Source organism: Nomascus leucogenys, chromosome X (genome assembly GCF_006542625.1).
Source record: "Nomascus leucogenys isolate Asia chromosome X, Asia_NLE_v1, whole genome shotgun sequence".
Lineage (NCBI taxonomy): Eukaryota > Metazoa > Chordata > Mammalia > Primates > Hylobatidae > Nomascus > Nomascus leucogenys.
Window position 1 is genome coordinate 57,921,864 of NC_044406.1, and position 144,179 is coordinate 58,066,042.

General features: G+C 43.0%; 1 protein-coding gene and 1 pseudogene across 1 annotated transcript; one reads left to right on the forward strand and one right to left on the reverse strand.

Moving 5' to 3' along the window:
• Positions 1 to 15,352: 15,352 nt before the first annotated feature.
• Positions 15,353 to 89,373, forward strand: MSN (moesin). The gene is made up of 13 exons (XM_030806587.1): positions 15,353 to 15,614; positions 64,381 to 64,464; positions 75,225 to 75,320; positions 76,848 to 77,122; positions 78,513 to 78,596; positions 79,242 to 79,388; positions 80,548 to 80,644; positions 82,687 to 82,850; positions 84,227 to 84,357; positions 84,610 to 84,770; positions 85,954 to 86,046; positions 86,400 to 86,624; positions 87,161 to 89,373. The coding sequence occupies exons 1-13, from the start codon at positions 15,603 to 15,605 to the stop codon at positions 87,323 to 87,325; spliced, it is 1,734 nt and encodes a 577-aa protein (XP_030662447.1). The 5' UTR covers positions 15,353 to 15,602; the 3' UTR covers positions 87,326 to 89,373.
• Positions 89,374 to 122,862: 33,489 nt separating this feature from the next.
• On the reverse strand, positions 122,863 to 123,826 carry LOC100602442 (annotated as a pseudogene).
• Between the last annotated feature and the right edge of the window lie 20,353 nt (positions 123,827 to 144,179).

Genomic DNA, 144,179 nt, shown 5'->3' on the forward strand with positions numbered 1-144,179 from the left:
AGCTGGGCAAGGTTTTGGGAGATGAAAAGAGAATGCAAGCCACAATCCTTGCCTTCAGGAGCTTTTATTGGAGATCCAGAACCCATGTCACAGGAAGAGTAAGACCTCTCCAGTTTCCAGGTCAGCTTCTAAACAAGAGAAGCTCTCATTTCTCCTGGGTCTCAGATCTGGCCCCAAGCCATGGTAGGTACTTGGTTCAGGTCTGCTCTCAGCAGAGAGACCCACCAGCAAGCCCCTGTAATTTTTTCTCCCTCCCTAAGAACTTCTCAGCTTCTATTTTCAGATGTCCCCCAAAGCAACAGGAGCATGGGATCATTAATCTTTTGTATTAACTTACTTGATTCTTATTGCTCTTGAGTCTGGAGACCCAGGGGAAAGAACCCTAGCCTGGGAGTCGGGAGAACTAGTCTTTTTCCTGACCAAGTCCATTCACTTCCCTTGGCCGTAGTTTTCTCACTTGTAAAATTGGGACACGTAGCCTAGATGATGTTAAAGGTGTAATATTTTAAGATTCTGATTTCTGTTTTTACTCTTTCACGAGGATATGGGAGAGGTGGATTTAGGCAGTGATGAAGGACCATGTGCTAAGATTCAGAGGTTCTATGAGTTAAACACGGGGCTCTCTGTCTTCTCCCAAGCATTCTGATACTCAGAATAAATGGCTGGATGTCTTTGGAACCAGTCATCTGGCAGTATATTTAGGACTTTGTTGGCCTGCAGAAAGTAGAACCAGACCTCTTGGCCCCCAGTCCCAAAGTCTTAGAGAAGTGGAGGCTGGGGAGTTGGGAATGGTGTGTGTGTGACAGGAAACTGGAGAATGGCTTCTCCTCTTCCCCTGTGGCATTATTTTGCCAACACCACATTCTCTGGAGCCACTGGAGAGGCCCAGGAACACATGATGTGGCTGGTTTGAAGGGGCACTTCAAACCTGGGGGAGGGCCCTGCATTTTCCCCACTGAGACACAGCCACATCTTCATGTAAATACATGGCTAGGCTGAATATAAACCAATGCCTTTAGTGTAGTGTGAAGTAGGGGGAAGTCTCTTAAAAATAGTTAGGAATGTTTGAGGCCTGTATTTCTCAGAAAAAAATAATGTTAAAATGTGTTCTGGTCTGAGACTAGGGAGTAAAGAATGAGAAAAAGTGTTTTAGGAAGCGTAAGTGGTGGGAGGAAGGGGCTACTGTATATTAGGCTGACTTGGAAATACAGATTAGGCCCAACAACACACATACAAGCAAATGGGCACATAAACAGGCAAGCATGGGGGCCTGTTTGCTCCATGTATATGTTACCCATGTGTATGGAGTAGCTGGGATTACAGACGCCTGCCACTGCACCCAGCTAAATTTTTGTATTTTTTGGTAGAGACGGGGTTTCACCACATTGGCCAGACTGGTTTTGAACTCCTGACCTCAGGTGATCTGCCTGCCTCGGCCTCCCAGTGTGCTGGGATTACACGTGTGAGCCACTGCACCTGGCCCTATGCAATCATTTTATGGAGACCCTTTTTTTTTTTTGGGACGGAGTCTGGCTCTGTCGCCCAGGCTGGAGTGCAGTGGCGCGATCTCCACTCACTGCAAGCTCCGCCCCCCGGGCTCACGCCATTCTCCTGCCTCAGCCTCCTGAGTAGCTGGGACTACAGGCACCCACCACCACGCCCAGCTATTTTTTTTTTTTTTTTTTGGCCACTGGCCCCGGCCAGGACATCATATTTTATTGAGATACAATTTATGTAACATGGAATTTACAAATATAATATAAAAGTCAATGATTTTCAGTAAATTTATAGAGTTGTAAAATCTTGATTACAACTCAATTTTAGTTCACTACCATCATCCCTGAAAGATTGCTTGTGCTTATTTGCAGTCAATCTTGTTCCTGTGCCCCATATTTTTTTTTTTTGTATCTTTTAGTAGAGACAGGGTTTCACCATGTTAGCCAGGATGGTCTTGATCTCCTGACCTCATGATCCGCCCGCCTCGGCCTCCCAAAGTGCTGGGATTATAGGCGAGCCACCGCGCCTGGCCTTGCAAAGACCCTTCTTATAGCCAACCTTATATATCCTCCTGACCAAAAATATTGGGAGGTAGCTATTGTTATTACCTCAATTTTTACAGGAAACTGAGGCTTGGGTTAATCAACTGATTTACCTAAAGTTGCTGAACTAGTTATTGGAAAAACAGACTAAAACCAGGTGTTCTGTTTCCAAAATTTACTGCTTTCAAGGTGGCACTTTCTCTCTCTCTCTTTCCCTCATACATATACTAAAGAAAAAAAAATGTGCAGCTATCTTGCTATATATACATAAAAGCATATACGTATGAATAAAGCATATATACCACCAGTGGCCAGCAGGATTTTTTGGGTTGTGCTCTCATGGAGGTCTTAGTAAGAGGAGAAGGGTCTGCTCAAAGCCCTGAGCCATCCTGCTTTCTTCTTGTCCAGTCACCTATGACTGTTTTTTCAGAGCGTTGTAAGTGGGAGCTTTTTATGCCAGGGTAATAGTTTTTATTGGCCCTGCTGAGATGAAGTCTTTGATCCCCATACCTCAACACTTAGGATGTGGGGAGTGGTGAAAAAATATATTATATTCCTTTTTCTTTGTCTGTCTCCCTCACTAGGTTGTGAGCCCTGTAAGGGTAGAAACTTTTGTTTTTTTCATGTCTGTATACACAGAGCCTAGTACAGTGCCTTTTGTATAGTAAGCATACACACAAAAAATTGTTGAATGAATGAATGAATGGATGAATAATAAAGTCAGATAGGCTTGTTTCAAGACCCTACTTATAATGAGATCATGGCCAAGTGACCTTACTTCCTTGAGCCTCAATTACCTTATCTGTCAAATATGGATTGACACTCTGATTACCTAAGATGTTCTTGGTAGTGAATGACATAATGATTTGAAAATGGCTCTGTTTTTATTTGAGGGCTTCTTACATATTGATTTTATAGACCCTTAGGGCATAGAAATTTTATCTTCAACCTCCCAGAGTATGGGGTCATCTAACCTTTGTTAGCAAACTTTCAATTATGAGGACCTCAGTACTTTTTGAATGACTCTCTCCAGTTTTGGACAGCTGTGACTATACAAACCTTCTCCCTCGTGTCCCACTGTGGCTTTCTCCTACTTGATCCAGCTCTGCCTCTTGGCATTCAGAAGTCTGATTCAGAAGAAGATATAGACATCTCCCTGAATCTTCTAATAGGTCTAATAGATCAGAAACCTCTTTTCACGATAGCTTGTGGTTTTTTTGTTTTATTTTGTTTTGTTTTGTTTTTTGAGACAGAGTCTTGTTCTTATCACCCAGGCTGGAGTGCAGTGGCGCGACCTTGGCTCACTACAACCTCTACTTCCCGGGTTCAAGTTATTCTCCTGCCTTAGCCTCCCAAGTAGCTGGGACTACAGGTGCCCGCCATCATGCCTGGCTAATTTTTGTATTTTTAATAGAGACAGGGTGTCACCATATTGTCCAGGCTGGTCTTGAACTCCTGACCTCAGGTAATTCACCCGCTTTGGCCTCCCAAAGTTCAGGGATTACAGGCATGAGCCACCAGGCCTGGCCGATAGCTTGTGTTTTCAAAAGGCTGAATTATTGTATGGATTACCGTAATGTATTTAATTAGTGCTCTAGTGATGGACATTTATGTTGTTTCCCTTGATTATTATAGTATGGCAGTGAATGTCTTTGTAAATGACTCTTTGTACACAGTACAGTGCTTACCTAAGGCAGACTGGGAGCAGAGCTGAAAAGATCTATGCCTGTATGTGTGTGTGTGTGTGTGTGTTGTTTTTGTTGTTGTGAGTTGGGAGAGAAGAAGTGATGACATAGGAGACTCTGTTCCATTAGTCTTGTCTCCTAACAGGATACGTGGAGGCAATGTGAAGGGGAATGTGTGCCCTTAGAGAAACTGAACATAATACAAGTTGATAGGCCTGCAAGGCTGGAAATGAGCAGATCCCTCTCTTCTCTGGCCTAGCTGAGCAACCTGTCTTGAGCTCCAAGGATATGCTAGAAGTGTTCTGGGCTCCTTCTGCGTGGAACACAAACTGTGATCCCTTTATGGGAGCAGCTACAGCCCAGCCTGGAATGGAGGAAATTAGAAAAAAAAAGCAGCGGCTGACAAGACAAAGCAGGATGTGGGAGGGAGGCCAGATGAGCACTGCGAACCTACTGCAGGCACTGCGGGGCTGAGGGAGACAGAGAGCACGAGGAGGGCAGGAAAGACCAAGGGAGGGCTTCGTGCAGGAGGTAGGGCCCTGGAAGCCCAGAGACAAGAGCAAGCACACGGTGCTGCTGCGTGCAGTGAGTAGCCCAGCTAGAGGGCACGGCCTGTGCTGAGGAGCCGTGGGAGGAAGAGAGGGCTGGGAAGGTAAGTGTGTGCATTGGTGTGTGTGTGAGGGTTCACCTGCCAATTCTGAGCACACGTGAAGGCTATGTTTCTGAAGATCACCATGAAGATCACCAAGTGACCATGTGGAGGCTGGCCTGGACAGGCAGCCTGGAGGCAGGGAGACCAGGGAGGAGCCTGTTCCAACAGTTGAGGCCAGAGCTGGGGAGGGCTGACCTGGGGCACTGGCAGTGGAGATGGGAGGGAGTGAAGCTGTGAAGGACACACAGACAGACAGAGAGCAGGGCTTGGTGACTGATGGCAGGGGTCAGGCAGAGTTAAAGATGATGACACTGTGCACACAAAAGACGGCGCCAACAGCAAAACCACCAACAGATACAGAGCTGCTGGGAAGGGGAGCTTGAGGGGAGAGGGGGGTGAGCACCCCTCACAGAGCCTCTCATAGAACCTGGCACCTAACAGGCACCCGGTCACAGATGGATGCGGATGGTTCACAGACGGGCCATGAGCTCAGCAGGCTGTTTTCTCTCTGGGCACATGCAGACTGGTCACATATGCAGGGTGACTGGCCACTGGGGGCAGGGCTGGGGGGCTGATGACTTCACTGGGAGATCCTGTCTATGGAGCCAATTTCATATTCCAAGAGGATAGTGGCTCAAATTAAATTGATATTGGCTGGCTGGGGAAAGTGCTTGAAAAGCTTCCAGCTCTAATCAGATGAAAAGCCAGAGAGAAACTTTGTCCTCTCTTGGTGGTCCATTAGTGTGATTAATAATAAATATTCCCAGACACTTGATACTGGCAAAATGCCTTATCAGCCCTGCTTATGATTACCCACCTGCTATCTCGAGCCATTATTCTGACCACTAAGGTGCGGGGGTGACGTGAATCTTAAAATACAACCCCTTCCTTGAGTATGTCTGGTCATAGCTCAGGACTGAGAAGCTCACAGATTCAGGCTGATGGGATGAAGGTGGACTTTGGGCTGACACTACCTGGGCCCAGATCCCTGTGCCACCATCAACAAACATGTGACTTTTGGATAAGTCACATCACTCCTCAGATCCTCAATGTCCTAATTTCTACCAATGTAACCGTCATTTCTTGTGAGGGTTACATTGAGGTTAGATATTGAAATGGCCTCCCTAATGCTCAGCACATAGTAGGTGCCTTGTTTAATATTATCTTCTCTCCTTTACCCAGATGCTAGCTTATTTTCCTAAGAAGTAGCTACAAGACTGAGGATGGTTAAAAGCATGATTTTCCTACTACTGCAGTTTGTATTCTCAGCCACATTATGCTGTGAGAGGGTCTTTTTCCTTAGGGGAGACAACAGTATCTAAAGAATAAGCTAAATAATACTTTAGTTTATTCTCTTTTTTGTGTAAGGGGCACAAGTAGTCAAGTGTTTGCACTACTGACCCAGGGGAAGAAAAAAAGAGAGAGAGAAGGCCTCAGAGTGTGGGGCCCCAAGCTGATATTTTTTCTCATCTGTCTCTGACACATTTCTCTTCTATGAATGAAGCTAGAACAGCAGTCTCAGGGGCTTAGTTAATTCTTCCTGCAAGAAAAACCCAAGAGCAAATGTGCTGAGTGAAGCAGGACTTTCCAACAATGATGAAAATGAAAAGTAGCCCTCAGAAAGTTTTGAGTGATGGGGAACTTTCAATTGCTACCATTCAGTGAATTGTTGGGGTGGGGGGGGATTCTTTTTGCAAAGTATTCCTTGCTGTTCCCCAACCAGTTTGTCTCTGGTATTGCCTCTTCTGCACTGCACTGCATCCCCTGAAGGAGGAATGTCACTTGAAATGCAGAAGCTTCTTTATTGCAGTGAACTTAGATCTAGGATGGGAACAATATATTTGCAGATAATTAAAAGTCCAATTTCATTTCTCTCTTGAGCTTGGACATAGACTTTCATATAAATCAGCTTGATTCTTTTTTTCTTTTCTTTTCTTTTCTTTTTTTTTTTTTTTTTGAGACGGAGTCTCACTCTGTCGCCCAGGCTGGAGTGCAGTGGCGCAGTCTCGGCTCACTGCAAGCTCCGCCTCCCAGGTTCACACCATTCTCCTGCCTCAGCCTCTCTGAGTAGCTGGGACTACAGGCGCCTGCCACCACGCCCGGCTAATTTTTTTTTTTTTTGTATTTTTAGTAGAGACGGGGTTTCACTGTGGTCTCGATCTCCTGACCTCGTGATCCGCCCGCCTCGGCCTCCCAAAGTGCTGGGATTACAAGCGTGAGCCACCGCGCCCGGCCTCTTTTTTTTCTTTTTTTTTGAGACGACGTCTTGCTCTGTCACCCAGGCTGGAGTGCAATGGCTCAACCTCGGCTCACTGCAACCTCCACCTCCCGGGTTCAAGCGATTCTCCTGCCTCAGCCTCCTGAGTAGCTGGGATTACAGGCACGTGCCACCGTGCCTAGCTAATTTTTATATTTTTAGTAGAAACAAGGTTTCACCATGTTGCGCAGGCTGGTCTTGGACTCCTGACCTCAGGTGATCCACCCGCCTCAGCCTCCCAAAGTGCTGGGATTACAGGCGTGAGCCACCGTGCCTGGCCACCTTGTTTCTTTTTTTTTTTTTTTTTGAGATGGAGTCTCATTCTGTTGCCGAGGCTGGAGTGCAGTGGCACAATCTTGGCTTACTGCAACCTCTCTGCCTCCCAGGTTCAAGCGATCCTCCTGCCTCAGCCTCCCAAGTAGCTGGGATCACAGGTATGTACCACCATGTCCAGCTAACTTTTTGTATTTTTAGTAGAGATAAGGTTCACCATTTTGGCTAGGCTGGTCTCAAACTCCTGGCCTCAAGTGATCCACCAGCCTCGGCCTCCCAAAGTGTTGGGATTACAGGCATGTGCCATCACTCCCGGCATCACATAAATCAGCTTCATGCAGTTCTTGCTTGCTGTTCCCTTGACTTTGATGTCCAGATTGCTGCAGCTCCAGAACATTCCCAGCCCCCAAGGAATCCTGAGCCTTTCCAGCTGGACCCCACATCTGACCCTAAAGCCTTGACCAAATATTCCTTTGCATCTCCTGCCCACTGACTCAGATGCCCCCAGCTTCCTTGGACTCCAGCTCCAGAATGTCCCTGTATCACCTCTGCTCATATTGGCCCTCATTAGCTGTACTGCTTGAAAAAGACTTGCCTGTCTCCCTTAGAACTTTCTGAATTTAGCTTGTCTGAAAACCCAAATCTCTTCATAGCCCTTATGTTCCTCTCACAGAGTAACCAACCTATATGCGGATGTATGGCTCCTATTTCTATGTCTTCTCTCTAGAAACACTGACATAAACCTCATCAGATCTAAGCCTACTCATGGGTATTACTCTGGCCCCAGGATGATTGATCTAACTCTCAGTTCAAATAGGATCACAGTAGGGGGTAAGGTGGGGGGACTATCAGAAGTTTGGGCAATACAGGCATGAAGTGGTTTACAAGGAGGTAGGTAACAAAGCTGTTTCACTGCTGTCTTAAATGAACAAGATAACACCTCAGCTGCCTCTGCTCTGCTCTGGAGACAGGGGCATAACTGAGATGAGTCCCTCCTAGCCAAAGGGTTTCATGTCTAGCCCCTGAACAATGTCTAGCTATTGACCATAATCACCATAACCAGCTTCTATTTGGTGAGGTGGGGAGGAAGGTACTACTTCTCTGGCTCTAGCCCTCAAAATTTATCGCTTTATTTATTTGACTCTCAGCCTGAACATTATTGGTGTATAGAAATGCTACTGATTTTTGTACATTGATTTTGTATTCTACAACTTTGCTGAATCTGTTTATCAGATCTAGGAGCCTTTGGGCAGAGATTATGTGGTTTTCTAGGTATAGAATCATATCATCTGCAAAGAGAGATAGTTTGACTTCTTCTTTTCCTATTTGGATACCTTTTATTTCTTTATCTTGCCTGATTGCTCTGGCCAGGACTTCCAGTATTATGTTGAATAGGAGTGGTGAGAATGGGCATCCCTGTCTTGTTCCAGTTCTTTTTTGTTTTTTTTCGAGATGGAGTCTCGCTCTGTTGCCAGGCTGGAGTGCAGTGGCGTGGTCTCGGCTCACTGCAACCTCCACCTCCTGGGTTCAAGCAATTCTCCTGCCTCAGCCTCCCAAGTAGCTGGGATTACAGGCATGTGCCACCACACCCGGCTAATTTTTGTATTTTTAGTAGAGATGAGGTTTCACCATGTTGGCCAGGCTGGTCTTGAACTCCTGTCCTCATGATCCGCCCACCTCGGTCTCCCAAAGTGCTGGGATTACAGGCGTGAGCCACCGTGCCCAGCCAAGTCTTGTTCCAGTTCTTTAGGGGAAAGGCTTTCAGCTTTTCCCCATTCACTATGACGTTGGCTGTGGGTTTGTGATAGATGGCTCTTTTATTTGTTTGTTCTGTTTTGTTTTTTTTTTGAGATGGAGTCTTCCTCTGTCACCCAGGCTGGAGTGCAGTGGCGTGATCTCAGCTCATTGCAACCTCCGCCTCCCAAGTTCAAGTGATTCTCCTGCCTTAGCCTTCCAAGTAGCTGGGATTACAGGTGTCTGCCATCATGCCTGGCTAATTTTTGTATTTTTAATAGAGACAAGGTTTTACCATGTTGGCCAGGCTGGTCTCGAACTCTGATCGCCTAGGTCTCTCAAACTGCTGGGATTACAGGCATGAGCCACCCATAGATGGTTCTTATTATTTTGTGGTATGTTCTTTTGATGCCTAGGTTGGTGAGGGTTTTTATCATAAAGGGATGTTGAATTGTATTGAAAACTTTCTCTGTATCTATTGAAATGATCATACGATTTTTGTTTTTAATTGTGTGTATGTGGCAAATCACATTTATTGATTTATATACACTGAACCAGCCTTGCACTCCAGGAATGAAGCTGATTGATCATGGCATGTTAACTTTTTGACGTGCTGCTGGATTCATTTGCTAGTATTTTGTTAAGGACTTTTGCATCTATGCTCATTAGGGATATTGGCCTGAAGTTTTCTTTTTTCATTTCGTCTCTGCCAGATTTTGGTATTAGGCTGATGCTGGCTTCACAGAATTAGTTAGTGAGGAGTCTCACCTCCTCAATTTCTTTTTAGAATAGTTTCAGTAGGACTGGCACCAGTTTTTCTCAAGAACACATCCCCATTTACCATAGCCACAAAGAGACTGGGCACTGTGGCTGACACCTGTAATCCCAGCACTTTGGAAGGTTGAGGTAGGCAGATCACCTGAGGTCAGGAGTTCGAGACCTGCTTGGCTAACATGGCCCTGTCTCTACTAAAAATACAAAAATTAACCAGGCATGGTGGTGTATGCCTGTAGTCCCAGCTACTCAGAGGCCAAAGCAGGAGAATTGCTTGAACTCAGTAGGCAGAGGTTGCAATGAGCTGAGATTGTGCCATTGCACTACAGCCTGTGTGACAGAGCAACACTCCATCTCAAAACAAAACCAAACAATAGCCACAAAGAAAATGAAATATCTAGGAATACAGCAGCTAACCAAGGAGGTGAAAGATCTCTCCAAGGAGAAGTACAAAACACTGCTCAAAGAAATCAGAAATGACACAAATAAATGAAAAAATATCCCATGCTCATGGATTGGAAGAAGCAACATCATTAAAATGACCATACTGCCCAAAGCAATTTACAGATTCAACGTTATTCCCATCAAACTACCAATGTCATTCTTTACAGAATTAGAGAAAACTATTCTAAAATTCACATGGAACCAAAAATGAGCCCAAATAGCCAAAACAATCTTAAGCAAAAAGAACAAAGCTTGACGCATCACACTACACAACATCAAACTATACCATAAGGCTATCATAACCAAAACAGCATGGTACTGGTACAAAAACAGACACACAGACCAATGGAACAGAATACATAGAAAACTCAGCAATCAGGCCTCACACTTATAACCATCTGATCTTCGATGAGGTCGACAAAAACAAACAATAGGAAAGAACTCCCTATGTAATAAAAGGTGCTGAGATACTTGGCTAGCCATATGCAGAAGAATGAAACTAGACCCTTACCTTTCACCATATACAGAAATTAACTCAATGTGGATTAAGTATTTAAATTTAAGATCTCAAACTATAAAAATCACAGAATAAAACCTAGGAAACACACTTCTTGACATAGGCCTTTGTGAAAAAATTTTGTCTGTGTCTCAAAAAGAATTACAACAAAAGCAAAAATTGGCAAGTGAGACCTAATTAAACTAAAGAGCTTCTGCACAGCAAAAGAAACTATCAACAGAGTAAACAGACAACCTACAGGATGAGGAAGACATTTGTAAACTATTCAACTGACAAAGGCTTAACATCTAGAATCTATAGGGCACTTAAACAAGTCAATAATCTAAAAATAAATAACCCTATTAAAAAATGAGCAAAGGGCCAGGTGTGGCAGCTCACGCCTGTAATCCCAGCACTTTGGGAGGCTGAGGTGGGTGGATCACCTGAGGTCAGGAGTTTGAGACCAGCCTGAACAACATGGTGAAACCCTGTCTCTACTAAAAATACAAAAATTAGCAAGGCGTGGTGGCATGCACCTGTAATTCCAGCTGCTCGGGAAGCTGAGGCAGGAAAATCACTTGAACCCAGGAGGTGGAGGTTGCAGTGAGCCGAGATCACACCATTGCGCTCCAGTCTGGGCAACAAGAGTGAAACTTTGTCTCAAAAAAAAAAATGAGCAAAGGACACGAACAGACACTTCTCAGAAAAAGACATACAAGTGGCCAACAAATATATGAAAAAAAATGCCCATCATCACTCACATCGGAGAAATGCAAATCTAACCCACAATGAAATAGTACCTCACATCAGTCAGAATGACTAGTATTAAAAAGTCAAAAAAACAACAAATGTTGGCGAGGCTGTGGAGAAAAGGGAATGCTTATACACTGTTAGTGGGAATGTGAATTACTTCAGCAACTGTGGAAAGCAGTTTGAAGATTTGTCAAAGAACTTAAAACACAGCTACATTTGTTCCAGCATTCTTATTACTAGGTATATACCTAAAGGAAAATAGATAATTATACCAAAAAGACACATGGACTTGCATGTTCAGCAGCATTATTCACAATAACGAAGACATGAAATCAATGTAGGTGCCCATGATCAACGGTCGACTGGATAAAGAAAATGGTTGACTGGATAAAGAAATGGTCGACTGAGGCCAGGAGCAGCAGCTCACGCCTATAATCCCAGCACTTTGGGTGGCCGAGGTGGGTGGATAACAAGGTCAGGAGATCGATACCATCCTGGCTAGCACGGTGAAACCCCGTCTCTACTAAAAATACAAAAAAAAAAAACAATTAGCTGGGCATGGTGGCGGGCGCCTACAGTCCCAGCTACTTAGGAGGCTGAGGCAGGAGAATGGCGTGAACCCAGCAGGCGGAGCTTGAAGTGAGCAGAGATCGCGCCACTGCACTCCAGCTTGGGTGACAGAGCGAGACTCCGTCTCAAAAAAAAAAAAAAGAAATGGTCGACTGGATAAAGAAAATATGGTACATATACACTATGGAATAATATGCAGCCATAGAAAAGAAAGAAATTATGTCCTTAGTAGCAACATGGATGGAACATGGATGGAACAGGAGGCCGTAATCCTAAGTGAATTAGTGAAGGAACAGAAAGCCAAATACCGCATGTTCTCACTTATAAGTGGGAGCTTAACATTGAGCACCTACAGACATAAACATGGGCACAACAGACACTGAAAACTACTAGAGGTGGGAGGGAAGAGGACATGGGCTGAAAAGCTTTCTAATGAGTACTATGCTCACTACCTGAGTGCAATATATCTATGTAACAAACATGCGCAGGTACCCCCTGTATCTAAAATAAAACATGTGAAAATAATATTTAAAAAATTTCTTGCTTGTACTATTGCCAGAGCTTCTTAACTGAGCTCTTTGTCTTCTGTACATTAACTATCTGGCCTTGGGTAAGTCTTTTCCTCTTTCTGATCCCCAGTTCTCCTGACCTGGAGTGAGACTGGACTAACTAGTCTTTGATAGTTTATGCTGTCTATTTCCCATCCTCTCCTCCCCAGAGGTCCAACCTCATCTTTCTCCCTCAGCCCCTTTCCCCCTATTTCTTAGCTCCCCCAGCCTCTGACACGCCCTGCCCCTGCTTGGACTTCTATGCCCCCTTTCATTTTTTTTCTTTTTTTAAGACGGAGTCTCACTCTGTCACCCTGGCTGGAGTGCAGTGGTGTGATCTTTGCTCACTGTAGCCTCCACCTTCTGGGTTCAAGCAATTCTCCTGCCTCAGCCTCTCGAGTAGCTGGGATTACAGGCACATGCCACCACATCCAGCTAATTTTTGTATTTTTAGTAGAGACGGGGTTTTCCCATGTTGGCCAGGCTGGTCTTGAACTCCTGACCTCAAGTGATCTGCCTGCCTCAGCCTCCCAAATTGCTGGGATTGCAGGTGTGAGCCACCACACCTGGTCCCTGTTTCCCTTTTAGTGGTGTCTTCAGCTGCTTGACACTCTCTACCCAACTCTCCCCTGTGTATGTGTGTTGTGGGGGGTGGTTGGCATGGGAGGTGGGGAATGACACAGAGGGAGTTTCCACTTTCCAGAAAGTTGGAGTCTCCAAGTAAATTCTTTGTCTTTAGGCATTTAGCTTCATGCCAGGTCCCTGTAAGTTCTAGGTGAGCATGAGTGAAGAAATCAGTTGAGTTCCTTGAACTTCTGGTGGAAAAGGGCCAATGGCAGTATTAAGTAGTGTGACGAGCTGTCATTGCTGCTCCTGCTGCTGAGGCTTTCTGGTGAGTGCTGCTCTTCCTTGGGGACAATTGCTCATGGAGACTGCTTGGGCTTTCCGATGAGTGCTGCTCTTTGAACAAATGCTTAGCTCAAGGAAATGATCTTGGCAGGGAACTTTGTTTACCCTAGCACACATCAATGAATCTTGTTAGCAGTGAGAGAAACCGAGGCACATTGAATCGTGGACACTGTTGGGCTGGGAAGGCAAAGGAGGATGGAATGAGATTACTGGTTCCTGAGTGCAAATGCAAGATCAGCCCATATGCAATCCTGTTAGGCTCATCTATTGTCTTAGGGAGTATACTTCCTTTCTCATCCCTTTATAATGTCAGAGTGGGAAAGGACCTTGGAAGCCCAGGAGTCCAGTCCTTTCTTGCTACAGAAATGGAAACTCAAGCCCAGAGACGGGGAGGGAATTACCCAAGGCCACATAGTGGTCACAGGATGAGTTAATGGCAGAGCTATATGTAGAAGCCAGGTGTCCCGACCTCTCAAATATCCTTTCCATTGTCTCAAACTGGCTTACCATCTGTGGTGCCTTACCTCACAAAGGATACGCAGACCATGCCTTCACATGGTTGCCAGTGGAGAGGAGGAAAAAAGGACTATGGCCAGCCACTTTCAAACTAAAACTCAGACTTATTTTATTTTACTTTTTTTGGAGACAGAGTCTTGCGCTATTGCCCAGGCTGGAGTGCAGTGGCCCAATCTCGGCTCACTGCAGCCTCCGCCTCCCGGAAGCGATTCTCCTGCCTCATCCTCCCAAGTGCCTGGAACTACAGGCGCGTGCCATCACACCCAGATAATTTTTTTTTTTTCATATTTTTAGTAGAGATGGGGTTTCACCATGTTGAGCAGGCTGGTCTCAAACTCTTGACCTCAAGTGATCTGCAGGCCTTGGCCTCCCAAAGTGGTGATATTACAGGTGTAAGCCACTGCGTGTGGTCTCACTTATTTATTATTATTATTATTATTTTTGAGACAGAGTCTCACTCTGTCGCCCTGGCTGGAGTGCACTGGCTCAGTCTTGACTCACTGTAACCTCTGCCTCCCGGGTTCAAGCGATTCTCCCGCCTCAGCCTCCCGAGTAGCTCGGATTACAGGCACGTGCCTGGCTAATTTTTGTAATTTTAGTAGAGATGGGGTTTCACCATGTTGGCCAGGCTGGTCTTGAACTCCTGACCTCAGGTGATTGGCCTGCCTTAGCCTCCCAAAGTGCTGGGATTACAGGAGTGAGCCACTGTGCCCGGCCCTCACTTATTTTTTTTATATAGATATGGGAGGGGGTCTTGATATGTTCCCCAGGCTGGTCTCGAATTCCTGGGCTCAAGCAGTCCTCCTGCATCAGCCTCTCAAAGTGTTAAGATTACAGTCATGAGCCACCGCACTCAGCCTAAAACTCAGACTTGACCAGACAGTCTAAATGACAGTCTAGAACACTGCCATCCTGGGATTCTGTGACCTTGACAAAAAGGAGAAAGGGAGCTGGCAGACAAACCCCAAGGGTGTGGACTAGGGAGGTCACATCTAACCTGAGGGAATTATAGCCAGCCCCATCAGGACACCAGAAAGTGAATGTACTGGGGGAGAGGCTAAAGGATCGGGTCACTGATTTGTGGAAGGTGAAGACTGGGATTTAGATGAAGGAAAGATAAATGAGGACTGAGCAAGGATGGGTAGGAAATATGATGGGGAGAGTCCTACGGAAGAGAATGGATGAAGTGTTTTAAGAGGTGAGGCAGTTTAGCCAAAAGAAGAGAAGTTTCCTGTGGACCTGAGATCTTCAGGCCTTTGAGGAGCTGTTAGGGACAAAAGGGGATCTGTGTGGCCTCAGGGAGCAGAACTGAGATCCATGGATGGAAGCCATAGAGAAAAGGAGTTCAGACACGGCAAGAACTTTCTAAGAGCCAGAGCTGTCCAGAGAAGGAAAAGATAGCTGTGATAGGTAGTGAGCTCCCCATCAGTGGAAAGTTGCAGTCAGGGGCTGAGCAAGCATCTGTCAGGGCCCAGGGTCTGGGCCCTGAGTGGGGGTGGGGCTGGAAGGGCAGGACGTGGAAGGCTAGGGGCTGTGACCGGGGTGGGACAGGAGCCGGGTGGGTCTGGGTGGGGAGTGGTAGCTACCCTCGGTCCGCCCGAGCCCAGCCGGGCCCCCCACGTGGCCGCTGTGGCCTGGCTGCGCCGGGCCAGGCCAGGCGGGGCTGGGCGGGGCAAGGCCAGCGGTCGGCGGGGAGGCGGGCGCGAGGGCGGGGAGCGGCGCGGAAGCCGGGCCACATAAAGGAGCGGGCGGCGCGACAGGGGCGGCTCTTTCCTGGGTGGGGTTTGTGAAGTCGTGGCCCGTTAGCAGGAAGCCTAACAGTCGCCCCGACGCTAGTGAGGGACCCAATCTGAGTCCCCGGCCAGCCGAATCCGAGCCGTGTGTACTGCGTGCTCAGCACTGCCCGACAGTCCTAGCTAAACTTCGCCAACTCCGCTGCCTTTGCCGCCACCATGCCCAAAACGGTGAGTGCCGGGGGTGGGCGCTGTGGACCCCAATGGCTCTGGCTGAGCCTCATAGCCCTTTGCTGATGGCTGAGGGCTTGGCCAGTCACCGGCCCGCCTGGGACGCCGCGCCCTCCGCCATAGCCAAGGGCAGGGAGGGGACCGGAGTGGGATCCTGGTCTGGTGCGCCCTCAGGGGTTGAGGGGGTGTCCAGGCTGGAAGTTTGGACGGGGCGAGGCCTGCCTCTTTCTCAGGTCCCAGTTCCCTGTGTCTGAGATGCAACAGTGAGGACGGCTTCGTTGGGGCCTGGGGTTTCCCCTTTTCCCTGATGGGCCATGGGCACAGAGGAGAGGATTCTGGTCCAGAAGACAACACTTTCCCCAACCCAGGAATTGGCACCTTTCTGGGGCAAGGCTGCCAATGTCCGAGAGGGGACATGGGAACAGAGAAGCAGGGAGGAAGGAGGGAGCCTCTCGGGGCGGATCCGGCACCCCCACTCATCTTTCCCACAGCCTCACCGGGTGGCTCCAGCTGTTTCCCACTAGGAGGTGAGGAGAGAGATGCGAGGAAATAGTCATCGAGGCTGCACCCGAGAGCGCCAACACTTATTTAGGCACCAGTCTGAGGAGAGGCCTACCCCATCTCCTGGGAGAGAGGACAGATTTCTCCCTCCTCTCCACCCCCAAATCCCTGCCCCTCCTGTTGCTTAATGCCTCTCTATCTCCTCCTATCCCCTCCGGACTATTTTGTGTGGTGTGGGTTCTCTCGTGGGGCCACACCTTTCTAGAGTGGTGGTTGATTTGGGGATGCGTCTCCACCCCACTGGCTGTTATGAGAGGAACAGAAGCCTCCTGGGAGTGGGGATAGGGGGGCCGGATGCCCAGGAGGGAGAGGGGAGGAGGGGTGTGCCTGACTAATGAGCTCTGCTTGCTTTTGTGCAAGTCATGCCAAATGGCTGCTGAGGCCCTTCCCTTGCTCAGAAAGGCCTGGTGACCACCCCGGCTTGAGTCCCTTAGGCCAAACAGCTTGTTGAGCTGGCCTGGGCAATGCAGTGCTCCCAGACATGTCTCCCCAGGACTGCTTGAGCCTTGTAGAGGTGAGATAGTGACTAGTAGCCTTGAAAAGGGCTGAAGGCCCCTGGAATGAGAGGAGGCGAGTTGGGGGCCCAGCCTTTTGGGTTTGTGATGAGCTTTGGTTGCCACGTTACTGTATACCAGCCTCACTGCCAAGTCGTTCTTGCCTTTCCAGAACCTTGTCCTTCAGAAACACCAAGTTTTCAAAAAGTGTGTGCTTTCACTGTCTATCTCCTTTAAATTGCTTGTGGTTTTAGGACATGAGGCTTTTACACACTTTCTTCCCTAACCCCCGCCCCCAAAGAGAGAGAGTAATGGTTTTGGAAAACGGGGAAAATATCCCATTGTCTGCCAAAACAGGATTATAAAGATCCTGTCAGGAGCGGCTCTTTGGGTCTGTCTCTGTGGTTGACTCCTGACTCCTCTTAAGGTGCGGCTTTGCCTGAACAGTTGGGTGGATCTCTGGGAATAGACATTGCTCCACGGCCTTTCTTCTGTAGTGGCATATCTCATCCTCAGTTTGAGATAGCCCACTTTGAAACACAGCTTCATGGGCCTGGAAGTCGCTTCAAACTTGCATTAACCGTCTCATCTGAGTCAAAGTGGCAAAGAAGACAAGACAGCGTGTTTATTGTTTCCCTGGGAATGGAGAGAGAATGGAGTATAAGTTGTTTGTAGTCAGGCCTGGAGTAATGAGGCTACCTAAATACTGAAGGCATTTTTATGCAGATTGACTGAAACCTGAATCAAATTGGAAGGAGAGGGCTGAATTTTGATAGACTGGAAGTATTAGAGAATTTTCTATGTTTTGACTCAAGGAATGGTCAACTTTTAGGAAAAGCAACTATATTATGTCTGTTAAGATCATAGAATCTTAACCTGAAAGGGACCTTGGAGACTATCTATTTAGTACAACTCTCTTAAAAAAAAAACAAAAACTGAAACAAAAAACTAATGAGGATATTGAGACCTACAGGGAAAGACCTACCTAAGGGCACATGGTGCCTGAGCCAAGATTGGGGTCCAGGCTTTCTGATGCTCATCTCACTGACCCTCTATTCTGACCCAATGATTGAGTTCTTGACATTTGAGTTGCCTTTCTTGCTCCAAACAAATTGCCCCCTGTTCTCAGACCTTTATGGTCCTCAGATAAAAGGAAATGAGTAATTTGAGCAAGGTGGCCAAGGTTGACATTTGTTTGGTCTCCTGGTAAGGTTCAGTAGTGTCACCAGGTGCCTTCTGTTACTTTTCTTATTCCTCATACCAAGGCCAAGGTGTGCAGGGGCACACCCTAGTTCACTGAATACCAATCAGTAATTTTAATTAAAAGGGGAAAAAATTTCCCTTTCTCTGCTCCATTTTCATTTATGTGCTTTAGGCTATTTCTAGCGTGTGACGGATAGAGAAAAGTAGTGGAAAATCGAACTCGTTCATTCATATTGCAGCATGTCTACAGCCTATCTAGGGTCGGTTTCACTTTTATAGCTAATTGTCCCTCCTAGTCAGCCCAACCTCCCCTACATCTGTTAAAACATGGCGGCCGGGTGTGGTGGCTCAAGCCAGTAATCCCAGCACTTTGGGAGGCCGAGGCAGGCGGATCACGAGGTCAGGAGTTCGAGACCAGCCTGACCAACATGGTGAAACCCCGTCTCTACTAAAATTACAGAAATTAGCCGGGCATGGTGGTGTGCACCTGTAATCCCAGCTACTTGGGAGGCTGAGGCAGGAAAATCACTTGAACCTGGGAGGCAGAGTTTGCAGTGAGCCGAGATCACGCCACTGCACTCCAGCCTGGGCGACAGAGCGAGACTCCATCTCAAAAACAAAAAAAACAAAAAAACATGCCTCACTACACACTGCCACCCTTGCCTTCTTGCCGTTCCTTGGACTCTGCTTCTGGTTGCCAGTTTCCTGAGTCTGCTTTAGTAGCCAGAATGGAAAAGCTTATTAATTGCCATCTACATTTTTTGGTGATGATGACAGTTATATATATATATATTTTTTTTTAAAAAAGGCCTTTCCCCCTCCCTACCTTCTTTAATTTTTTTCTTTTAGGATCACAAAGGCTTTGAGGCTTTCTTGGATTTCCTAAAAAAAGAGTGTTTTGGATTTTCGAGATGTTCTTGAGTTTCTGGTTTCCTTCCTTGGGATTTATTAAATGCTAGTATTGAAAAGGCTCTCCACAACTATAAAGTCCAATTCCTCTCATTGTGTAGATGATGAAAATGAAACTCATGTTAGGGGGAGACTAACCTAGAGTGATGCAGTATGCCAGTTGCAAAGCTAGGACTTGAATCTAGGTCTTAGTTAGAGGGTCAGTCTTGGTGAAACACCTCTTTGATCTGCTGGGGTTTTAGCCATAGAACGACAGATCAGGGGAAAGGCAATCGAGTGGTCATTTGATGGGACCATCAATGTGAGCAGACATAGAGCCTAGATCCTTGAAGTATTTGAAGGTGTTTGGGTCGGCATTCAGCTAAACTTTAACAGGGGCTATGTGGACTGTTTATTCTCCTGCCATTCCTAGCATTACTTGAGCCACTCGAGTGGCACTAAAGTGGTACTTGGTAAATAGGAGCCAGAATCTCAGTCTTTTAACCCTTGAACCAGCCCTGCCTACAGACTTAAGTGTGGGGAAAAGGATCAGGAAGAGAGGTCATATGAGAGAGGATCCTGCATCTCTCCACTTGGGTTCTTCGGTTCACTTGGCCCTTTGTGAAAGTGTAGATGATAGACACAGAGCAGGAACCATCTTGGGAATTTCCTTTACGCTTTTCTTTTAACAGCCCTCTGGGTAGGGAGGGGGCTGGTGGGGCAGGAAGGCCTTTGTGGGACCCACACCAACTAATCTATACTCTCTCATGTTAGGCTTGGAGAGGGAAAGTTTGCTCTGTGAGTCAGTGATAGAAGTAGTATTGATCACTAACCTTCTAACTTTCCATTCTCTATCTGCCTGCAACAGTAGCTTGTTTTAGGGTGTTGTTCTTACTTTTCTCTTACCTCCTCCTCCCATGAAACTACTTTACCGAATGATGGAGCTGGAAAGGACATTTGGAAGTCATCTAGTCTATTTCCCCTGCCTCCAAATCTAATTCTCTCTGGATGAGATAATATGACAGCTACAATTATTCTGAACTCTGTTCTAGTGTTGCATGGCAACAGCCTGTCTTAGGTCCCTTTGTATCTTTCTGGGAGTTTCCCCCACTGGAATTTCTAGATTCAGGGTCCCCAGAGGGGAGAAGATCTGGCTACCAACACTATCAGAGTTAGGCCTTTCATAACCATAGCTGCTGGAAATTCGGCATTGTTACAGATTGTGAATAGTCTGTCTCTAATCTTTCAAAGATAGAATTGAATTTATCGTGTGCCTCTTTCCTAACTCACAATCTTCTTTCCCTGCCACCTGCTCTATTACTTTGCTTGCAAAAAGGAAAAAACAGGGTACAAATGTGGTCTCCTTTGGGGTAGTCTGTTGGTTCAAGTGAAGGGGGTGGTCTTTTCATTACTGACTGGCTTGCTGTCCATCCCTCCTTCCATTTCATGCTTGACAGAGCTGAAAAACTTTTCAATTCCAGGTTCTAATCTGTGGTATAGAAGTTGTCACTTTGGAGGGTTAGCTCAGGATTCCATGAATTTGGAAGGTGGGTGCTGGGAAATGGAAAGCAACACTGAACTGAGAATTTTTCTTCTCTTTCCATATAAGAAGAACTTCTCTCCTGTCCTCAGTAAAGTGAGCCAAATGAAGTGGGACTTTAGGCAAGTCCTTTCTTCAGGCCCTCTGTCTCTCCAGCTTGTCATGAGGGAGCTGTACCAGTGATGGGTAAACTCTAGGAATCCCTCCAGTACTGATGTTTTTGAGAATCTTGATGGTATAGCATTGAGTCTCTTATTTGTATGTTCATTCCTTCAGACATTGTTTCTTCAACATTTGGGCACCTTCCTTGTGCCAGGCAGTATTGGAAATACAAAATTGAACAGGGCTTATTAAAATGTATCCTCTTGTCCCATTATACTTCTTGAGTGCTGTTTCTTCTTAAGTGCTGAGTTCAGAATGGACTGTTTCTCACATGGGAGTTGGTTTGTTTCATTAGTAGATCCAAGAAGAATACTGGCTTGAGTACTCTTGGCCATTTCTTCCCGAGTCATAGGAGAGAAAGGGCTGTGTCTTTCCTTACTGTGGAAAGAAATAAACCAAGTGAGAGTATATTATGAAGGCTATGGGTTGACTGAAAAGCTTTGGACAAACACTGGAAGCTTCATAGATTTTCCTGCCATTCTTCCCACATTTTTCAATGCCTGCCTGCCTGATAGTAGAATAGTCCCTTTTATTTCTGCTGAAAGGAAGGCCCGGAAGCTACTAGATTATGTTTCAGATTTTCTTCTAACATGGTGAGTGTGGTAGTTAGATATATTGGTAGATATTGAGGCCTTCCTAAGGGCTCCTAAACAAGCCTCCTAAAGTATCTACCACCAGTGAGCTGAGGACTGGCTATTGTGGGGTACAGCTTTTTTTTTTTGATACGGAGTTTTGCTGTTGTTCAGGCTGGAGTGCAATGGCACGATCTCGGCTCACTGCAACCTCTGCCTCCCGGGTTCAAGCGATTCTCCTGCCTCAGGCTCCCGAGTAGCTGGGATTACAGGCATGTGCCACCATGCCCGGCTAATTCTGTATGGGGTACAGCATTTCAAAGGCATTTGCATCTAGGGCAACCCAGAGCTTCCCTAGCCTTAAGCTTTCCTTTAGCTGGTTGTTCTGGATGGGCAGGGTTTCTCACAGGAGTGTTTTGAACCACGGAACAACTGAGTTGGCCTTAAATCTTCTGCCTCAGCCTTTATCTTCTCGATGGGGGCACTAAAGTCCAGAAAAGGGAAAGGATTTGAGTGAACTGGTTATAGTGCCAGGACTAAAACCTAACTTGCTTGGCTCCAGTGTAGGGGAGGGATGGTGAATGCCTACCTTCTAAATGGCACTCACTGCGAGGTGCTCAGTGTCTTCTCCCTCTGTGCTGGTGGTGACATGACCATGGAGTTATGGCCATGGGAAGAGCAAGTTCTTCTGAGTGCGTAGAGCTGACCTCATGGGTTTCTTTATTTGGAAATGGTTCAGGCTCTGACCTTGTCTCAGGAACTCTTTGTAGCATTTCCCAGGAAGGTAAGTGTTTTGCTTTGGCTTATGACGGGTGGTGGAAGGCATATGTGTAGGCTGAAGGGAGGTAGAGAGAGGACACTAGTCACATTTTCCTGCTTGAGACTAGGCCTTGCTGTCCTAAGAAACTTTAGGGAGTAATTTCTTCATCGTATTCATAGCCAGAGGGGTTAGGCAGCTTGTTCGAGGTCACATAAAGTTGGTAATAGTATTGAAAGGAGAACTTGGATTTCCTAATTCCCAAGTTAGTGGTCTCCCACTAGACTTGGCTGTCTTAGAAGGATGACTCCACCCAGAGAGCACAGACTTCCAGAGAGCTGGCTCTGTGGTGATTACATTAACAAGATGGCTACAATGGAGTTCCCCTAAAATGGTTTTGCTATAGCAGGTTTTTCTGGGATCTCCAATGACTGTCTTCTCGTCCTGCCTACCCCTCACCCCAGTTCCCTGCTTTCTCTTTGTCCTGTTTAATTTTAAGCTCTGACCTCTTTGAATTCTGAATTCTGACTCAGTGCTCCAGCTTGATCTGTCCCTTGAGTTAGGAGAACAGTATGGCACTTTTTCAATTTAGTGACAATATTTGCTGCTGTAGCAAATTGTTTGAATGCAGACTGGAATCTCCTGGCCTCAAAATTCACCACTCACCTCTAGGTGCTTATAGGCCAAGCCTGGGGCAGGAAGCTAAAAAAGACCTTTCAAGCCTCCATGGAAAGGAAGCATAGAGTAGTGTTGGAAAACAGACTCTGGAACTAGACTGCCTGGACTCAAATCCCAGCTCTGCGACCAACTAGTTATATAGCCTTGGACAAGTTATTTAACTTCTGCACCTCATTTTCCTTAACCATAAATAATAATAGTACTTAACAGGGTTGCTGTGAGGATTACATGAGGTAATTTACTTAAAGGGCTTAGAACTGTGCCTAGAATCTAACAAGTGATATACAAATGTTATGATTATTTATTGAATTACTATATGCCTAACTTTGTGCTAGATAGGATGGATAAGAAAGAAGACAGGTAGTTGAATTCTTACCATTTAATGAGTGGTTACTATGTACTATTTACCATAAGGGATAGAAATAAATGAAGAGATGATACAATTGCTGCCTTCAAAGATCTCCTATCTCCTATTTAATTGGGAATTTAGGGCTAATTCACTTAAAAACGGCTTGAGAAAAATATATACTTTGCATGGCATTTTCTACAACTTTTTGAGGAGAAAGGGTTTACTGGGACATGAACAGAGCCTTAAAGGGTGTGTACACTTGGGAGCAGTGGCCATTCTGGGTGGGAAAGTGATGTGTTTTTGGTATGTGGGTGTAAACCAATGGCCCTAGACCGATGCTCTCTTGAAAGTTACCTTATCTGAAGTCAAGGGAAGCTTGAGGTACTGACTGATTCAAGGGGAGCCACAGATGTAAGCATAGACGAAGCTACTCTTTCTAGGGTAATTTGGATCCAACAATCCTTTCTTAATTGGCAAACAAGGGTCTGTGGGGGAGACCATACCTCTGGTTTTCCAGAATTGGGCAAATTAATTTTTTTTTTGAGATGGAGTCTTGCTCTGTTGCCCAGGCTGGAGTGCAATGGCACAATCTTGGCTCACTGCAACCTCCGCCTCCTGGGTTCAAGCAATTCTCGTGCCTCAGCCTCCCAAATAGCTGGGATTACAGGCATGCACCACCATGCCCAACCAATTTTTGTATTTTTAGTAGAGATGGGGTTTCACCATGTTGGCCAGGCTGGTCTTGAACTCCTGACCTCAACTGATCTGCCCGCCTCGGCCTCCCAAAGTGGTGGGATTACAGGTGTGAGCCACCACGCCCGGCCTGGGCAAATTAATTTTTAAAAATGTTGCTTTTGTTGCCCAAGTAGGTATGTGAGAGGGTCTTTTCTTCATGCTTACACATGAACTAAACCAAAGAATAGAGCTTGGCAATAACTTTATGTCAGCAGCCTAGAAACAGCTTTTAATTCTCTCATTGACTTTGCTGTAAAATCAGGTATTTGGGAAAGGGTGGAGATGGCGGGGAGGATTTCTCAGTGTGTGGTTGTTAGAGGTGGAGGAGTATGATGTTTTCTGGCCAGGGCACAGTTGCAGCATCTGGGTCTTGAATTTGGAGAAAAGGCCTTTTGGGCAACTTTCAAAGTACAGCCCTTTGTCTGTGCCTAATGACACAGATACCAAATCTGATACTCCTTTCAATCGGCTTGTTGTGGCATAAGGTAAGTGTTGACATAGCTCTTAGGCCACTAGTATGGCAAATGGCTCTGTACTTGCTTAGTAGAACTGTTTTGCCAGTTATCTTCTGTGATTGGTGACTTCGAATATTGGAGTTTCTTCCCATTCCTGGCAACCCTTCTACCCTGTGGAAATTTGATAGATACTTCGTGCATCCAGGGTAGTGATCAGGGCCTAATGAGAGAAGAGTTGAGATATGACAATTTGGTTGTACAAAACAAGATATAATCCTGAAAATTTTTTTCCTGGGTATATATTTGGGAAGTGACTGGGGCCAAGGCCTAGGAGGGGGAACAAGGCATACCTGTCAGGCTTGATCAGTATTTCTTTCCCTCTCTTTAACCTTGGCCTCCATTAAATACCTGAGAAGGATCAAGTCTTATTTTTCTCAAGTTGTGTGTTCAGATAAGGTTCCTGATCTTACTTTCTTGATCTAATCTGCCTTCCCTCCAACCCATGATCCATTTCTTTTTTTTCTTTTCTTTTTTCTTTTTTGAGACGGAGTCTTGCTCTGTTGCCCAGGCTGGAGTGCAGTGGCATGATTTTGGCTCACTGCAACCCCCATCTCCTGGGTTCAAGAGATTCTCCTGCCTCAGCCACCGAGTAGCTGGGACTACAGGCGTGCGCCACCACGCCTGGCTAATTTTTATATTTTTTTAGTAGAGACGAGGTTTCACCATGTTGGCCAGGCTGGTCTTGAACTCCTGACCTCAGGTGATCTGCCTGCTTCAGCCTCCCAAAGTGCTGGGATTACAGGCGTGAGGCACCGCGCCTGGCCGATCCATTTATTTTTTTCAGATTCTCAGCCTGGATGTTTGATGAAGCTCACCAAGAGCCTCTTTTTTATCTGTTGTAATTTTTAACTGAGATTGACTAATCTATGGTATGGAGTTGGAGGGTGAGGGTCAAGGTAACAGTCAATCTGGGCATCATTAGTTAAGTCGTACGAATCTTTGCTATTTTCAAGGGTTTTAAGTGAGCTAAACTCCTCTCCAAACATCCTTGTAGATACTTGTGGGAGACTGACTAATTCCTTTACAAAGAAGAATAGTCACATAACTTCTTTGCCTTTTAATTTTCCTTTTCTCCAACATGAAAATATCAGCAATATTAGAAAGAGGCAAATGGAGTTTGAGTGTGGTGGCTCATGCCTGTAATCCCAGCACTTTGAGAGGCCGAGGCAGGTGGATCATTTGAGGTCAGAAATTTGAGACCAGCCTGGCCAATATGGTGAAACCTCGTCTCTGCTAAAAATAGAAAAAATAGCTGGGTGTGTTGGCAGGTGCCTGTAATCCCAGCTACTCGGGAGACTGAGGCAGGAGAATCACTTGAACCTGGGAGGTGGAGGTTGCAGTGAGCTGAGATCACGCCATTGCACTCCAGCCTGGGTGACAAAGCAAGACTCTGTCTAAGAAAAAAAAAAGAAAAAAAAAAGAAATATGTAAATGGAAAAGAACAAACCCCCCTCCCAGGTTCCTTATTCCCCTTGGTGCCTGGGCCATTGTAGATCTAGCATATGCTTGGTGGGAACATCTACCATTTGTTTTAGGGTTACACTACATCTTTCTGCTTTGAGTACTTGAAGAGTTGCTCCAGCAGGGCCTGATGTGGGCCTGGTGAAAACCTAGCCTAGTTGCCTTTCTGTCTGCCATAGCCTGGGCATTTTCCTAAGGTTGGGAGTTTTTTTCCTTCTGGCCTTAGGCCAGTTGCCAGAGGAAACCGATGACTAAAGGCTTCCTCCCTGCGACGTCAACTTCTGGAACCTTTCCTGATGATTCCTACCAGTCAAGTCTGCCTTATTTGGCCATTTTCTCCCCCCTCAAGTTACTCCCTCTCCTTGCCACCCCACCTCAACTAGTCCTCTGTTCTCCTTTAGTACAGGGAATGCCTTCTTCAAGTTTATACAATACCACCTGCAAACTTCTTTTCTTCTTGTTTAGAGTCCTAATATGGGGGAGGAGTGGGGAAGGAGAGAGGAAGATGGGAGAGCTCTGGAATGACTGTGATTTCTCCACCCTGCTTTCTTATCTCCCCTTATCCTCTTGGCACTGCCTGGTCACTCCTCTCCAGCTTCTTACCTAGATCTCTGACAGCCTAGGAGTGGTCTCGATTGGCCTAAAGAGGTTCAGAGTATGGGGGTGGGATGGGGCTAGGGCTTTCAGCACTTGAAACTATTTCTTTGGATTAGGTAAAGCCTTCCAGTTGGTAAGTCTAGTTCTTTAAGTATGCCTGTTGTATGCCTAGCCTGCTCACTTGGCTTTCCTGGGTGGGCTGAGTCTAAGTTCCCTCTACCTCCCCTTCCCAGTCCTGAGCTGTCTAACTTTAGGTTAGAAGAGCTGAGCTTTTGACACTTATAGCTTGGGGCACTTGTCTGGGTGTCTTTAAAAATACCTTTCAGTAAAAAATGGTACAATGGAAAGAAGAGTGAGATATTTGGTTTTTAATCTCTGCCTGTGTGACCTTGGGCAAGTCACTTTTATGAGGCTTAATTTTCTTATCTACAAAATAGAGACATTGGCTTTTTCTGACATTCTGATTATTTGTGCCCAGTCTTTAAGAGGCTAGGAAAGGGTTCTTGGAAAGCGTGTAGCAGAGCAGAGTGGTGACTTTTCGGAGAAGCTTCCTTTTCCCATTTAGAATGGCATTGAGTGTGTCATTTTCTCCTCTGGCTATCTATATGTAAGCAGCCCCCTCTATTTCAGTGAGCTGTGCTCTGGATATACTGGATCTACCTACCAGAGAGCTCATTGTGGAGATCCTGGCTTGGAGAGACAACTGTTGACTACATGCCTTGGGTGGGGTCTTGGAGTCCAGCCTGCAGACTACAGTTGCTGGCTATTTTTGGTCATCTGTGACTCAGGAAGAATAGAAGACCCTTGGATTGGTCATTGTTCCATCAGGGAAAGGGAAGACAAAGAAGCAAACTAAAACTGAGCACATACGAGATTTCACTTCCTTTACTCCCTCCCCCACAACATCCCTTTTTGTAGGGCTATGAAATTGCTTTTGACTGAGTCTTAAATTGCTAAGCTCCCTTTCCCCTTCCTCTATCTGAGTCATTGTTGACTATGTTGCCCTTGGACGGGGAGAGCTAGGTGATGTGGGCTTGGGTGGAGCAAAAGGGAGAATTTCTAGTCAGGAAGATTGCCACACACCTAGTGTTGGGCTTTCAACTGATCCTGTATTTTGTAAATATGGTTTCCTTTGGTATTAGTCCTGGAGATCAAAGGAGAGGGACTTCTGAATTTTCTGTGAGGGCCTACAAGGCTGATAGGGAATAAGCAAGTTTCTGGGAAAGGTGTACCCTTCATTGGATCTGTTTTTACCCATCCTCTACTTCTTCCTCCTTTTCTTCCTTCTCACTGACACTTTATCCAGTGCTTGCTTGTGAAACAAGGATCCCACATTGGATCTCAGCCACCTAAGAGTTGGCCATGAACATAAACCTTACCTGCTCTGAGCCCCCTGGAGAAAGCACAAGAAGTCTTCACATCTGTTTTCCTTCCTTTAGAAACAAGTTCCTTGGGCATCCTTGGGCAGTTTAACCAGAGAAGCCTTAGTTGGGTAGTGCTGGGCAGTGCTGTTAGGGGGAAGATTCTTCTCCAGCATTGAGCTGGAATGGCCTGTGGGCTATGCAGGAGCTTGCTGCTGGAAGCAGCTGCCTCGCTGGAAGCTTCTCATTCTTCCTAGGTGCCTTGCATGGGTTGTTAGCGATGCCAGTTGTAGGTGGTGGATCAAAATGGCTGTTGGTTTGGGAAGGTAGGCAAGCAGGTGGAGGAAGAAAGAATGTAGAGTCAAATGGAAGAAGAGTGGTTCTTTTTTTTATATTTCCCCTTTTTTTAAAACTCAGCATGGCATATGACAAAGTTTAGCAAATAGAGAGAGAAATTGTGTATAAATTCATCATTTTAACATGGCAATTATTATTTGTATTTCTTGTCATATCTCATATATGTACCTTAGTTTTTGATGGTGCAATCATAGTGTACATGAAAAAGTTCTCCTTCTTTCCCCCTACTTAACACATCACTAAAAACTTAGATAAATGCTATTTAACTTTAAGAAATGAACATTCTAGTGGCCATGTAAAATTCTATTCAAAGGCTATGCCATAATTTAAAACCATTCTCCTTTTGGGGAGCATTTAGATTACTCCCAGCATTTGCTAGTATTGATAACATTCCCATGAATGTGAAAAGAGAAAATTGAACAACAGGTGCTGGAGAGGAGGTGGAGAAATAGGAACACTTTTACACTGTTGGTGGGACTGGAAACTAGTTCAACCATTGTGGAAGTCAGTGTGGCGATTCCTCAGGGATCTAGAACTAGAAATACCATTTGACCCAGCCATCCCATTACTGGGTATATACACAAAGGACTATAAATCATGCTGCTATAAAGACACATGCACACGTATGTTTATTGCGGCACTATTCACAATAGCAGAGTTGGAACCAACCCAAATGTCCAACAACGATAGACTGGATTAAGAAAATGTGGCATATATACACCATGGAATACTATGCAGCCATAAAAAATGATGAGTTCGTGTCCTTTGTAGGGACATGGATGAAACTGGAAAACATCATTCTCAGCAAACTATCGCAAGGACAAAAAACCAAACACCGCATGTTCTCACTCACAGGTGGGAACTGAACAATGAGAACTCATGGACACAGGAAGGGGAACATCACACTCCGGGGAATGTTGTGGGGTGGGGGGAGGGGGGAGGGACAGCATTAGGAGATATACCTAATGCTAAATGATGAGTTAATGGGTGCAGGAAATCAACATGGCACATGGATACATATGTAACAAACCTGCACATTGTGCACATGTACCCTAAAACCTAAAGTATAATAAAAAAAAAGTAAATAAAAAAAGAATCAATGAATAGAAAAGAGAAAATTGAAACCTCTTAGCATGGCATATAGGGAAGTCCCTTTGGTACCTCGCCTCATTCTAGCTTCCTCTCCCAACTCAGCTCTCATTTATTCCCACATGTATGCTATGTGGTAGCTTTGTGGGCCCAAGGTTTCCCAAGTCCAAGTAAGCTATACCCGTCCTTTTTCTTTTTTTCATCCAGCTTTCTAAGGTTGAATTTGTTTTGTTTCATTTTGTTTTTTTGAGACAGAGTCTCACTCTGTTGCCCAGGCTGGAGTGCAGTGGTCCAATCTTGGCTCACTGTAACCTCCACCTCCTGGGTTCAAGCGATTCTTGTGCCTCAGCCTCCCCAGCAGCTGGGATTACAGGTATGTGCCACCGAACCTGGCTAATTTTTGTATTTTTTTAGTAGAGACAGGGTTTTACCATGTTGGCTAGGCTGGTCTTGAACTCCTGGCCTAAGGTGATCCACCCACCTCAGCCTCCCAAAGTGCTGGGATTACAGGCATGAGTCACCACACCTGGCCATGATTTTTTTTTAACTGTGGAAAGCAATGTCATACCTCTTCTTTCTGCTTTAGCCTATGTTCTTTCCTTCAGCTTGAAATTTCAGGTGCCTCTTCTTCATCTCCCCCACTACTCCATGTCACTTCCACTGGAAACTTTCTTTATTACTCCCAGATGGTATTGTACTATCTTCTATGTTTCCATTGTACTTTGTAAGAACTTCTGTTATGTTATTTACCATGTGGAATTGCAGCCATCTGGGCTCCTAGGCTTGCTGTTTCATTAAACGTGTGCATTTGGAAGCTTCTAGCTCTTCCTGCCTCAAGAAGGGGCCATTCTCCAGGTGGAGGTGGTTAGGAATGGACAAACCTTTGAGGAGCATTTGGTCAGTAATACACATGGTGAGGGAGAAGCAGTAGCAATGAATGCAGGGGATCCAACAGTGTTGGATGAGCACCTGGTAAGGCATACTAACCACTAGTAATAGAGAAAATACACCTTGGAGAAGGGACAGGTGTATTAGCACCTATGGGGAAGAGAGGCTTGAGTGTAAGTACAGAGAAAGCCTAGCTGGCCTTGAGTCACCAGTGCAAATTCTGAAACCATTCCAGATTTTAGTTCCCCATCTGTGGAATGGAAAGAGTAATAATAGCATCCTACTTTTTAGGGTTATGCCGAGGATTCATTCAGTGCACTAATGCATCTGCAAGTAGTCTGTGAGGTATGAGGCACAAAGGAAGGAAGGTAGGCCCAGGACACTCCAGTATGTTTGTTCCAGTTGGCCTTTTAAAGTTCTGTCCTATATATGATTCCAATCAAGCCTCTGAACCCAGAATGCCAGATGCTACAGTTTCTCTGAACCCCACATAGGTGCCACTACAGCCTGTTTTTTATTTTTTTTAAGTAGGAAGTATGCAGGGAAGTACCATCTCCTCACTCATTTGAGCAGCATGACTCCAACTGGCCCTAGCACAACCCTACTCAAGAATGACCACAAGTGCCTGAGGAGGGAGGTGCCACCTTCACCTTATCTCTTTAGTATAAAAGAAGTGGTTTAGAGTAGAGGATTTCCTAACATCCCTTTAGCTATAGGTAGAAGTATAGAAGCTGCAGTGAAACTGAGCACCTTTCAGGTCTTCTGGTCTGAAGCCTGCCATGCACTGTGGGAAGGACAGATCTTGATGTCTGTCACTAACTGTATACTCTTCAGAGGCCTGCCCATCTGTCTTAGGAAAACAGTTCATGAAGAACCATCTAAGCCAAATTCAAGGTCTTTGAGTGGAGAATCTCAATTAATTGCTTTTCGTTTTCACCACATACTACCCATGGCTTCTTTTGTTGTTTTTATTGTTGTTGTTGGGACCCTTGGCTTCTTGCTGCTGCCTTGGCCATTTGCATACCCCCAGTCCGCCCCAGGACTTTATGTTTTGTAAGGAAGCAAATTACCTGAGCCAGTGGAAGATCTACTGGTCACCTATTAATCAACACGAAGAAGGGACTTGCTCAAGGTCATGTATTGAGGCAGAAGCAGAAACTGGTATTGAAGGCAAGACTCTCAGGAGTGTGTTCTTTCCATTATGTCAGTCTAGCCCACTAGTGTGTAAGCTTCATGAGAACAGAGATGGTTTCCCACCACCCACTGTATCCCCGGTACCTAACACAATGATGCCTGGCATAAAGTAGATTCTCAACAAATATTTATTGAATAGATATGTTAATAGCTACTACTTTCATGTTGGAACTGTCTTCTTTAGATTCCTTTAGCTAGATCTACCAGATAGCCAAACAATAATTCCACTGATCCACTGGAAACTACCTAATGTGGACTCAGCTGGGCCCTGGCAGAATGGAACAGGGTAGCGCCGGGGAATGGGAAGGCATTGTCTCTCTTGTGCACTTTGGAGAGACTGTTTATCTGTGAGTGGCCAGCATGTTCATAGCCATTTCTGCTCCCTTTTCCCATATCTTCACATAATACAGTAGTGTGCATGTCAAGTGGGAATATTCAAATCAAAGCTTTTTGTGGATTCTAACAGGCAGCCATGCAAACATTTCTGTCCACCTTTGTGAAGTAGCCCAAAGTTTGGCTGTACAATACATATTTGAGATATTACTCAATTTTTTATTTTTTGTATTTGTGCTGCTCATTATGACATGGCCAGCAGGCAGGGCTGCATTGCATAATTTAATCCTGAGAGGTTTGTGCACCTGAGGTTTAGGGATTTGGCTGGCCCCTGTGCTGAGGCCTAGGAAGAGACAGGCACAGATCAGGGAGGATAGCAAGGAAGTCCTGGAGATCATAATGTTGGGGCATCCAGTGGATATCCACTCTTGCTATTGCTACTGTTGCCGCCACCACCACCACCACAACCACCACAACCACCACCACCACCACCACCACCACCCAGGCTGCTTTAGGCCCCAGAGCTGCTTATCTTTGCAGACTTGGTATGTTTTGGCCAAGGTAGGCTAATTTTGGGGGCAGTAGGAGATATTTTCCTCCCATCCACTCCTGAGAGAGGGGTAGGGCCAGCATTTGAGAGGTGTAGATTTATGCTTACTAGGTGAGGTTGGCTGTCCTAAAATAGAGAGAGCTTCTGAAGTTCACCTAGTCTTTAAGGGACTTTTCCCATCTGTTTTTTTAGTCCTGAGCCATATAAGGAAATTTAACAAACACAATCTCTGCTGTGTGGTAGGACAGATTTAAATAAATACAGACTTTGTTTTACAATTTTGGATTAATTTTTCATTATGAAACTAAACATATTTGTTGTAAGAAATGAAACAGCATTGAAAAATATAAAGCCTCCTGTCTTCTGCCCCTGACTGTATTCTCCAGAGACAACCATCATTAACCAGTTAGTTATGTGAACATAGACTCTTTTTTTCTTTCTCTCTTTTTTTTTTTTTGAGTTGGAGTCTTGCTCTGTTGCCCAGGCTGGAGTGCAGTGATGCGATCTTGGCTCACTGCAACCTCCGCCTCCCAGGTTCAGGTGATTCTCATGCCTCAGTCTCTCAAGTAGCTGGGGTTATAGGCGCCTACCACCATGTCCAGCTATTTTTTTTCTATTTTTAGTAGAAATGTGGTCTTGCCATGTTGGCCAGCCTGGTCTTGAACTCCTGACCTCAGGTGGTCCGCCCACCTCGGCCTCCCAAAATGCGGGGATTACAGGCACGAGCCACTGCGCCCAGCCCGTAGACTCTTTTTTCATGCATTTGTATATATATGCCTTTAAATGCACGGATAGTACAAATCCGTATTGTTCTGCTTTTTTAACTTAGTATGTGCTGGCCATCTTTTAATGTCAAATCCGATTTTAAAGTCTGCAGGGGCTCATTAATAAACAAATCAACAAATAGGTAGAACACTTTTTAAACATTAAAATCTTTTTTTTTCTTTTTTTTTTTTGAGACGGAGTTTTGCTCTTTTTGCCCAGGCTGGAGTGCAATAGCGCGATCTCGGCTCACTGCAACCTCTGCCTCCCGGGTTCAAGCTATTCTCCTGCCTCAGCCTCCCAAGTAACTGGGATTACAGTCACATGCCACCACACCAGACTAATTTTGTATTTTTAGTAGAGATGGGGTTTCACCATGTTGGTCAGGCTGGTCTCGGAACTCCTGACCTCCAGTAATCCACCCACCTCGGCCTCCCAAAGTGCTGGGATTATAAGCGTAAGCCACTCTGCCTGGCCAAAAAAGTTTTTTTACATAGAGACAGCGTCTCACTCTGTTACCCAGTCCGGAGTGCAGTGGTGTGATCATAGCACACTGTAACCTCCAACTCTTGGGCTTAAGCAATCCTCCTGTCTCAGCCCTCTGAGTGGCTAAGACTACAGGTGCATTCTACCATGCCCAGTTATTTTTTTATTTTTTGTATGGACAGGGTACTAGCTATGTTGCCCAGGCTAGTCTTGAGCTCCTGGGCTCAAGCAATCCTATCACCTCAGCCTCCCAAAGTGTTGGGATTAAAGGCGTGAGCCACCAACGCCTGGATGAATTGGTGGAACACTTAAGATCTACACAAATAAAGGGGCCATACTCTTCATTAAGTGGAAAATAAAGAAGATGTAATGAGGATTTGTCTGTCTGAGAGGGAAGGCTTTCTGAAGATGTGATATGTGAACCCTTCTGTTGGGATGAAAGATGATGGTAGCTGCTCCCCTTTCCATGCTCAGTAGGCCCCACCTATAGAGATTGTCTAAATGAGCTCAGTGGAGTGATTAGTGGTAGGATAAACTTATTTTCTATGCTTAGCATGGCCCCCTTCCTGTTTTGTGGTTTTGCCAGCTTGGGGTGGTTTGATTCCAGACAGTACCTGACGGAGAATCCTGCACCTCAGAAGACCTCTGGCTGTTGGAGCTGTCTGAGGTGAAGGAAAGAAACTTTGTGAGTGTACATATGTGTGTGTTTGTGGTAGGCACATGCTTTTCCAGTGTTTTCCACAGAAGAGCAGTGGAGGCTGGTCCGATGGTAGTGGGTTGTCAGAACTTATTAGCGTCACTAAAGTTTTTGTTTTTGTTTTTTTGAGACAGTCTTGCTCTGTCACCCAGGTTGGAGTGCAGTGGTATGATCTTGGCTCACGGTAGCCTCCACCTTCCAGGTTCAAGCAGTTCTCATGCCTCAGCCTCCTAAGTATAGGCGTGCACCACTGTGCCTGGCCAATTTTAATATTTTTAGTAGAAACAGGTTTTTGCCATGTTGGCCAGGCTGGTCTTGAACTGTTGGCTTCAAACAATCTTCCTGCCTTGACCTCCCAAAGTGTTGGGATTGCAGGCATGAGCCACCACGCCTCAGCCACTGAAGTGGGTGTACAACCCCCCACTGCTAAATTTGACTGGCTTAAAAACAAACAAACAAACAAGAGCTGTGGAAGGGTCTGTCAATTATCAGAGAAGCTAGATTAGAATCCCCTTCCTAATGACATACACATCAGGAATCTTGTCCAGGTGGTAGGAAAGTGGAATTTTGCACAGCACTCAGCTGTAGGTGAGCCACCAGTTGAATAATTGAGGAAGGTAGTGATTTGTGAAATACAAATATTTTGAAAGAAAAATTCTAGCCTAGTGGTCACTGGTCCTGGTCTTAGAAGCTTTCTAACTTGAGGGTATTGATTATGTTGAAGGAACCAGGCCAGTAGAGGAGAAGCAGAATTACCAGAAATGCTGGCTCTATTCTGCCCACTCATGGCAGGCCCCACCTTTCTCTTGCCTTTTTATTCCCAGACTTCCACAGTGGGTGGGGCAGAGTTCTGCTTGCCCAGCCTTTAATCCTGAAACCTCTGCTACCAGAGGTTGACTCTGACTGGGCTAGGCCCACAGGCCACTGCAGGCATTATTCCCTTCCCCTTCAGACAAACAGGAAGCTGCCTGCACACTCTTAGTGATTGGCACTTTCAGGAGCTTTGTGGGGCAGGGAGTTTGAGATCAGGTTCCAAAAGGAAAAGGAAATGACATTTTAAATAATTTTTTGGGCTACTTGAGAAGGTGGGGATCCAAAGTATCTCCAGGCATTTATTGTAGGCCAGGCTTGTAGGAGTATCTGTGTTTCCATACTTACTTGCTGTTTGACCTTGGAGAAATCCCTTAACCTCCCTGAGCCTCCACTTCTCCCGTTGGTAAAGTGGGAATGATTATGTGTTAACCTCAGAGTTGGTGGGAAACTTGGATAAGTTAGCAGTGGAAGGCTCTGAAATGTTAGCTCTGTAGAAAATCAAGTGTACAGGATTCAGGTGCTCAGAGAAGTTTAAATCATGTTTTAATAGTCTCTGTTGACAAAAGCAGTAGAGTATATCAGTAGATGAAAGACTTTCAGCTCACCACTAAGAATAGTTATGATCCTTAAAAGGGTGAGCCTGAGTTATCAGAAAATGTTCACTTCTGTGACACAGCTCATTTATAGACCATTTAGGACCAATGAGGAATTGCCATATAATCATCTCTCAACCATCCATAATAAAACTCTCTTCTCGGCCAGGCGTGGTGGCTCATGCCTGTAATCCCAGCACTTTGGGAGGCTGAGGCGGGTGGATCACGAGGTCAGGAGTTTGAGACCAGCCTGACCAACATGGTGAAACCCCGTCTCTATGGCTACTCAAGAGGCTGAGGCAGGAGAATCGCTTGAATCCGGGAGGTGGAGGTTGCAGTGAGCTGAGATTGAGCCACTGCACTCCAGCCTGGGCGACAGAGCGAGACTGTGTCTCAAAAAACAAACACACAAACAAACAAACAAATCCCCTCTCTTCTCAGCTACTTGTGGACTGCCTGTTCTAAATAATGTGAGCTCAGGGAATACAGGCTCTTCTGATAATCCAAATAACACATAATTAGTTACGCAAACGTGTCCTAAAAGTTTCCAGGGTGAAGTGGTTAGGTTGCTGTTGCTGAGTAATCCATAGAGTATTACTCTTATGTTGATGTGGGTAACTGACCTTAACTATAAGGAAAATGGTGAACTCTGCATTCTGGATCAAGGAAAGTGATAGACTTCTACTTCTCAGGTCATTTGTGCCTTCACTGACCATCCCTCCAGTTGTGAATTCAGGTAGAGGCAGCACATTTATGAGAATCGGATTGGAAAGGAGGCAATCCTTCAAAGATTGGAGGTTGAGAAGACTTGTTTGAGTGTGCCCTGCATAGACTTTTATTCCAGGGAGAGTTGAGTAATTCTCCCTTCACCACACTCTACTGAGATTGTCCTTTGGCAAGAAAAACCAAGCCTAAAGAAAATCTTAAAAGAGCCATTAGGAACCTCTTGGGGCAAGTTCTTCTGGAACCTCTAGCTGTTTAATAACCCAGAAAAGGAAATTCTAGGGTTAGGAAGCTGGAAAGGATTTATAATTTTAGGGGATAGCTGCCCATTTTCCAAATAATTTTCTGTTTAAAATAGCCAAGAAGGATGCGAACTGAAGGAATCTCTTGACAGGTTGGCTGGCATTGCCCTGTAATTTTCTTCCAGTGTCCAAGTAATGATAATTCTCTATATTCGTAACAAGTTTCATAGTTGTAAAACTCTTTCTTATTGTTATTACTATGTCATTTGATATTCATCAACTCTCTACAGTTGGCAGGTTAGGAATTACTATCTTTTTTAAAATTATTTTTTAAAATAGAGACAGGGTTTCACTGTGTTGGCCAGCCTAGTCGCGAACTCCTGGGCTCAAGAGATCCGCCCACTTCGGCCTCTCAAAGTGCTGGGATTACAGGTGTGAGCCAACACACCCAGCCAGGAATTATTATCTTTACTTTTACTTAAGGGAAAACTGGAGCTCAAAGACTTTAAGTGGCTGCAAAAATTACTCAGCTAATGAGTAATGGAGACAAGACTTGATTGGGTGACAGAAGACTTTGGTTTTCGACTATGCACGGCGTGGAGTGTGGGAAGGGAAGGCAGTGTTGTTTCATAAAGGCCTGGACTTAAGCTCTGGTCATGGTTAGGTCAGAGTTCTGAAGCTAGAAAGGAAGTTTCAGCCTTAAACATTTGGCCCTTCCCCTGTTCCAGTGGTTGCCCGACCTCTTTTCAGTCTCTCTCCTAAATATTGTAAGTCAAGACTAATGTTTAGAGAGAGAGCACTTGGGGGCTGTGTGGGGATGGCCACCTGTTATATTTGTGTCCTGCCTACTTGGGGCCTGGCCTGACTCTGGTTTTGCAACTGGCTTCCTGTGTAACTCATTCTTGGTAGTGTGAGACCACTGCCTTCAAGGCTAATTGTGCTTTCCACCTGGTTGAGCCAATAACTTATTTTGTTTTGCCATGCTCCTGGACATATAGGAGTTGCTTGTTAGTAGGTGAGAATTGTTTGGGGGCTGCTTAGACCTAGCTAATGTAGGGTCTTGTTTGTACCTTGGTGGGAGCAAGAGCATCAATCCAACTTTTTGTTGAGAGGAAGAGGTATTGGAGAATCATGGAAAGGGCACTCTTTTTTAGTTGAAGAGCTGTTGTTTATTCTGGGCCCTGCTGTTAGCTTTCCAGAGCAATCTTGACCAAGTCCTTGCTCCTTTTTGGGCCATAGCCTGTTCCACAAGAGGTTGGTTTGGCTAATCTCTGAGGGCTATTTCCTGCTCTGAAGCTCTGATTTATTCAGAAATGTTATACTCCCCTAACAATGGAGGCTGGTCTGCCCCACCATGGGTACGGGAATGGTGGCACACATCTCAGAAATGGTTTTGTTCTGTGGGGAACTGAGCCAAATGGACAACTCTACCAGCTCTGAAAAGTTGGAAGTGGTCAGCTGTGTCTGAATTTTGTAAGGGAGCATAACTGGGTGGAGGGGTGAGCAGGCATCATTAGAGGCCAGATGTGGATGAGGAGGGAAGAGGTGCCCTGGAGAGGTAGTTCATAGAGAACCCACCAGAAACAGGTGATAAACTGACATCATGAGGTAGATGGTTTATCCCAGTCCATGGCCAGGTAGTTCCTGGTCACAAGCAGTTGGTACGCCCTCAGGAATGTGATACCATCACATGGGAATGTGTCACTAGAGCAGCCAAAAGGCTGTGGATGCAGGAAGAGCAGCTCTCTCTTGTCACCATTCCCTCTGTGAAGGGTGGGAGGTTCTTAAAATTGGGCCATAGAGACCATATGTGGCAAATGAAAAAAACAATGCACAATGGCAGATAGGACTGGTCCTTTAGCGAAAGGAAAAGTTTTAATGCTTGCTTGATGTCAAAGCATGTGGGGTTGGATTTGCTAGTTCCAATACATTTTAATTTTTTTTTCTTGTGGACTTGAAGCAAGGTTTGGAAAAAGGGGGAAATTTGAACTCATGACCCTAGGAGACCAGAATGAAGCTTAATGTTGACTGTTAGAGCTGCCCTTCTTATAGTAGGGGGCTGAGTTTTGCATGGAGCCATCTAGGCTCCCTGCCTTTTCATCTACCTTGGCCAGGGAGTACCTGGGGAAGTCCAGCTTGCCTGTGTAATTGATCTTGACCAGTTTGTAGGAGCACGTGTAGACTCTGATTAATTGGTTTGGGTTAAGGCTTTGGGAATCAATATTTTCTGAGCACTCCTACAGGGAATTCTAACATTGGGCAAAGGTTGATTACTACATCTCTAAGAGAAGCCTCTCCTTGCTACATGTGACAAAACTGAACCAGAGAAAGGGGAGGGAGGCCTGTGCCCATGTCAATATGGCATGGCTACAGCTGATCTGAGCACTGAGCTAATGCTTTTTCCAGGGCTCTTTGGAGTCTTCTAACAGTTCAATTGGGCATCCTCTAAACTTGGTCAGAGGTCCAGGAGGAGATAGTAGTTATGGCCCCCAACCCACAAGTGCTGGAGGAAGGGGTGGGGTTAACTAATTGCACCCAAGGGAGGTGAGCAGCCCTTTTTAGAGAGTGAGTTCACTGTCTGGGCATGAGCAGACCAGTGGTTGGGGGAAAGGGGAAGGATAGAACAGGATAGGAGGTGAGTAATGCTGTGGGCATCAAGACATTCAGTTAGTGGGAACATTATAGGGAGTTGGTGAGCTCAAGGACCTGGTGACTTCACTCCTCAGATCCATGTGGACTTGCAGGGCTGGAGCCCTGTCTCAGTGTCCAAGACTTGTGTCTTGTGCTTGGGAACTGAGGACTGCTTGTTCTCTGCTTCCTGCTTCAGCTGGATGGCCTTTACACTTGATTAGGGAGTGAGCCCAGCCATAGAGCAGCCTCTCCTTGGCCCCAGCCCCTACTGCTACTGTCCTTTCAGAGTGGATCAAGCTCTCGCACATGTTGGGGCACACCATATCACAGTGTGGTCTTTGATTATTTTTCCACTGTTTTACATGTAGTATCCCGATTAGAGAATAAGCTCCTTCTATAGTAGGAAAGGGGGCTTTGTTCCAAGTCCTTCCTGGGGGCATGGGAAGGTGCTTAATGGAGAAAAGCAAGCAGCATGAGTAGGACACTTTGGGTTTCTTTTCTCTCGCCAGTATCAAAAGGAACTTTTCTTAGGAGAGAAAGGTAACTGGGAGCTTTAGGGTGGATACAGTACACACTTCATTCTGTGGGGTCCAAGAATTATGTCTTTTTCCTACTAGATGGGGAACCCCTTGAAGTAGTACTTGTCATAGTCTCTGTATTCCCAGTGCAGAGTAAAATACCCCACACTTTGCAGGGGTTCAATAGCTGCTGAATTGGTTTAAGGGCATTTTTTGTCTTATCCTCTCACTGAGTCAGATTAGATTCCCTAGAAGCCCCCTATCTCCTGGCTGAAGACTATGGAAGCTAACGGGGGAGGAAAGGAAGGGCTGCATCCACGGTTGGCTGTCTGTGGCACCTCTTGGATCCAGAAATCCACCTATAATTCTCAGCAGTAGTTAACTTTTCAGGTGTATATACTTTCACATATAGATGATTTTATTTCTTTTCTTTTTTTTTCCTTTTTTTTTTTTTGAGATGGAGTTTTGCTCTTGTTGCCCAGGCTGGAGTGCAATGGCGCAATCTCGACTCACTGCAACTTTCACCTCCTGGGTTCAAGTGATTCTCCTGCCTCAGCCTCCCGAGTAGCTGGGATTACAGGTACCCGCCACCACGCCTGGTTAATTTTTTGTATTTTTAGTAGAGATGGGGTTTCACCATGTTGGCCAGGCTGGTCTTGAACGCCTGGCCTTAGGTAATCCACCCACCTCAGCCTCCCAAAGTGCTGGGATTACAGGCGTGAGCCACCGTTCCCGGCTCTTTTCTTTTTCTAGAGGGGGAACAAGTGTGAAGAGCCAGGGTGGGAGGTTAGAAGGTAAGCACTCTGGAATGGTTGTTTCTTCCCACCACTTTTGAGAGAAGGGCCTAGCAGATCATGAACATCCTAGACTTAGTCCAGAGGAGAAAGGCCTTAGTGTAGTGTTGGCCACTAATGGAGGTCATTAGCCGTGGGGCTCTGTGGTGGCCTTCTTTCATTCTTAGCCTCTCATTCCCATTGAGTTTGGCATCCTTAGCTTGATTTCCTTTTATTCTCCAAACCTTTTCTGAGGGAATAGGGAGAGAAGCAAGGCACACATATTCCTTTGCTTCTTGAGCCCTTAATTGGCCAGCTGGGAGAGATCTGCTTCTTGCTTCTTTCTTCTTCATGCATGCCTCTTGCTCTCTAAGGTCAGGGGTTTGAGCCAGAGGCCTGGGAGTCAGGTACTTTATGGCTCAGCCCCTGGCCTGGGGCCTCCTATTGTGGGGATCAGCTTGGCCCAGGGCCTTCCTAGTATGAGAATGAGCTTTTGGGGAAGATGGTTAGTGGTCTAAGCTTATTATCTATTTTTTCTGCCAGTGCCTTTGCATAGGAAGGGAGTAGGCTGCTATGTATGATTAATTGGTATGTGGGCCAGTTATCTTTGGCTAGCTTTCAGATAAAACCTTTGCTGTCCATCTTTTTTGGAAAGTGGAATGTGAAAAGAGATATTTATCCAGGTTTGAGGCCTTGCAGATAGTCAGTTGAGTTATCAGGCTACTAGCATTTGGTTTAGTCTAGGAATTGGTGAACTTGCCTGTTGGACCAGTTTTTGTATGTATCATAAGTTTTACAATTTTAAAAGCATTTTTTGTTTGTTTGTTTTTGTTTTTTTGTTTTGTTGTTTTGTTTTGAGATGGAGTTTCGCTCTTGTTGCCCAGGCTGGAGTGCAGTGGCATGATCTCGGCTCACTGCAACTTCTGCCTCCCGGGTTCAAGCGATTCTCCTGCCTCAGCCTCCTGAGTAGCTGGGATTACAGGCGCCCACCACCACTCCCAGCTAAATTTTGTATTTTTAGTAGATACGAGGTTTCGCCATGTTGGCCAGGCTGGTCTCGAACTCCTGGCCTCACGTGATCCTCCCACCTCGGCCAGCGTTGTTTTTTTAAAGAAGAAAAAAGAATATGTAACCGAGACTATAAGTGGCTTAGAGAGACAGTTTGCCAATCTCTGCTAGTCTATGCTTTAGGCTGCCAATTTATTGTATACCTATTTCTTATATACTCATGACTTCTTTGTAGTCACCTCTTTCCTGAGCCAGACACACTGCAGGCCTTTGAATCCTGCTTCTTGTAGCCAATCATAAATACCTTCCATGTTGGTTACTAACTAACCAAACCATTTTGTCTCCTTCCATGTATACATGGGGTCTGTGGTCACCTAGGGTTAGAATTAAAATTGTACTTTTCAAAAAGCAGCTCCTAGATTCATTGATTTTTTGAAGGGTTTTTTGTTTCTCTATCTCCCTCAGTTCTGCTCTGATCTTAGTTATTTCTTGCCTTCTGATAGCTTTTGAATGTGTTTGCTCTTGCTTCTCTAGTTCTTTTAATTGTGATGTTAGGGTGTTGATTTTAGATCTTTCCTGCTTTCTCTTGTGGGCATTTAGTGCTATAAATTTCCCTTTAGGGACTAAAGAATATTTATGAGTAGTCAATGAGTGAGGTTGGCTTAAATGGTTTTCAGGTGATAATTAATGGTGAGCATCCTAAGTAGAGTTGCCTCAGGTCTTCCTGTGATTTTTTTGGGGGCCCTAGAGTCTGATCAACATTGCTCAAGTTGATTCAAGAGAAAGGAGGGTGGTAGTTATAAGATAAGTGATAGACCAAATATTAGAATCATTTTAACCATTATTTATTGCTGCATGACTTTGGGTAATGTATTTAATGTCTCTGAACCTTAATTTCCCCATCTTTAAAATGGAGGATAGTGGGCCGGGCGCGGCGGCTCACACCTGTAATCCCAGTGCTTTGGGAGGCCGAGGCCGGCAGATCACAAGGTCAGGAGATCAAGACCATCCTGGCTAACACGGTGAAACCCCGTCTCTACTAAAAATACAAAAAATTAGCCGGGCATGGTGGCATGTGCCTGTATTCCCAGCTATTTGGGAGGCTGAGGCAGGAGAATCACTTGAACCCGGGAGGTGGAGGTTGCAGTGAGCCGAGATCGCACCACTGCACTACAGCCTGGGTGACAGAGCAAGACTCCATCTCAAACAAACAAACAAACAAAAAACAAAAAAGAACCCAAAATGGAGGATAGTTATGATACCTACTTCACTGAGATTTATGAGAGTTAAAAGAGCTTAAGAGTATGAGTATATCTAGGAGAGTACCTGGCATATTGAAAGTGCTTGATAAATGGCTGGGTTCCCTAAATCTTTTCCATCATACTTTGCCCTCTTTAAGGATTTGAGATCAAATAATTTTAGAACCTTAAAGTTTGCTTTTAATTTGTGAGTGTGCCTCCTGTACTCCACTATCTCTTTATGTTTTTTTTTTTTTTTTGAGACGGAGTCTCTGTCTGTCGCCCAGGCTGGAATGCAGTGGCACGATCTCCGCTCATTGCAGCCTTTGCCTCCCAGGTTCCAGCGATTCCCTGTTTCAGCCTCCTGAGGAGCTGGGACTAGAGGCATGCACCACCACACCCGACTAATTTTTGTATTTTAGTAGAGATGGGTTTTGTTATTTAGTAGAGATGGTTCTGGAACTCCTGGCCTCAAGTAATCCACCCGCCTCAGCCTCCCAAAGTGCTGGGATTACAGGCGTGAGCCACCACGCCTGGCACTCTTTACGATTTTGTTTTAATAGATGAGGAAACTGATACTTCAAACAGTGATGCCAATGACTGGCCTAGTTTGTGGTGAAACCCATCGTACCTTCTGTTGCAATCTGTTGGAGGGAACGGTTGTCTGAGAATCCATGTGGGTGTGTCTATCGCTTTGTAAAGAGGAACTCCAGCTTTAGGGAGCCTTAAAAGTCCCAGGATGAGGGAGTAGTAGAAAAGGAGAAGAGGCACATGAGACCCAGGGTAGAAAGGATGGTTATGGGGTGTGAAGAATGGAGGATGTACGAAGGAGAAAATGATTAGAGGAATCCTTACTTAAGAAGGCAAAACAGTTTGTGAAATCAGTGGATCTCCGCCCCTTTGCAGAAGCCAGGCAGCCTTGGCTGGGGCTCACCTCAGGCCCTTGTTATGCTGGTAGCTTTCACTTCTTCTTTGTGTGTGTGTGTGTGTGTGTGTGTGTGTGTGTGTGTGGTGTGTGTGGTGGTGGAGTATAGGTGCAGAGGGATCTTAGTTTGGTTGCCTTTCCAGGTCTATCTGTAGGTAGGCAGGTTATCCATGTGTATTGAAAGTATGTTGTTGGGCGGGGCGTGTTGGCTCATGCCTGTAATCCCAGCACTTTGGGAGGCCGAGGTGGGTGGATAACCTGAGCTCAGGAGTTTGAGACCAGCCTGATCAACGTGGTGAAACCCCATCTCTACTAAAAATACAAAATTAGCCATGGGTGGTGGCACATGCCTGTGATCCCAGCTACTTGGGTTGCTGAGGCATGAGAATAGCTTGAACCTGGGAGGTGGAAGTTGCAGTTAGCTGAGATCGTGAGATCATGCCATTGCACTCCAGCCCGGGCTACAAGACAAAACTCCACCTCAAAAAAAAAAAAAAAAAGAAGGGAAGTATGTTGTCATGGGCTCCCTCAAGTCCTGGAGAGTGATTCCTCTGAGGTCTGTGTGAGCTAGGGTGGGGAGTGCTCATTAAGCTAAGCTGGTGCCTCAGTGGGGCTGTGGGAACATAATCAGCTTCTTATCTTTATTTTATACATTAGTCCACCTTGCCTGGCTTTGTCTTCAGGGATATCTGGCTCTGATTATGGCCCATCTCCCCCAGATCTTATGAGCTGGTACCTAATGCCAAAGTGGTGGGAAGATCTTTAATTCATTTTCTTCTGATAAATTCTGGGAAGAGGTTCAGGAAGCTGGGAAAGGAGACATTGATATTTAACTTCATGCCTTTGAGAGAGTTTTTGCTTATATATTTCTCTGTCATTTGAAAGGCATACTTTGTGTTTCTTACCTCTGTATCCCTGTATATGATGTGTCTCTACCCAGAATACCATGAGGTTCCTTTTCGCTTTAATCTTTTTCCTGTAACAGTCTCCTTTGTCCTTCAGGAGAGGTCAGCTCTATCTCAAGAAACCTTCTGCCTTCTCACCTCCCCTTGTCTCCTCACTTTCCCCATTATGGCCTGGATGCCTCTTGCTTGTGTTTCCACAGTCCACTTTAATTACCTCTATCTCTGCCCTTGCTGTATAGAATGGTAATTTCTCATCCATTTATCTGCATATTTCCTCCATCTGACAAAAAATGCCCTCATGTGCTTGCTCATTCACACACACACACACACACACACACAGAGGAATTATTTCAAAGCCTGATCTGATCCATACTGGGTGTCTGATAAAGTGGTGGTATGTGGAACCTGTATGTGTATACATATGTCTGTGTCAATGATGTGGGTTCTTTCTGAAACACCTGAGGTAGGTAAGAGGTAGCCTTACTTGTTTTTCCAGATCTTACTAGAATTGTAGATTTTTAGGGTTTGCTTTGGATTATGGAACAATGTATGTTGCATTGACCATTAGGGAGGCTTCTGGGTAATTTCCATAGAGATTCTGGTTGGCCTGTTTACTGTTGTCTGAAAAAACTAGACCAAACATTTGGGACTGGGGGTAGGATTCTTATTCTCTCCAAAGAACTGATATGAATATGTGTGTGGGGGGCTAGATGGGTTCATGCTTGCTCACCTCAGCATTGAGGGGTGTGAAGGTTATATGTTTGTGGTGGTAGGGGTGCTAAAAACCCTTGTATTATTGCAGGATAGGTTAAATAGTTTTTACTAGTCTCAGTAAATTGCTAGCTGAGCTTGTGGTTTGGAGGGAAAGATGTGGTTTTATCAACTCGAAAAAACAAAGCTGGCTTTTAGCGAAGTTACCTCAAGCTACATAGGGACCAAAACTAATAAGTTGGATGCCATGTGGTCTCTTATCTTATCCTCGCCACCAAGGGACTCTTCCAAAACAATCATAGATCCATACAGCCCAAGAGCATTCTTTGGGCTCTCTGAACCTCTGCTTCCAGGAAGGTGGTCATGACAAAAATGAAGGCTGTGAGCTATTGGCTATAAACAAATACACTTAGAGCAGGTTATGAGGCCACCTTTCAACCTCCAGCACATCCACTGGAGGTAGGTATTTTTGAGAGTAGGTATTTTCTTAAGGCCTACATGATAAACCTTGTTCCCTAATGGGGATGAGAATGGGATTAGGCTGTAAGATTGGCCTAGGGGAACAGCAGGCTGGGTGGAGGGTTGGGGACATCCTGCTTAGGGGTAGCCAGCCAAAGTCCCCCATACAAGCCCAACCAAGGATCATGCCACATTGAAGGTCTGCACAGTAGTGAGGCAGTGCTGTGGAATGACATCTGCCTTCCAACTTCTTACCGTGAGTAAGGAGGCTCTCCCTGAATATTCAGATGGATGTTCAGCCACATTCTTTGCTATATTTATAGGGTGGGGAGGGAAGACAAGGGGGAGCCAGGGAGTCCAAGCTGTTTAGAGAGGAGAGAAGGAAGTTTCAACAATGGGTAGGTTCAGGCTGTGGTACCTCCTGGCTGCCCCTTCCTCTTTGAGTTTGTCAGGGGACCTTCCTATGGCCTGAGATTATTTTCTTTTTCAAAGTGGCCAAAGCCACTGTAGGCACATTTAAATCAGGGTGCTTTAGCGGAAATACCAATGCTGGCATCTAAAACCCATGTGTAGTGAGACTTGAGTGACATTTGGGACCTTTTTAAAACTGTAATTTTATTGTATTTTTGCATTTCCTGGTTTGTTAATCAAGGAAGAACATTGGCATGTCATCTTCCAGTCTCCAAATGTAAGTTAAATTGTCAATTTGTGTTTTTCCAGAAAATTTATTTTTCCAGAAGTGCTTTGAATCATGATCATCTATCTGTAGGCATGGATCCGCCAATTTAGAAGGTGCTCCTAGTGTTACCTAGTTACCCTTCCTGTTCCATTCTGTGAAACTGGGAGATTTACTGTAGATTATTCAGTCTGGTCAGACAGAGAACTGCAGCTCCCTCCCCAGTCAACCAAAGCCTCCTCTATGGAGGGGAAGTATGGTAATGACATTATCTTTCCTTAGGCAGCCACGTGTTCTCTGAGAACAGGATGTGGGGAGGGCTGGGCCCCAGTCACAGGGTATGGGGGTGGGCACCGGAAAATGGGCTGGTGGTAAGGCCATGAGGATTAGCGCTTGCCTCCTTGGTTTTGAGAGGCATGAAGAGCTCCTGTATTCACTCATGTGTACACCCCACCCTCGCACATGGCATGTCTGTGTTCTTACCCTAAGAAAGATTGTACCTGAGAAACACCTTGTGTAAGAACCCCAGCTGTTTGGCCTGCAGAAACTCAGTGAGGTGGAGTGAGTGGGCCCAGGCTGCTCACTGTACCAACCCATGCCTTGTGATTCTTTATGGCAGCCTGTGGCTTCAGGCCACTTTTGCTAAGCTTTGTTGGGGAGCTGCTCCCCAGTAGATAATGGGCAGCTTTGCTGCTCTTTCTCAGGGCCCCAGTTGTTTCCCACCCCACAAATGGCTCCTTAGCTGAGGTGATTTGCATGTTCAACTTCCTTTCAGGCCCCATCCTTCTCTTCTCCCTGCCCCCCACTGCTTCTGCTGGGGACCTTTGGTGATGTGCTGCCTGGGGTGGGGAAAAGAGGATGTAGCTAGCTTCCTGTGCAAAAGAGGGTGGGGCACTGGCCTTCCTGCCTGTCTGCCCACCCACCCAGTGCTTGAGGAATTGCCTGAAGAGTTCATTTCAGAGTCACCGGAGCCTGAAGGGCTTTCTTCAGAGTAGAGATTGACCTTTGCTCATGCTGGTCTCTCTCCACAGTTTTCTACTGTGGGAATAGCTGGACACTTTTTTCCTGAAATTGCAATGCTGAAAGGACCTTTAGAGGCCAACTAGTCCAACCACTTCACATTACAGATGGGGAAACTGAAGCCCAGAAAGTCATATAAGTCCTATAAGGAATCAGTGACAAAGCTAGGATGAGTAGAATTCTAGAAGGTCAGACCTAGGGCTCTCTCCCTCCCGTCAAGCTGCTAATCCAGTGGGTTACAAACTGTTTGGCTGGGCTACCTGGTGAGCTACAGCCTCCCTTCAACCAGAACAGCTCTACTTTTATGTACTTCATATTTTGAAGTTTTGTGTGATTTTCTGTTTGGGAGATTGAGGAGGCAGGAAGCTGTTTGAAATGTAATAAAGTCAAAAGCACTGAGCAAAACCCAGCCATTGCAGTTGGGAACACTCAAACCTACCGGGGGAAGTAAGTATCCCAAGTTTACTGGGATTGGACTTAGAGACCCAATCTCTGAACCACCATTCATGGCTGGTTGCTCCGAGCTAAAGATGTGGCTCCTTCTACCACAAGGGCTGTTCCCACCCTGTGTTACCAATGCTCTTCTCCTGTCCCAAAGACAGCCTCTTTTGTAGCATCCTAAGACAGACCTGAAGTCCAGAGGCTGCTCAATTTCTTGGATGAAACAAATGATAAGCCAGGCGCGGTGGCTCACGCCTGTAATCCCAGCACTTTGGGAGGCTGAGGCGGGTGGATCACGAGGTCAGGAGATCGAGACCATCCTGGCTAACACAGTGAAACCCTGTCTCTACTAAAAATAAAAAAAATTAGCTGGGCATGGTGGCGGGCGCCTGTAGTCCCAGCTACTCGGGAGCTAAGGCAGGAGAATGGCGTGAACCTGGGAGGCGGAGCTTGCAGTGAGCCGAGATGGTGCCGCTGCACTCCAGCCTGGGCGACAGAGCGAGAATCTGTTTCAAAAAAAAAAAAAAAAAGACAAATGATAATAGGCAAGCCTTTGGAAGGACCTTTATGTAGCCTTAAATAAGATAAACTTGGAAAGGTAAAGAACAGAATACCAGTGGTTGAGGACATCAGGGTTCTAGTTCTATTTCTTTCACACTTGAGCATGTTGCTTTTTACCTCACTGAACCTCCATTTCTCCCTTTTTTAAAATGGTACTTGTCTCGGGCCTGTCTTTTTCTTACAGGGTTTAATTCAGTGAGAGAATGCATATGGGCAAGTATCTTTTAAATTGTAGAGCACTGTGCGCATGGGGCTAGGATTATTGTTGTATACAAGTGAGCCAGAGATCCTGGAAGAATCTGGGTTGGATAATGGGATTGCAGGACAAAGGAACTAAAATTTATGAAACATCTACTACATGCCAGGTACCAAGCCAGGTGCTTTTCTATTTGTAAGGATAAAATGTCATCCTTGCAACACTCCGGTGAGGTAGGCATTATTACTCCCATTTTACCTGTAGGAAAACTGAGGCTTTAAGAGGTCTAGGGACTTGTAATGTTCCAGAGACTACCTCTAGAGCCCAGGGTTTCTGTCGGGTATTTGTGAAGAGATATTAAGAATGCCATGTGGTTTCTACTGAGGTTTTCTAGCCCACTCCCTGCCTCACTCCAGCCTCTCTCTTCTGGTGGGGATGAGACTGTCTCTTGTTGGCTTCATGTCTCAGTCCTGAACTCTTTATTCTCAGATTTCCTTGGTAGTGCACTGGGCACAATTAGGTGCCCTTGTTTGGCCTTTAGCTGATGGGGAGCCCTTTGGGTCAGCCACCTTTTGGCTGATAGTAAGGATGTCCTGCTACCCTGGGGTGCTGGTAAGGAGAGCCAGGGATTTATAGCTAGCCAGACAGACTTGGCTCTTGGTCAAGGTCATGCAGCTAGAAAATAGCAGTTGGTTCCTTTCTTTGAGACTCAGTTTCCTCATTCATAAAATGAGTTTAATAATGCGTAACTTGCATGTGTCTCTTGTCCAGTGTGCTGGTAAATGTTTAACAATCAACTCTTTGGCAAATCCATGATTTTTACTGTTTGCCAATTCCCATGGTGTAAATACTCCCACCGTGGCTGATTTCAGGCTACCAATATGCAGTCCTTGATGGAGAAGTTGGGAAGAGATGTGCATGATCAGCTCTAGTGCAAGCTGGTTCTAGTGCACCATTGCTAGTCACACCTATTTTAGACTCCTACCCTCACCCTCTAACATACTCACATCTGTATGCAAATGCAGCATCCTCTCAACCATGCCTCTTCTTTTCCTCAAGTTCCAAGAGCATCAAGGAAAGGGAGAGCTTCATTTAAGGTCTGCTCCTTGCCTGAAAGTTCTTCCAGGAAAGAGTGAATGTGGAGTGTTTAAGAGGCAGAGAACTCAAGAGGGCTTTGAGTGGGGCCCTAATTATAGCATTGTGATTATCATGCTTTAGCTGCTGCAGTATCTGAACTGTCTATTTTCTCCCACTGTTTGATTCTTAGCTAGATGGGAGGATGGTTGAAGATCCTGGAAAATGGCCTGAAGGTCTGGTGCACTTAGCGTTCTGATTGTAATTTCAAGGTCTCCTCCTCTTCCTGCCTGCAGACCGTACTTTGCTGGGTGCTAACCTCAAGGTCCCTGTCATGGGGATCTCTGGGCCAGAAAGCATTTTGGATGACCAGAGATCCCTAGTCCTGTTCTCTCATTTCAACAGCATCAGGGCCATGTGTTGTTTCTTTGAACTTTTCAGATGGAAAGAATCACCTGAGGCATTTGTTAAAATGCTAATTCCCCGGCATCTTCTCTGGAGAGTCTATTTCCGTAAGCTTGGGGTGGTGTCTAGAAGTCTGGACTTTTTGACCAGTGCCATATTCTTATGGTAAGCTAAGTTTGGGATATACCTCATTAAGCACTGCACAACACTCCTGCCATGGTGGCATGGTTATGCCCATGTTACAAGTTGAAATTTAAGAGTTCATGGTTTATTATTGGTAGACCTGGATCTTGGGATCAGGTTTTCAGAATACAAAGCTATGTTCCTCTTACTACAGAGACATTACTTTAGTGCACAGTGGTGTATGTGGTGGTGTGTAGTGATGATTTTAGGTAGGGAGGAGCAGGGATAATCCCTGCACTACTTTACAAATAGGGAGGCCAAGGTGCAGAGGGATTTGAGGGCAGTAGCAGAACTGACTGCATCCTTGCATCCTTGATCTTTTGTGGATGTGGACTGTATTCAATTGCTTTTTTTATTTTTTGAGACAGAGTCTTGCTCTGTCGCCTGTTGACCATGTGACATTCTACTTACGATGTGTCAAGTACTTTCATGTCTATTATTATTATTATTTTTATTTTTATTACTGTTCAATTATTTTCTTCCTCCAGTGTCAAACATGTCTGTTATGTTAACTTAAATTTCCCAATAACCCTGTAGTGAGGTCAATATTATTAGACCCGTTTTATAGATTAGGAAACTGAATTTTAGAAAGAGGAAGGTCAAAAAGGCTCCAAAGCTCAAAATCCTGAGACCATTATTTCTAGGACAAGGGCTCCTGGGTTTTTTGTGGGTTTCCCAGATACTAGATTTGGTTCTTAGCTTACCAGCAAGGTAGGTAGGAAGCCAACCTTAGCCTACCCCTGGGGTTGAAAACAGAGGTTTGGTTTTTTTTTTTTTTTTTTGGCAGGATCTCTCTCTGTTGCACAGGATAGAGTGCAGTGGCAAGATTTTGGCTCACTGCAACCTCTGCCTCCTGTGTTCAAGCAAGCGATTCTCATGCCTCAGCCTCCTGAGTATTAGTAGCTGGGACTACAGGCGTGCGCCACCATGCCCAGCTAAGTTTTGTACTTTTTGTAGAGACAGAATTTCGACATTTTGCCCAGGATGGTCTTTAACTGGGCTCAAGCGGTCTGCTCGCCTCACCCTCCCAAAGTGCTGGGATTACAGGCATGAGCCACCACGCTCAGCTAGAAACAGAGCTTTTTGATTAGGGCCAGAAGCGTCCCCCTGCAACTGCATATTTGACTAATCCTGGCTTCAGCAGTTTTAACATTCCCATGAGCAATAGATGGAACCCAAGTTTGGGTTTGGATCAGCTCCAGTGTGCTTCAGAAGTATGATGCTGGAGATTGCTGGAGTCTGTTCCTAAGCAGAGGGAATAGAGCCCTCTTCTGGCACCCTGAGCAGAGCTGGCATATTCAGGCAGCCAAAAATGGTCAGTTTCCAGTCTACAAATACTTCCTGTAAAACTTGCTGGCAGGAAGCTGGGTCAAGCAGGAAACTGATGCTAAAGAGTGAAGCCCAGCTAGGTGTGGCCCCGGATAGGGGCTTTGCCCATCTGGAGACTTACTTTATTAATGATGGATCTGCACTCCTTTTATTTCAGCAGCTTTGAAGTTTTATGGGAGTTGAAGGAATCTGTTGTTCTTGGCTGCCTGGATATGAACCCATTACTCAAATTCCCTTCCTCTTTCTCTGCTCTGTGCCCTCCTCAATCCCCAGCTTGAGTCTTGGCTATGCCTATTACTGGGGGCCTTCCCAGCCAGTTGCTATTCAAGTTTTTCCAAAGGAAACAGTTCTGGAAACCGGGTTCTCTGAGTTTTCCTTCCATGGTGTTATAAAATATTTAGTCTCCCTAGAATGGGTGGTGGTGATTGTCTCAGAGCCTGAAAGTTAGGCCTGCCCTCTGTTGAAAGCTAAACTTCCAAGCAGTGTCAGCTTGGAGTTTTTCACAGAAACAAATTGATCCAGCCTCCTCCACATAGTTTTTTTTTTAGATCAATAATAGTATGCTTGAAGTATCTACTGTTTTCTAAATGTCAGGCTGGCACTATGGCTTACTAAATAGGCTAGTGGATCAAAAGCCAGGTTGGTTTTTTTTTTTTTTTGAGACGGAGTCTTGCTCCGTCACCCAGGCTGGAGTGCAGTGGCGCAATCTCGGCTCACTGCAATCTCTGCTTCCTGGGTTCAAGCAATTTTCCTGTCTCGGCCTCCCTAGTAGCTGGGACTACAGGCACACACCACCCTGCCTGGCTAATTTTTTGTATTTTTAGTACACACAGGATTTCACCATATTGGTCAGGCTGGTATCGAACTCCTGACCTCAGGTGATCCACCCACCTTGGCCTCCCAAAGTGCTGGGATTACAAGCGTGAGCCACCCCGCCCAGCCTCAAAAGCCAGGTTTTTAGCCCCTCCTCCTACACTGCCTAGCAGCTGTGTGGCTCTGGGCCAATGCCTACCTTTCTTTGGACCTCAGTTTCCCCAGCTGTATGTTGCAAAGTTCGAATCGAGTGATTTCTGAGGTCTTTTTCAGGTCTGACAATTTGGGATTCTGGACTGTTTATTTTCTTAGAGGACAAGTTGAAGTTCAGAAGGGAGAAGCCATATGAGATTCTAGGATGCATGGGTTGAAATAATGAGAAAATATAAAAAGAGGAATGGCCATGCTAAGGAGCTGGTGGGACAGCCCATGTGCCTAAGAAGGAGAGATGAGTTGGGGCTGGAGAGTATTTGCCCTGGGGGTATGGTTTGGCTAAGGTGATTTTGAAAGTAAGAACTGAAGTTAGGTTCAGACACTAAGGAGATAGTTTTCTTCCTGAGTTTCACGTGTGGAGAGAAAAACAAGAGGGCTCTACCTGGGCCTGAGGTTGAACAAAAGGCCATGCAATTAAGGCTGGATTAATGAAGAAACTAACTTGCTAAAGTGACATCACTGTTTCTGATTTTTTTCTTTCAATTTTCACCTCTGACCTGAGCTCTGCTCCCACAGGGACAAGGTGGTTATATTTCCATTGCTAACCCTCACACATACGGTAATTGGAGGAGTAACTCCCAGTCTCCATTGTGCCCTTGTCTTCCAGTTGAAATGCTTCTTGAGGAGCTTTGGATGACAGGGCTGGGTCAAAACAAATGAAAGGCGACCCTTGTCTGCGACGCCCTCTGGAGCAGTTGGAGTGGTTGAAGAACTACTGCTAACCCATTAAGGTGTGAGTGAGGTTGGGTGTTGTTCTCCTTTCTAGAAGCTGCTGGGAAAAGGCACAGGCATAGGAAAGGTTAACCCCAGGCAGGTCTTACGGGCCGTATTGAGAGTCTGGAAGAGGTCCTAGCAGATAACTGTACCACTTACCACTTCCAAGTCAACAGGGAAGAGGCTGACTTGCTGGGAAGTGAGTGAGTCAGTGAAGGAGGAGGAGGAGGAGCAGAATGGCCCCTAGGCTAAAGATTCAAAGCAAACCTCGTTTTCCCCCTTATGGAAAATAGCTACTTGAGACAGTGCTGTCATCCAGAGAGGCAAAACAGACCAGGACCTGCCCTGCCCTGCCCTGCCTTGGCCGCACTCTTAGTAGCAGGAAATGGTGGGAACTGGAGCCTAAACAATGGAGTTTAGCCTCCGACCTGATGAAGGCAGTGTGAGTGACGCTGTGATGACTATTCTCTGGCCAGGGAAGATAATAGAACTCTGGGATTGCGTTGGTAGGGCTCATCCTTCCTCTGGCTCCCCTGCCCCACTTATACTTGCCTTCTTCTCTACACCAGCAGCCCCACTGAAAGCCCAGCGGGGGTGGCCCCTGGGGGAGGTGGCAGGTGGAAATGAGGTCATTGAGCTCAGACTCAACTGGGCTGACTCACAGCCTCTGCCCCAGTGAGACAAGGGGACCTTCCCAAGCAGTGCTTTCCAGATGTGCCCAGGCTTCCTATGCCAGAATGTTTGAGTCTTAGCCAAAATAGTTGCCAAGCCAGTGTCTGAAGACAACATGACAGGAGAGGTGGGTGGAGTTGTGGAAGGAGCTCCAGGAATGTCCAGAAGACCCGCCTCCACTACTTGTTGGCTGAGTAAATGTGACCTCAGTGATGTTAAGTGAGACTGTGTGTGATGAGGCCGACACATTGTTGGCATTCAGTAAGTGTTCATTTCCATCCTTCTGTCACCTGCCTCTATGCACTTCAGTTTTCTCATCTATGAAGTGGGGATGGTAATGTCCATCCCCTCAGCTCGGAGGTCAATGCTCCAGGCAAGTTACTTGTAATTATTTGACTTACTCTCTGCTTTTCTCTCTGACTCTTCCAAACTTCTCTCCAGGAAAGAGCCATCTTATAGTTCAGTGACATGGGGTAGGTGAGGGGAAACCATTGCCAATCCCTTTTGCTGTAGCTGGGCTACCACTCACCTGGGTGCTTCTGATGATAGGCAAAGAGAGAGTTGCTTATTTGAAACTGGCAGGCCCAGAGACCAAAGTACCTCAGCTGCTGGTGCCAAGACAGAGGTAGCATCTGGCCTGCTTACTTTTGTGTCTCGGCCCAGCTAACTGGGGACATGAGAGAGATCCCAGTTTGTTGAAGGCTTTGGACAGTGTACCACCGAGATGAGTTTGTTTGTGCTTAGCGAAGTGCTTGGTGTGGGAAGCGTCTATGTTGAATTGCTCAGTAAATAACAGTGGGCTTATTGTTCTTGGGCAACGGGTGGGAGGGCCAGTGCATGTGAGAGGATGACACTCCCCCTTCCCCAAACACACATGCAGACATTTTGTTATTGTTCCTTCAAACCTTAATGTTCTCCTGAGACACAGTCTTTAACCTCGTGCTGTGCCTAGATCCTCAGGGCCTGGCTTCGGCAGGGATCTAGCCGTATAAACAGTTCTCTTCTGGGGACTACATCTTGAAATGCTACCCCATCCGGGTCAGCTCCTGTATTCTTGTCAAACTGAAGGACTGGCTGGGAATTTTCTGCCAACTTTGGAAACTTCATTTTTAGGTTCTTTCCTCCAAAACAGGACCACTGTCTTCTCTTTGGGGAGACAGCAGCATCTAGGCCCGAAAAGAAGACCGGGGGTGCCCACTAAGGGTGAGCATCCAGTGGGCCCTCTGTGGCAGTGGGTCTGGGCCTGAAGCCCATCTTGCACTCTTGAATCCCTGATTAATCTAAGAGAGAACAAAGAGACCTTCTTTGATCAGGACTTCTATCCTATCACTTTCAGGCCCCAGCTGTTACTACCCTTACTCCCTGCTACCTCTGACACCTACATAGAAAACAGGAGAGCATAGATCAATGGCCTTGTCCTCATGACTTAATTTTTTTAACTTTTAATTTTAAAAGTTTTATTATTTTTTAACTTGATTTTTTTATTATTATTATACTTTAAGTTTTAGGGTACATGTGCACAATGTGCAGGTTTGTTACATATGTATCCATGTGCCATGTTGGTGTGCTACACCCGTTAACTCGTCATTTAGCATTAGGTATATCTCCTAATGCTGTCCCTCCCCCCTCCCCCCGCCCCACAACAGTCCCTGGGGTGTGATGTTTCCCTTCCTGTGTCCATGTGTTCTCATTGTTCAATTCCCACCTATGAGTGAGAACATGTGGTGTTTGGTTTTTTGTCCTTGTGATAGTTTACTGAGAATGATGGTTTCCAGTTTCCTCCATGTCCCTACAAAGGACATGAACTTATCATTTTTTATGGCTGCATAGTATCCATGGTGTATAGGTGCCACATTGTCTTAATCCAATCTATCGTTGTTGGACATTTGGGTTGGTTCCAAGTCTTTGCTATTGTGAATAGTGCCACAATAAACATACGTGTGCATGTGTCTTTATAGCAGCATGATTTATAGTCCTTTGTGTATATACCCAGTAATGGGATGGCTGGGTCAAATGGTATTTCTAGTTCTAGATCCCTGAGGAATTGCCACACTGACTTCCACAATGGTTGAACTAGTTTCCAGTCCCACCAACAGTGTAAAAGTGTTCCTATTTCTCCACATCCTCTCCAGCACCTGTTGTTTCCTGACTTTTTAATGATGGCCATTCTAACTGGTGTGAGATGGTATCTCATTGTGGTTTTGATTTGCATTTCTCTGATGGCCAGTGATGATGAGCATTTTTGCATGTGTTTTTTGGCTGCATATATGTCTTCTTTTGAGAAGTGTCTGTTCATGTCCTTTGCCCACTTTTTGATGGGGTTGTTTGTTTTTTTCTTGTAAATTTTTTGGAGTTCATTGTAGATTCTGGATATTAGCCCTTTGTCAGATGAGTAGGTTGTGAAAATTTTCTCCCATTTTGTAGGTTCCCTGTTCACTCTGATGGTAGTTTCTTTTGCTGTGCAGAAGCTCTTGAGTTTAATTAGATCCCATTTGTCAATTTTGGCTTTTGTTGCCATTGCTTTTGGTGTTTTAGACATGAAGTCCTTGCCCATGCCTATGTCCTAAATGGTACTGCCTAGGTTTTCTTCTAGGGTTTTTATGGTTTTAGGTCTAACATTTAAGTCTTTAATCCATCTTGAATTAATTTTTGTTTAAGGTGTAAGGAAGGGATCCAGTTTCAGCTTTCTACATATGGCTAGCCAGTTTTCCCGGCACCATTTATTAAATAGGGAATCCTTATCCAATTGCTTGTTTTTGTCGGGTTTGTCAAAGATCAGATAGTTGTAGATATGCGGCATTATTTCTGAGGGCTCTGTTCTGTTCCATTGATCTATGTCTCTGCTTTGGTACCAGTACCATGCTGTTTTGGTTATTGTAGCCTTGTAGTATAGTTTGAAGTCAGGTAGCGTGATGCCTCCAGCTTTGTTCTTAACAGAGATGGTCTTGCTATATTGCGCAGGATGATCTCTAGCTCCTGGCTTCAAGCTGTCCTCCCACCTTGGTCTCCCAAAGTGTTGGGATTTACAGGTGTGAGCTGCCATACCCAGCCTAATTTTGATTTTTTTAACCTGACACATAATAATAAATGCATAGATAAATTGTACATATTTATGGGGTACATAGCAGTGTTTTGATATATACAATATATAGTGATCAGATCAGAGTAATTAGCATACTCATCATCTCAAACATTTATAATTTCTTTTTGTGAGACGGGGTCTCACTATGTTGCCCAGGCTGGAGTGCAGTGGCGTGATCTTGGCTCACTGCAACCTCTGCCTCCCAGGTTTAAGCGATTCTCCTGCTTCAGCCTCCCGAGTAGCTGGGATTACAGGTGTGCGCCACCATGCTCAGCTAATTTTTGTATTTTTAGTAGAGTTGGAGTTTTGCCATGTTGGCCAAGCTGGTCTTGAACTCCTGACCTCAGGTGATCTGCCCGCATTGACCTCTCAAAGTGCGGGGATTATAGGTGTGAGCCACTGTGCTCGGCAGAGTGTGTAACTTTCTGTGCCTGGCTTATTTCACTTAACATAATGTCCTTCAGGCTCATCCATGTTGCTGCAAATGACAGGATTTTTATTTATTTATTTATTTATTTTGAGATGGAGTCTTGCTCTGTTGCCCTGGCTGGAGTGCAGTGGCATGATCTTGGCTCACTGCAACCTCCACCTCTCGGGTTCAAGAGATTCTCCTGCCTCAGACTCCTGAGTAGCTGGGATTACAGGCACACGCCATCACACCTGGCTAATTTTTGTATTTTTAGTAGAGACGGGGTTTTGCTGTGTTGGGTTTCAGCTCACACCTTCAGATTTTAGTAGAGCCCTTGTACCAGGGTGATCCTCTACGAGGGAGGAAGCATGGCCAACCCTAGCCTCTCTGACATGTTTATTCATCACTCAGGATGGGCCCTTCTTTACCAATTGATTTATTTAAGAAATATTTGTTTAACGAATATTTGATTACGTACTTTGGGCCAGCACTGGGCTCCACCCTTGATCAGTGCCTTGAAGACGCTGGATTGGCATGACCTACAATTGACATGATCTGTATGAGACACTGGCTTGCTTCCTTTAAAAATTATTTCCAGTATTGTGAATTAAAGGGAACTCCTAGGCTTTGGAATATGTCCCTGGAATCCCGCCCCCCCCCCTTAGTTTCCTTCCTGGGTATTTTCTTCCAAAAATCCCGGTTCTGATTGTGCCCCACCCTGCCCAGAACCTCTAGACTGGCTGGCCACTGCCAACAGGATTAAGGCCCAGCCTTCTAGCATAGCCTTCAATGCCTTCCTAAACTCTGCCCTCTCTTCACTTTGCAGGCCTCATTCACCCTGGAGTAGGACTGACTTCTAAAGGGGCCATCTGCATCCTTGCCTCCTTTGGGCCATCATACATTTTTTTTTTTTTTTTTTTTTTTTTTTTTTTTTTTTTTTTTTTTTTTTTTTTTTTTTTTTTTTTTTTTTTTTTTTTTTTTTTTTTTTTCTTGGGCCTTCTATGCTTTAACATGTTAAAATTCTTATTTGTTTTTAAACCAACCTCTCCTTTGTATTTTTTTTTTTTTTTTTTTTTTAACCAACCTCTCCTTTGTAATTTAGCCATTTGTTCAATTATGAATGTAGGCAAATAAAAATAAAAATAAAAATAAAATAAAGGCAGCAGTAATAGCAGTACCCATGACCTTGTTACCAACTCTTAGGCTGTGGAGTGTTTTCCTGGATTCTACCCCTTTTTTAAGGTTTCTTAATAATAGAAGTTTATACAGAAACTATCTAATGTGCTTTTTTTTTTTAGATGAAGTCTTGCTCTGTCACCCAGGCTGGAGTGCAGTGACGTGATCTTGGCTCACTGCAGCCTCTGCCTCCTGGGTTCAAGAGATTCTCCTGCCTCAACCTCTGGAGTAGCTGGGACTATAGGCGTGCACCACCATGCCCAGCTAATTTTTGTATTATTATTATTTTTTTTGAGATGGAGTTTTGCTGTTTTTGCCCAGGCTGGAGTGCAATGACGCGATGTCAACTCACTGCAACCTCCGCCTCCCAGGTTCAAGGGATTCTCCTACCTCAGCCTCCCAAGTAGCTGGGATTATAGGCATGCTCCACCACGCCCAGCTAATTTTTTGTATTTTTAGTAGAGGTGGGGTTTCACCATGTTGGTCAGCTGGTCTTGAGCTCCAGACATCAGGTGATCCACCTGCCTCGGCCTCCCAAAGTGCTGGGATTACAGGCGTGAGCCACCACGCCTGGCCTAATTTTTGTATTTTTAGTAGAGATGGGGTTTGACCATGTTGGCCAGGCTGGTCTCGAACTCCTGACCTCAAGTAATTCGCCCGCCTTGGCCTCCCAAAGTGCTGGGATTACAGGCGTGAGACACCATACCCGGCCCCTAACATACATATTTTTATATCAAAATTAGTTACTGTATATTTCTCAAAATATTATTTATGCTCAATACACTTTTGAAATTACAGTGGCAATAACTAACTAATAAGACCTAGTGCTCGGTAATTAATATGATAATAAGCACATATTATTAAATTTTGATTTATATTTCAACTATTTCAATATAATTTTGTCTTATTGTGTCTACTTTATTTCATGCATTTACACATATTCTAAGAAGGGGTCCATAGGCTTCACTAGACAGGCAAGAATGATTCATGGCACAAAAAAGTCAAGATGTCAAATGTCCCCATCTCTGTATGCATATATTATGCTGTATCTATCTCCAATATCCCCTTGTTTGGTACCCATTCATTTAGCTAACATCTTGCGTGAGTACCCATTGAATCTTGAGTACTGGAAAGGTAATTCTAAGAAAGACGTAAACTTTGAGGTGAGAGTGAAGTCTATTGTTCTAAAAAGCCCACTGCCCCCTTTCTATTCTCTCCTGTCCCTTCAGTCATTGGTGTTTTGAGGTCACCCCTGACCCAGCTCAAGGGTGATTCGAGGCTGGATATAGTATGGTGCCCCTCAAATTCCAGTCCAATGGCCCCATCCTACTTTATGAGGGCTCATTCTGTAGGGGTCACTGACTTGGCAGGAGGCCTAGGGTAGTACCGAATCAAAGTGGCTAACCTTGCCTTACTCCCACTGGGGTAATTGCCTTACTTGTTCCTGCCTTCAGGGCCTTTCCTGTCCCATTGTCAATCCTAAAATAGATTTCCTCCTTGGCTCCCTAGCGAGATTTATTTACAAAGTTGTTTTCTGGGCCTGATCCTCATCATAATTGTTTATCTGGCAAAATAGCTGCCTGGCCCCCTCTTCTCTGCTCCTGACCCGTGTGTTCAGGAAAGTCCTAGAGGTTCAAAGACTGATAATGTTTAATGTCTTACTAACTCCATGGAAATTTGCATCTTTGGCAATACTATATCTAGTGCTTTCCCTCAATACTGTAAGTAGTATGTGACCACCTTAGAAAATGTAGATTAGATTTTTTTTTTTAAGTTTAAAGAAGGGAGAAAGCACCCATAAGATCACCACCCCAAAACCAAGCCTGACTAATACTTGGACAAGATTCCAGTCATCCTTCTATGTATACATTTTACAAAGTTGAGCTCGTGGACACTATGAAATACTGTTTACACTTCCTCACTTAATATTACTAAAGTGTCTTCCCTGAGCATGAAATAGTCTTCATAAAGGTTTTGTATGACCATATAACAAGCCATCTTGTGGCTATACTATATACATTATTCAAGCAAAATGTCTAACAACTAAAAATCAATCTTTTTTTTTCTTTTAATGGGAGTTTTTTGTACTCTGTAAGAGGAATTTAGCATATTGGTTTACATTGTGAGGTTTTCATTTAGACCTGAATTCAAACCCTGTCTCCCCTGCTTAATAGCAATGTGACTTTAGACAAATACCTATTTCTTTATCTCCAATGTGGAGATAATACTCTAATTCACAGGGTGATTATTGATATTAAGTGGGGTAGTACATACGAAGTGCCTGGTGAGTAGCAAGTCTTGATACAGGAAAGCTGCTGCCTGTTACTATTACCACTGCTACTATTACTACTGAGTTTTCAGCCAAAGGAATAAATCTCTAATTATGAAATTTCAGCTATCATTGACCTAGGTTAGATGATCGATTTGTAAAGGTGGTATTTTTTCTAGTGCCTGTGAAGTCATGTGTGTGGCTGTCTCTTATTTTGGTCTGGGCCTGTTTCTGGACCTTTGTCCTCCCACTGAGTTGGCTTTGGTAGCACCTCTATGCTGCCCATATCCACCTCTACTGAGGCCCCCTTCCCCTCTTGAGCCTAAGGAAGCCAATGAGACGTAAATATAGGAAGCATTAACAATGCAAGGCAGTATATAGAACCACCGACATCAGCACTGAAATGGTCTTTAGACCATTTGTCTAGTTTAATTGGCTGCCTCCATCCCATTCCTGCCTTTGCACAGGTGAGGGAAACTAAGGCCCAGGAAAAGGATAGGAGTTATCCAAGGTTGTAGATTTGACCAATTACATGCTAGGCTTGGAATCTAGTGTTCTTCTTTGTTTTTAATTTTTATTTTAAGTTCAGGGGTACATGTGCAGGTTTGTCATAAGGTAAACTCGTGTCATGGGGGTTCATTGTACAGATCATTTTATCACCCAGGTATTAAGCCTAGTACCCACTAGTTATTAAAATATTTTTTCCTGATCATCTTCCTCCTCCCACCCTCCACCTTCTATGTGTCCGTGTGTTCTCATCATTTAATTCCCACTTATAAGTGAGAACATGTGGTATTCTACAACTTCTGCCTCCCGGGTTAAAGTGATTCTCGTGCTTCAACCACCACAGTAGCTGGGATTACAGGTGTGTGCCACGTTGCCTGGCTAATTTTTGTATTTTTAGTAGAGATGGGGTTTCGTTATATTGTCCAGGCTGGTCTCGAACTCCTGGCCTCAAGGGATGCGTCCATCTTGGCCTCCCAAAGTGCTGGGATTACAGGTGTGAGCTACCACGCCCAGCCTGGCATTTGATTTTCTGTTCCTGCATTAGTTTGCTAAAGATAATGACCTCCACTCCATTCATGTTCCTGCAAAGGACATGATCTTATTGATTTTTATGGCTGCATAGTATCATACATTTTCTTTATCCGGTCTACCATTGGTTGGCATTTAGGTTGATTCCATGTCATTGCTATTGTGAACAGTGCTTCAATGCACATGTGCATGCATGCATCTTTATGATAGAATGATTTATATTCCTTTGGATATATACCCCATAATGAGATTGCTGGGTTGAATGGTAGTTTTGTTTTCAGGTCTTTGAGAAATTGCCACACTGTTTTCTACCATGGTTGAACTAATTTACACTCCCACCAACAGTGTATAAAGGTTCCCTTTTCTTTGCAATCTCACCAGCACCTGTTATTATTATTTTTTTTGATTTTTTAATAATGGCTATTCTGACTTGTGTGAGATGGTATCTCATTGTGGTTTTGATTTGCATTTCTCTAATGATGTTAATTTTTTATATATGCTGCTCGGCCACATGTATGTCTTCTTTTGAAAAGGGTCTCTTCATATCCTTTGCTCACATTTTAATGGGGTTGTTTTTTTTCTTGTAAATTTTTTAAAGTTCCTTATAGATGCTGGATATTAGACCTTTGTAAGTTTCATAGTTTGCAAATATTTTCTCTTGTTCCGTAGGTTGCCTGTTTACTCTATTGATAGTTTCTTTTGCTGTGCAGAAGCTCTTTAGTTTAGTTAGATGTCATTTGTCAATTTTTGCTTTTGTTGCAATTGCTTTTGGCGTCTTCGTTATGAAATCTTTCTCCATTCCTATGTCCAGAATGGTATTGCCTAGGTTTTCTTTGAGGGTTTTTATAATTTTGAGTTTTACATTACTTTTACATTTAAGTCTTTAATACATATAGAGTTGATTTTTATATATGAGATAAGGATGGGGTCCAGTTTCAATCTTCTGCATATGGCTAACCAGTTATCCCAGCACTGTTTATTGAATTGGGAGTCCTTTTTCCATTGCTTATTTTTGTCGACTTTGTCAAAGATCAGATGGTTGTAGGTGTGTGGCCTTATTTCTGGGCTCTCTATTCTGCTCCATTAGTCTCTGTGTCTGTTTTTGTACCAGTACAATGCTGTTTTGGTTACTGTAGCCCTCTAGTATCATTTGAAGTTGGATAGCATGATGCCTCCAGCTTTGTTCTTTTTGCTTAGGATTGCCATGGTTATTCAGGCTGTTTTTTTGTCTCCATATGAATTTTAAAATAATTTTTCCTAGTTCTGTGAAGAATTTCATTGGTAGTTTGATAGGAATAGCATTGAGTCTATTCTATAAATTGCTTTGGGCAGTATCACCATTTTAACAATATTGATTCTTCCTATTCATGAGCATGGACTGTTTCTCCATTTGTTTGTGTCATCTCTGATTTCTTTGAGCAGTGGTTTGTAGTTCTTCTTGTAGAGATCTTTCACTTCCCCAGTTAGCTGTATTCCTAGGTATTTATCCTTTTGTGGCAGTTATGAATGGGATTGCCTTCCTGATTTGGCTCTTGGCTTGACTGTTGTTGGTGTATATGAATGCTAGTGACTTTCGTATGTTGATTTTTGTACACTGAGACTTTGCTGAAGTTATTTATCAAATTAAGGAGCTTTCGGGCCGAGACTATTGGATTTTCTAGATATAGGATCATGTCATCTGCAAGCAAGGATAGTTTGACTTCCTCTACTCTTGCTTGTTTGCCCTCTATTTCTTTCTCTGGTCTGATTGCTTTGGCCAGGACTTCTAATACTATGCTGAATATGAGTGGTGAGAGAGGGCATTCTCGTCTTGTGTCAGTTTTAAAAGGGAATGCTTCCAGCTTTGGCCCATTCAGTATGATGTTGGTTGTGGGTTTGTCAGATGGCTCTTATTATTTTGAGGTATGCTCCTTCAATACCTAGTTTATTGAGAACTTTTAACATGAAGGGGTGTTGGATTTTATTGAAAGCTTTTTCTGCCCTGAGATTATCATGTGGAACCCAGTGCTCTTTGTCCTGATATTAATTTGCCTCTGCAATTGCTTACCAGTGCTGTGGATAATCCAGGTAGATCAGAGGTGAGAAGAGAACCCTGTGAGCTGAAGCTGTCTAGTATAGATGGAAAGGCCTACCTGGAAGAAGTACAGTTATCATTTGCCTGCTCTTAGTTGTAGGCTGATCTGCATTCTTTTTTTAAAATTTTTTTGAGATAAAATCTCGCTCTGTTGCCCAGATTGGAGTGCAGTGGTGCAATCTCGGCTTACTGCAACCTCTACCTTCTGGGTTCCAGCGATTCTCATACCCCAACCTCCCAAGTAGCTTGAACTACAGGTGTGCACCACCATGCCCGGCTAATTTTTGTATTTTTAGTAGAGATGGGGTTTTGCCATGTTACCCAGGCTGGTCGCGAACTCCTGGCCTCAAGCAATCCACCCACCTCGGCCTCCCAAAGTGCTGGGATTACAGGCATGAGGCATTGCGCCTGGCCTTCATGCTTGTCTGTTCTTTGGTAAGTATTGCTCTGTGGCTGTGTTGTTTGTCTTCAACAAGCTGCTTGGGAGCAGGGGTTGTGTTTGGGTCAATATTCTCCCTTCATCCCCATCAATATCTAAGTTGCCCTGGCTCTTAGCATCCTAGTTCCTTCCTCTGTGGTTGAGCAGAGACACTTGTCTCAGGCTCTGTTGAACACAGAGCCAGATGACTAACCTACTTCCTTTGATCTCATCCTAGATCAGTGTGCGTGTGACCACCATGGATGCAGAGCTGGAGTTTGCCATCCAGCCCAACACCACCGGGAAGCAGCTATTTGACCAGGTAAGGCGGAGACTCCTTAGCCTCCTCTCCTTCTCTGAATAGCTTCCACCACAATGCCAACAATCCATGCCTTTTGCCTCTTGTCAAAGAATCTCTCTTCCTGTTCACTCCAAGGTAGGTCAAAATGAAGGCTGATTCCAGCCTTAATATGAAAGGAGGCAAAGTTTAACTTTGGCAGCCTGCACCCTATGGTCCTGATTAATTTTGTCTTTGGTCCTGAATAAGGGAGAAAAGAAAATGGTGTATATTCTATGCTAGATGCTTTAAAAATCTTAGCATATGGAGCCTTCCTTTTAACTCTGAAACATGTAAGTGTTGTCTTCTCCATTTTAATGATGAGGCTCAGAAGTTAAATAACTTAATTGTACCCAAATGATATTTGGCTGGGATTTGCACCCCACATTCTTGCCACTGCACCACACTACCTCTGTCCCATGTTTTTGCTTCCTAGTAGAAGGAAACTAACTTACTCTCCCTGAGGTAGCAAGCTCTATGTACATTTCTCTCAAAAGAATTTTGGGACTTAGGACAACATGGGAGGTGATAGATGCAGTAGGAGGCTGCTTCATCTCCTGCAGGCATGCCATGAAGATAATTGCTTACTTGCCATAGTGAAGTGGTCATTCCCATCTCCAACCCAAGAGGTGTCCCTTCATTGTGAATCATTATTGTCAGAAAGGATGTACTGTATACTATAATAAACAGATGGGAGCTACAGACATTTTTAGCATTCAAAGGAATGTGTGGTCTGTGGCCAGACTTCTAGGAGCAAAAATGAGGCTCCCATTTCCAGAGGCTGGGACCTCACCAGACAGGCCATTATCCCATTTCTCTACCAGCCTCTGATGAGGTGGAGGTCTGAGTTATTGTCCAGGATGTTAGGCTGCATATCACCCTGATGGATTCTCCAGGCCCTCTTGCTTCCCTTTCTTCCTTGTTCTCTGTGTCCTTCTACCGTATGAGAACTTCCCCAGGGTTGGAGAGAGGAAGAAAAAAAGAAGGAGGTTGTGTTCAAATAAGCTAATTCTATTCCTGTGAATACTCCTGACTGGTGAGAGAAAAGACAAGAGTAGAATGGAGACAGGGGTAGGAGAGGGCCAGAAATTTGAGGACAGCTTGGGTACACCTTCTGAGTTCTTATTACATAGAGTGGGAAAATTATTGTCTGTGGCTAATACAGATGAGAGTTAACATTTATCCAGGACTCAGTGTATACTAAGTATTATGATAAGCATTTGACTATCACAAAGCTCTGTGAGTGCATGAATTAGTACTGGCACGTTTTACAGATGAGGACACAAAATCCTCATTTTCCTAGTTAGACCCTGGGAAAATTATTGAACTCTCTGGGTTGGTATCTTCATCCCCTCCCCCCGAGAAAAATCTAATACTTACCTCACAGGATTTTTGTGAGTGTATTATGTTTTGTATCTTACCTGTTACTCAAAAATCTGATTATAGTGGCATATAAGGATGTCCAATCCAAAAAGATAAATTAGAAATAGGTGAGAAAGATAAGAAAACACAAATAGGATAGAAAGTGTTAGCTGGAAGAAAGCATCCAACATATTATAGAGAAGTAATAAATGATAGCTCCCTTTCCAATACCATTGTTCTTCTTGTATTATTAATTGAGCTGGAGTTGACGTGATGTGGTGGCTCATGTCTATAATCCTAACACTGAGATGGGAGGATTGCTTGAGACCAGGGGCTCGAGACCAGCCTGGGTAACACAGTGAGACCCTGTCTCTACAAAAAATTTAAAAATTAGCCTGGCATGGTGGTGCACACCTACAGTCCCAGCTACTCAGGTGATTGTGCCAGGAGGGTTGCTCAAGCCCAGGAGTTCAAGGTTACAGTGAGCTATAATCACGCCACTGTACTCCAGCCTAGGTGACAGAGCAAGACTCCGTCTCTATAAAAAAAAAAAAAGAAAAAATAAAGTAAAGAAAAATAATCTAGAATTGGGAGATGGGCTTAATGATCCTCAGAATATCTAACTTTAGATTTACGTGGAACTTACTTCTCTGGAGTTTGTTTTGTGTTTGTTTTACTTTGAATGGCAAAGTGTAATCATTGATACTTAATTTGTGAAAATACAGATTAGTCTGAGGAATATTTAAATACAAGTTTACTACAATTAAAGTGATGTGCTTACATTCACATAGCTCACAAGTGACTACGGTGCTAGTCTGGAATGACTAAATGCATTCTAATTGTAATTGTGCTTTGCATTCTCTCTTCACATGGAGGTTGTATTGGAGAATTTTTAAAGGGACAGCCTAGTGAAGTCAAAAGGGCCTGGATAGAAAGTCATGAATCTTGGGCTGTAGGGCTTGCTCTGTCACTAACTCCCTGTGATACAAACATTTCCCTTCTTTGGGCCGGCCTCAGTTTCTCATCTGTACAATGCCTAACTTGTTTCTCAAATCTGGTTATCTCTCAAAAAATTTATCTCTGGCATTTATTTGTGCATTCCATCTCTCTTTCTCTCCCATTTCTGTTCCTAGTATTGGGATTTCAGACAATCCTTTTCTGTAAAAAGGAGGGAAATGCCTCACCTGAGTATGATCAGCTGCTGGCATATGTGAGGAGACAGGGCTAGCTGGCAGGGGGATCATCTCTTCCTTGACAGGCTTTTTACTGTCTCTAAGACAAAAGGGAGGAAGTGTCCATAGAACACATAGGCTTTTGGGCCCTTTGCTTTAGACAGCAGTATCATTCTGGGTAGCAGCTATTAGAGAGGGAGGGGGGTTAGTCAGTGCAGATTTTACAGACCAGCTGGGAGCCAGAGGCTCCTTTGACATTTACCTATGCACCTTCCAAGAGCCCTGATTCTACTAATTCCCCCTCCCAAGCCAGATGACACCATCCTCTACCCTCAACACTGGGGGCTTGGTATATGTGCATTGCAGGGGGCTGTGGAGGATGAGGAAGGCATGATTTGGAGCCTGGGTGGGGGGCAGAAAAATTCTTGAACAAAGAGGTTTATTAACTTCAAAAAACCTCAATGCCTGGTAGTTTTTTCTTAGTGTTGGTTTGGGTTTGTGTGCTGTGGGTGTGGATTTGAGGGAAGCCCAGAGAGTAGGGAACCCTGGGCAGATTGGTATGCTAGTTCTGAATGCTACTGCTTCCAAAACAAAGCCTTTGAGAGACTTGGAAACCAAGAAGTCCATGACTTCTCATCATTGTTATCTTGAGAAGTATCATTTATTGAGCACCTACTATGGACTATTCCTGGCTAGGCGCTTTAATCCTCACAATGCTCCTGCCTCTGTGAGGTGAAAGAACATACTCTAGGTCATGTAGTTAGTAAGTTGTGATATGGAATTTTGAATACAACTGATCACAAAACTATACTTTTCCTGCACTGCACTACTCTGTTTGGGGTGATTGGGAGTATTTAACTTATAGAAGACTCAAGGAAGATATGCTTTCTGTCTTCAGACCTCTGAAGGACTATCATAAGAAGGAGGGGAGCAGTCACATTCTGTAAGTCAGAGGGACAGAGGTGGACTTCACAGGTGAAAAAATACAGAGAAAAAGATTTGAACTCAAGGAATTGAGCATTTGGCCCTCTTGAGGCCAAGGCAGGTCAGGTCAGGAATCAGTAGAGGTATGTGTTCATAGGCAGTTGAGGGATGTGAGCTCTTCTCTCTCTAACTTGATGAGGCATAAGGGAGGAAGTCCGTTCTGTCTGACCCTTGGGACCCATCATTCAAGGAGGCCCTCCTGGTGGAGCCTGGGCCTGGGAGGAAGGAGCTAGACTCCTTGGCAGGAATTGGCAAAAACTTTACGGCCATCCTGGAACGCAGCAGTCATCTGGCCAATGACCAGAGAGGAAGTACTCCTTGGCACCAGCAATAAATAATAGGCAACAATGGGATGCCATAGCTTGAGGAGGTCTAGGGCCTCGTGGGAAAGGGAAGTAGGACTCATAGTTTCTCTCATTTACCTCTCTTCTTGTGAGTGTGCTACAGCTAGAGGGGAGAGAGAACATGTTTTGCTATAGTGATTCTGTCACTTGCTTCAACTTCTAAAGCTTTTGATCTTGGATTACCTAGGTACCACTAAAGGGCTGTGCTCAAGGACAGAGGTGAAATCTCAAAGCATCGATTCATTCATCTATTTACTGATTCATTTAATATTGACTGAAGTTCTACACTGTCAAACACCATCTCTGTTCTTCAGGAACTTGGAGTTCCTTACCTATAAAGGCATAGAAAGGCACATGCAACTCTCTACCCACAAAGAATGAAATAAATGCCCTTGAGGTCATGTTCCATGGGGTGATATGTAAAGCATAGGATTTAGAACCAGCCCTGAGTTCAAATTCTGTCCTGTTACTTTGCTGTATGACCTTGGATGGCTCATTTAGCCTCTCAGTACTTTCATTTCCTTAGTAAAATGATAATCATGCTAATCTCAGAGATTTTGTGATTTAATCCTCAAATAAGTAAAATGCCTGGTGCATACCAAGCATTCTAATATTGGTGGTTCTTATTAAGGACTAAAGTAGGTGGTATTGCCCTGAGAGTTCAGATGAGGGAGCTATGAAATCAGGAAGTTCTTCTGGTTCAGTAAAGTACTTAGGACTTGAATACTCTGCGATAAGGGCAGTAAACCTTTTTTTTTCATTTTATAAAATAACTAACATCTATTATAGTAGGAGGATCTCCGTCTTACAGATGAGGAACTGAGGCTTACAGAGGTGAAATTATCTGTTTAAGGTCATATAGCTAGGAAGTGGTATAGCTGGGGCTTAAACCAGGGCACATAGCATTTCCAGTTTTTCTAATGGTTTTGGTCAACTGTCCTCTGGAACCTTCTTCCACTTTACCTGCTTCCAAAACTTAGAACCCTAGCTAGGTTGGGCATGGTGGCTCATGTCTGTAATCCTAGTGCTTTGGGAGTCCAAGGTGAGAGGATCACTTGAGGCTAGGAGTTTCAGACCAGCCTGGGCAACATAGCAAGACCCCATCTCTACAAAAACTTAAAAGTTAGCTGGGCATGGTGGTGCATGCCTATAGTCCTAGCTACTTGGGTGGCTGAGGCTGGAGAATCACTTGAGTCCAGGAGTTCAAGGTTACAGTGAGCTATGATTGCACCACTGCACTCCAGCTTGGTTAACAGCAAGACCCTATCTCTAAACAAACAAAAAACGATAAAAGAAACTTAGAACCTCAGCTGAGTATGTTCTCTGTTATAGAGCAGGTGACCACTTGACCACAGGCAATGTGTAATAACAGAAACAGCAATAGTGGTAGCCCATCTTGGTGCTTTCCAGTGGTGCAATAATTTGCTTTCAGGTGGGTGGCTGATGCAGATGCTGCCAAATCTGTAATGGTATCTTGGGGGTCTCAGGTGTTTGGGCATTGATGCAGTTTTGCACATTGTTTCTAATACAGTTCTTCTCTTGTGGCTCCAGCATTACTCCCTCATTCTCTAGGCGTGTGTGCTCGTGTGTGTGTGTGTGTGTGTGTGTGTGTGTTTCTTTTTTGGAGACAAGGTCTTTCTCCATCACCCAGGCTGGAGTGCAGTGGTGTGATCTCACTGCAACCTTCACACCCCACAGTCTCAAGTGATCCTCCCACTTCAGCCTCCCAAGTAGCTGGGACCACAGGTGCCCACACTAGCTATCTTTTTGTATTTTTAGTAGAGATGGGGTCTCACCATGTTGCCTAGGCTGGTCTCGAACTCCTGAGCTCAAAAGATCTGCCCGCCTCAGCCTCCCAAAATGCTGGGATTACAGGCATGAGCCACCGCACGTGGCCATGCTCTGGGCTTTTGAAGTGGCTGATGACATCACTAGTTTGTTTACTCAGATGAATGCATGGGGGATTCAAGAAGAGAATCTCTGGGATCCTAAGCTGACCTGATCTCCCCTCCCCTCTACAGACCTCAGATGTAGGTTGCCTCCACATGTCAAAAGGAGGTAAAGGGATTTTTTTTCTTGCTTCCAGAAGCTCCTGATAATTAATGAGGATTTACTCCGAGGCAGATCTTTTCTTTTCACACTGCACCTCAGTTTTCCAGTTTATGTTGCTTGAACCCTGTAACTCTCCACAGTCATGGAGCTGAGTAGAATACACAACCTCCAGTTTCTTAAGCTAGTGTCTTAAAAACTGAAGTCCTAATTTCTTTAGGTGTATGTGGCAGGTTCCAGGAGGGATACAAAGCTGTGAGATGAATGTGATTTAGTATTCTAGAGCATTAATTTTACTTGCAATAATTTTAAAAATTCATTATTTATGGAGTAGAATATAAAATTTGCACAAATAATTAAACCTGAGGCTTCAAAGAAATTATAGCTGAGTTACAGCCAGCTACCTATTATCTCCCCCTACCCCATCCTACCACACTCCCTATGTCCCTTAGGTATATAGGTATATGTATTCATTATTTTCTGCTGCTTAAGGATTTTTTCCATGGGAGCTTTGAGAAATACTGGCTCAGATCAGATAAGCTGGCTGTCGGGTCAAAGGGAGCCAATAAAGAATTTTCTTTTTCCTCAGGGATAGGACCATTTTTCAGAGTGGAATGATAAGGACCCTAGTCACTGGAGCCACAGAGGTTATTCCTGGAACTGGAAGCTAGATGCTAAGCTCTCACTTGAAAATAAGGTTTCTCTTTCCTCTGGAATGGAGGTCTCAACTGGAAGCAAAGCTGGAAGCAAGGAAAACTTGGCTTGGAAAAGGCGTTTAGAGTTGCCTGATAAAATGGTTCACAGCACCCCTATGGGCCTTAGAGATTTCCTTGTAGCCTGGGGTCAGGAGTCATCCCTTTTTGTTCTTTGTTCTTTTTCAGTTTCAATTCTGATTTCAGACCATATTTCCTTCCCGCCACGTCCTCAATTTCTCACTTTGAGACTTCAGTGCAGTCTGAGAGATTACTCATCTCTTTAAGCCCTAGAGCCTAAGGAAGTGGAAAATTTATGTTTCTGATTTCTTTATGTTCACAAAGGAAGAGACAGTGTTCAGAGAGATCACCCTCCCTCCCCCCACCACTGAGCCTGAATTCTCTCTCTTTTTTTTTTTTTTGACATCGCTTTAGGTATTACTTTGTCCAACTTCTCGGTTACTGTGGATCTCAGAACTACTTTAGTCACCATGATCCTCCTTCTCTCTCTCTCTCTTTTTTTTTTTTTTGAGACAGAGTTTCACTCTTGTTGCCCAGGCTGGAGTGCAATGGCACGATCTCGGCTCACTGTAACCTCCGCCTCCTGGGTTCAAGCGATTCTCCTGCCTCAGCCTCCCAAGTAGCTGGCATTACAGGCATGCACCACCACACCCAGCTAATTTCCTATTTTTAGTAGAGATGGGGTTTCGCCATGTTGGTCAGGCTGGTCTTGAACTTCTGACCTCAGATGATCCACCTGTCTTGGCCTCCCAAAGCGTTGAGATTATAGGCATGAGCCACCATGCCTGGCTAATCCTCCTTCTCTTATCACACCCCTACCCCCACCCAATAGTGAAACAGACAATGTGGTGCAAAAAGAGGCTAACGGTCTCACTCCTGGGATTTCTGGGACTGACTGCATAGTCTGTGCCTACCTCACTTCCTTTCAGTCTTGGAGTCTCTGAGCCTCTACAATTAGTCTGTTAGTACAGGCAAAGACCAGTTGCTGCTTGCCTGAGTCCATTTTATGTTTTTTTTTTTTTTTTTTTTTTTTGACAGTGTCTTGTTGTGTAGCCCACGCTGGAGTGCAGTGGTGCAATCTCAGCTCACTGCAACCTCCACCTCCCGGGTTCAAGCGATTCTCTTGCCTCAGCCTCCCGAGTAGCTTGGACTATAGGCATGCACCACCATGCCTGGCTAATTTTTTTGTACTTTTAGTAGAGACTAGGTTTCACCATGTTAGTCAGGATGGTCTCGATCTCCTGACCTCGTGATCCGCCCATCTCAGCCTCCCAAAGTGCTGGGATTACAAGCGTGAGCCAACACGGCCAGCCCATTTTATATTCTTATAATAAAATACCTGGAGCTAGGTACTTTATACAGAAAAGAGGTTTATTTGTCTCATAATTGTAGTGGCGGTAAAGTCCAAGAGCATGGCACCAGCACCTGCTTAGCCTCTGGTGAGGGCCTTTGTGCTGCTTCATAATGTGACAAAAGGTCAAGTAATTCACAGGGACAGGGGTCTCCATGACTGAAACACCTCTCATTACATACTACCTCTTAATGATTCTACCTCCCAGCACTGCCACACTGGCAATGGACATCAACATGAGTTTTGGTGGGGACAAACCACATCCAAACCATAGCACTGCTCTACTACTTCTGTTCCAAGTCTGTTCTCCCCCCATGACCTAATATCCTGGCCCTCATGGTCCATCTTCTATTCAGCATCTTCAGTGGGTCTTCTCTCTCTCTCTTTTTTTTTCTCTCTCTCTCAGCTGGATTGTTTCTTGGATCTTGCCTTTTCCCACCAATTGCATCTGGACACACTGTTCTTCTGCAACCCTGTGGAAAATGATTAGAACTGTTAATTGGGCCTTGGGCCCTGTTTAGACCTAGGATGATATATGAGGTGCTTTAAAAAAATCTTTTCTGTTCATGCCCACCCACTACCTTCATCCTCTGCAAAAAGCCAATATTACATTTCAACATAAGCATTCACATTGCTCCATCTGAAACTTTCTGGCAGTTCCAGCTGCCTATTGACTTAGAGTCAGGGAATCAGCTGGCCATTGAATTCTGGAAGCCTTTTGAACTTTGCTCATTACTTCCCACCACCACTGATCTTTTCTAAACATGTTTCTAATTATCCACATCAGCAAGAGGTAGTTGGGAAATGGGATTGTTTTTATTAACCATTTGCAAAATAACTTTGTAATGTAATTAGTACAATGATAGAACTTAAGAGAAAAAAGAGATCATTGAAGCCATACTCCCCAATTTGGATAGATAAAGAAGGCGAGGCCTAGAGAGGAAACGTGCTACCTTGATATCATACAGCTAGTTGGAGACAAACATGAACATTTTGCTCAGGTTTCCTGATACTTGATCCAAGCTATGAAGGGGAAGGCTGACCTGATGAGCAATGAAGGTCGATGACTTGGGAGACATGGCTTCTCCCCAAAGTGGTTGTTGCTTGGGTCTAGTGGGAATGCCAGGAAGCATATCTCAATGCAGAAGTGATCAAAATTTATTATCTGGATGGGAAATTTGGGCCAAAAGAGAGACAAGGCAATTAATCACTTGAGAAACTCAGGAGTCCTAAGCTCATATGAGTATTTGGCATTAGGACATAGCATGCTAGAGAAGAAAAGGTACAAGCTCTTTAGTCAGACACATCATGGTTCTATATGGCTCTGTAATTTTAGATGCATTACCTCTCTAAGCCTTAGTTCCTCATCTATAATATGGGTATAATTGCTATCTCACAGGGTTGTTTACTGTTCAGCGCCTGACATATGATTGGTGCTTAATAAATATGAGCTACTTTTTTCTTTGGGGCCTCTGAAGCTCTAGATTGTAAACTCTGGGTGTGACTGTGGGGCCTGACTTTGGATCCATAATAGAAACTTTGTGGATACAGTGTTAGTGTGTGTATGTGTGTCTTTGTGAGTGAGTGTGTGTGTGCATGTGTGTGTGTGTATTTTGAAAGGAGACATTAATTTGTTCATAAGGGAAGGACATCAGCAAAACTGGGTCCTTGTTCCCTGCTTCCATCTCCAGGTATATTTCTATGATTCTTTCTCACCTTACCCTTACCTTCCACTTGCATCCTTCCCCCAAAAAACAAAATAAAAAAGACTGCCTAAGGCCAGCCTGACCTCATTAGGATGTGGCTCAGCTTCACTGCTGCCATCGACGGTGGTGGCTATGCTGGGGTTGAGCTGAAGGCCAGACTATTAACATGCTAATGTCAGGGACCAGAGAACAGAGCTCATCTGTGTTCTCTTGGCAAGCCTCCCTTTCCTGCCCACTGTTCAGCCAGGAGGCTCAGGACAACAGGGGGCACCTCAGCTACTACACTGAGGTACTTACCCTATTTCTACTCTCATTTCCACCCTAAACCTGTGTAAGAGGAATCATGACTGGGCTCTGATCAGGGTTGGAAAAAATCCTCTCAGAACCCAGGCACAGCATGGCTTCAGAGTCCTTCACAGTCCCCATTTTATCTTCTCAAACATTCTTCATTTGGGGTATTGTAAATGGAACTCAGTCTTAAGGGTGTGGGTATTACCCCCAGTTGCTAAGGATAAAGGACAATATATGGGAGCAACCCAAGAGAACAAGATGCAGGAGTTAATCCAACAATCTCCACCTTCAGTCTTTAATCCGTCATGGAAGTGGGAAGTGGCATGACATTTTAGAGGGAAGGAGGAGGTGGCAGAAATCACTGGATATCCAGGTCAAACAGACCTGGTTTAAACCCTAAGTCTGTCACAACATGAACCTTGAGCAAGTTATTTCATTTATTTGAACCTCATTTTTGATATCTATAAAATGGGTCTAATTGTAAGTCTAGCATAGGGGTATTATGAAAATTAAAGGAGATGATGGATGTAAGGTTCTTGGTATGTGTCAGTGCTCATAAGTAATAGATCCCTTTCCTACCTCAGCAGTACTTTGTGCAGAGAGATGCCGACATCAGTTCTTGATTGCTGCCCAAGTATATTTTCTTGCCAGACGCTGAGCACCTTAAACCCTTTAAGGGCAGATATAATATTGACTTCAAACTTTGTGTCCTCTGTGCCTCACACAGAAGAAGTATTCAATCCATGGTTGGTTGTTTTGGTTTTCTCTTCTAGGTGGTGAAAACTATTGGCTTGAGGGAAGTTTGGTTCTTTGGTCTGCAGTACCAGGACACTAAAGGTTTCTCCACCTGGCTGAAACTCAATAAGAAGGTAACTGCTTATTCCTCTGTTGGGTTTAGAATTCTTTTCTTTTCCAGAACATTCCTGGGAGGGTACTATGTGCTAGTTGGCAAATCCTGGATACCTAGGGCTGTGTTTGTGACTGGGTGGTCTGTTGACCACTTGGATCAGAATAAGGACAGAGGACACAGGCAAGGCAAAGCTCTTGCTCTGTCTCTAGTTTGACTTCTAACAGCGACAATGGCCAGCATTCAAAGAAGAAGAGACTCTTTTCTTTCTACTGGGAACACTAGTTTGAACTTTGACTTGTTTTGGATCAAATCCATTAGTGGCTCTTCAAGAGAGGATTGGTATCCCCTTCATCTCTCCAAACTCAATGGCTTTATGGGATTTGTGTTTTTGTTTTGTTTTGTTTTTGTTTTTGTTTTTGTTTTTTGAGGGAGTCTCGCACTCTCGCCCAGGCTGGAGTGCAGTGGCGCCATCTCGGCTCACTGCAAGCTCCGCCTCCTGGGTTCATGCCATTCTCTTGCTTCAGCCTCTCGAGTAGCTGGGATTGCAGGCGCCCACCACCATGCCTGGTTAATTTTTTGTATTTTTAGTAGAGACAGGGTTTCACCGTGTTAGCCAGGATGGTCTCGATCTCCTGACCTTGTGATCTGCCGGCCTCGGCCTCCCAAAGTGCTGGGATTACAGGCATGAGCCACTGCACTTGGCTGGGGATTTGTTAAAAAGGGCAACAGATTCTTGAACTAGAAAAAAAATCTGAACGATCTCACAGTCTTATGCCACGCCTTCTCCAGCAGTCAACCGATGTCTGAACCCCATATAGATGTTTCCCTCTTTCTTGATCTTTTACCTCAGTTGGACCCCAAATGGGATGGTTTGAGTCCATGCAAGCTCTCCACCCCAAGCAGCATCTTTATGGTAACCTGGTAGCCTTCCATCTTCGTATCCTCAAACTGGCCGGCCTTGTCCTTAGAAGTCTCCATACTGTCCTGCAGTTTGCTTCTCCGATTGCGTCTAGGGAGTAGGTACCCCACGTTCTGCTGGTAGAGTCTTGTTTTCCTAAAGAGTTGAGTCTTTTGCTGGACAAGTGTGGAGCCACTAGTATTCCATTTCAGGCTTTAAAAAATGGTCTAATTTGTGCTCTTGTCTAGCCAATTCTCAGTCCTCAGTCATATATCCTAGTCCTTACTTTGCTAATTTATGAAGTCGGAGGAGACTTATAAGACGAGCTTAAAAGAAGAGCTCATGCCTACTCTCAGAATTTGGGGATAGTTGGATATAGTCAGATAAAAGTGGTTTGAAGATTTCTGATCATCAGTCGGTATTAAGGTAATTTCAGGAAGAAATTCCCAACAGAAAGTGATTACAGACATGGGATTCAGTCCCCAGTGAAAGTAATGTATTATTTTTCTTAATTACCAGGGGGGTTGCCACCCAGCTCTCTAAGATTATGCAAATTGATGATCTTTCAGTGTTTTCTCCCCACCCTACAGCCACTCCATCACCCTTAAAACCTATTTTTTGAGAGTCCATAACCCTTACTGCTCCCAGGTGACTGCCCAGGACGTGCGGAAGGAAAGCCCCCTGCTCTTTAAGTTCCGTGCCAAGTTCTACCCTGAGGATGTGTCCGAGGAATTGATTCAGGACATCACTCAGCGCCTGTTCTTTCTGCAAGTGAAAGAGGGCATTCTCAATGATGATATTTACTGCCCGCCTGAGACCGCTGTGCTGCTGGCCTCGTATGCTGTCCAGTCTAAGTATGGCGACTTCAATAAGGAAGTGCATAAGTCTGGCTACCTGGCCGGAGACAAGTTGCTCCCACAGAGGTGAGGTGGTTCCCTGCCCTCCTTTGCCTTGGCCATAAGGGGCTGCAGCCCACAGCTGACCAATCCCTGCCTCACAGGGGATGCTAGATCTGTTCTTCTCCATTGGGGTCTGTCTGAAGACTGTGTTATGCTGCTCAAGAGACATTTGCATATAGTGTCATACTCTTGTTGTTTTTCTGGCTTTCCAAATAAAAAGCCTTTTTGTTTTCCCTCTGTCTACCTGGTTACAGAACTTTATTACCCTGATGGCAGGTGCTTATATAGAACCAGAGATTGAGTAATTTCTTTCACCCCTCCCTGGTTCCATTTTCTCAGTTCGTTTTACTGATTTAGATCTCTTATATCAGAAGTTCACAGGGGAGAGAGAGAAATAAGCAAACCAAGGACATGGGGAACTCAAATAGTCTTTTAATATTGACAGCTGGTGTACAGAGCTTTCTCCTTTTGTAAACTTCAAAGTCGAAAGCTCTAAAACACTCATTATTTTTGTTTTTGTATCACAATAACACACAAAATGAACAAAGCAGGCAATATCCTTATTTCCTGGCCAAGGAAATAGAGGTGCAGAGGTACTCACACTGACTTTCCCCATCTGCTGCAGCTCATCTAAGGCAGAGCCAGAGCCAGACCTGGAAGCTTAGCACCTTAATATTTTAACACTAAGTTTTTTCCTACTATACCCAATGGCCATTTCCATAGTCTTTTGGATTAGAAGGAAAAACTTTGTTTCATTCTGGGAGCCTCAGTCCCATTGGAGTTATGGCATATATGTACAACACACCCGTAAGATACTAGGGATAGTGCTTGTACCCTGGGGACTCTACCTGAGTCATTGCCATGATATCTGAGATGGCATGTTTAAAGCAAACCTTGTTTATAATCTAGTAGGTCTTGGAGGTTGGACCTGTTGGTTTTTCTCAAAGCCATTAGGACTCAGTTCGTTGCTCTGTAACCAAAGGCCGTCCATTCATTTCTGAGCAGTAGTCTTATAAACATAGACTGTTGGTCCCAAGAGGATCTAGGAGAGAGTGTACCTGGCTCCATGAGGTCCATCCCTACTATTAGCCCCTAAAGTCAGCAAAAACTCCTGGTACATTACTGCTATGCTTAGGGACCACAGCACATCATTTGATTTGTGGATGAAGGTACAAAGGCAGGTGTTCCCCTTGTTTCTGATCATCCATTCTTGTAGCTCTCTTACCTTTCAGGCAATTCCTTGTGTCTAGTTTAATAATTTCTTGCTATAATTTCAGTCTGCTTCCAGTGTGACCTCAATTGGCTGACTCTACATCCTCTTTGCATCAGCCCCTTAGAAAGCTAAATGGGCTTCCCTTCTTTCCTGCACAGGGACTTTATGCTTTAAACTACCCATCACCCATTGTCTTTCCAGAGTCCTGGAACAGCACAAACTCAACAAGGACCAGTGGGAGGAGCGGATCCAGGTGTGGCATGAGGAACACCGTGGCATGCTCAGGTAAGCTTGCCCAAGCAGTGGTGGGCCCCACTTCCCTTATAGGGTGAATGAGAATGCACTCTAGGGAGAAGAGACTGATGACAAGGGACATTGGTGGATGTTGGAGAAAGGGAACAGGGATGATAGAAGGCAAACTAGGACCATTATAAGGCTGTTTTTTGTTTGCTTGTTTGTTTGTTTTGCTGAATGATGGTAACTGGTAGCCCAAACAGTTTTGACTATCAAGAAATAGAGGGAGCTCTTACACATGGCAAAGCATTTTTGAGGGTTGTCTAGTTGAAGGACAAATATCATCATTTTGCCATCACCACATTCTGAGCCCTGCTAAGAATGTGCCTGTATAAGAGGCTGTCACAATGAATGAGAGAAAGAAAATTGCTTCTATGGCAGCCAACATGCCAGAGGCCAGCAAGGGTCAGCCCATCTTTATTCCCTTTGGGAGCTTAGACTCTAGGTTTTTGTTAGGAGATTTTGCTTTGCAAAAGTCATGCTGTGCTCTGTTCTCCATGATCTGCTTGCCTTTTGTCCCCTTTCCCACTCCTGATAGCAAGATCCTTGTCAGAAGTACAGAGTAAGCAGGCTTTCTATCTCCTTGGGTCTGACTCACAAGCCCCACTTTGTGACCCCCACCTCTGTGTCATTTAGGGAGGATGCGGTCCTGGAATATCTGAAGATTGCTCAAGATCTGGAGATGTATGGTGTGAATTACTTCAGCATCAAGAACAAGAAAGGCTCAGAGCTGTGGCTGGGGGTGGATGCCCTGGGTCTCAACATCTATGAGCAGAATGACAGGTATATCTCAGATCTCTTTTAGTTTATTTAGGTCACGATAACATCTAGGGCTCACTTTTCACCAAAGAGCAGGGCCATAGCTCTTGGGTCCCATCTCAGTTCTTTTTCTACCTAATTTAGTCCAGCCCAGATGATTTCACAACTTCCCTTAGGCCTCTAAATCCTGTATTGTCTAGACTCACACTGTCACAGCCACATGGGGCTATTGAACACTTGAAATGTGGCTACTTTGAATTGAGATGTGCTGTAAGTGTAAACTACACACTGGACTTTGAAGACTTAGTGTGAAAAACAGAATGTAAAATGTCTTAATATTTAAAAAATATTTATTTACATATTTAAATGATAATATTTTAGATATATTGGGTTAACTAAACTTACTATAATTTTATTACATCCATTTCTTTTTACTTATTTTCATGTGGCTACTAGAAAACTTAAAATTATATTTGTGACAGTCATTATGCTTTTACTGGAACCTGCAGGCCTAGACTATCTTTCAGGATTTGTAATTAGTCTCCTGTGATGATTAAGTGGCTTTTGGCCTATAATCCTCTCACTGCAGCCTTATCCCACTTGCTTGTATTTTTCACTTGGTGTACTCTTAGTGAGGATGGAGAGCAATAGATTATTGTTCCATATAACTCCTGAATCTTGGAGTTCATTATTTACTTTCTCTCAAACTTTTGTAAGCTTGGATAGAAAAGACTCGGTTAAATAGGGCTGGGGATTCCCTTGAGGAATTGTTACAAGTTCCATGCCTCAAACAAATACATAACAAAACAAGCTTGAGACAAGGAATCATATGTTAGTTGTAGTATCAGGAGATCTTTAGTGAACTCTCAATGCTGGCAATTGACCTGGTGGCGTGTGATGACACTGGCTGAGCTGGCACTGAGTCTACCTCCTCCAGAGAGAAGTGTTTGTTTGGCCAGGCTCAGTGGCTCACACCTGTAATCCCAGCACTTTGGGAGGCTGAGGAGGGAAGATCGCTCAAGCCCAAGAGTTCAAGACCAGCCTGGGTAACATAGTGAGACCTCGTCTCTATTTATTTATAAAAAAAAAAAAGAGAGAGAGACATAGAAACTTGGAGGTGACAGTTCTCTATGCGCTTCTTGTCTTGCCCTTGTCCTGATGTTATTGGTTTCTATTTCTGCAGACTAACTCCCAAGATAGGCTTTCCCTGGAGTGAAATCAGGAACATCTCTTTCAATGATAAGAAATTTGTCATCAAGCCCATTGACAAAAAAGCCCCGGTGAGTGATTCCTCCCTCTGACCAAGACAGGTACTTGACAAGGCCTGCATAATGAGCAATCATGCTATTCTATTTTTCTCTTCCTTTTCTGATGTGTTTGTGTATGTGTGTGTGTGTGTGTGTGCGCGTGCATGTGCATGAACAGGAAGCACAAATAGAGATTGGGAATGGAGGGGGATGTTGATGCCAAGAAATGGCCAGCAGACATCCTGTACCTGGTTCTACTCTGCTACCTGTCTCCCTCACTGTGGATGTGGGAGAGCCACAGGCAGTGTTAAGTACTGCTTCTTAGCCATTGCCTCTGCCGCCCTGAGGTTCTGGGGTGGAAACCGAATGCATCTCATATTTCCAAGCCCCTGGGTCCCAGAAAGTGGACACTGTTCACATATTTGATTCCTTCCTTCCTTCCTCTCTCTCTCTTTCTTTCTTTCTTTTTTTGACAGAGTCTCGCTCTGTCGCCCAGGCTGGAGTGCAGTGGTGCAATCTTGGCTCACTACAACCTCAGCCTCCCGAGTAGCTGGGATTACAGGCGCATGCCACCATTCCCGGCTAATTTTTGTAGTTTTAGTAGAGACAGGGCTTCACCATGTTGCCCAGGCTGGTCTTGAACTCCTGACCTCAGGTGATTTGCCTGCCTTGGCCTCCCAAAGTGCTGGGATTACAGGTGTGAGCCGCCATGCCCAGCCCTTGATTTCTTTTTTTTTTTTATTGTGGAGAAAGGGCTGTGGCCAGAGAAGTCCAAATCTGAAGATGATCCTACAAACTTCTTGGTAGAACTTTACTGCTGCCCTCTCAGACTTTTCTCCAGAGCAATCCAAGACCAAAAAAGTGCTTTAAGTTCGTTCATTTTTCTAACACACTCGCCATACTTCTTACCCACTCAGTAGCCTGCAGCTCACAAGACCAGACAGCTGGTGATTGTGGGTAGGGTGGGAAACTGAGCTGAGTGTCTCCTTTTCTGGGATACTGCATGTCCAACAAGGCCCAGTGACAATGCTGAGCCTGACCCTTTTCATGAAGGCTCAACCATTCTTCTCCAGCCCTGAGGTGTCTGAACTTCCCCTGCTAGGGGCTTTACACATGTTGTCTCCTTAAACCCTCAGCAACATGGTCAGGTAGGTATTAAGTAGCATACTAATTTTATGGCTGACAAAACTGAGGTTAGAGAGATGGAGTGATTTGCCCAAGATCACGCAGCTAAAAATGGTAGAGCTGGGATTTATACCTAGGTGATTTGACTTTGAGAACCTGTGCTCCCTCCACTGCACCCCAAGCTATATGAGACAGTAGCAGTGTGTGGTCAGTGGCAGAGGAGATGGTGGTTAGCCCATCAGCTGGTGACTTTGGTCCAGTGGTATTTGTAGTAACAAACTCAAACTCACTGGATTTTCTTGTGTGTTTTCTTTTATTGCTGCTGTGCTCAACTGTTATCAGAAAAAGTTAAGTAACAAAGCCAGCTGAGATCAAGGGCTCATTTTAAAAACAACAACCAGGACAAGCAGTGATCAGGAGATTTATGTATTTATGTATGTATTTACAGCCTGCCTTGTTCCAAAAAGGATTTAAGGGGCTGGGTCTAGGATTTGCTTTTAGGAGATTGTAGAAACAGTCCAGCCACCCGTATTGCACCCACCAGGGTATTATTCAGGGGTCATTTGGCTTCCAAAAGAGGTCACCTGAGACCTAGCATGTTCCCTAATTAGCAGAGAAAGTTTGAATCCTCAACTTGATTAAGAGTAATTTAGGATGCTTTCATAAGCAAAGATTGAAAGAAACTGTGGTTTCATAAGCAAAGATTGAAGGAAATTGTGGGAAGAACACGGGTTTCAGAGTCAAGAAACCTGGGTTTCTAGTCTTGGGTCTGTCTACTGTCTAACTCTGGGCAAGTCACTTTACCACTCTGATAATTAGTCTTCCCATCTGTAGTGCAGGAGGTCGGATTAAATATTCTTTCCAGTGCTTTTGGATGTAGCTTTTCAGAAGGCAGAAGATCACCTTTACCTGTCCCTCCAAATTCTTTCTGATTGCTGATTTCCCACCAGGACTTCGTCTTCTATGCTCCCCGGCTGCGGATTAACAAGCGGATCTTGGCCTTGTGCATGGGGAACCATGAACTATACATGCGCCGTCGCAAGCCTGATACCATTGAAGTGCAGCAGATGAAGGCACAGGCCCGGGAGGAGAAGCACCAGAAGCAGATGGAGCGGTAGGTGCTGCACACTGATGTGGGGGTACAGGGCTGGGGCAAGGAAGCTTCTCAAAGGTGCCCTGCAGGCTAAGTCAGGACATGAGGCCAACCTAGGACTTCATAGATGAGAGGTTAGACACCAGTATTCACATGTATTCAGAAAAAATTTACCAAGTTTGAGGGGCAGTTTTTACAGAGCTGGATCTAGCAGGAAACTGCCCTGTAGGACCTCACAGTCTACTCAGTCTAGTAGCAGAGAGAGGGAAAACAATATATACATAACTCAAGGTACAAAGGCCATGTCATTCATTCACTTAATAAATATTTATTCAGCAATGAATAAGAAAAGACCAAAAATCTCTGCTTTTGTGAAGCTAGCATTCTAGTGGGGAGGAGACGAACATAATAAATAAGCAAATTATGTGGCACATAAGATGGTTAAGAAGTGCTATGGAGACAAAAACATAGAAGAGGGATGGGGAGAAGGGTAAGCCAAGTATTCTGAGGGCTCAGATGGAGAATACCTAGCCAAGGGAGATAAGAAGGTTCTTGGAAGAGGTGCTAGGGCAACAAAAAGCAAAAGCAAATACTTATTCCAGATTTGTAACAAACTCTGGGAAAAAGAAGCCTAGAACTGGGCTTTAGGGCAGGCAGCATTAGACCTGAGGACTGATGCACTAGCTATAGAGATTACTAGACTTGAAGCACTTCATCCCAGCACAGAGCCAAAACTTGTCTTCCTACAAGGTAGATAGGGCAGGTCTTATTGGACCATTTTCAAGATAGGGGAACAAGAGGAAAGCAGTGACATAGCTAAGGTCACCCAGTGGGTTGGCGGGAGAGCTAGGATTCCTGACTCAGGGGTACATTGACAGGGCCCCATGTAGACTGGCCTATGTGGGGCTGTGATATGAGGACAAGGGTATAGAGGTAAGGGAGGGTGGCCCAAACTAACAATTCCTGAGTGTGTTGGGAAGGTTGGGTTGAGAGACCCAGAGGCAGCAAGCCTTGGAATTCCCCAGGCTTTTTTTTTTTTTTTTTTTTTTTTTTTTAGATGGAGGCTTGCTCTGTTGCCCACGCTGGAGTGCAGTGGTGCAATCTCAGCTCACTGCAACCTCTGCCTCCTGCGTTCAAGCAATTCTCCTGCCTCAGCCTCCCGAGTAGCTAGGACTATAGGCGCATGCCACTATGCGCAGCTAATTATTTTTTTTATTTTTAGTAGAGATGGGGTTTCACTGTGTTAGCCAGGATGGTCTCGATCTCCTGACCTCATGATCTGCCTGCCTCGGCCTCCCAAAGTGCTGGGATTACAGGTGTGAGCCACCACACCTGGCCTCCCCAGGCTTTTATGGAGCTTTGCTATCCTGTTCTATCCATTTTATCTCCTTCCCTAGTGCTATGCTGGAAAATGAGAAGAAGAAGCGTGAAATGGCAGAAAAGGAGAAAGAGAAGATTGAACGGGAGAAGGAGGAGCTGATGGAGAGGCTGAAGCAGATCGAGGAACAGACTAAGAAGGCTCAGCAAGGTGAGGCTTGGAGTCACCTTGGAGATTGGATTTTTCCAGGCCTAACTCTGAGCTGGAGAACCTTCTGCCTGAGCTGTAGACTCAGACAATGTAGTTCAGGTGTGGCTACAGACTAGAAGAAGAATGGGCAAGAAGAGAGCTCAGAACTTTCTGCCAGCTTTGTCTTGGGGTGGATCATTTCCAGGAACGAAGCTACTGGGTCATCTTTATCTCTGTGCTCTTCACTGCCTTCTCCCCTCCTTTTCTGCTCAGAACTGGAAGAACAGACCCGCAGGGCTCTGGAACTTGAGCAGGAACGGAAGCGTGCCCAGAGCGAGGCTGAAAAGCTGGCCAAGGAGCGTCAAGAAGCTGAAGAGGCCAAGGAGGCCTTGCTGCAGGCCTCCCGGGACCAGAAAAAGACTCAGGAACAGCTGGTAAAGCTGTAGGGTGGGCTGGGATTGTGGGAACTGAGCTTTCTTCCTTGTCTGCCGACTTACTTATAGCTACTTTTGCTTACATGCTGACTTTTTAGAGCAGGCTACCACTCCATGGGCCTCCAGCAAATAACTAGTTCAGAAGCAAGCTGAGAAGTCACTAGTGTGGCCCAGGAATTTTTGCAGTCTTCCCTAACCCTTAGTTTCTGTTCACTTTCTTAACCCTTGGGTATCTGAGCTGATTGACTTGGCAAAGGAAAGGGAAGGAGAAAGGAACAAAGGGGACTCATATTTGAGTTCCTGCTGTATGTTGCTGTGTTGGAAATATTTCCCTTTTCCTTACTTATTTCTTCTTCCCAGTAACCCTATGGGATTAACCTCATATGAGATAATATGCCCAGATAAGGAAATTAGAGCTCAGAGAAGAGATTCACCAAAGGTCACACAACTGTGGCTAAATAAGGATTAGAACCCATTTCTGCCTCTGTTTGAAAGCTTTGCTCCCTGAAATCACATGCAAAACTATGTGTCTATGCATTTTTGGGGCATTTGGCATCCATACTTTCATCACAGTTTCCAAGGGTTCTGTGACTCAGAAGTTAAGAATCTGTGGTCCAAACTCCTTGACATATACTGTTCCTTTGTACTGTTGGAGGTGGGAATAGAGGGAACCAAGACCTGTCTTTCATGAGGAAGCTGTCATGTGAGATTTACCCAAGGTGTGCATAAGTTTTTTTCCTTGTTCAGATCACCTTGTGACACTTTAGTGTCTTTCCTGTACTTGTCCTGGGAAGACTCTTAGTCAAATCCTGAGCATTCTAGGACATCAGGAAAGGATCTGCCACTTCAGGAAGTGACCCAATGATGGCCAAAGCTTTACTGAGGCCCCCAGCTGCATACTTGCCAAGAGGGGCAGGGGGAGAGATAATGAGGAAGGGACAGAGATGGCATATTGTTTGTCTTCAGGAGGCCTACAGTCTAGGTGGGGGAGCTCTGACTTAAAAGGAAGTGGTGGTCAGGGAAGATGGGACTGGAATGAAGTGGTCTGGTAAAAGAGTCTCTGAGGCAGCAAACAAGTGGAGCAGTAGGTCCCTTACTAGTACCCCAGGGGACTTGGGTTGAAGACACCTGGGTCCTGAGGACCAGAAGGCCCAGCTCTCACAGGCTTCCAATTTATCCGTAGGCCTTGGAAATGGCAGAGCTGACAGCTCGAATCTCCCAGCTGGAGATGGCCCGACAGAAGAAGGAGAGTGAGGCTGTGGAGTGGCAGCAGAAGGTAAGACACAGGGCCTAAAGCAAAGCATTGAGGGAATGGGTACCATATGCATAGGTAACAGCTCCTTAGATTCCTTATGTTTTGGCTCCCTCCCTCTTTCGTACTTCCCACAGCAGGCAGCATGGGAGAAGGCACTCATGGTTTCCTCAAATACTTAACTACAGTTCTCTAATACTTCTAGGAAGTTGGTACAGTTACTCTTGTTTTATGGCTGAAGAAACTAAGGATCAGGCAGATGAAGTGCCTTGTCCTGCCTGGTGCCTGCCTCTTGCCAGACCATTCTAGGCATATACAGGATGCCACATTTTAACTGGTCTCACTGACAGTCTTTCTCTCCTTCTGTTGCTGGACAGGCCCAGATGGTACAGGAAGACTTGGAGAAGACCCGTGCTGAGCTGAAGACTGCCATGAGTACACCTCATGTGGCAGAGCCTGCTGAGAATGAGCAGGATGAGCAGGATGAGAATGGGGCAGAGGCTAGTGCTGACCTACGGGCTGATGCTATGGCCAAGGACCGCAGTGAGGAGGAACGTACCACTGAGGCAGAGAAGAATGAGCGTGTGCAGAAGCACCTGAAGGTATACAAGTAGGGCCAAGGGGCAAGGAAACTATATGCATTGATTTAGTAGCCCATGGCATTCCCTAGACCATCATGGGGGATAGATATAAGATCCTGTCCCAGTGTTGTATGGGAGCCCAAGCCTTTCTTAAGTGACAGCTTTAAGGATAGGCACCTCTCACTTATTAATCAGACCTTGGGCTATCTCTTCCCTTTTTGAGATTTTCTCTCTGCCCCACCTCCCACTCACTCCGTTCACCTCTTACATTAAGAAAATATCTAGCTGACAAAATTCCCACCTGAATCTTTGGTATGTTGTTCTACTCTTAAAGGATACCCATTATCAACTGGTCCCCTAAGTTTGTTTTATTTTTTTTTAAATATTCTTGCCCCACTGCAGTTCTAACAGAGTTGGAAATGACTCTCAATATTTACATATAGAGAGAAAGGGTGAGGAAGAAAGAAGGAAACAGAAGAGAAGGGAAGTCTGGTCAAATAACAGGAGGTAAAATGAGAGAAAGCCATTGACCTCTGTGTTCCCGTGCACTCTCACAGGCCCTCACTTCGGAGCTGGCCAATGCCCGAGATGAGTCCAAGAAGACTGCCAATGACATGATCCATGCTGAGAACATGCGACTGGGCCGAGACAAATACAAGACCCTGCGCCAGATCCGGCAGGGCAACACCAAGCAGCGCATTGATGAATTTGAGTCCATGTAATGGGCACCCAGCCTCTAGGGACCCCTCCTCCCTTTTTCCTTGCCCCACACTCCTACACCTAACTCACCTAACTCATACTGTGCTGGAGCCACTAACTAGAGTAGCCCTGGAGTCATGCCAAGCATTTAATGTAGCCATGGGACCAAACCTAGCCCCTTAGCCCCCACCCACTTCCCTGAGCAAATGAATGGCTCACTATGGTGCCAATGGAACCTCCTTTCTCTTCTCTGTTCCATTTAATCTGTATTGCTAGAATATCCTACTTCTCCAGCCTAGAGGTACTTTCCACTTGATTTTGCAAATACCCTTACACTTACTGTTGTCCTATGGGAGTCAAGTGTGGAGTAGGTTGGAAGCTAGCTCCCCTCCCCTCCCTTACCACTGTCTTCTTCTTCAGGGTCCTGAGATTTACAGGGTTGGAGGGTTACGTGGTCTAGGGAATGAGACAGGACCTTGGATATCTGCTTCAGGATGTCAACTGACCTAAAATTTGTCCTCCCATCCCGTTTAGAGTTATTTAGGCTTTGTAATGATTGGGGGATAAAAAGATGTTCAGTCATTTTTGTTTCTACCTCCCAGATCGCACCTGTAACAAACTCAGCCTCAATATGCCTTGTCATTGACTTTAGGGACTCAATTTCTCCCCAGGGTGGATGGGGGAAATGGTGCCTTCAAGAGGCTTCACCAAATGTACTAGAAGGCCATTGGCCATTCTATTCTGGCAAGGCTGAGTAGAAGATCCTACCCCAATTCCTTATAGGAGTATAGGCCTGTCTAAAGTGAGCTCTATGGGCAGAGCTACCCCTTACTTATTATTACAGATCTGCAGTCACTTCGTGGGATCTGCCCCTCCCTGCTTCAATGCCCAAATCCTCTCCAGCTATAACAGTAGGGATGAGTACCCAAAAGCTCAGCCAACCCCATCAGGACTCTTGTGAAAAGAGAGGATATGTTCACACGTAGCGTCAGTATTTTCCCTGCCAGGGGTTTTAGGTCTCTTCCCCTCTCAGAGCTACTTGGGCCATAGCTCCTGCTCCACAGCCATCCTGGCCTTGGCATCTAGAGCTTGATGCCAGTAGGCTCAACTAGGAAGTGAGTGCAAGAAGCTGAGTATGGTGAGAGAAGTCTGTGCCCTGATCCAAGTTTACTCAACCCTCTCACGTGACCAAAATCCCCTTCTCATCACTCCCCTCCAAAGAGGTGACTGGGCCCTGCCTCTGTTTGACAAACCTCTAACCCAGGTCTTGACACCAGCTGTTCTGTCCCTTGGAGCTGTAAACCAGAGAGCTGCTGGGGATTCTGGCCTAGTCCCTTCCACACCCCCACCCCTTGCTCTCAACCCAGGAGCATCCACCTCCTTCTCTGTCTCATGTGTGCTCTTCTTCTTTCTACAGTATTATGTATTCTACTGATATCTAAATATTGATTTCTGCCTTCCTTGCTAATGCACCATTAGAAGATATTAGTCTTGGGGCAGGATCATTTTGGCCTCATCCCTTTACCACCCCCACACCTGGAAAGCATATACTATATTACAAAATGACATTTTGCCAAAATTATTAATATAAGAAGCTTTCAGTATTAGTGATGTCATCTGTCACTATAGGTCATACAATCCTTTCTTAAAGTACTTGTTATTTGTTTTTATTATTACTGTTTGTCTTCTCCCCAGGGTTCAGTCCTCAAGGGGCCCTCCTGTCCCACCATGTAGTGCCCCTAGCTTAGAGCCTCCCTCAATTCCCCCTGGCCACCACCCCCCACTCTGTGCCTGACCTTGAGGAGTCTTGTGTGCATTGCTGTGAATTATATTGACACTCACTTGGTGATATGTCCTGTATTGGCTAAATTCAAACCTGGAATTGTGGAGCAATCTATTAATAGCTGCCTTAAAGTCAGTAACTTACCCTTAGGGAGGCTGGGGAAAAAGGTTAGATTTTGTATTCAGGGGTTTTTTGTGTACTTTTTGGGTTTTTTAAAAATTGTTTTTGGAGGGGTTTATGCTCAATCCATGTTCTATTTCAGTGCCAATAAAATTTAGGAAGACTTCACAGTGACTCAATCTTTCTTTGTAGCATGAGTGGGTAGCTGTAAGATATTTCACTGCAATTTGTATTTGTATATTACCTTCTTATCTTTGGTCTCATTTCATCTATACCTCAGTTCTATGGAGAGGGGTGATGTGACTATCCCCATTTTATACAGGAGAGAATGGGCTCAAAAAAGTATAATAACTTCCCAAGGTCACAGGACTGTCTAACTTAATAGTCTGTGCCCTTTCTGTAGTTCCAGGCCAACTTTTGTACTGTGGGTGTGGCTCCTGCATTGACCATGTGATGCTCCTGGACTTGCCTGGCATTGGGACCTAAGAGGTACTTATTTGTATCTCTTGATTTCTCCTGGGATGGTCAGGCCCTGTCCTGCCTCTTTGTCAGGAAGGCCTTCAGGCTTTTCCTACCTCCTACTACCCTCACATATCGTAGTGCCAATAAAGGTCAGGGAAACTACCTTGGGCCCTGTTACAGAAGGCAGTGGGGAATAGAGTGTGAAGTGAGGATGGAGAGTGTGTGTATGTACAAAAGCTATTGGGTAGTACTTTATAGTTTATAGAACATGTATAAAACATTTTTTAGCCTAGATATGGTTATCCTCATTTTGCAGGTGAGGAAACTGAGGCCAGACAAACCTTCTAAACTGTCCTGGACCTGGCACTCTCACTTACCACTTTCCTTCCTGGTAAGCCAACACTTGCAAGGAAAAATAAGTTATCATATGTTTCCTTCCTTCCTTCCTTCCTTCCTTCCTTCCCTCCCTCCCTCCCTCCCTCCTTCCTTCCTTCCTTCCTTCCTTTCTCTTTTTATGGAGTCTCGCTCTGTTGCCCAGTCTGGAGTGGAGTGGTGCAATCCTGGCTCATTGCAACCTTTCAGCGATTCTCCTCCTGCCTCAGCCTCCCTAGGAGGTGGGACTACAGGCACACACCATCATGCCTGGCTAATTTTTGTATTTTTAGTAGAGATGGGGTTTTGCCATGTTGGCCAGGCTGGTCTTGAACTCCTGGTCTCAAGTGATCTGCCTGCCTTGGCCTCCCAAAGTGCTGGCATTACAGGTGGGAGCCCATGAGGCCCGTCCCAGTTATCGTATGTTTTGTGAACTTTAAATCCTTACAACAACCCTTTGAGATAGTGGCTCAAAAACTTGTCTGCACATCAGAATCCTTTAAAGATTCCAAAGCTCAGACCATATCCTCAAATCAAATTATAATCTCTAGTATTGGGATCCAGGCACCAGCGTATTTGATGATTCCAGTATGTCCTCCTGGCGGTGGGCAGACATATAATAGGAAGAGGAGACATTTGCACAGCTTCAATTCTAAGGTAGCAGATATAGCTGTAAGTCCCTAGAACATCAGTGTAGGAGGAGGCCTTAGGAGTCTCTGCTAATGATTATCCCAACTGTTGTTGCCTTGGAAAGTGAAGGAGTTTTAGATCCCCTCCAACCACAACCAGAGGATGTCTGTTTTTGGATATTGGGTTGTATGTGTGTAAATGATTTATTTATTTATTTATTTTAAATGGAAAACAGGTAGGCTTCTTCCAGGAAGATGGATGTGGCAGGCAAGATAATGGCCCTCTAAAGACATCCTTGTTCTAATCCATGGGACCTATAAATATGTTACCTTATGTGGCAAAAGGGACTTGGGATGTCATTGGGTTAAGGGTTTTAAGATAGGGAAAGGGTGCTGTATTATCCAGGCGGGCCCAATATAGTCACAGGAGTCATTAAAGATGGAAGAGGGTCAGATTCAGAGAGATTTGAATATGCTATGTTGCTGATATTAAAGATGGAGGAAGGGGCCATGAACCAATGAATGCAGGTGGCTTCTATAAAATGGGAGAGTCAAGGAAATGGATTCTCCCCTAGAGCCTCCAGAAGAAATGCAGCTTTGTGGACACCTTAGTTTTAGCTCAGTTTTAGCCCATTTTGGACTTTCATCTTGTTACTGGAAAGGGGTTTGATCCAGACCCCAGGAGAGGGTTCTTGGATCTCTCAAAAAAAAAGAATTTGAGGTGAGTCCATAGAGTAAAGTGAAAGCAAGTTTATCAAGAAAGTAAAATTATGGTTACTCCATAGGCAGAACAGCAGTATGGGCTGCTTGATTGAGCATACCTGTAGTTATTTCTTGATTATATGCTAAACAAGCAGTGGATTATTCATGAGTTTTCTAGGAAAGGGGAGATACTTCCCCAGAACTGAGGGTCTCTCCCCTTTTTAGACTATATAGAGTGACTTCCAAATGTTGCCATGGCATTTGTAAACTGTCATAGTGCTAGTAGGAGTGTCTTTTAGCATGCTAATGAATTATAATTAGTGTATAATAAGCAGTGAGGACAGCTAGAGGTCACTTTCATTATCATTTTGGTTTTGGTGGGTTTTTGCTGGCTTCTTTACTGTATCCTGTTTTATCAGCAGAGTCTTTGTGACCTGTATCTTCTGCTGACTTCCTATCTCATCCTGTGACTAAAAATGCCTAACCTCCTGGGAATGCAGCCCAGTAGGTCTCAGCTTTTTTTTACCCAGCCCCTATTCTAGATGAAGTAGCTCTGGCTCAAAGGTCTCTGACAATCTGACCTCCAGAATTTGTTGTTTTAAGCCACTATAGCATTATTCTCCATTTCCCTATTTCTTGGAATTCCTTATTCTTGAAATGACAATATTATAGAAATGGAGAAGGGAACAAATTGGTGGTTGTCTGCAGTTAAAGAACAAGGCAGGGGATGGAGAGCATGTGAGAAATGGATATGGCTATGAGAGAGCAACAGGAGGGGTCTTTGTGATACCTAGTGTCTTGACTATATCAATGTTAAGATCTTGGTTGTGATATTGACGGCTAATTTACAAGATGATACCACTGGGAGAACATCAGTAAATCGTACATGGGATCTCTCTGTATAATTTCTTACAACTGTATGTGAATCTACAAAGACCTCAAAAAAATTAATTTAAAAAATAATGAGTAGAGGTGCTGGATATATAGCCAAGAGCAATGAGTGCTTATGTCCACCAAAAGACATAGCAATACTATTTGCAATAGTGCCAATCTGGAAGCTAGCCAGACTTTCATCAACAGGAGAATGAACAAAACAATCATATATTCATAAATGGGGTATTGCTCAGCAATAAAAATAAATGGACTACTGTGATATTGTGAAATATATATATTTGGTCTTCCTCTTATTTCCTGGCATACCACTCCTAAAATCCTTGGGATCTCCAAAGTGCTGTCTTTCTGTATGCTAATGATTGACTAATAACTTCAGTGTGGGGCTGGTCACCAGAAAGACAAAGCATAAATAGAAGGTCGGGACTTTCCTCTAACTTCCAGGGAGGGGAGAGGAGCTTAAGGTCAAGTTGATTGCCAATGGCCAATAATTTAATCAACCATGCCTACATAATGAAGTCTCCATAAAAATCTATTACATTGGTGCAAAAGTTACTGCTGTTTTTGCCATTAAAAGTAATGGCAAAAGGTGTGGTGGCACATGCCTATAGTCCCAGCAACTCTTGGAAAGGCTGAGGCATGAGAATCACTTGAGCACAGGAAGTGAAGATTGCAGTGAGTGGAGATGGCTCCACTGCACTCCAGCGTGAGTGACAGAGCAAGACTCTGTCTCAAAAAACAAAAAACAAAAAACAAAACAAAAAAAAACAACAACCCTCACTCTGGATCCTCCTTGAAGAAGCAGCCAAAATTCCTTAGCCTAGTGGCTCTTCACTATTTGACTTGTCTTATCTTCCACTATCCGTCATCATCTATCTCCCCACAGCACTTTGCATTCCAGGCATGCTAGACCTGGCATCCCTCAAAATTCCAGACTTTCTCATAATGACGTTCCATTGTAATAATAATTGTAATTAGCATTTATTAAATACTTACTGTTCAGCGTGCTTTACAGGTATTAACACATATCTTCACAGTATCTCTGAGACAAGGGCAGTTATTACAGATAAGGAAACTAAGGCACAGAAAGGATAAGTAACTTGCCCAAAGTCACATAGCTTAGAGTGACAGAGGCAAGATTTAAATGTTTCCTAGAGCTTCAAATTCAGAATAACAAATATATTATTTTTATTCTTATTCCACTTGGCTCATCTTCTTATGCCTCTCTCTCACTTGGTGGCGCCACTATCCACACCTTTTTCCAGAATAAGAACTTGGATATTTTTCCTTGACAATTTTCTTCCCCTAGCGCGGTCCCTGTGCCCAATCTCCTGCCTTTCATTCTGCAAATAGCTTTTTAATACCATATCTGCTTCTCTTCTGCTGCTGGGACCGTTGCCTCTAGTGAGTGGCCTCCTCACTAGATCTCCAGTCAACTTTCTATCCTCTGCTGCCAGTAACTTGTCAGAAACTTCTACTCTTCTCTTCTTTGTTCAGCTTCTCCGTTCCTACCTGAGTTGATCTCACATTCTCTGCAAGGCACAAGTGATTTCACCCAGTTCAGTGACTAATTATGGCCTATGTATTAATGACTCCCATGTTTATCTCTCTAGTCCCTAACTCTCTCCAAGTTCAATTTGGACAACTAACTGCTCTCTTGAAACCTCCACCTGCATATCTAATACGATTCTTAAAGTTTACTTAGTCAAAGCTGAACTCTTGATTTTCTTCCCAAATCCTTTCCTCCCTCAATCTTCCTCAACTCAGTAAATGATACCACCATTTACCCAGTTGCTCAGGCCCCCAAATCAGGCACCATCATTCCTCTTTTCTCACTCCTAGAACCAGTCCATCAGTAGTAAGGCCTGTCCAGTCTACTTTCTTTCTTTATTTTATTTTCTTTTTTTCCGTACAGACTCTCACTCTGTTGCCCAGGCTGGAGTGCAGTGGCATGATCTCGGCTCACTGCAACCTACACTTCCTGTCCTCAAGCGATTCTTCCACCTCAGCCTCCCAAGTAGCTGGGACTACAGGCACACACCGTCACTTCTGGCTAATTTTTGTATTTTTAGTAGAGACAGGGTTTCGCCATGTTGACTAGCCTGGTTTTGAACTCCTGACATTAAGTGATGCTCCCACTTTGTCCTCCCAAAGTGCTGGGATTACAGGTGTGAGCCACTGAGCCCGGCCTATCCAGTCTACTTTCAAATATGACTCCAAACACAACTACTTTTTACTTCCTCCAATTCATCACCTAATCTGAGCCATTATTACCTCTGGTCAGGACAATTGAAATGACTTCCCAACAGGTTTCTCTGCCTCCATTTTTGCTCTCCTACAGTCCATTCTTCACACAGTAGCCAGAGAGACCTTTTACAAGTGTAAATTAGGTTACATCACTCCCTTACTTGAAACCTCCCGTGGGTTTTTTTCTTTAATCACACTCAGAATGAAATTCAAATCTGTACTGTTACCTTCCAGGCTCTATGTAATCTGGCCCTTGCTCACCTCTTTTTTCATTTCACCTCTTAGCACCCTTCCCTGGCTTACTATGCTTCAGCCACATTGTCCTTATTTCTTTTCCATTAATATCCCAAGCTCATCCAAGTATCAGGCCTTTAACTGCCCCATTGTCTGGAATGTTCTTGCCAGAGAATTTCCCATGACTGGCTCCTCATCATTCAGGTCCCAGCTCACAGAGGTATCCCTTTATCACCCTATCTGAATTAGTCCCCACTTCCCAACTCACATACACACCTATAATAGCTAACTTACATGGCTTACAATGTGCCAGATACCGTTCTAAGCCCTTTTGCATAAATTAAATCACCCTTGCTATGCTCCTACAAGATAAATACTGTTATTGCACCATATTATAGATGAGGAAGAACACTAAGACACAAAAAAGTTAAACAGCATTCCTAAAGTTACACAGCTAATAAAAGGGCAAACCATGATTTGAATTCATTCTCTATTTCATTATCCTGTTTTATTTTTTCATAACATTTCTCACTAACTGAAATGATCTAATTTATCTATTTCTTATTGTTTATTACCCATCTGTCCATCTAGAATATAACCTTCACAAAGGCAGGGACTTTTTTTGTTCACAGCTGTATTCTCCAACAACTTACCTGGACACAGTAAGTACTCAATGTTTGTTGAATGAGTTAATGGCTCCTGCCTAGGAATGTGCTGCTTTCTGTAGTTGGGATGGTCTTCCTCTTTCTTTCTGAATTCCAACATATAATCTTTTTTTAATTTTATTTTGTAATTGTTTTTAACTTCTTATTTCCATAGGTTTTTGGGGAACAGGTGGTGTTTGATTACATGAGTAAGTTCTTCAGTGGTGATTTGTGAGATTTTGGTGTACCCATCTCCCGGGCACAGTATATACTGAACCCAATTTGTGGTCCTTAATCCCTCACCCCCTTCCCATTCTTTCCTCCTGAGTCCCCAAAGTCCCAACATCTAATCTTTTAGGACCAGCTTCAGTTTTGCTTTCCCTTGGAAACCTCCTGTCCATCCTCCCCTTATCACTAATGTACCACATTGTCTGCTCCTCCCCTGGCTTCAGCTCATGAATGAAATGACACTGAGTGGCTCTCTTCACGTGTGAATCTACATTATGTCATCTCAACCTGATTATACAATCCCTCCGAAAAGGGGCAATGTCTTTTTCATCACAAAATCTTCCACTGCCAGACCAAGCTTAGTACATAGGTTCTACATGAATACTTGCTGTATGAATTAGAAACTCAATTTCACTAAATGCATTACCTGGCTCTTCAGATCATTTATAACCATGTGAAATTGCAGACCTGTCCTGTGGTAGAATTTGCTGTCAAAAGACATTGTTATTTTAACCCCTTGTTTTCTGTCTCCCAGCCAGTTCACCCACCCATAGCTGAAAGTCTTCCAATCCCAGAATAACTTAATTTTTCTCACAGCCCTTGGTTTGGATCTTGTCAGAGGGGTTTAGGAAGTGTCAATTCCACCCACTATTTTTACATATCCATTGACCTCTCCAAGAAAACTTCTAGTTTAGCCTGAGCCCTTTGTCTTGTCTTTCTCTGCCAGTACAACTTTCTTCCTCATCCTGGTTAGGGGTATCTTTGGTGAGTTTTGGGTCTATGTAAATAGAACAACTTGGCAGCAGAGTGGTTCAGCTGCCACTTTTCTGGATAAGTGAAAAACTGTTCAATGGTCTACATTTCTGAGAAGGTAAGATAAGGGTCTTATTACCAGTGGCAGAATTTAGTCTCACCCAAATAGAAACGGGCTTGTGGAAAAATATCCAAAATAAAGATAGCTCTATAAACTGCTCCTTGCAAATGCAATATCTTTGCAAAGTAAAACCCTGCCCAGGTACTGTCTGTTAGGGATTTGCTGAGCTGTGTGTTTTTTTTTGCAATCAGTATGGGCCCAAAGGGTCTTTGCTAAAATCCACTCTTGAAACTTGAAAATCCAGAATTATTTCTTCTTCTGAATTATTCCTTCTGATCTTGGAGCCCATGTTTTGTTCCTCTATTCCTCCTTTGTTGCTTTCTTTTGCAGTAAGTATTTCCTAATGCAACACTTTAATTTATTTAGTGTTTTCTGCTATTTTTTTTTTTTTTTTAGTTATTATGTTAGTGGTTGCTTTAGGGCTTACCATATACATCTTAACTGGTGAAAATCACCTTCAACTTATACAAACTTAATTCTGGTGAGATAAAGAAACACTTACATGGCTCTATTATCTCCCCCTTTTGTGCTATTGTTGTTATGTATATATATATATATATTACATTTATATATGTCACAAATGCAATAATATACTGTTACAATTATTACTTTATACAGTTTCAATTCTATTAAAGAAATGGAGAAAAAGAGGAAAGCAAGCATACATTTATGGATTTTGTTATATTTTCTTTCTTTAATATAAATTTGCTCTCATCTACCTCCTTTGGGCTATTACTGTCAAATATATTACATTTCTATATGGTATAGACCCAACAGTATACATATTGCTTTATACAATTGTCTTTTAAATCAGTTAAGGAGAACAGAGAAGAAATATGAATTTATACTTTTATTCCATAAATAACTTTACTACTGCTCTTTGTTTCTATGTGTGGATTCGAATTGCTGTCTAGAGTCACTTTCTTTCAGCATGAAGAACTTTTCTTAACCCTAGAATTTCTGTTTGGTTATTTTAAAAAATAATTTATACCTCTATATTAATATTCTCTATTTGATAAATCTCATAGCATCTTTTACTTTCTTTTTTAATTGTAAATTTTAATATTGAGATGAAATTCACATACTACAAATTCCACACTTTCAAAGTGTATAATTCAGTGGATGTTAGTCTATTCACAAAGTTATAGGCTGGGCCTGGTGGCTCACACCTGTAATCCCAGCACTTTGGGAGGCCGAGATGGGTGGATCACCTGAGGTCAGGAGTTTGAGACCAGCCTGGCCAACATGGTGAAACCTCATCTGTACTAAAAATACAAAAATTTGCTGGGCATGGTGGCAGGTGCCTGTAATCCCAACTACTCAGGAGACTGAGAGAGGAGAATCGCTTGAACCTGGGAGGAGGTGGTTGCAGTGAGCCAAGATTGCACCATTGCACTCCAGCCTGGGTGACAAGAGTAAAAATACATAAAACAACAACAACAACAACAACAACAGAAAAAAAAACAAAGTTATACAAACACCACCACTATTTAATTTCAGGGCATTTTTATCATCCCTAAAAGAAACTTCATATTCATTATCAGTCACTTTCTACTACCCTCCTCTCCTTACCACAAGTCCCTGGTAACTTTGGGGCCCCAGTAAATCAATAAGTTAACAGGAACCAGGGAGGAGCCAGGCTGGCAGAACAGGGACCTAACCCGGTTTGTAGGGCTTACCTCTTTGTGTGAAAAACCACAGTCAGTATCTTGCAACACCAGAAACGGAAAGCATGTGGGTTGCAAGACAGCTAAAAGCAGCATAGTGTTTCCCCTGGGCACCTGGATAGGAAAGACCTGGCAGTTAAAAATTACCCCAACATATTCTTAGCATACAGTGCAAATTCACTTGCACATAGCCCCCTCCAGCATGACCTTATAAAACTTTTGTCCATCCCCTGCTTCTTTGCAGGCAGTCTCTTCTCTGCTGTGCTGCCCATTGCTTTCTTGCAACATGTCTTTGTACTTTCTCTAATAAATTCTTTTTCCTTTACCCACAACTGTCTTGGTAAATTCCTTTACTGCCCACAACATCAGCCCCAGCTAGTTGCACCCACAACATTTTGGTGGCCCATATGGGGAGTGTGTGGGACTGATCAGGGAGTGCTCCGAGACTGCTAGAAGAATGCTCGGGAACTACTCAGGGAGTGCTCAGGAACTGCTTAAGAACGTGTCTCCTAGTTTCTCCCTTTTCTCTTCCCCAACTCCAACCTCTTGGTGGACGGTGTCCAAGCCTGGAGACAATTGACGATCCCAGCCGAGGCCACTCCCCACAAGACCAGAAGGTCCTGATGGCATGTCTGACCACTGCCCAATTGGGTGGAAGTTTAGAGTTTTGTTTCTCTTTCCAGTCTTCCTGTGAAAAAATTCCAGTATCTTTCTGGCAATTGATGGTCACTGGCCAGGGCCACTCTCTGGTGGAGCCTGAAGGTCAGGGGGTGAACAGGTTTGTCTGCCTTGCTCGGAAGAGAGGAAAGCTCTCTCCCCAAACTCCCCAATCCCTACATGTAGCACGATTGGCAGCTAAAGCTCGACTAAAGCTAACCTACACATGTTTTGGGGAACTCAGACCCCCTCTTTCTCATTCTAAATTCTACTGTAAAGACAGCCAAACCTGCTCTGGATGTTGCCAAATCGGATGATCTCAAGCAGCCTCAGGTGAATCTCCCCATTCCCATTTCTTCTCCTGGGCCAGTTCCAGGCTGTGTTCTCCCTTCATCCTCATTCCTCCTACCTGGACTAGCCATCCAGCATAAAACCTCAGGGCCATCAGCCACGATGCTGGGAGATCCTTCCAATAGGTAGGATGCCCCTTTGGAAAGTGCATCTTGAAGTCCCTTAGTGGACATGAGTGGAACCCTTTTCCTCGGTGGGATGCCCCGAGACAAAGTGCAGTTCATGACCCCAGCGGACATTACCCCCCAGCAGCTTGTCATTTTCAGTCCCATCATGGGACAAATCTCACCTATTCCCTCAGACTCACCTCAGGGTTGCTTCCTAAAACACTGGGATAAATTTAACCCTCAGACCCTCAAAAAGAAATGTCTAATTTTCTTGTGTAATACAGCATGGCCCCTATGCAGGAAATCCTCAAATTAGCCTCCTCATTCTTTTATAACTGAGAGCAGAATAAGGAGAACAAAGCTAAGAAAAAAGAATAACACAGGAACATTAGGCAGTCTCAACTGTTGGCTGTTTTACAAGCCCCCAACCCCCTCCAGGTAGCCCTAAGGACACTCCTACAGGTAACTGCCATCGTGCAAAAGACCAGGCCACTGAAAGGCAAACTGCCCTAGTGGGATAAATGTGAAAAAGCCCTGCGTGGCTTGTCCCCTCTGCCACAAGCTTGGCTACTGAAAATGAAACTGCGCTAAGGGTGAAAATGTTCCCCAGAACAGAATCCCAACCCCTAATGGCCTTGAGCTGCAGGTACTCTCTTCTCCGACTGGCTACCAAATCAGAGTCATCATCAACAAGACAAAGCCAAGGGCAACTCTGGAGGAGGCAAGTAAAATAAATTTCTTTTTCAAGTTCAAGAACTGCCTACTCTGTACTAATCTTTTCTAAGCAAATCTCCTCCAAATCCTGTCAGGTAATGGGTCCAAGTGGCACCCCTTCCTTTAGTAGAAAAATTCACAACACTTTATTCTACTTAAAGGATAAATTACCATTCTCCCAAGAGTTTCTGGTAATATCTAAGTACCCCACCCCACTTTGGGACAAGAATATAATTTCTAAGATGGGTGTCTGCTTTATATTTACCCAAACTCTAAATTCCTCTTTCCCTCTAATAGCCCTATTTCTCCCAGGAAAGCTACCTAGATCTATAACCAATAACTTCAACCTAAATATTCTTACCTCAGGGGTTTTAAATATAGCCCACACTTATTCAAACAAACAAGAAATCTAACCGAGCAATCCCTTGATAGGGGATAACTTCTATATCATGTAGATAACCTCCTTATCTGCTCCCTCTTCTCAGGACTCACACAACAACATGTCATACAAACCATAACTTCCTAACAGAATAAAAGCAGCCCGTCTAATTAAAAGATTACAAAGGTGAAGAGGTATTTATGGTAAGAAATGTTACAAAGAATCTTGTATGGGAAATTCTTGTCCGAAAGTAAAATAACTGGTTGCTTAAGAAAAGAGGAAGTCTAGGACAAGTTAGAAGGTCCGCCCCGTCTGGGAAGTGAGGAGCGCCTCTGCCCGGCCGCCCCGTGTCTGGGAAGAAGTGAGGAGCGCCTCTGCCCGGCCGCTCCGTCTGGGAGGTCTACCACGGAGGCCAGAAGCAATGTGGGGGCTGGACGTGGAGGCTCACGCCTGTGGTCCCGGCGCTCTGGGGGGCGAGGAGGGTTGATCACTTCGGGCTAGGAGTTCGAGACCAGTCTGGCCAACTTGGCAAAACATGAAAAATACAACAGACAAACCAACCAACCAACTCAGTGACAACAAAACAGGTCTACCCTGGAGTCATACTCTAATTTTTTTCTATTTGCCTCCCTTTCTGATCCTTTATCCCACTTTCTTTTTCTTCCTCTTCCTTCTCCCTCTTCTTTGTCAAATAGGGGATTGAGTTATTATCACTGATCCATATAAAGTCCCTCTCTCATTTATTTTAACTCCCACCCCCCATTTCTATTCCCCGACTTCCCATGTGTAACCTTCCTAATATGTTTGATACGCATCTTTTTGTTTGTATGTATTTTTAGAAAATGTTTATTGTTTTTGTGTGCAAAAAAAATTAAAAAAAAAAGAAAAAAAAAGTCCAACAAGTATGTCACTGCCAAAAGCAATCTACATATTCTTTTTCTTTCTTTCTTTTTTTTTTTTGAGAAGGAGTCTCACTCTGTCACCAAAGCTGGAATGCAGTGGCGCAATCTCGGCTCACTGCAACCTCTGCCTCTTGAGTTCAAGCAATTCTCCTGCCTCAGCCTCCTGAGTTGCTGGGATTACAAGAGTGTGCCACCATGTCCGGCTGATTTTTGTATTTTTAGCAGAGACGAGGTTTCATCATGTTGGCCAGTCTGGTTTCGAACTTCTGATCTCAAGTCACCTGCCTGCCTTGGCCTCCCAGAGTGCTGGGATTACAGGCATGAGCCACTGTGCCCAGCTGCAGTCTATATATTCAATGCAATTCTCATCAAAATACCATCATCATTCTTCACAGAACTAGAAAAAAACAATCCTAAAATTCATATGGATTTTAAAAAGAGCCCACATAGACAAATCAAGATTAAGCAAAAAGAACAAATCTGGGGGCATAACATTACCTGATTTCAAACTATATCACAAGGCTAGAGTTACCAAAACAGCATGGTACTTGTATAAAAATGGGTACATAGACCAATGGAATAGAATAGAGAACCCAGAAATAAAGCCAAATACTTATAGTCAAGTGATCTTTGACAAAGCACACAAAAACATGAAGTGGGGAAATGACACACTATTCAACAAATGGTGTTGGGATAATTGGCAAGCCATATGTAGAACAATGAAACTGGATCCTCATCTTTTACCTTATACAAAAATAAACTCAAGATGGATCAAAGACTTAAATCTAAGACTTGAAACCATCAAAATACTAGAAGATAACATCAGAAAAACTCTTTTAGACATTGACTTAGGCAAAGACTTCATGACCAAGAACCCAAAAGCAAATGCAACAAAAACAGAGATAAATTGATGGCATTTAATTAAACTAAAAAGCTTCTGCTCAGCAAAAGAAATAGTCAGCAGAGTATACACACAACCCACCAAGTAGGAGAAAATCTTCACAAACTATGCATCCGACAAAGGAGTAATATCCAGAATCTACAAGGAACTCAAACAAATCAGTGAAAAAGAAACAAATAATCCCATCAAAAAGTGGGCGAAGGATATGAATAGACGGTTCTCAAAAGAAGGTATACAAATGGCCAACAAACATATGAAAACATATTAAAAATGTTCAACATCACTATCAGGGGAATGCAAATTAAAATCACAATGCAATACCACTCTACTCCTGCAAGAATGGCCATAATTAAAAGTTAAATAAATAATAGATGTTGGCATGGATGTGAGAAGGGACTACTTTTACACTGCTGGTGGGAATGTAAACTAGTACAACCACTGTGGAAAACAGTATGAAGATTGCTCAGAAAACTAAAAGTCAGGCTACCATTTGTTTGAGTTGGAGAATGTATCTTCTTCAATTTTTTGGAAGGGTTTGTGAACAATTGGTTTCAATTGTTTAAATGTTTGATACAATTCACCAGTAAAACCGTCTGGTTCTGGGCTTTTCTTTGTGAGCAGCTTTCTGAAGACAAATCCAATCTCTTTACTTCTTATAAGTCTATTCAAATTTCTATTTCTTTTCTAGTCACTTTCAGTAATATGTATTTTTCTAGGAATTTGTCCACTTTATCTAGGTTATCTAATTTGTTGGCATACAAATTTTCATCATATCCTCTTATAATCCTTTTTATTTCTGTAAGCTTCAGATTAACATATTCCCTTTCAGTGCTGATTTTAGTCATCTGAATTTTCCCTTTGATTCTTGGTCAGGTTAGCTAAAGCTTTGTCAATTTTGTTGATCTTTTCAAAGATTCAACTTTGGTTTTGTTGATTTTCTTTATTGTTTGTTGAGTCTCTTTTTAATTTATTTCTGCTTTAATAATTACCCTTTCATTCTTTCTGCTTGCCTTGTGTTTATTTTTCTTTTTTTCTTGTTTCTTAAGGTGGAACACTGGGTTATTAATTTAAGATCATTCTTCTTTTTAATATAGGCATTTACAGCTATAAACTTCCCTCTAAGCAGTGCTTTAGCTGCTTCCCATATGTTTTTCTAAGTTAGATTTTTGTTTTCATTCATCTCAAATTATTTTCTAATTTTTCTTGTGATTTCTTCTTTGATCTCCTGTTGTTAAAGAATGTGTTGTTTAACTAACACATATTTGTATACATTTTCAAAATTTTATTTTTATTGATTTCTAATTTTATTTCATTGTTTTCAGAGAACATATTTTGTGTGGTTTTAATCCTTTTAATTAATTTGTTTTTCTTTTAAAATGCAGATAAACAGATTAGATAGTATGCTGGAATGAGGTATTCCTCCTCCCCAGGGTTTGTTCTTGTCTCTATTTGTTTATTTCATAAATTTTCACTACTAATTCTGCAGAGTCTTTTTTTCCCATGTGTAGCCATTGAAGCCTCTGCTTGCTTATCTTAGTGGCCAGCTAAAAATTCGACAAATATTAACTGAAATGCCTAGAACCAATAAGCCTAACAGTCTTCACTGAAGGGCTCTGTGTACATGTTGAAACACGATTTCAACCCTCAGCCAGGCAGTTTACAACTTCACTTTAACCTTTACTTCCTGCTTGTGCAGCACCTTAATGACAGCCAGAGGTGAGAGCTTAGGGCCTTCTCAAGTCTTTTATGAGCATGTGCTCAGCCCTGACCACGGATACAACCCTAAACATGTGAATGGCCCTCTACATTTCCAGGAATATGTAGGAGATTATCAAAGCCCCTATGAGTGTCCGCAATTTTTTTTTTTAACTTTTTGGTTAGTTTAGTGTTTGCACCAACTCTTATCCACACCTCAGATAGTGTATTGGTAAAACGGTTGCCTCTGTTTCTGATAAACCCCCTGGGAAAGGTCTTTTTGTACTCAGTCAGGTCTTCAAAGGAACAACCAAAGAGGTCATATAATAGCAAATTATCTCTGAATGAGGCTTTGAAGTATCTCAACCGTGTTTTGCCCTATGTAGTTATTACCACGTTGCTAATTTTCATCATGATAGTGGGCTGTTGGTTTTCAAAAGTACCATGGAACTGGGAAAGAGGAGGTGGGAACACTAAAGATAAAAATGCCGTAAGACTTGTGGCTTGCTGTTCTTAGTAAGATTCAGCCATTTTTTTTAAATGAGTGGTCCCCAGACTGCTGTAAGACTTTAGTTAATGTCTATGTCCAAAAAAGTTGATTCTGACAATTTTAAAACCAGTTTTCTTATTGCATTTATGGAGGATAGAATATATAGGTGTTCTTACTCCCTCATTTTTACTCTTTCCTTTTTTTCTTTAAGAATGGTTTCCTTTAGTTCTTTGAACATTATTTTTTAGTGTACTTTATTTGTACAGCAATTTTATGTTCACAGCAAAATTGAGTGAAAATATAGAGTTTCTATATACTTTGCCCCCACACATGCATAACCTCCTACTTTATCAACATCTCACAACAGAGTGGTTTATCTGTTACAACTGATGAAACTACCTTGGCATCTCATTATCACTAAAAGTCCATGGTTTACATTAGGGTTCACTCTTGGTGTTGTGCATTCTGTGGGCTTTGAAAAATGTATAACATGTATCCACCATCATAGAATTACACAGAGTATTTTCACTGCCCTAAAATCATTTGTACTTCACCTATTCATCCTTCCCTCTCCCTAACCCCTGACACTCACTGATCTTTTAACTGTTTCTGTAGTTTTGTTTTTTCTAGAATGTCATATAGTTGGAATTGTATAGTACGTGACCTTTTTTGGTTGGTTTCTTTCACTTACTAATATGCATTTAAGGTCCCTCCATGTCTTTTCATTGCTTGATAGCTCATTTCTTTTTGCCTCTCAATAATATTCTATTATGTGGTTGTACCACAGTTTACTTATTCATTTACCTATTGAAGGGACGTCTTGGTTGCTTCTAAGTTTTGGCAATTATGAATAAAGCTGCTATAAACATCTGTGTACCTTTTTTTGCATGGACATAAGTTTTTACTCATTTGAATAAATACCAAGAAGTTTGATTCCTGAATTATATGGTAAGAGTATGTTTAGTTTTGTAAAAAACTGCTGAACTTCTCCATGACTCTCCCATCAATGCCTTCCCCCAAGAGGTAGCGTTTGATGACCTCTGTCATCATAGATTTGTTTTGCCTTTTTTGAACTTCATATAAAGCTTATATAAAGTTTATATGCAGTAAGTTTGTATATAAACTTTATATTAAAAGTTTATATACAGTAAGTTTGTATATAAACTTTATATTAAAAGCTTATATAATGTTTATATACAATATGTTAAACTATAAAGAGGTTATATAAAGTTTATATATAGTATGTTTGTATGTAAACTTTGTATAAACTTTATATACAGTATGTCCTCTTTTGTGTTTGGCTTCTTTTCCTCAACATAATGTCTGTGAGATTTATCCATGTTACAGTATGCCAAGTTGTATTCCAGTGACCTGGAATAGTCTCCTTTTGATGGACATTTGGGCTGGCTCCAGTTTTTGCCTATTACGGATAATGCTACTATGAATATTCTGATATAGATATTTCAATGGTCTTGTACACTCATTTTTTGGGTCTATTTCTAGGAGTGGAATTTCTGAATTATATGGTAATTATTTTAGTTTTAACTGGTAGTGTCAAACAATTTTCAAAAAGGTTAAGCCAATCTACATTCCTATCAGCAATATGTGAAATTTCCAGTTGCTCTACATCCTCACCAATTTATGTTGGTGTTTTAAATTTTAGCCATTCTAGCCAATTCTAGTCATTTTTAGCCAATAAGATACCATAAGTGGTATCTTATTGTGGTTTTAATATGCATTTCCCTGATGACCACTGATGTTGAACACATCTTAGTATATTTGTTGATATTTGGATATCACCTTTTGTGAAATGCCTCATTGTGAAGTTCTGTTTTTAATTGGGCTGTCTTTTTCTTACTAATATGTAGAAGTTTATTAAATATATTCTGGAATGACTATTTTGTCACATATATAGTAAATATTTGCTCCCAGCTGTGTCTGGTCTATTCACTTTCTTTATGATGTTTTTTGATGAAGTAATTTTAATGAAGACCAATTTTTGTTTGTTTGTTTGTTTTTTGAGATGGAGTGTTGCTCTGTCGCCCAGGCTGCAGTGCAGTGACATGATCTCAACTCACTGCAATCTCCACCTCCTGGGTTCAAGCAATTCTCCTGTCTCAGCCTCCCGAGTAGCTGGGACTACAGACGCACACCACCATGCCCAGCTAATTTTTTGTATTTTTAGTAGAAACAGGGTTTCACCGTGTTAGCCAAGATGGTCTCGATCTCCTGACCGCGTGATCTGCCTGCCTTGGCCTCCCAAAGTGCTGGGATTACAGGTGTGAGCCACCGCACCCAGCCTATTAATTTTTATAGTCTATGCTTTTTATTATGCTCCATTTTTAAATATTTGTCTACCCCAAGTTCACAAAGTACATTTTTATCTAGCAGACTTTTTGTTTTAGCTTTTATGTTCCATCATCTTGAATAAATTTTCATGTATGGTGGTAGGTGTCAAGGCTCTTTTTTTTCCTATAGATATCAATTTACTTCAGCAAGATTTATTGAAAAAACTATTCTTCCACACCCATAAGCCTTCAATTGCAATGATAGATATGTCATAAATCAAGTGACTATATATGTAGGAGTCTAATTCAAGACTCTGTATTTTGTTCCATTGTGCATTTGTCTATCTTTGCACTAATATCACGCTCTCTTAATTGCTGTGTAAAAAGTATTGAAAGTTGGTAACATTAGAAAAAAAACATTTTGGAGAAAAATTACCTATTAAACTACGTGTCCTGACAAGGCCAGACAAGAGAGCTCACAAAGGGTAAGATTCAGTTGTGTGGACAGCTGAAACCAAGGTGCTTAGTAAGTATTCATATTTGACAGGGCAGAGGCAACCTGAGATGGGGCACGGGAAGGGAATTGGGCTTCAGAGGCTGAGATCCTATGGAGTTTCACAAAATATCCAAAGAGCAGAGCTATCTGAGGGTAGAGGCAAAAGGCACAAGTCATTAGCCCAGAATTTGTTAAATTCCAGGAAACTGAATCTGATGACAGATCTGTCTGTAGGAATGGGCCAGGAAGTATGAAACTACCATTGAGAGCAGGTGCAGATGGAGGAGTGAGTAGTTAGCCAGGCCAGCAGTCAGATAATCTGTCAGTTCACAAGAATGGCCTTCCTGAGGTGCAGAGGCCAGATAGTGGCTATCCAGAAATCATAAGGAAGATTGGGCAAGGTTGGGAAGCTGGGGCTCCAGGATGGACATGCCCAGGACTGGTATCAGTCACAACACACTAGTATGTCCAAACCAGCTGTTAAAATATTAAAGCACTTTGATTCCATGCTCATTAGTCTTCCTTCTCAACATTGCCCTGGCTGCTACAGACCCCTTTCTAGGACTCCCTAGATTTTCCTACAATCGAGCATCTGCCTTAACTGAGGGCTTCTGAGACTCTGCTCCAGCTCTCTGGCCAGCTTGCTTTAAGATAGATTGGTGCCCTGTGCCTTTACTATTGCTGGTTATTTATAAAAATCTCTCCTGAAGGCTGGGCAAGGTGGCTTACGAATGTAATCCTAGCACTTTGGGAGGCTGAGGCGGGCGGATCACTTGAGGTCAGGAGTTCGAGACCAGCCTGGTCAATATGGTGAAACCTCGTCTCTACTAAAAATAAAAAAAAAATTAGCCAGGCTTGGTGGCACATGCCTTAATCCTAGCTACTCCAGAGGCTGAGGTGTGAGGATTGCTTGAACCCAAGAGGCAGAGGTTGCAGTGAGCATAGATCACACCACTATACTCCAGCTTGGGTGATAGAATGAGACTCTGTCTCAAAAAAAAAAAAAAATCCCTCCTGAAGACATGCTAAGCAAGGATACTGAGGCAGAAGGTTAGTATGGACCAAAGGGAAGAAGGTAGTTGTTACTCACACGCTTTTAAGTTGCTCAGAATTCACCCCAATAACATGTCTAAACTAAGTCATAATCCTACTGTATGAGGTCACTGACTTACCTTAAGGCTAGGTTGGGATTTGTTCAAGAATGGGACATGTACACCAATGTTCATGGCAGCATTACTCACAATTACTAAAAGGTGAAAACAACCCATAAGTACATCAACAATCGAATAGATAAACAAAATGTGGTACATACATATAACGGAATATTATTCAACCTTAAGAATGAATGAAGTTCTGATACATGCTATAACATGGATGAGCCTTAAAAAACAGTAAGCAAGACACAAATGAAAATATTGTATGAGTCCTCTTATGTGAAATATCTAGAATAGGTTAATTAATAGAGACAAAAAGTAGAAAAAAGGTTATCAGAGGATGGGGAATGTGGATGGAGAGTTATTGCATAATGATTAGAATTTCTGTTTGAGATCATGAAAAAGTTCTGGAAATAGAGTGGTGATGATTATACAACATTGTGAATGCACTTAATGTCACTGAATTGTACATTCAAAATGGTAAATTCTATGCTATGTATATTTTTTACCACAATAAAAAACATGCTTTGTTAAAAAAAGAATTGTCCATGGTGGTTTAGTGGTTAAGATAATTTCAAAAGAATGAGACAGCAGGTTGGGAAGGTGGATGGACATGGGTGACTCCAAAAGAAAGGTAACAGAAGCTGACACCAGGCATACATGAAACAGACCCAAAGGCCTAGAATCCCCAAAGTTATCCAGTCAGTCCCCATCCCCAACAATCTCTAATACTACTTTATTATCTACAGACAATGCCAGAACCCTTACGTGTTCAATGCTTCTGAATTGAAGCTCTTATTTGGGGTGAAAACTACATGACCTAAGTGCTTTCTGTTGTCTGGCATAAGATCAGGCAGCATCCAGGTGATTCCACTGTTACTCTGTCCCTGGGGGCACAGTGGTACTTTCGCCTTTTCGTTGATGCCCAACAACACAGATATAAAAATTGGAACAGATGGTGAGGGGGCTTCAAATTTGTTGGCTGGCTCTCAACTCAGGGAAAGCAGCACAGGGAAAGATCTGCTCAACAAAACAAAACGTGATCCCCAGCAGGTCTAAACAAATAAGTGTTCAAAACGTATTTAGTGGCACTGAGCCACCAAAGAAAAGAAGAGACATCCGACAGCATAGGAGCGGGAAGATACATGCTAAATAAAATTATCATTATTATTATGAAGCAAGCCGCTGACAAGCTGGAGAATTTAGGGCTCGTGCATTTCTTGTATTACTTTTTGTTAGGCAGATTGGCTGGAAAAATGATTTCTCTGGGTAGAATGGGACTACTATGGACTCTTTTTTTATTATACTTTAAGTTCTGGGATATACGTGCAGAAGGTGCAGGTTTGTTGCATAGGTAGGCACTTGGCAAGGTGGTTTGCTGCACCCATCAACCTGTCATCTACATTAGGTATTTCTCCTAGTGCTATCCCTCCCCTAGCCCTCCACCTCCTGACAGGCCCCAGTGTGTGATATTCCCATCCCTGTGTCCATGTGTTCTTATTATTCAACTCCCACTTATAAGTGAGAACACGTGGTTCTGTTCCTGTGTTAGTTTGCTGAGAATGATGGTTTCCAGCTTCATCCATGTCCCTGCAAAGGACACGAACTCATCCTTTTTTATGGCTGCATAGTATTCCATAGTGTATATGTGCCACATTTTCTTTATCCAGTCTGTCATTGATGGGCATTTGTGTCAGTTCCAAGTCTTTGCTATTGTGAATAGTGCTGCAGTAAACATACGTGTGCATATGTCTTTATAGTGGAATGATTTCTAATCCTTTGGGTATATGTCCAGTAATGGGATTGCTGGGTCAAATGGTATTTCTGGTTCTAGATCTTTGAGGAATCACCACACTGTCTTCCACAATGGTTGAAATAATTTACACTCCCACCAACAGTGTAAAAGCATTCCTATTTCTCCACATCCTCTCCAGCATCTGCTGTTTCCTGACTTTTTAATAATCGCCATTCTAACTGGTGTGAGATGGTATCTCATTGTGGTTTTGATTTGCATTTCACTAATGACCAGTGATGATGAGCTTTTTTTCATATGTTTCTTGGCTGCACAAATGTCTTCTTTTGAGAAGTGCCTGTTCATATCCTTTGCCCACTTTTTGATGAGGTTGTATGATTTTTTCTTGTAAATTTAAGTTTTTTGTAGATTCTGAATATTAGCCCTTTGTCACATGGATACATTGCAAAAATTTTCTTCCATTTTGTAGGTTGCCGGTTCACTCTGAGGGTAGTTGATTTTTTTTTTTTTTTTTTTTTTTCTGTGCAGAAGCTCTTTAGTTCTCATTAGATCTCATTTGTCAGTTTTGGCTTTTGTTGCCATTGCTTTTTGTGTTTTAGTCATGAAGTCTTTGCCCATTCCTATGTCCTGAATGGTATTGCCTAGGCTTTTTTCTAGGGTTTTTATGGTTTTAGGTCTTATTTTTACATCTTTAATTTTTATATAAGGTGTAAGGCAGGGGTCCAGTTTCAGTTTTCTGTATATGGCTAGCCAGTTTTCCCAACACCATTTATTAAATAGAGAACCCTTTTCCATTGCTTGTTTCTGTCAGATTTGTCAAAGATCACATGGTTGTAGATGTGTGGCATTATTTCTAAAGCCTCTGTTCTGTTTCATTGGACTATATATCTGTATTGGTACTAGTACCATGCTGCTTTGGTTACTGTAGGCTTGTAGTATAGTTTGAAGTCAGGTAGCATGATGCCTCCAGCTTTGTTCTTTTTGCTTAGGGTTGTCTTGGCTATGTGGGCACTTTTTTGGTCCATATGACGTTTAAAGTAGTATTTCTAAGTCTGTGAAGAAAGTCAGTGGTGGCTTGATGGGGACAGCACTGAATCTATAAATTACTTTGGACAATATGGCCATTTTCACAACTCTTCCTATTCATGAGCCTGGAATGTCTTTCCACCTGTTTGTGTCCCCTCTTATTTCCTTGAGCAGTGGTTTGTAGTTCCCCTTGAAGAGGTCCTTCACATCCCTTGTAAGTTGGATTCCTAGGTATTTTATTCTCTTTGCAGCAATTGTGAATTGGAGTTCACTCATGATTTTGCTCTCTGTCTATAATTGGTGTATAGGAATGCTTGTGATTTTTGCACATTGATTTTCTATCCTGAGACTTTGCTGAAGTTGCTTATCAGCTTAAGGAGTTTTTGGGCTGAGATGACAAGGTTTTCTAAAAATACAATCCTATCATCTGCAAACAGAGACAGTTTGACTTCCTATCTTCCTATTTGAATACGCTTTATTTCTTTTTCTTGCCTGATTGCCCTGGACAGAATTTCCAATACTATTTTGAATAGGAGCAGTGAGAGAGGGCATCCTTATCTTGTGCCGGTTTTCAAAGGGAATGCCTTTAGTTTTTGCCCATTCAGTATGATATTGGCTGTGGGTTTTTTCAGAAATAGCTCTTATTATTTTGCGATACGTCCCATCAATAGCTAGTTCATTGAGAGTTTTTAGCATGAAAGTGTGTTGAATATTATTGAAAGCCTTTTCTGCATCTATTGAGATAATCATGTGGAATTTGTCATTTGTTTGTTTATGTGATGGACTACATTTATTGATTTGCATATGTTGAACCAGCCTTGCATCCCAGGGGTGAAGCCAACTTGATCGTGGTGGATAAGCTTTTTAATGTGTTACTGGATTCGCTTTTCCAGTATTCTATTGAGGATTTTTGCATTGATACTCATCAGGAATCTTGGCCTGAAATTTTCTTTTTTTGTGTGTTTGTCTCTGCCAGGTTTTGGTATCAGGATAATGCTGGCCTCAAAAAATAAGTTAGGGAGCAGTCCCTCTTTTTCTTTTGTTTGGAATAGTTTCAGAAGGAATGGTACCAGCTCCTCTTTGTACCTCTGGTAGAATTTGGCTGTGAATCTGTCTGGTCTTGGACTTTTTTTGGTTGGTAGGCTATTAATTACTGCCTCAATTTCAGAAGGTGTTATTGGTCTAGTCAGGGATTCGACTTCTTCCTGGTTTAGTCTTGGAAGGCTGTATGTGTCCAGGAATTTATCCATTTCTTGTAGATTTTCTAGTTCATTTGCGTAGATGTGTTTATGGTATTCTCTGATGGTAGTTTGTATTTCTGTGGGATCAGTGGTCATATTCCTTTTATAATTTTTTATTGCATCTATTTGATTCTTCTCTCTTTTCTTCTTTATTATTCTGGCTAGTGGTCTATTTTGTTGATCTTTTAAAAAATCCAGCTCCTGGATTCATTGATTTTTTTGAGAGGTTTTTCCTGTCTCTATCTCCTTCAGTTCTGCTCTGATTTTAGTTATTTCTTGTCTTCTGCTAGCTTTTGAATTTGTTTGCTCTTGCTTCTCTAGTTCTTTTAATTGTGATGTTAGGGTGTCAATTTTAGATCTTTCCTGCTTTCTCTTGTGGGCATTTAGTGCTATAAATTTTCCTCTAAACACTGCTTTAATTGTGTCCTAGAGATTCTGGTACATTGTGTCTTTGTTCTCATGTGTTTCAAAGAACTTATTTATATCTGCCTTAACTTTGTTATTTCCCCTGTAGTCATTCAGGGGCAGGTTGTTCAGTTGCTATGCAGTTGTGTGGTTTTGAGTGAGTTTCTTAATCCTGAGTTCTAATTTGATTGCACTGTGATCTGAGATACTGTTATGATTTCCGTTTTTTTCATTTGCTAAGGAGTGCTTTATTTCCAATTATGTGGTCAATTTTAGAATAAGTGCGATGTGGGGCTGTGAAGGATGTATATTCTGTTGATTGGGGGGTGGAGAGTTCTGTAAATGTGTATTAATTCTGCTTGGTCCAGAGCTGAGTTCAAGTCCTGGATATCCTTGTTAATTTTCTGTCTCGTTGATCTGTCTAATATTGACAGTAGTGTGTTAAAGTCTCCCACTATCATTATGTGGGAGTCTAAGCCTCTTTGTAGGTCTCCAAGAACTTGCTGTATGAATCTGTGTGCTCCTGTATTGGGTGCATATATATTTAAGATAGTTAGTTCTTCTTGTTGCATAGATCCCTTTACCATAATGTAATGCCCTTGTCTCTTTTGATGTTTGTTGGTTTCAAGTCTGTTTTATCAGAGACTAGGATTGCAACCCCTGCTATTTTTTGCTTCCCATTTGCTTTGGAAATATTCCTCCATCTCTTTATTTTGAGCCTATATGTGTCTTTGCGAGTGAGATGAGTCTCCTGAATACAGCACATTGATGGGTCTCGTCTCTTTATCCAATTTGCCAGTCTGTGTCTTTTAATTGGGGTGCTTAGCCTGTTTACATTTAAGGTTAATATTGTTATGTGTGAAGTTGATCCTGTCATTATGATGCCAGCTGGTTATTTTGGCCATTAGTTGATGCAGTTTCTTCATAGTGTCAACGGTCTTTTCAATTAGGTGTGTTTTTGTGGTTGCTGGTACCAGTTTTTCCTTTCCATGTTTAGTGCTACCTTTAGGAGTTCTTGTAAGGCAGGCCTGGTGGTGACAAAATCTCTCAGCATTTGCTTGTCTATAAAGGGTTTTATTTCTCCTTCGCTTATGAAGCTTAGTTTGGCTGGATATGAAATTCTGGGTTGAAAATTATTTTCTTTAAGAATGTTGAATATTAACCCCCACTCTCTTCTGGCTTGTAGGGTTTTTCCAGAGAGATCTGGTGTTAGTCTGATGAACTTCCTTTTGGGGGTAACCTTACCTTTTTCTCTGGCTGCCCTTAACATTTTTTCCTTCATTTCAACCTTGGTGAATCTGATGATTATGTGTCTTGGGGTTGCTCTCTCGATGAATATCATCGTGGTGCTCTCTGTATTTCCTGAATTTGAATGTTGGCCTGTCTTGCTAGCATGGGGAAGTTCTTCTGGCTAATATCCCGAAGAGTGTTTTCCAACTTGTTTCCATTCTCCTCATCATTTTCATGTACACCCATCAAACATAGGTTTGGTCTTTTCACATAGTCCCATATTTCTTGGAGGTTTTGTTCGTGCTTTTTCATTTTTTTTTCTCTAATCTTGTCTTCACGCTTTATTTCATTAAGCTGATTTCAATCTTTGATATCTTTTTTTCTGCTTTATTGATTCGGCTATTGATACTTGTGTGTGCTTCACAAAGTTCTCATGCTGTGTTTTTCAGGTCCATCTGGTTATTTATGTTCTTTAAATTGGTTATTCTAGTTAGCAATTCATCTAACTTTTTTTCAAGGATCTTAGCTTCCTTGCATTGGATTAGACCATGCTCCTTTAGCTTTGAAGAGTTTGTTGTTACCCACCTTCTGAAGCCTACTTCTGTCAATTCATCAAACGCATTCTCCATCCAGTTTTGTTTCCTTGCTGGTGAGGAGTTGTAATCCTTTGGAGGAGAAAAGGCATTTTTGGAATTTTCAGCCTTTTTGCATGGGTTTCTCCCCATCTTCGAGGATTTGTCTACCTTTGGTCTTTGATGTTGGTGACTTTTGGATGGGGTTTCTGTGTGGATGCCCTTTTTGTTGATGTTGATGCTATTCCTTTCTGTTTGTTAGTTTTCCTTCTAATAGTCATGCCCCTCTGCTGCAGGTCTGCTGGAGTTTGTTGGAGGTCTGCTCCAGACCCTGTTTGCCTGGGTATCATCAGTGGAGGCTGCAGAACAGCAAAGATTGCTGCCTGTTCCTTCTTCTGGAAGCTTTGTCCCAGAGGGGCACCTGCCAGATACCAGCCAGAGCTCTCCTGTATGTGTTGTCTGTCAACCCCTGCTTGGAGGTGTCTCCCAGTCAGGAGGCACAGAGGTCAGGGATCCACTTGAGGAGCCAGTCTGTCCCTTAGCAGAGCTGGAGCGCTGTGCTGGGAGATTCGCTGCTCTCTTCAGTGCTGGCATGCAGAAATGTTTGAGTCTGCTGAAGCTGTGCCCACAGCTGCCCCTTCCCCCAGGTGCTGTGTCCCAGGGAGTTGGGAGTTTTATCTATAAGCCCCTGACTGGGGCTGCTGCCTTATTTTTCAGAGATGCCCTGCCCAGAGAAGAGGAATCTGGAGAGGCAGTCTGGCTTCAGAGGGTTTTCTGAGCTGTGGAGGGCTGTGCCCAGTTGGAACTTCTCCGTGGCTTTGTTTACACTGTGAGGGGAAAACCGCCTACTCAAGCCTCAGTAATGGTGGAAGCCCCTCCCCCCAACAAGCTCGAGCCTCCCAGGTTGACTTCAGACTGCTGTGCTGGCAGCAAGAATTTCAAGCCAGTGGATCTTAGCTTGCTGGGCTCCATGGGGTTAGGATCCGCTGAGCTAGACCACTTGGCTTCCTGGCCTCAGCCTCCTTTCCAGGGGAGTGAATGGTTCTGTCTCGCTGGCGTTCCAGACACCACTGAGGTATGAAAAAATCTCCTGCAGCTAGCTTGATGTCTGCCCAAATGGCCACCCAGTTTTGTACTTGAAAACCAGGGCCCTGGTAGCATAGGCACCAGAGGGAATCTCCTGGTCTGCCCGTTGCGATGACCATGGGAAAAGCGTAGTATCTGGGCTGGAGTGCACCGTTCCTCAAGCCACAGTCTTTCAAGGCTTCCCTTGTCTAGGGAGGGAGTTCACTGATCCCTTGTGCTTCTCCAGTGAGGTGATGCCCTACCCTGCTTCAGCTCACCCTCCATGGGGTGCACCCACTGTCTAACCATTCCCTATGAGAGGAGCTGGGTACCTTAGCTGGAAATGCAGAAGTCACCCACCTTCTGCATTGATCTCGCTGGGAGCTGCAGACCGGAGCTGTTCCTATTTGGCCATCTTGCCTGCAACCTACCAAGTTTTAATGTGTATGGTCAAACTGTTGTATTAATTATATAACAAAAAGTTGTATTAATTTATATTTCCATGTGGTTAATTCTAACAATCTTCTTTTATGTTATTAGGTGCTGAATTAATAGGTTAAATATTTAAATTTAAAAAAATTTTTAAAAATATAAATGACTTTTTCTCATGTGTACTGATTAGTGGTGTTTGTTCTCATTTGAATTGCCTTTCCATGTCCCTTGCCATTTTTTAAATTGAGGAATTGATTTTTTATGATTTAAAAGAATTATTTATATAATTCTTGAAATATATCCTTTGTTATAGATAATTTAAATATACCCTCCATCCCATTTGTTGACTTTGTTTATGGTGTATGTGTATGCACACAGATGCATGAGTTTAAGCATTCAGAATATTTTCTTTTTTGGGAGGGCATATATATGATTTCTTCCTTAATTTGAGTTTAATTTTAGCTTTTGCAACTGCTTGTGACTCGAAAATAGAAACTAGATTTTTTCTTATCCTCCATGGTGTCTATGGCGGGACTTTGCAAATAACAGGGGCCCAGTAAATGTTTCATTAAAATCAAATCAGTCTTTTGACAGATTTGAAGAATGCAGTGGAATTAGTCAAAGGACATGTTTTTCGGATGACCTTACCCTGAATGGGACTTATTGTATATACTTTCTTTCCATTCCTATTGTATACATTCTTGCTAACATTTATTTTTGTCATCTTAAAATTTTAGCCATCTGCTATGGTTTGGATACGGTTTGTTTGTCCCCAGTAAAGCTCATGCTGCAATTTGATTCCCAGTGTAGTGATGTTGGGAGGTGGGGCCCGGTGAGTGGTATTTGGGTAATTGAAGTTGATTCCTCATGGATGGCTTGGTGACATTCTCGTAGCAGTGAGTTCTCACTCTCACAAGATTGGATTAGTTCTTGCAGGAACGGATTAGTTACTGTGAGAGTAGATTGTTATAAAGCCAGGATGTCCCTCAGATTTTCCTGTCTTCACAGGTGCCTGCTTCCCCTTTGACCCTCTTTGCCATGCTGTGATGCAGCAAAAAACCCTCATCAGAATCCAGGGCTGTGCCCTTGAACTTCTCAGCCTGTAGAACTGTGAGCAAAATAAATCTTTTTTCTTTGTAAATTGCCCAGTCTCAGGTATTCTTTTATAGTAACACAAAATTGACTAAGATACTATTCTAGTGGGTGTAAAGTGGTATCTCACTGTGGTTTTAATTTACAATATCCTAATAAAAAATAATGTTGGGAAACTTTTCATGTGTTTATTGGCCATTTAAATATCTTCTTTGGAGAAATGTGTATATAGATCCTTTACCTAATTATGCTGTTTTTTATTGTTTTTGTTAAAATTTTCTTTATATATTTTAGATTTAAGTCCCTTATTAGATGTATGTTTTACAAATGTATTTTTCCATTCTATGGGTTGCCTTTCTACTTTCTTGATAACATCGTTTGAAGCACAAAGGTTTTAACTTTGATGATGTCCAGTTTACTTATTTTTTCTTTCGTTCCTTTTGCCTACAATGTCATATCTAAGAAATCATTGCTTCATAGAAGGTTACAAAGATTTACTCCTAATATTTTATTCTAAGAGTGTTATAGTTTCAGCTCTTACATTTAGGTCTTTGACCAATTTTGAGTTAATTGCTATATATGGTGTGAAGTAGGGAGTTCAACTTTATTTTTTATGTGTGTTTATCCAGTTATCCCAGCACTGTTTTTTAAAGATTATTTTTTCCCCATTGAACTGTCTTGGCATTTTTGTTGAAAATCATTGGCTGTAAATATGAAGGTTTATTTCAGAACTCAAAATTTTATATGTCTATCCTTATGCAGGTAGCACACTGCACTGACTGCAGTAGCTGTGTAGTAAAATTCGAAATTGAGGAGTGCTAGTATTCCATTATTGCTCTTCTTTTTTTTTTTTTGGTTTAAACAACATATTGCTCTTCTTTTTAAAAATTGTTTTGACTATTTTGATCTCTTTGAATTTACATATGAATTTTAGGATTAGCTTGTCAATTTCTACAAATAACTTAGCTGGGGTTCTGTTAGGAATTGTGTTGAATTTCTGGCTCAATTTGAATAGTATTGCCATCTTAAGAATATTTAGTCTTCCAATCCATGGACATAGAATGCTGATATGGTTTGGATTTGTGTCCCTGCCCAAATCTCATGTTTAATTGTAATCCCCAGTGTTCGAGGAGGGGCCTGGTGAGAGGTGATTGGATCATAGGAGTGGATTTCTCCCTTGCTTTTCTCATGATAGTGAGTTCTCATGAGATCTGGTTGTTTAAAGGTATGTAACATCTCCCACTTCACCCTCTTTTCCTCCTGCTCTGGCCATGTAAAACATGCTTCCTTTTTATTTGCCTTCCACCATCATTGTAAATTTCCTGAGGCCTCCCCAGCCATGCTTCCCATACAGCCTGAAGAACCATGAGCCAATTACACTTTCTTTCTTTGCAAATTACCCAGTCTCAGGTATTTCTTTATAACAATGAGAGAATGGACCAATACAGAAAATTGGTACCTAGGAGTGGGGCATTGCTATAAAGATACCTGAAAATCTGTAAGCAACTTTAGAACTGGGCAATGGGCAGAGGTTGGAACAGTTTGGAGAGCTCAATAGAAGACAGCAAGATGAGGGAAAGTTTGGAACTTCCTAGAGACTTTGAATGGTTGTGACCAAAATACTGATAGTGATATGGACAATGAAGTCCAGGCTCAGGAGGTTTCAGATGGAGATGGGGAACTTACTGGGGACTAGAGAAAAGGTCATTCTTGCTATGCTTTAGCAAAGAGACTGGAAACATTGTACCCCTGCTCTAGGGATCTGTGGAACTTTGAACTTGAGAGTGATGATTTAGAGTATCTGATGGAAGAAATTTCTAAGCAGCAAAATGTTCAAGATGTAGCCAGACTGCTTCTAACACCATATGGTCATATGCATGGGCAAAGAGATGATCTGAAACTGGAACTTATATTTGAAAGGGAAGCAAAACATAAAAGTTTAGAAAATTTGCAGCCTGACCACGTGGTAGAAAAAAAATTTTGGTTTCTTAGGAGGAATTCAAGCCAGCTGCAGAAATTTGCATAAATGAAGAGGAGCTGAATGTTAATGGCCAAAACAATGGGGAAAATGCCTTGAAGGCATTTCAGAGACCATTGTGGCAGCCCCTCCCAACACAGGCCTGGCCTGGAAGGGAAGAATAGTTTCATGGCCAGGCCCACAGCCTGCTGCCCTGCTCAGCCTTGGAGCACTGCTCCCTGCATCTTAGTCACTCCAGCTCCAGTTGTGGCTAAAAGGGGCCCCAGACATGTCTCAGGCCACTGCTCCACAGAGTGCAAGCTGTAAGTCTTGACAGCTTCAACATGGTGTTAGGCTTGCAGGTGCACATAGGGCAAGAGTTGAGGCTTGGGAACCTCCACCTAGATTTTGGAGGATGTATGGAAACACCTGGATGTCCATTCGGAAGTCTGCTGTGGGAGCAGAGACCTGATGGAGAACCTCTACTAGGGCAGTGAGGAGGGGAAATGTGGGGTGGATCCCCCACACAGAGTCTCCACTGGGGCACTGCCTAGTGGAGCTGTGAGAAGACAGCCACCATCCACCAGATCCCAGAATGGTAGATCCACTGACAGCTTGCACCATGCACTTGGAAAAGCTGCCGGCACTGAATGCCAGTCCCTGAAAGCAGCTGAGGGAGCTGCACTCTGCAGAGCCACAGGGGAACAGGTGTTCTGGGCCTTGGGAACCCACCCTTTGCATCAGTGTGGCCTGGATTTGAGACATGGAGTCAAAAGAGGTTATTTTGGAGTTTTGAGATTTAATGACTGCCCTGCTGGGTTATGGACTTGCATGGGGCCTGTAGTCTCTTTGTTTTGCCTGATTTCTCCCTTTTGGAATAATTGTATTTACCCAATGCCTGTACCTGATCGTATCTTGGAAATAACTAACTTGTTTTTGATTTTACAGGCTTTCACATAGGTGAAAGGGATTTGCCTAGTCTCAAATGAGACTTTGCACTATGGACTTTTGAGTTAATCTTGAAATGAGTTAAGATTTGGGAGACTGTTGAGAAGGGATTATTGTATTTTACATTGTGAGAAGTACATGAGATTTGAGAGGGGACAGGGGCAGAATGATATGGTTTGGATTTATATCCCCACCCAAATCTCATGTCAGATATAATCCCTAATGTTAGAGAAGGGGCCTTGGTAGGGGGTGATTGGATCATGGGGGCAAACTTCCCCCTTGCTGTTCTTGTGATAGTGAGCGAGTTTTCACAAGATCTAGTTGTTTAAAAGTTTGTAGCACCTCCCCCTTCACCCTTTCTTCATCCTTCTCTGGCCTTGTAAGATGTGCCTCCTTCCTCTTCACCTTTTGCCATGATTGTCATTTTCCTAAGGCCTCCTCAGCCATGCTTCCTGTACAGTCTGTGGAACAATGAGCCAATTAAACCTCTTTTTTAAAGTAAATTACCCAATCTCAGGTAGTTCTTTATATCAATGTGAGTATGGACTAATACAAATGCCTTTTTATTTATTCAGGTCTTCATCGTTTTCTTTCATTAGCATTGGTAATTTTTAGCCTACAGAACTATACATGTTTTCTTGCATGTATAACTAAATATTTTCTTTGAGTGATTGTACATTATATTGTGTTTTAAATTTTGATTTCCACATGGTCATTATTACTATACAAAAATGCAAATGATTTTTGTGTGTTGATGTTGGGTCCTGTGACCTTCAGAGTTCCCATATTAGTTCTAATAAGTTTTTTGTATATCTCTTGATATTTCCTACGTAGATTATCATTTCACATGTAAACAGGGACAATTTTACTTCTTCCTTCACAATCTGTTTTCTTTGTTTCCTCTTTTGCCTTATTGTGATGGCTAGAAATAAGAGTGATAAGGGCCAGGTGTGGTGGCTGATGCCTGTAATCCCAGCACTTTGGGAGGCCAAGGCAGGCAGATCACGAGGTCAGGAGATCGAGACCATCCTGGCCAACATGGTGAAACCTTGTCTCTACTCAAAATACAAAAATTGGCTGGGTGTGGTGGTGTGTGCCTGTAATCCCAGCTACTCAGGAGGCTGAGGCAGGAGAATCGCTTGAACTCGAGAGATGGAGGTTGCAGTGAGCTGAGATCACACCACTGCACTCCAGCCTGAGTGACAAAGTAAGACTCTGGCTCAACAACAAAAAGAGTGATAAGAGTAAGCATTCTTTTTTATTTTTTATATATATATATATTTCTTATATTTATATATATATGTAATATATATATCTCTTATATTTATATATATATGTGTTATATATATATATATATATATATAAATATTTTAAGACAGAGTCTCGCTCTGTTGCCCAGGCTGGGGTGCAGCAGTGCGATCTCGGCTCACTTCAACCTCTGCCTCCCAGGTTCAAGGATTCTCCTGCCTTAGCCTCCTGAGTAGCTGGGACTACAGGCACCCACCACTACGCCCGGGTAATTTTTGTATTTTTAGTAGAGATGGGGTTTCACCATGTTGGTCAGGCTGGTCTCAAACTCCTGATCTTGTGATCTGCCTACCTCAGCCTCCCAAAGTTCTGGGATTACAAGGAGTGAACATTCTTGATTTGTTCCCAATTTCATGGGAAAGTATTCAGTCTTTAATTATTAAATATCATGTCAACTATATGTATAACGTAGACACTCTGTATCAGATTTCCCTGTATTCCTAGCTTGCTGAGAGTTTTTATTATTAATGGTTATTGAGTTTTGTTTAATGTTATTTCTCTATCAATTAATATGATCATACAATTCTTCTTCTTTAGCTCATTGATATTACATGTGTTACTTTTTAAATATTTTTAAAGGAAAAATGGTTGTTTTATTCATTTGTACTTAAACCAGCCAAAGTAGTACTGATGTCATTATAACGCAGCAAATACAAGACCTCTTTCCACAAATATTAGCATAACCAACAAAATAGGGGGTATAGTAAAACAGAGCCATAAAGGGCTGAGGAAATCAATGAAGTATGTTACAGCTTAACTCTTCACTCCACCTCAATCCTTCACCCTTCACCTCCATAGAGTTTTTATTTTATTTTATTTTATTTTATTTATTTTTTTGAGGCGGAGTCTGGCTCTGTCACCCAGGCTGGATTGCTATGGCTCTATCTCAGCTCACTGCAACCTCCACCTCCTGGGGTCAAGTGATTCTCCTGCCTCAGCCTCCCGAGTAGCTGGGATTACAGGCGCCTGAGACCACGCCAGGCTAATTTTTGTATTTTAGTAGAGATGGGGTTTCATCATGTTGGCGAGACTGGTATTGAACTCCTAACTTGAGGTGATCTGCCTGACTTGGCCTCTCAAAGTGCTGGGATTACAGGCATGAGCCACCACACCTGGCCTCAACAGAGTTTTTTTTTTTTTTTAAAAAAGGAAAGCCCAATCCCAAACAATAGGAATATACCTTCATCACACCAATTTGTACTTTTGTTTCTTATTCTTGAGGTTAGATTCTAAACCCTAAAGATATCCAAACTAGTATTAGATCTACTTATCTATAGCCAGAGACAGCTTCTATCATGTTGTCCTTAGCAGCCAAGGTTATTAAAATGTCTTTTCTCCAGGAAGATCTAATATGAAAAAAGAAAGAAACCTCTCTGAGTAGGCTCCAAGCATACCCCACCCTCCATCAGATTGACTGGATAGGCATAATGGAAACCAGAACACATGGTTTCCAAACAACAAAAATCCTATGAGGGAGGGGAGGGGAGAGGAAGGATTCAGCCAGTGCCCAGACTGAAATTGAGTAATAGCAACTTCACTCATCTTCACACATCTTAAGGTTGCATGTTTGTGGAGTACTTTAGGAATAAATCTATGGCTTGTGGAGTACTAAAATACCTAGTGATCTGCTGTACTACATTATGGCTTTCCCCAGCAGTTTCCAAGGCAACCTCCAAGTCAGGAGAATTTGGCTGGAACTGCATGCAGGACTCCAGAAGTTCCTCTCCACAGTTATAGAAGGAACTGTTTCAGGCCTGATTGTTTCAGGACTGGGTGCACCAGGTCTGAGTGTTCCAGGAGTGGTTGCTGCAGGACTGGATGTTCTGGGTGTGGTTGCTCCAGGTTGAATTGCTCTAGGTTTGATTGCTCCACATTGGAAGGTTTCCAGTCATGTTCACCAGGCATCCCTCGTGGTAGGAAGGGTAGAGGCTGAGGTAGGTAGGTGCTGAGGCCTTCCGAGTCACACCATTGCTATTCTTTGGCCAGTTGTTTTTCTGCCACCTCTTAGATTTCATCCTCTGCTTCTGGAACCAGGTCTTCACCTTTGTAGCTGAGGTTCAGGATGTTGGAAAGTTCTTGCATCTGCTGGAGGCTGAAGTATTTCTGTCTCTGCAATCTATCATTGAGTACACACAGCTGGTTGGAAGAGAACACAGTTCTGGTCTTCTGTTTCTTTACTGGGATCTTGTTTTCCTTTTTTGTGGCACTCTTCTCTGCAGAAGTGGGTTGCTTGCCTTTGGGACTGGTGGAAGAATCAGGGCTGTCCTGAATAAGCAGATCCATGGAGGAAGGAAGAGGAGAGACAGTCTCTGTGTGAGGCATCTCAGCAGAAGACATTTGCAAGGATGGAGTTTTCTTCAGGCTCACAAATTACAGGTGCAGGTGAAAAGCCTTTACAGTCGGATGCTTCAGAGCAAGGCAGTCTTTGTGGACAAGCTGGATCCACACTCATGTTATTACTGGGGAAGAGGAGGAAAAAATTTAAGAGCTGGACTGGAAAAAAGGCTAAGGTGGCTTTAAGACTTTTTTTCTGGAAGATCTTAGAGAAATATGACCTTCAGAAGCAAAAGTATCAAGAAGTTGGGATGAAGTGAGTCACCTCCACAATAGCAGGAGGCAACCAGCTCAGTCCAGCAAAACTGCTTTTTAAATATTGAAAGAACTCTGCAGACATAGACTAACTCTTAACGCTTTTATGTTGTATTATTCTTTTTTATAGACTGCTATGGCCTGAATGTTTGTGTCCCTCCAACATTCATATGTTGAAATCTAGTCACTAAGTTGAGGCCATTAAGAGGTGGGGAATTTTGGAAGGTGATTAGATCATGAAGGCAAAACCCTCATTATTGGGAATAGTGCCCTCATAAAAGACCCCAGGGAGCCAGCTATCTTCTTCAGTCATGTGCCATCTTTCAGTCAGAAAACAGGCCATTGCTAGACAATGAATCTGCTGGTGACTTGATGTTGGACTTCCCAGTGTCTAGAGCTATGAAAAATAAATTTGTGTTATTTATAAACTACCTAGTTTATAGTACTTTGTTATAGCAGCCTGAATGAACTAAGACATAGATTGTTGGATTAGATTTACTTAAATTCAAATGAAGATCTCCACATCTAAGTTTATAAGATGCTGGTCTATACTTTTCTTGGTTTGCACTGTCTTTGACTGATTTTGGTTTTAAAGTAATACTAGCTTTATAAGATGAATTGAGTAGTGTTTTCCATTTTCTGGAAGAGTTTGTGTAAAATCAGTGTTAATTCTACTTTAAATGTTTGTAAGAATTCTGTAGTGAAACCATCCGATCCTATATATTTTTCATTCAGGAGCTTTTAAATAAATATTTAAATTTTGTTAATAGTTATAGAAACATCCAGATTGCACATTTCATCTTCATTGAGTTTTGGAAGTTTGAGATTTTTAAGAAATTGGTCCTTTTTCTTGTCAAAATTTTCAGTGTAACTTTTAAAATAGTATTCCTTATTATCTTTTTAATACTTGCAGTTTCTATAAAGATACTCTCTACTTTATTCCTAATATTTGGATATATTGTCTCCGTCTTAATCTTTGTCAATTTTGCTAGAGGTTTCTCAGTTTTGTTATTTTTTTTCTCCTAGAGAACCAGCTCTTTGTTTCATTAATTTTTCTTTTTCTTTTCTTTTCTTTTTTTTTTTTTCAAGACCTCACTCTGTTGCCTAGGCTGCAGTGCAGGGGTGCTATCATGGTTCATTGCAGCCTCGACCTCCTGGGCTCAAGTGATCCTCAACCTCCCAGGTAACTGGGACTACAGGCACACATCACCATGCCAGGCTAATTTTTATATTTTTTGTAGAGATAGGTTTTTGTCATGTTGTCTAGGCTGGTCTCAAACTCTTCTGGCTAAAGTGATCTGCCCATCTTAGCCTTCTGAAGTGCTGGGATTATAGTCATGCGCTACTGTGCCCAGCTGTCTTTTTTTTTAATATTAAATCTCATTTATTAAAAAGGTCTTCGGGCTGGGCAAGGTGGCTCACACCTGCAATCCCAGCACTTTGGGAGGCCGAGGCGAGTGGATCACGAGGTCAGGAGTTCGAGACCAGCCTAACCAACATGGTGAAATCCAGTGTCTACTAAAAATACAAAAATTAGCCAGGCATGGTGGCATATGCCTATAATCCCAGCTACTCAGGAGGCTGAGGCAGGAGAATTTCTTGAACCGGGAGGCAGTGAGCCAAAATTGCACCAGTGCATTCCAGTCTGTGTGACAGAGCAAGACTCCGTCTCAAAAAAAAAAAATGTCTTTACCAATTACTTCCTTCTGTTCATTCCTTCCTTCTGTTCACCTTGGGCTTACTTTGCTCTTCTTTTACTAGTTTTTATTTTTGCAGTAGACATTTTAAAAAAGAGAAGACCTTTTTAAATTAACATTTAATGGTGTAGTTTTTCCTCTCGGCACTATTTTAACTCATCCCACATATTTTAATATATTCTATTTTGTTTTCATTAAGCTCTATGTATTTTCTAATTGAGGTAAAATTCAGGTAATATAAAATTAACCATTTTAAAGTGTACATTTTAGTGACAGTTAGTATATTGACCATGTTGTATAGCCATAACTTCTGTCTAGTTCCCAGACATTTTTATCCCTACAAAAGTAAATGACATAACCATTAAGTAGCCACTGCCCACTGCCCTTTACCCCCATCCCTGAGCAACCACTAATCTGCTTTCTGTTTCTCTGCATTTACCTATGCTGGATATTTCTTATCAATGAAATCATACATTAGTGACCTTTTGCATCTGGCTGCATTCACTTAACATATTGTTTTTTAAGTTCATTCATATTGTAGCGTGTATTAATGCTTCCTTCTTTTTTTTTTTTTTCTTGAGAAGGAGTCTTGCTGTGTCGCCCAGGCAGGAGTGCAGTGGCACGATCTCTGCTCACTGCAACCTCTGCCTCCTGGGTCCAAGTGATTCTCCTGCCTCAGCCTCCTGAGTACCTGGGACTACAGGCGAGTGCCACCACAACCGGCTAATTTTTTTGTATTTTTAATAGAGATGGGGTTTCACCATGTTAGCCAGAGTGGTCTCGATCTCCTGACGTCGTGATCCGCCCACCTCGGCCTCCCAAAGTGCTGTGATTACAGGCATGAGCCACTGCGCCTAGCCCAGTGCTTCATTCTTTTTAAGACCAAGTAATATTCCACTGTATGGATATACTGCATTTTGTTCATCCATTCCTCAGTTGACATTTGGATTCTTTCCACTTTTTGGCTATTGTAAATAGTGCCATGGCCGTCATGAACATGTTTCAATTTGAATACTTGTTTCTTGGATATATACTTAAAAGTAGAATTTCCCAACAGAAAAGTACAAGGGCTACAATCTTTCCATATCATTCCGAACACTTGATTTTTTCTATTTTAAAGAAATTATAGCCACCCTAGTGGGTATAAAGTGGTCTCCTGCTGTCATTTTGATTTGTATTTCCCCAATAGCTAATGATGTTGAAAATATTTTCATATGCTGGCTGATCATTTGCATGTCTTCTTCTTTGGAAAAATGTCTATTCTAATCCTTTTTATGTTTTAATTTGGTCAAATGTCACTTGGTTGTTGAGTTGTAACAGTTCTGGGTACTAGAACCTTATCAGGCATATGATTTGCAGGTATTTTCTCCCTTTCTGTGGATGATGTTTTACTTCTTTTGTAGTGACCTTTGATGCACAAAAATTTTTAATTTTGACACTGTCTAATTTATCTATTTTTTTGTTTCTTGTGCATTTGGTGCATACCTAAGACTTCATTGCCAAATCCAAGGTCTTGAAGACTCACTACATATTTTTTCTAAGAGTTTTATACTTTTCCCTCTTAGACATAGGTCTTTCATTTTGAGTTAATTTTTGTATATGGTGTGAGGTAGAATGTCCACTTTTTTTTGCATGTAGATAATTCAGTTTTTCTAGCATTTTTTGTTGAATATTTTTTCCATATTGAAGGATTTTGACATCCTTGTTAAAAATCAGTGGACCAGCTGGAAGCAGTGGCTCATGCTTGTAATACCAGCACTTTGGGAGGCCAAGGCAGGTGGATCACCTGAGGTCAGGAGTTCAAGACCAGTCTGACCAACATGGTGAAACCCCATCTCTACTAAAAATACAAAAATTAGCTGGGTGTGGTGGCAGGTGCCTGTAATCTCAGCTGCTCTGGAGGCTGAGGCAGGAGAATAGCTTGAATCTGGGAGGTGGAAGTTGCATTGAGCTGAAATCAGGTCAGCATACTCCAGCCTGGGTGACAGGGCAAGACTCTGTCTCAAAAATAAATAAATAAATAAAAATAAAAAATAAATGGACCACATATGTAAGTGTTTATTTCTGGAATCTCTATTCTATCCCATTAATCTATATGTCCATCCTTATGCTGGTATGACAATATTTTAATTATTGTGGCTTTGTAGTAAGTTTTGAAATAGGGAAGTGTGAGTCTTCTAATTTTGTTTTTCTTTCTCTAAATTGTTTTGGCTATACAGGGTCCCTTGCAATTCTACCTGAATTTTAGAATCAGCTTTTTCATTTCCGCAACAAGCGCCTTTGAAAATTTGATTGGGATTACACTGAATTCCTAGGTCACTTTGTGTAGTATTGGCATCTTAGCAATATGAAGTTTTCCAATCCATGAACACAAGATGTCTTTTATTTATTTAGATCTATAATATTTTCAGCAATGTTTTATAGTATTTCAATGTATATATCTTGCATTGTCTTGGTTAAATTTGTTCCTAAGTATTTTATTCTTTTTGATTCTATTGTAAATGAAATTGTTTTCTTCTTAATTTCCTTTTCAGATTGTTAATTGCTTGTTTATACATATACAGCTGATTTTTGTGTATTGATTGTGTATCCTGAAACATGGCTGAATTCATTAAATGAGGAAGTTTGTGGAGTTTAAATGATTTTGTATATATAAGATCATTTTATCTGCAAACAGACATAGTTTTATGTCTTCCTTTCCAATTTTGATGTACTTTATTTCTTTTCCTTGCCTAATTGCCCAGGCTAAATCTTCACATACAATGTTTGATGGAAGTTGGGAAAGGGAGCATTTTTGTCTTTTTTCTGATTTTAGGGGGGAAAGTTTCAGTTTTCATCATTGTGTATAATGTTAGTTGTGGGCATGTACCAGAATATCTGGGACATATTTAAAGCAGTGTGTAGAGGGAAATTTATAGCAATAAATGCCCACAAGAGAAAGCAGGAAAAATCTAAAATTGACACCCTAACATCACAATTGAAAGAACTAGAGAAGCAAGAGCAAACAAATTTGAAAGCTAGCAGAAGGCAAGAAATAAGAGCAGAAATAAGATCAGAGCAGAACTGAAGGAGATATAAACACAAAAATCCCTTCAAAAAAATCAATGAATCCAGGAGGTAGATCAACAAAATTGATAGACCACTAGCAAGACTAATAAAAAAGAAAAGAGAGAAGAATCAAATAGACACAATAAAAAATGATAAATGGATACCACCACCGATCCCACAGAAATACAAACTACCATCAGACAATACTATAAACACCTCTATGCAAATAAACTAGAAAATCTAGAAGAAATGGATAAATTTCTCGACAAATACACCCTGCCAAGACTAAACCAGGAAGAAGTTGAATCTCTGAATAGACCAATAACAGGTTCTGAAATTGAGGCAGTAATTAATAGCTTAGCAACCAAAAAAAGTCCAGGACCAGACAGATTCACAGCCAAATTCTACCAGAGGTACAAGGAGGAACTGGTACCATTCCTTCTGAAACTATTCCAATCAATAGAAAAAGAGGGAATCCTCCCTAACTCATTTTATGAGGCCAGCATCATCCTGATACCAAAGTCTGGCAGAGATATAACAAAAAAAGAGAATTTTAGACCAATATCCCTGATGAACATTGATGCAAAAATCCTCAACAAAATACTGGCAAACCGAATCCAGCAACATATCAAAAAGCTTATCCACCATGATCAAGTGGGCTTCATCCCTGGGATGCAAGACTGGTTCAACATACACAAATCAATAAACATAATCCAGTATATAAACAGAACCAACGACAAAAACCACATGTTTATCTCAATAGATGCAGAAAGGGCCTTTGACAAAATTCAACAGCCCTTCATGCTAAAAACTCTCAATAAATTAGGTATTAATGGGATGTATCTCAAAATAATAAGAGCTATTTATGACAAACCCACAGCCAATATCATACTGAATGGGCAAAAACTGGAAGCATTCCCTTTGAAAACTGGCACAAGACAGGGATGCCCTTTCTCACCACTCCTATTCAACATAGTGTTGCAAGTTCTGGCCAGGGCAATCAGGCAAGAGAAAGAAATAAAGGGTATTCAATTAGGAAATGAGGAAGTCAAATTGCCCCTGTTTGCAGATGACATGATTGTATATCTAGAAAACCCCATCATCTCAGCCCAAAATCTCCTTAACCTGATAAGCAACTTCAGCAAAGTCTCAGGATTCAAAATCAATGTGCAAAAAACACAAGCATTCTTATACACCAATAACAGACAGAGAGCCAAATCATGAGTGAACTCTCATTCACAATTGCTACAAAGAGAATAAAACACCTAGGAATCTAACTTACAAGGGAAGTGAAGGACCTCTTCAAGGAGAACTGCAAACCATTGCTCAACTAAATAAAAGAGGACACAAACAAATTGAAGAATATCCCATGCTCATGGATAGGAAGAATCAATTTCGTGAAAATGGCCATACTGCCCAAGGTAATTTATAGATTCAATGCCATCCCCATCAAGCTACCAATGACTTTCTTCACAGAATTGGAAAAAACTAAAGCTCATATGGAACCAAAAAAGAGCCTGCATTTCCAAGATAATCCTAAGCAAAAAGAACAAAGCTGGAGCCATCACGCTACCTGACTTCAAAGTATACTACAAGTCTACAGTAACCAAAACAGCAAGGTACTGGTACCAAAACAGATATATAGACCAATGGAACAGAACAGAGGCCTCAGAAATAACACCACACATCCACAACCATCTGATCTTTGACAAACCTGACAAAAACAAGAAACAAAAGAAGGGGAAAGGATTCCCTATTTAATAAATGGTGCTGGGAAAACTGGCTAGCCACATGTAGAAAGCTTAAACTGGATCCTTTCCTTACACCTTATACAAAAATTAATTCAAGATGGATTGAAGACTTAAATGTTAGACCTAAAACCATAAAAACCCTAGAAGAAAACCTAGGCAATACCATTCAGGACGTAGGCATGGGCAAGGACTTCATGACTGAAACACAAAAAGCAATAGCAACAAAAGCCAAAATAGACAAATGGGATCTAATTAAACTAAAGAGCTTCTGCATGGCAAAAGAAACTACTATCAGAGTGAACAGGCAATCTACAGAATGGGAGAAAATTTTTATATTCTACCCATCTGACAAAGGGCTAATATCCAGAATCTACAAAAACTTAAACAAATTTGCAAGAAAAAATAAAAACAACCCCATCAAAAAGTGGGCAAAGGATATGAACAGACACTTCTCAAATAAGACATTTACACAGCCAACAGGCCCATGAAAAAATGCTCATCATCATTGGTCATCAGAGAAATGCAAATCAAAACCACAATGGGATACCATCTCACGCCAGTCAGAATGGCGATCATGAAAAAGTCAGGAGACAACAGATGCTGGAGAGAGTGTGGAGAAATAGGAATGCCTTTACACTGTTGGTGGGAGTGTAAATTAGTTCAACCATTGTGGAAGACAGTGTGGCCATTCCTCAAGGATCTAGAACTAGAAATACCATTTGACCCAGCCATCCTATTGCTGGGTATATACCCAAAGGATTATAAATCATGTTACTATAAAGACACATGCACACGTATGTTTATTGTGGCACTATTCACAATAGCAAAGACTTGGAACCAATCCAAATTCCATCAATGATAGACTGGATTAAGAAAATGTGGCACATATACACCATGGAATACTATGCAGCCATAAAAAAGATGAGTGCATGTCCTTTGCAGGGACATGGATGCAGCTGGAAACCATCATTCTCAGTAAACTATCACAAGGACAGAAAACCAAACACCACATGTTCTCACTCATAAGTGGGAACTGAACAATGAGAACACTTGGACACAGGGCGGGGAACAGCACACAGCAGGGCCTGTCAGGATGTGGGGGGCTGGGGGAGGGATAGCATTAGGAGAAATACCTAACGTAATTGACGAGTTGATGGGTGCAGCAAACCAACATGGCACATGTATACCTATGTAACAGACGTGCACATTGTACACATGTACCCTGGAACTTAAAGTATAATAATAATAATAATAAAATGTTAGTTGTGGGTTTTTTATAAGTGTCTTTTTTCATGTTGAGGAAGTTTCCTTATATTTCTAGTTTGTTGAATTTTTAAGGAAGTGGTGTTCAATCTTAGAAAGTGTTTCTTCGTTCAGATTTTCTGTTTCCTCTTCGGTCAGTTTTGGTAACTTATATGTTTCCAGGAATTTATACATATCATTTAGGCTATCTTTTTTTGTGTGTGTATAGTTGTTCATAAGTATTATCTCATTGCTCTTTTTATTTCTGTAAGTTCTATAGTAGTGTTCTCACTTTAACTTCTGATTTTAGTAATTTGAGCCTTTTTTCTTAGTGAAACTAAAACTTTATACATTTTGTTGATATTTTCAGATAATTATTGATTGTGTTGATTCCCTTTATTGCTTTCCTACTCACCTTTTTGTTATATGTTATCTCCTAATTTTCATAATTTCCTTCCTTCTCCTATCTTTGGTTTTATTTTACTTTTTTTTCTTGTTCTTAATGTGCAAAGATAAGTTATTGATTTTGGAGTTCTTTCTTCTTTTGTAATATAGTCACTTACAGATATAAATTTACCTCTGAGCCTTCTCATGAGTTTTGATGTGTTGTGTTTTCTTTTTCATTTGACTCAAAGTATTTTCTAATTTTACTTTTAATTTCTTCTTTGTTTAATGTTGTTTAATATTTCTATGTTTGTCAGGTTTCCAGTTTCCCTTTTATTACTGAGTTTTAGTTTCATTACATTGTTGTCAGAGAATATATATGCTTTTTTTTGTGGCCAATACATGGCATATTTTAGAGAATGTTTAATGTGCATCTGAGAAAAACAGAACAATAGAATAAGCAAAACAATGGTTTCCTGCTATTGCTGGGTGTAGTGTTCCATAGATATTAGGTCTAGTAGGTTTAGTGTGGCTTAAGCCCTTTATTTTTCTTCTTTCTAGTTATTCTATCCATTAATGAAAGTGGGATATTAAAATCTCCAAATATTATTTTAGAACTGTCTACTTTTTCCCTTTAATTCTGTCAGTTTTTCTTCCTAGGTTTGGGGCTTCTTGTTAGGTGCATATATGTTTATATTTTTTCTAATTTCTTGATGGATTAACCCTTTTATCAATATATAATGTCCTTTGTCTCTTGTCACAATTTATGTCTTTATTTTGTCTGATATTAATACAGCCACCTTAGCTCTTCTGTTTTTGGTTTGCTATTTGCATGGAATATGTTTTGGTATTATTTTGCTTTCAATTTATTTGTAAATTTTGATCTAAAGTGAGTTTTTTGAATTATTTTTGAGTATTGACTTTTTATTATTAGTCACTGTTCATAATTTGTTTCAACCAAAACATAATACACACAGCAGAATTCTAATGCATCCCATTTTACATCCATTTTATTCCTCACTGGCCTCTAAGACTTATCATTTAATTAAAACTTTTTTTACATCTCAAAAATATGTCTGTAATAATTAGAGCTTCATTAGCTGTCCCACTTGGAAACAGGTTTTTAATATTTTTACAGTAAAGAAGATGTGATGGGACAAAATGAAAATGTAACTTACAACACTATGAAAGAAAAGGAACTATACAGGAACACAGTGGGAGTTCATAAAGGAAAGAGTTCAGAAGCTCTTTCCCTTGGGACCCCCAAATATAAAACAAAAACAAAACACACAAAGCACAACCACAGGTTCTTTGAGGAAAACAAAACAAAACCAACTCCAATGCTCCATCTCAAAGCCAGAATCAGCCCCTTGGAAGTTTGTAAAGCAACTGTGTAAGCTGCTTCACCAATTCCTTCTGTTAAAATGTTCCAGGTCCTGGAACCCTGTCGATGGGACCCACTCACTGATATTGCTTGAAAAAGTTATTCGCTTCCAGTTCTACAAGCAGCCCCACTCTCCCGAGCCAAAGCTGGTCAAAAGTGTTTTCAACTTCAGGACTTTCTGTGCAATTCTCTCTTCAATGATGCTCTCCACTCCCAAAGTCATGAATATACAGATGTGTAAAATCACTCCCCCAACCACAAAGTTTGTGAACACCCACTTTTTCCTCTCTAGATTTCTCAGTTTAGGACACTGTGGTTAAAATACATTCACTAGAAAAAAAAAACACATTCAAATTCATTTCCCCTAGTTCTCATGGCCCAAATATTTTTCAGTGCAGAAGATAATGAAGTTGAACCTCAAAAGCAGTACTTCCTAACTTCCAATCTCTTCTAGAAGGACATAAAAAGAATGGAAATCATGTTATATCGACCATTAGTGTTGGATAGTTTTAAAAGTCTATTTTTATATGTAAATGCAATAAACAAGGGGTATATAAATCACACCTTTAAACTAGCAAGAGGAAAGAATCTCTTCCCAAGTGTTACACTGAGGAATATTTCTTTAAATGAGAAAGGCCTTAAAATTAACAGATGATCACTATACAAAGCCTAAAGATTCCATGACTGTCCAACGCACCTCAAGGTAACAGCATCAAAACACTGTAGGTGAAGCTTCTAGGGGAGAGCACCCCTCCTACAGTTTTTTGAGATTACTTAGATAAATTAATTCTCCTTTAGGATTCCCTGGGATGGGGCAGAGACTAGAATAAAATCGACTCGTGAGGAGGGAAATAATGAGGTACAAGTGCATATGGAATTGTTGAAGTAAGCGTGTGAGAGATCACTGCTTATCACCCCAGGGTTATCAAAACAGTCTTGGAAATTGCTCTTTCCTCATAATGCCTCTGAAGTTGTAAATCCATCCAAATTTGCTCCCCCTTGAGTGGTTATACTAGCGAAATGAATTATTAAAATGTGCAAGTATTCACATAAATTGAAACATTTCTCCTTTTAGCTGCAAGGCCAAGTGAGAGGAAAACTAATTCTGATCCTAGAAACTAAGGTACGCTGAAGCTTTCAAAGATCCAATCATTTGAATTAGTCTTCACAACCATCAGTATCCTAGGCAGTTATTTGGCTGCTAGTGCTTCAGTATGGTGCTTGTGTTCAATTTCCGAAATCAATTCATATTCTACGCAGCACCTTTGTGTTAAGGCCATAATATTTTACTCCTAGCCAAAGCTTTGGATAATCATAAACTTTACTTCAAAACTATGGTCATCCAAGAAAATGCTCTGTCAGTAGAGTAGACCCTTTCCAGTTCCATTAGCTGACACTGTCTTACAGCATGGTCTTGAACAGACTTCTTCAGAGATTCAACCCAGTTCAAATTAAAATAAAAAACCTGAGCTGGTTAGCTACAAATATAGGAGAGAAAAATAAAGCCTCTATACAAACAGGCTTTATTTTATCTAACAAAGAAGAATGTTAAGACAAATTCTATTCAAGATATCCACCAACATTATGTTAATCCTATCATGTTTCACAGCATTAAGTATCCATCCAATGAAATCAGTCTGCAGAGAAACCCTTAAAGGCTCTTTTTCATTGCACAGGCAGAGCAGTTGTCTGAAATACGCACTAGTCCACACTTACATTACTGAAAACTATGGAGGAGATAATATCCTGTGATTGACTCAGTCAACCATTTTCCCAGTGGAGTAAGTTTTAGCAGATCTTGCTCATACATACTAATAAGACCAGAAACTTTCCCCTGTGGAGTCTTCAGTTAAACTGGAGTTTGTCAAATGTTAGGAATAGTCTAGCATCTGATACAGAGCTATATTTGACAAGGCACTGAAGATTTTAAGTAAAGGCTTGGTGAAATGGAGGGGAAAAAAAGGATATTTGTTTCCAGGTTTAAAATTGAAGCCAAAGTAGTCATTATACTGTATTCAATACAGTAACAATTGCAAACATTATAAGAGCAAGGTGGGCCTCACTTCTTCTTTCTTCTTCAGTATATAAGACATGGTGCCTGAATACTTGAACGTGCGTAGTACATTCATCATGTACCACAGAGAGAGTCACACCTACTTCATTCCAGCAACTCAATTTCAAAGTTTAATAACACATGGGTCCTTTCTAAAAAGCACTTGGCACTCTCACTATTTTAAAAAGCTCAAGTCTTTGATGTGGATATTTGTGAGATTTGTCTTAAAAGAGGCCAATTTCTCAGACTCAGGAAAGGCTATTCCTACCCTATGGTGTCTGTAAGACTTCCTCTGACATGGGGACAAGGAAGCTACAAGGCTTCACTCCAACACCATAAAGTACAATATAGGGAAGATTTCTTTAACCATGTGGTCTTTATTTCAGTGCCAGTGTTACAGATACAACACAAATGTTCCAGTCAGAAGGAATTCAAATGGAATGCCAAGGTCCAAGCAAGGCTCAGAAATAAAAAGAGAGGTTTGGAGTAATAGATAAGATGACTCCAATATACTCCAGGATGAGTCTGATACTCACTCTTCCTAAGGGCAAAGGTGCTTTTGATACAGAGTCTGATCTTTAAAACTGGTGAACTACTCTTTCCACCCATTACCATAGCTAAAACAGGCAAGTTATGGGATTAGGAGTACTTCAAAATTTGTAGTGGGAATAGGGCCATTAATAACTATGAATATATCTTTTAGGAAACTTTTTGATCTAAAGTGAGCATATAGATAGAACCTTAAAAAAAACCCTCCCTCTGCCATATCTGCTTTTTGATTTGAGAATTAAATCCATTTACGTAGAAAGCAATTATTGGTAAGAAAGGGTGTAGTTCTGTTATTTCGCTATTTATTTTCGATATGTATTAATCTTTTTTGCTCTTCATTTCCTCCATTACTTCCTATAAATATAATATATTGTATTACACATGACATTATATATATGTAATTACATACATATTATATACATATTTGGAAGAAGGCTCTTCCACATGTGCACTGGAAGCTGGAGCCAACTGAAGGTCTCTGCGTGGGAAAATGGGGAAAGTGAGGGGGAGCTGGATCTGGACACGAGGAGCATTACTTCCATCAGGAGAGATGCAGATGCCAAGGCTATTTTGCTCAAGAATGAGAAACTGAAGCTGAGGAGCCAATGATGGCTGCAGAAAATCGAAGTCAAAATTTGGCTGAGCAGAAGTGCGAACAGCAGAGGCAGAGGGCCACTGTGGTGGTAAGGAACCTGCACCCACTGAGGCACACTCTGGCGTAGCTGCTGAGGCTGGAGGCCAGCATCTAGCACCAGGTTCATGGCAGGGTGAACAGCAAGCCCAGGCCAACGGAGCTCAGTCAGATGGGTGCAGCCCAGAGAAAGGACCAGGTTTCAGGAGCTCCAGGCCAACAGAGCTAGCCCCCTGCTGGCTGTAAGGCAGCAACTGGCCCACCAGGTGCAACTGGAAGGTGACGTGGGACACATATGTAGGTGGAGATGCCAAGAAGATGGCCGGCATCTTTTTTTTTTTTTTTTTTTTGAGACGGAGTCTCGCTCTGTCGCCCAGGCTGGAGTGCAGTGGCGTGATCTCGGCTCACTGCAAGCTCCGCCTCCCGGGTTCACGCCATTCTCCTGCCTCAGCCTCCCGAGTAGCTGGGACTACATGCGCCCGCCACCACGCCCGGCCAATTTTTTGTATTTTTAGTAGAGACGCGGATTCACCGTGTTAGCCAGGATGGTCTCGATCTCCTGACCTCGTGATTGGCCCGCCTTGGCCTCCCAAAGAGCTAGGATTACAGGCCTGAGCCACTGCGCCCGGCCAATGGCCGGCATCTTGAAGACCATGGCCTGAGCCTGGTGGGCACCCTCCTATCTGGTCTTTCTGCCGTGTTAGGGGATGAGTGAAGAAAGCCGTTTGTGAGAACCAATAAAGTGCTCCATGAACTCCTTCCCCTGCGCCTCCAAGGGCTGAACTTCTCCTGTTTCTCAGGGCTGGGTCGACTCTGGGAGAACTGCCCTCTCTCCCCTCAGGATGGCAAGCCGTGTGCCCCAAGCTCGGGGCCTCCAAACTCCCATGCAGAGTGAAGATGGCCAACGTGGTGGGTTTGTGGGGGTTACACTTGCAGGAAACTTGGGGCCTCCCAAGTCCTTGATTCTGTCACTAAACAGGTGCAGACGCACCCCACTCCTAGAGTGATGTATGGCTTCCTGGCTGTGTTGGATGCAGGAATCTGTGTCACTGTATGCGTTATTAACCATGAGAAAGGCGCCTGGGAGGGGATGGCCTGCTGTGCTGGGTTCTGCTACAAACAGCTGTCATTTGCTTCAGCCTGAGTTTCTGCTGCGGCCCTGGTGGGTCCCAGGAGCTCTCAGGCCTGTGGAGTTTGGAGCCGAGGCTGGCTCTGGGTTCTCCCCGCCTTGGGGTCTGTCCCTCAACCCCCTCTCAGTCACCAAGGGTGAAGTTGGCACTTGTGAGCACCCCCTCCTCCAATTGCTTTCTCACTTGTTGTACCCACTCGCTTTGGCTAGACCTTACTCCTGCCAGCTCTGAGCCCAGGTCTCTCACGATCTCACTTTGGTGACATCAGAGCAGAGGGTCTTCCTGCACCGAGGAAACGTGGAGCTGGCCCGGTGGTGAAGCCTCTCAGCTGACTCAGAAGCAAGATAGATTGACGTTTGTTGTTAGAAGCCACTGGGATTTGCAGTTTGGTTGTTGGAGTGCAAATCACTGACTGGTCAGCCCTTGATTTCAGGATATGGAAAGTGAGGGGGCAGTGCGTTCCCAGCCCGCTGAGGCCCGGCTGGGGCTCCCCCTGCCCCAGTTCTCTACTCAGGTGTCCCCCAGTGCTGTGTGGGACTTGCTGGCCCATATCCTGCAGGGGGGCCTGGGCAGGACAACTCTCAGCTCTCAGGGTGGGGCCCAGTACCCTAAGCCTTCACAGACTGCCTGGGGGTGGGGTGGCGCTAGGTACCTCAGGACCTCCTGGCTCCAGGATGTGTGCCCGGACCCCCTGCTGATGTCGCTGTGTCATGGGCCCTCTATAGTCCTGACCTCCTATGGCACATCCACGTGCTCAGGGTTCAGAACCCCAGCAGTGTCCAGCAAGGCTGCCCAATGAGAAGGTGGCCAAGAGGAATCTGAGCCTGTGTTTCTTCCATTCAGTCCTAGGGTCCTGGGCCCCTGCCCCACAAGAACAGACTTGGTGGTGTCCGCAGACACAGCGTGGACGCCCTCCAAGGCACTTGACAAATAAGAAGGGACAGCAGTGGCTGGCTTGGCTGCCTGGCAAGAGAGCACCAACCCTGTTGACAGAGGAAGTCTCACTTAACAGAGAGAAGTAGTTTACAAAACAGAATTTATGATACACCCATTTTTGCAATAAAGTGAGTGTTGGGAACAAAGTCTGTCAAATGCACAGACAGCATAGCCTGACTGTCAGGGAGGCAGGTTGGGGGTGGTCTTCACTTTCTTCAGACTTTTCTGTATAGTCTGAATTTTTTATTTTATTTATTTATTTATTTTTTCTGTTTTATTTTATTTTTTTTTTTTGCACACAAAACAATAAACATTTTCTAAAAGTACATACGAACAAAAAGATGCATATCAAACACATTAGGAAGGTTGCACATGGGAAGACGGGGAATAGAAATGGGGGGTGGGAATTAAAGAAAATAAATGAGAGAGGGACTTTGTATGGATCAATGATAATAACTCAATCCTCTATTTGACAAAGAAGAAGGAGAAGGAAGAGGAAGAAAAAGAAAGTGGGATAAAGGATCAGAAAGGGAGGAAAATAGAAAAAATTAGAGTATGACTCCAGGGTAGACCTGTTTTGTTGTCACTTGGTTCGTTGGTTGGTTTGACAGTTGTATTTTTCATATGTTTCGCCATGTTGGCCAGGCTGGTCTCGAACTCCTAGCCCGAAGTGATCAATCCGCCTCGGCCTCCCAGAGTGCTGGGACTACAGGCATGAGCCACCACGTCCAGCCCCCACATTGCTTCTGGCCTCCATGGTAGACCTCCCAGATGGGGCAGTCGGGCAGAGGCGCTCCCCACATCCCAGATGGGGCAGCTGGGCAGAGGCACTCCTCACTTCCCAGACGGGGCGGCCGGGCAGAGGCGTGCCTCACTTCCCAGATGGGGCGGCCGGGCAGAGGTGCTCCTCACTTCTTCCCAGATGGGGCGGTCGGGCAGAGGAGCTCCTCACTTCCCAGACGGGGCGGCCGGGCAGAGGTGCTCCTCACTTCCCAGACGATGGGTGGCCGGGAAGAGGTGCTCCTCACTTCCCAGACAGGGCCACCGGGCAGAGGCGCTCCTCACTTCCCAGACGATGGGCGGCCGGGCAGAGGCGCTCCTCACTTCTTCCCAGACGGGGCGGCCGGGCAGAGGTGCTCCTCACTTCTTCCCAGACGGGGCGGCCGGGCAGAGGCGCTCCTCACTTCTTCCCAGACGGGGTGGCTGGGCGGAGGCGCTCCTCACTTCCCAGACGGGGCGGCGGGGCAGAGGCGCTCCTCACTTCCCAGATGGGGCTGCCAGGCAGAGGGGCTCCTCACTTCTTCCCAGACGGGGCGGCCGGGCAGAGGCGCTCCTCACTTCCCAGACGGGGCGGCCGAGCAGAGGCGCTCCTCACTTCCCAGATGATGGGTGGCCGGGAAGAGGCGCTCCTCACTTCCCAGGTGATGGGTGGCCAGGCAGAGGCGCTCCCATCGTCTGGGAAGTGAGGAGCACCTCTGCCCAGCCGCCTCGTCTGGGAAGTGAGGAGCACCTCTGCCCGGCCGCCCCGTCTGGGAAGTGAGGAGCGCCTCTGCCCGGCCACCCATCGTCTGGGAAGTGAGGAGCGCCTCTGCCCGGCCACCCATCATCTGGGAAGTGAGGAGCGCCTCTGCCCGGCCACCCATCATCTGGGAAGTGAGGAGCGCCTCTGCCCGGCCGCCCCGTCTGGGAAGTGAGGAGCGCCTCTGCCGGGCCGCCCAGCAGTCTATATTTTAAGAGGCATCTTCTTAGAGAACACCCTGGGGATTACAATTAACATCTTAATTTATAAAAGTCTAGTTCAGATTAATACCAAATTAACTTCAACAAATACATGCAATGACTTGCTCCTATGTGACTCATTTCTCTCTGCCCTCCCTTGAACTATTATTGTCATACAAATTACATTATTATACATTATAAACCCATCAATATTTATATATATTGTTTTATGCAGTTATTTTAAACAGATTACAGAAAGATGTTTCAAGTAAAAATATGTTTATACTCTCTTTTATTTACCTGTGTAGTTACCTTTTGTGGTACTCTTTATTAATGGGTGTGGATCCGTATGACTGCCTAGTGTATTCATTTCAGCATGAAGGACTGCCTTTAGTATTTTTTGTAGGCAGGCAGTCTTCTAGTGATTAACTCACTCTCTCTCTCTCTCTCTCTATGTATATGTATATATATATATATACACACACACACACACACACACATATATATATAAAATCAGGAGGATGTCTTATTTCTTTTTTTGTTTGAAAATTATTTTTTATTTGCTATTGGGCTAACTTCATAACTGACTTTTGCTAGACTGCATAAGCTATACATCTGTACACATTTTTGGTTTGTATAGGGAGACTGGGTTTTAATATCTACCCCACCCTCAATACTACTCAACTTTTGTCCTTTTTTTTTCCCTTTTTATGGAGATAAAATTCCCATAATATAAAATTAGCAATTTTAAAGTATACATTCATTGGCATTTAGTATATTCAAAATATTTTGTAGGCCAGCCATGGTGGCTAACACCTGTAATCCCAGTACTTTGCGAAGCTGAGGTGGGTAGATTCCTTGAGCCCAGAAGTTCAAGACTAGCCTTGTCAACATGGCAAAACCCTGTCTCTACAAAAACTACAAAAATTAACCAGATGTGGTGGCACACACCTGTAGTCCCAGCTAATTGGGAGGCTGAGGTGGGAGGGTCTCTTGAACCTGGGAAGTTGAGGCTGCAGTGAGCCGTTATCATGCCACTGCACTCCAGCCTGAGTGACAGAGTGAGACCTGTCTCAAACAAAACAAAACAAAACAAAACAAAACAAAACAAAACAAAACAAATTTGTCCAATCACCAACTCTGTCTACTTCCAAAATATTTTTATTAGCCTAAAAATAAGCCCTGTACTCATTAAGTAGTCACTCCCATTTCCCCAATCCTCTGGTCCCTACAAACCAGGAGCCTGCTTTCTATTTCTATGGTTTACCTATTTTGGACAGTTTATATAAATGGAATCATACAATATATAACCATTTGTGTGTGCTTTATTTCATTTAGCATAATGTTTTCAAGATTAATCCATACTGTAACATTCATTCTTTTGACTGCTAGATAATATTCCATTGTATGGGTATACCACATGTTATTTATCCATTCATCAGTCAGTGGACATTTGGGTTGTATCTACATTCTGGCTATTAGGAATAATAATGCTATAATCAATTGTGTAAAACTTTTTGTTTGGATATATGTTTTTAATTCGCTTAGAAATATGACTGAGAGTGAAATGGCTAAGTCATATAGTTAGTGTAGGTTTAACTTCCTGAAGAAGTGCCAAACTGTTTTCCAAAGTGGCTGCCCAATTGTACTTTCCCATCAGCAATATACAAGGGTTGCAATTTGTCCACGTCCTTACCAATACACATTGTTTTCTGTTTTATTTTTTAATTTATAGCCATCCTTGTGGGTGTAAAGTAGTATCTCATTGTTGTTATAATTTGCATGTCCCTAATGACTAATGACATTTAGCATCTTTTTATATGTTTGTTGGCCATTTGTATGCCTTCTTTGGAGAACTGCTTATTCAATTACTTTGCCCATTTTTAATTGGGTTGTTTTCCCTTTTTTTGGAGACTAGTCTCACTCTGTTGTCTAGGAGTCCAGTGATGTGATCTAGGTTCACTGCAACCTCTGTCTCCAGGCTCAAGTGATCCTCCTGCCTCAGCCTCCTGAGTAGCTGGGACTATAGGTTCACACTACCCCACTTGGCTAATTTTTTGGTATTTTCAGTAAAGAAAAAGGTTTTGCCATATTACTCTTAATCTAATCTTAAAGTCCTGGACTCAAGTGATCACCCCACCTTGGCCTCCCAAAGTGCTGGGATTATAGGCATGAGCCAAAGCACCAGGCTTTTTGTTGTTGTTGTTCTTGAGTTTTAAGAGTTATTTATATATTAGATTACTAATACTAATCTAGATTAATAACACTAGGTTATTTGCAAATGCTTTCTTCCATTCTGTAGATTGTTTTATCACTTTGTTGTTGTTAGAGATGTTGCCTCACTCTGTTATCAAGGCTGTAGTGCAGTGATGCAATCATAAGTCACTGCAGCCTTGAACTCTTGGATTTAAATGATGTCCCTGCTTCGGCCTCCTGACTAACTGTGATTATAGGCACAAGCCACCACACATGGCTCACTTTCTTGATAGTGTCCTTTGAGGCACGAAAGATTTTAATTTTGATGAGTCCAAGTTATCTATTTTTCTTTGATACTTGTGGTTTTGGTGTCACATTTAAGAATCCATTGCCAAACCCAAGATTATGAAAATGCATTCCACATTTTCTTTCAAGAGTTTAAGCCTTTTTTTTTTAATAGTTTAAGTCTTTGATCCTAGCTTTTTTTAAATGTCTGTCTACAAACTTCTCTTACTGTTAACATCTTTCCCATTGAATGGTCTTGGTAGCTTGTCAAAAATCAATGACCAAAAACGCTTGGGTTTATTTCTGGATTCTTGATTGTATTTCACTGATCTAAATGCCTATTTTTATACCAGTACCACACTGTTTTGATTACTGTAGATTTGTAGTAAGTTTTGAAAATGGGAAGAGTGAGCCCTCCAATTTTATTTTTCTATTCCAAGATTGTTGTGGTTATTTGGAATTCCTTGCAATTTTATATGTATTCATATTAATCAGTTTTAGGATCATCTTTTCCGAGTGTGCAAAAAGTTCATTGATATTTTTATAGGAATTGAATTGAATTGGCAGATTGCTTTGGGCAGTACTGCCATCTTCAGAATATTATGTCATTCAATCCATGAACATGGAATACCTTTCTATTTATTCAGGCCTTCTTTAATTTCTTTCAGCAGTAGTTTTCAATGTACATGTCTTGAACCTCTTTGGTTAAATTTATTACTAAGTATTTTATTATTCTTTATAATATTGTAAGTGGAATTGTTTTCTTAATATCACTTTTGGATTATTCATTGCTAGCATACAGAAATACAATTAATTTTTGAATATTAATCTTGTTTCTTGAAACTTTACTGAATTTATTTATAAACTCTGATAGATTTTTTTGATGTATCCATTAAGATTTTCTAAATATGATATAATATCACGTGTGAACAGAGATAATATTACTTCTTCCTTTTCAATTTGAATACATTTTACTCCTTTGTTTTGCCTAATTATTCTGGCTAAAACTTCCATACAATTTTGAATTGAAATGGTTAAAGTAAACCATGCCATGTCACTTTAAACAAACATCCTTGTCATGTTTCTGATTACAAAGGGAAAACATTCAGTCATTGACCATTGAGTATGATGGCTGTGGGTTTTCTTTTTCCTTTTTTTTAATGTTTAAGTTCAGGCGTACATGTGCAGGTTTGTTACATAGTTAAATGTGTGTTACAGTGGTTTGCTGCACAGATTATCCCATCACTTAGGTATTAAGCCCAGAAGC

Coding starts and splice junctions, on each gene's coding strand:
- MSN (XM_030806587.1), top strand. Junction 64,465..75,224: donor GGAAGCAGCTATTTGACCAG/GTAAGGCGGAGA, acceptor TTTCTCTTCTAG/GTGGTGAAAACTATTGGCTT. Junction 82,851..84,226: donor CACCAGAAGCAGATGGAGCG/GTAGGTGCTGCA, acceptor CTCCTTCCCTAG/TGCTATGCTGGAAAATGAGA.